The 139415-nt window shown below is 49.9% G+C and overlaps 6 protein-coding genes and 2 long non-coding RNA genes across 15 annotated transcripts; all 8 read left to right on the plus strand.

Annotated features, from left to right (window-relative positions):
- The first annotated feature begins 34652 nt into the window (after positions 1-34652).
- On the plus strand, positions 34653-36836 carry LOC139039948 (lymphocyte antigen 6H-like). Of its 2 annotated transcripts, none has more exons than XM_070481757.1 (4): positions 34653-35153; positions 35307-35363; positions 35606-35731; positions 36054-36836. In XM_070481757.1, exons 2-4 carry the CDS (start codon positions 35312-35314, stop codon positions 36293-36295), a joined length of 420 nt encoding a protein of 139 aa, XP_070337858.1. In that variant the 5' UTR covers positions 34653-35153; positions 35307-35311; the 3' UTR covers positions 36296-36836. The 2 variants fall into 2 exon arrangements, with proteins under 2 accessions (XP_070337858.1, XP_070337859.1); XM_070481758.1 differs by having other exon boundaries at positions 34723-35153; positions 35279-35363.
- A 4979-nt stretch (positions 36837-41815) lies between these two features.
- LOC139039713 (lymphocyte antigen 6H-like) lies at positions 41816-43957 on the plus strand. 3 transcript variants are annotated; one of them, XM_044781048.2, is made up of 5 exons: positions 41818-42314; positions 42468-42524; positions 42767-42892; positions 43215-43378; positions 43637-43957. In XM_044781048.2, the coding sequence occupies exons 2-5, from the start codon at positions 42473-42475 to the stop codon at positions 43889-43891; spliced, it is 597 nt and encodes a 198-aa protein (XP_044636983.1). In that variant the 5' UTR covers positions 41818-42314; positions 42468-42472; the 3' UTR covers positions 43892-43957. The 3 variants fall into 3 exon arrangements, with proteins under 3 accessions (XP_070337861.1, XP_044636983.1, XP_070337860.1); XM_070481759.1 differs by having other exon boundaries at positions 41821-42314; positions 43789-43957; XM_070481760.1 differs by having other exon boundaries at positions 41816-42314; positions 43215-43957.
- Positions 43958-72545: 28588 nt separating this feature from the next.
- Positions 72546-75100, plus strand: LOC139039949 (lymphocyte antigen 6H-like). Its single transcript, XM_070481762.1, has 4 exons — positions 72546-72747; positions 72901-72957; positions 73202-73327; positions 73650-75100. The coding sequence occupies exons 2-4, from the start codon at positions 72906-72908 to the stop codon at positions 73889-73891; spliced, it is 420 nt and encodes a 139-aa protein (XP_070337863.1). The 5' UTR covers positions 72546-72747; positions 72901-72905; the 3' UTR covers positions 73892-75100.
- Positions 75101-75267: 167 nt separating this feature from the next.
- LOC139039950 (uncharacterized) lies at positions 75268-78083 on the plus strand. Its single transcript, XR_011493412.1, has 3 exons — positions 75268-75399; positions 75838-75938; positions 77712-78083. It is a non-coding gene; the product is annotated as an uncharacterized lncRNA (long non-coding RNA).
- A 1329-nt stretch (positions 78084-79412) lies between these two features.
- Positions 79413-81553, plus strand: LOC106841937 (lymphocyte antigen 6H-like). Of its 3 annotated transcripts, none has more exons than XM_044781049.2 (5): positions 79428-79910; positions 80064-80120; positions 80363-80488; positions 80811-80974; positions 81385-81553. In XM_044781049.2, exons 2-5 carry the CDS (start codon positions 80069-80071, stop codon positions 81535-81537), a joined length of 495 nt encoding a protein of 164 aa, XP_044636984.1. In that variant the 5' UTR covers positions 79428-79910; positions 80064-80068; the 3' UTR covers positions 81538-81553. The 3 variants fall into 3 exon arrangements, with proteins under 3 accessions (XP_044636985.1, XP_044636984.1, XP_070337862.1); XM_070481761.1 differs by having other exon boundaries at positions 79709-79910; positions 81233-81553; XM_044781050.2 differs by having other exon boundaries at positions 79413-79910; positions 80811-81553.
- A 28588-nt stretch (positions 81554-110141) lies between these two features.
- Positions 110142-112696, plus strand: LOC139039951 (lymphocyte antigen 6H-like). The gene is made up of 4 exons (XM_070481766.1): positions 110142-110343; positions 110497-110553; positions 110798-110923; positions 111246-112696. The coding sequence occupies exons 2-4, from the start codon at positions 110502-110504 to the stop codon at positions 111485-111487; spliced, it is 420 nt and encodes a 139-aa protein (XP_070337867.1). The 5' UTR covers positions 110142-110343; positions 110497-110501; the 3' UTR covers positions 111488-112696.
- Positions 112697-112863: 167 nt separating this feature from the next.
- LOC139039952 (uncharacterized) lies at positions 112864-115680 on the plus strand. Its single transcript, XR_011493413.1, has 3 exons — positions 112864-112995; positions 113435-113535; positions 115309-115680. It is a non-coding gene; the product is annotated as an uncharacterized lncRNA (long non-coding RNA).
- A 1329-nt stretch (positions 115681-117009) lies between these two features.
- On the plus strand, positions 117010-119150 carry LOC123290289 (lymphocyte antigen 6H-like). 3 transcript variants are annotated; one of them, XM_070481765.1, is made up of 5 exons: positions 117025-117507; positions 117661-117717; positions 117960-118085; positions 118408-118571; positions 118982-119150. In XM_070481765.1, exons 2-5 carry the CDS (start codon positions 117666-117668, stop codon positions 119132-119134), a joined length of 495 nt encoding a protein of 164 aa, XP_070337866.1. In that variant the 5' UTR covers positions 117025-117507; positions 117661-117665; the 3' UTR covers positions 119135-119150. The 3 variants fall into 3 exon arrangements, with proteins under 3 accessions (XP_044636986.2, XP_070337866.1, XP_070337865.1); XM_070481764.1 differs by having other exon boundaries at positions 117306-117507; positions 118830-119150; XM_044781051.2 differs by having other exon boundaries at positions 117010-117507; positions 118408-119150.
- Positions 119151-139415: the final 20265 nt, after the last annotated feature.

The following is a 139415-nucleotide window of genomic DNA, read 5'->3' on the forward strand; positions in this document are numbered from 1 at the left end:
ATCTCAGCCAGAAGCCTGGGGTGGGGGGCCTTGCCTGGGAAAGGGGTGAGCAAGAGGTGACAGGGGTCTTTCTGAAACTGCCACCCAGCCCCAGCCAGGCTCAACCTCTGATGGAGCTGACATGATGAATCCTTCACACGCACGGATCTGGCTGGAAGAGGAAAGGAGGGCCCATCTCCTATAGATCCATATTCGGCCTCCACGGCTCCTCCTTATACAATGCCGAGCACACAGAGAAACTCCTTAGACATGAAGAGGCCAGGAAGTTGACCACACAGATGATCCAGATGAGGGAGTTAGCAGAAAAGCACTTTAACTATGACAAGCGTGAGCAATAAAATGGAGGAGAATATGACCAGGAGAGATTTAAAAACTGAGAGTTTTGACAGAGGATGGACTCGATAAAACCAATCAAATGGGCTCCCTGTGTGGTAGTCAGCAGCCTCCAGAGAAGCAGCAGAATGTGTCTATGTACAGAAAGGGACTTATTTTAAGGAACTGGCTCCCGCAATTATGGAGGCTGGCAAATCCAAAGTGTGCAGGGTGGGCCGGCAGCCTGAGACCTGGGGACAGCTGGTGCAGCAGAGTGCTCTGAAGGCTGTCAGCGGCACAATTCCCTCTTGCTGGGGGAGGCTGGTCTTTGTTCTGCTCAGGTCTGCAACTGCTGGGATGAAACCCGGCCACATCATGCAGGGCAATCTGCTTTACTCCAGTTTCACCAATTTAAATGTTCACCTCATCTAGAAACACCCGCACAGGAACATTCAGAATAATGTTTGACCACATATTGGGGTAAAGTGGCCCAGTCAAGTTGACACATAGAATTAATCATTACATTCTGGAATTAAAAAATAAAACATCTGAAATTAAGAATTCACGTGGATGGATTGAAGAGCAGAAGCCAGCATGAGGGCAGACAGACACAGGACAATAGCAAACGGCCCCAGGGAAGCTGGAAAGAAGCAGACAATGGGAAGAACAGTCCAGAGCATGAGGGCGTGTGAAAACGATCTGACCTGCCAGACACTGGAACCCAGAAGGAAGGAGGAAGGAGGGGGTAAACAAACACTGGGAGAGAGAAAATTTTTCAAAACTGGCAAAAGAGAAGCCACAGATTCACAAATCACAGCCAACTCTAAGCAGAATAAATGCAAAGAACACCATCCCGGCCGGTCACGTTGCAATTGGGAAGCTGAAAACAGAGGAGACGATGGTGTCGCAGCGGGGTGGGGGTGGGATGCGTTATTGACAGAGGAAGAGCACTCAGGATCCAGAGCCGACTTCAGAAAAAATATGGACGCCAGAAGAAAATGAAATTGCATCTTTAAAGTGACGAATGACAAAATTTGGCAACCCTGGATTCTATACCAAGCAAATATATGATTCAGAGACATAGAAAACAGGAGTTTTTTGTATATGAGTTGAGATAATTTGTTGCCAGCAGACTCATACCACAAGTAAGAAAGAAGTTCAGGGCCTGCTCGGTGGCACAGCGGTTAAGTTCGCACCTTCTGCATCGGCAGCCCAAGGTTTGCCGGTTCGGATCCCAGGTGTGAACATGGCACCGCTTGGCAAAAGCCATGCTGTGGTAGGTGTCCCACATATAAAGTGGAGGAAGATGGGCAAGGATGTTAGCTCAGGGCCAGTCTTCCTCAGCAAAAAGAGGAGGATTGGCAGCAGTTAGCTCAGGGCTAATCTTCCTCAAAAGAAAGAAAGAAAGAAGTTCTTCAAGTCCTCAGTGAAATGGTCGCACACAGGAACGTAAACTCTAGGAAGAAAGTTAGAGAAGCAGAAATGATAACAACTGTGATAAAAACGAAAGAATACCTATGGTCTAAAACAACAACCCCAACATCTTGTGGGTTTATGACATACATGCAGGTAAATGTTGAGACGACAAAGTGCAATGGGGCGGAGGTGGTGAAGCTTTGCCGTGCCGGGTGCCTGAACGGCTCAGGACGGGCAAGAGCACTAACGCGAGGTGGATTATGGCAAGTCAAGGACTCAGACTGTCATCTCTGACCACCACCGTAGGAAATACACCTATAACGGAGAAAAGGAAATATGAAAAATGTTTCGTAAGTCCAAAAGAGTGCAGAAAGAAAGTGAAAAGACAGTTGGGAAAAGTGAAAGCAAAGAGCAGAGTGGGGGACCTCGCCTGCGTGCCTGTGGTGTCTGCCCACCAGTATCCAGTGTGCTGGCTGGCCCAGCCCCTGTGGTTCTTCTCATGACCGTGAGACACCCTTCAGCAGTAGCCATTGGGAAACCTTGAAGAAATAAAGATTTATTACCCACAGCACCTGGAAAGTACACAGCCCCCCTGGGGCCACACAGCGATGTCGTGGGGAGAGAGAGTGAGCAAGCGCAGGTCTGGGGTGCTGCTTTTATTGGGGTCGAGGGTGGGGGCCTAGGGTTTTGTGGGCTCACTCTTTGTTGGTGAATCTAAAACATAAGAGTGGACATTTAAAGCTCAGGAAGAGAAAACAGAAGAGGCCCCGAAAGTCAGTTCTAGAAACCAACCATGATGTCTGAAATGAAGACGCCTTGTTGGGGGGTGGGCATGGGCTAGCTGTTTATCTCGTCCAGCGGCTGACAGCGTGTTTTTCATCACTCAAGTGGGTGCCTCTGCAATCAGCACTGATGCCAGGTGCTTGCGTCACTCACAGAAAGGCCACGTGGCAGGGCTGCACTACATTAACCCAACTATATTAGTTCTCACAAGAAAGGTAAATGACCTAACTTTCCAACATAACGGGAAAAATCTTCAGATAAAAATAACAATAAACCGGTTACAACCCTCATTGTGAAATGAGGATACAGAATAGCTGGAAGGAAAAGAACGGAGAGAGATGTGATGCTGAACCTCTTAATCTCAAGTTCGTGGGCCTGACGCCCAGCAAGCCAAACTCTGAGACGTCCATGCTTGGAGACGGAGAAAGGTTTATTCGAATTGCCCAAAACGGGTAGGTGGGAGCCTGGGTTCGCTCAAATCTGCCTCCCCGAGAACAGAAAGCAGGGTGTTTATGGAGCTAAGGGGCTTGGCAGGAGGAGCTTCGGGGAAACAGAGGGGCCGCTCCCCATAAGCCCCTGGGCAATCTGACCTGTGGGCTCCAGGGGCTGCTGAGGGCCGGTGTGCGCAACCTCCTGAAGGCATTCTCTTTCTTCTGCAAAACAAGCTCACAACCCTGGAGACCCGAGTCACCCCTTGAGTTAGACAAGGAAACAGCAAATTGCTAATTGAACATCTGCGTACCCCTCAGGCACCCGGCCTCAGACGCACCGTGCTGATGGTAAGCTAAAGAAATCTTGTTTCACCACATTAATGCCGAGGAAAGTACACGCTACAGTGAGAAATATTACTGAGATTAGAGACATTTTTAGAGTGATAAAGGGCCAGTCCAACAGAAAGATACATCAACCCCACACTTGTACACATCTCACAGCAGCTTTGAAATGTCTAAGCAAAATTTGCCAGAAGTGAAAGTTGAAGCAAAGCCACAATCACACTTAGCGAGTTAATATAAGTCTTTAAGTGACTGATAGAACAAGCAGACAGGAAGTCAACTAGAATGCATGAATTTGTTAATAAAAATTGACATCGTGGACATGTATAGAACATTCCACCCAACACCTGCAGAACCCACATTCCTCTAAGCGCGTAAAACATTCACCAAATACGTCATGTGTTCAACCGTGCAGTCAATCTAGAGAAACAAATAAAATGTATGAAGGTTGGAAAGGAGGAAATGAAAACCAGAACGGCTGATGCTAAAAGGACTGAAAACACCAAGTGCTGTTCCCACACGAAGGGCGCCATCTGCTCGCTGAGAGACAAAAGCCAATGTCAACAGGCAAGATGGCGGCAGAGAAAGGGCATTTTATTACAGCTCTCTAGCAAGGGGGAAGAGGGCCAACAAATGTCTGAAAGAACCATCTTAAGGGGGGCACAGAAACTTGAAGCAGTTCTATGGGCCAGTGGGTTACAGGGGAGGGGGTCTGGAATGTTGACCCTCTAGTGTCACCGACTGGGAGTGGCCACCCCAGATAGACTCTGTCAGGGGCCATCACATTCCCAAGGAACTCAAAAGAACAATGTTATCATCTTATCGCAGCTAGGAGGTACACACACAAGCAGGGGCCATAAAGTCTACAGAGCAGGTGGGCCTCCTGGGGTGCCCATCCAGCTGGGTGGGTTAGTCAGGGGTCGTTCGAAGTTACAGTATGGTTTCTTTCTACAACATGGCTTCCCTTATGTCAACGCTGTGTGGAGCCGGTATCAGCATTGTCAAGAATGCGGGGCAGCGGAGCACCCACAGGTTGTCAGCATGAGTATAAATGGGAACAACTAGTTACAAACAAGTTTGGCAGCGCCTATTGAAATTAACGATCTGTGGGCCCTGTGACCCAGCAATCCCACTCCCAGGTATGTGCCCAAGAGAAGTGAGTCCCCACAATGAATGGCCGGGAACGTCCACAGTGACTTATTCCCGAGAGGCGGGCCTGTGCCCCGCTGGATGTCCACTCAGAGAAGCAGGGACAGGTACGTGCTGGCAGAGCCGCACAGAGGGTGCCACGGGGACATGAGAGAGCGCTCCTGCTGCTGTGCTCACAGCGTGGGACCCTCACACGCCTAACGCTGAGTTAAAAAGCCAGAAGTGGCAGAATTCATGCCTTGCAGCTGTAGAACTCGGGCTCTTCAAGGCCAGCAGAGGGAGAGTCCACTGTTGGCGAGGGCTTTTAAAGGACTCAGCCGCCAGGTGGGGCCCCCAAGGACACTTCCCTTCGGATTAACATGCAGCCAGTGGATCAGCTGCAGCTGGAAAGTCCCTTCACCTTCTCCTGCTCCTGGGGCTCAGAGCAGGTCCAGATCTCGCTCACACCTGACAAGAGGTTTCCACATATTGAAGTATATGGGTGACTATTCCGGTTGAAAACTGATTCGGCTTGAACTAAAAAGCCTGATTTATGGCCTATCAAACATACAGTGTAGGGGCTGGCCAGGTGGGTAGTGGTCAAGTTCACAGGCTCCACTTTGCCAGCCCAGGGTTTGCGGGTTCAGATCCTGGGCATGAACCTACACCCCGCTCATCAAGCCATGCTGTGTGGCGTCCCATATACAAAATAGGGGAAAATTGGTGCAGATATTAATTCAGTGACGAGCTTCCTCAAGCAAAAAGAAGAAGATTGGCAACAGATGTTAGCCTGGGGGCCAATCTTCCTCACCAAAAAACATTGTACATCTGCTTTAATCATTAAAGCAAAGAACACGCTCTCTTAAAATAGAACGCGTGCTTAATGCCTAGGCCCCTCCTCAGCCCTATCGGGACGCCCAGATTAGTCCCTTTCCAGACACCAGGGTCACGGTGACCTGCTAATTTGCACCTAAATGCCTCTTTGAAACTGGTGCAAATGTATCTTGGGGGTGTTTAATGTATGTTCTTTCTTCTAAAAAGACACAAGTCTGTACTGAACACCATGCTTCTCAGGAGCCTTTCGAGGGACTTCCTTCACAGTCCTTGCTCTGGCTCGATTAAAACTCACCTCATTTCTGTGTCTATAGAATGCTTACTGGATACTTTGCATCTACACACCCAAATGGAGGCAATCACACAGAGTCAGGCGTGACCATGGAGGCTGGCGCAGAATTGTGACGACCAGATGCATCCCAGCTCCCTGGGCTAAGAGGGACAATACAGCTAGAGGGGCTGGGGCCACCGGCGGTTTCTGGGAAATGATAACATTAGATCCCTACTTCATACCGCACACAAGGATAAACTCCAGATGGGTTAGGGGCGTGACCTAAAATCATGGAAATCTGCAAGCGCTAGAAAGAATCATGGGCACATTAACTGGGAACGACTTTCTAATGACTCAAAATCCACAGACACAAAAGATGGATGCAACTGATGACATTACTGATGCGGGGTCGGTGAGCCGAGGAGTCAAAAGAAAGATTTCTTGGACTCTCAAGATCTGGCAGTGGTGCTCTTTTACTTAGAGAATAGTGTGGAATAGCATGGGGACAGGACCCATGGGCAGTCAGAGCTGCTGCTGCCGGCATGGGGACAGGGCCCACGGGCAGGAGGAGCCGCTGCTGCCCTGAGTTGAGGGTTAGGGCTAATTTTATAAGGCATGGGTATGTGAATCATCTCTTTACAAGACAAAGGAAAGAACATGAAAAAAAGTTAAAATGGTATCAGTGCAGGTGGGGTCTGGTCATTGGGTCATCCCATGACTTTCAGACAAGAATCAAATCAGATTAAGTAAAGGTCAGAAGCCACCACCCTAAATAAATTACATGAGATTGCCAGACAGCAACCAACTTAAGTTCTTGCCTTCCCCATTAAGAGTTTCTAGGGATAAGGTCATCTCTCCTCTTCTTCCTGGTGCAGAGAGGGAGGCACCTTTTACAGATAGAGATTTACCTTACAAATGTAAATGTGTCCCAACATGGGCAAGTTCCATTCCCCAGAGCCTCCTTCCCTGTCCCAGTTTATCAAAAGCAATCAGCCCCAAACAATCCCGATGCCAAAGAGACATATCCTGGGGTGGCCAATTTCAGGTCCCTACAAGGTCGTCCCCCCTTCCTTCACAAATGCAAATATCTCTCGAAGAGCAAGCAAATTCCAGTCCTCGGAGCCTGCTTCTCATCTGCAGTTTTAAAAGTAACCAGCCTAAAATCCTCATCAATTACAATAAAACTTTTTGAATGACAAAATTCGCCATAAGCAGAATCAGGAACCACTGACAAACTGAGACAAGATTTGCTTCGAGGATTATGGCAAAAGTGATGTGGGCTTGGGGAGCCGAAGCGTCGAAAGAAAGATTTCCTTAACTCTCAAGGTCTGGTGGTAGTGCTTGATGCGGGGTTGGTGAGCCAAGGAGTCAAAAGAAAGATTTCTTAGACTCTTAAGATCTGGCAGTAGCGCTCTTTTATTTAGAGAATAGAATAGCATGGGGACAGGACCCATGGGCAGTCAGAGCTACTGCTGCTGCCCCAAGTTGAGGGTTAGAGCTAATTTTATAAGGCATGGGTATGTGAGTCATCTCTTTGCAAGACAAAGGAAAGAACATGAAAAAAGTTAAAATGGTATCAGTACAGGTCGGGTCTGGACATTGGGTGATCCCATGACTTTTAGACAAGAATCAAATCGGATTAAGTAAAGGTCAGAAGCCACCACCCTAAATCAGTTACATGAGATTGCCAGACAGCAACCAACTTAAGTTCTTGCCTCTGGCATTAAAAGTTTCTAGAGATAAGGCCATCCCCCTTCTTCCTGGCACAGAGAGGGAGGCATCTTTACAGATAGAGGTTTCCCTTAGAAATGTAAATGTTTCCCAACAAAGTGGCAAGCAAATTCCACTCCTCAGAGCCTGCCTCTCATCTGTAGTTTTAAAATTAACCAGGCTAAAAATCCTTATCATAAACCATTTTAAAATTAACCAGCGTTAAAATCCTCATCAGCGCTCTTTTATTCAGAGAATAGCGTGGGGACCCACGGGCAGGGAGAGCTGCAGTGGTTTGAGGATAGGGCTAAATTTACAAGGCATAGGCATGTGAGTTATTTCTTTACAAGACAAGGGAAAGATCATGTTAAAAAGTCATTAAAATAGTGCCAGTGCTGGTGGGGTCTGGTTAGCGGGTGGTCGTATAACTTTGGATGCGAATCAGGGCAGGACGTCCTATGCCTCCTGGAGGGTGGTACGGATCCATATGTAGGCCAGGATGCCTTGGGCTTCTCTCCCTGGGGCAGCCTTGATCCTCATCAAAAGGACAGACATCCCCAAGCACACAAAGAAGTCTTGACAGTGGGAGGGAGGTGTGACATCAGCCAAGGGGTGGAGCAGGGACTCCCAGGGCAACTCTTCCATAGAAACACAGAAAAAACTGGTAAAACACAGTCAGACACAACGATACTGGAACTCAGAAAAATAGTCAAAGGTTTCCAGGAACCAAGCGAAGGGTTAGGCAAGGACAAGGCGTCTGCACGGGGAGGAGAGGCTTGTGGTGTTTTCCAGGGTCCATCTCCCTGTCACCCCCCCTTTAGGGGTGGCCTGGAGGACAGCAGCTGAGTTCCTGTTCCTGGTGCCAGAGGGAGCAGAGAGCAATTGTTCTCAAAGAATCGTGACTGTTTGTTTTCATCTACTGAGTGGCTCCCTGAAGCACCAACACAAGGACTTAGCATTTATTTTGGAGAACTTAGGCTCCGTGTCCAGGCAATGAAGGGTCCCAGGTCTCTAGGGGCCTGCAGGCTGGGACCGATGGTGTGAGCACCCCTCCCTCTCAGTGTCAGGAAACACCCCCGGGCTTATGGGCTTACTCAGCACCACATGACAGCTTCTTTTTTTTTTTTTTTTGCTGGTTCCAAGGAACACCCACCTCATGGCTCCAACATCTGAGCAAACGCCGGGGCCCAGAGCGTGGCCGAGCTGACAAGGGAGACGAGCAGAACTAATAAAGGAACTAGCACCACAGGGCCCCCCTCTCCACCCTGAGGGTGCTGGGGGAGAGGGTCCACAGGAGGGGGTCTTCCCCATGCCTGCCCTGCGCAACAGTGTCCCTGGAGAGGCCTCAGGCCACAAGAGAGCTCAGAGCCCCATGGAGGCCACTGGGGAACACGCCTCTCCTCAGGCACTTCTGCCAACCACCCTCTGCTCCAGCCCCTAACAGGGCATCCTGACTACTCCTCACTGCCCCTCTCGCTGGCCACCCACAGGCACCCACAAGCAGAGTGCTGGCCACGTCCCCCAGGTCCCACGGCCCTCCTGCCCCACTGCCACATGCCTGTCTCCCTCCTCGAGGACTCAGGGCTGCCCCCACTCCTCTCCTCCCCCACACCCACCTCCCCCCTCTCCTCCGGCTCCCTCCACATCCACATTCCAGGCCAGGGAGACACCAAGGATGAGCTTTAAGCTGCAAATCAGATTATTTAATCCAATACCTAAAGTACACAGTGTCTGCAGTCCCTACAAGGCCCACATGTGCTGTGACTGCCTGTGTCCCCTCTAGACCGCTGCCCAGGCTGCCCATGGCAGGGGCTCCAGGCAAGAAGCCCCTCCTCCAGGCCTGGGATGGTTGTGTGGTGTGCCCCTCAGCTTTCAGCCCGTCCCAGTGAGCAGTCTCTGCACAGTCTAACATCTCGTCTCTTCACCTGACTTGGAAGTACCCTGACTGAATCTTTGCTTGTCCATCCTCTGTCCCCCACCAGTCTGAGAGCAGGGACGGTGTCTCCTTATTTCTGCTGTGCCCAGAGTCCAGGATGGATGTGGCACACAGCGGTGCTCAGATCTCACATGTCGAATGGCTACAAGAACTGCTAAATTTCGGAATGGAGTGTTGCTCCTAGGACTGCGAGTGTCTGCGTGTGTCAGGCAAAGACGGGGCAGGTTGTGGGGTGCATTAGCTCTCCATCGCTGCGTAACACACTTTGGGCTTAAGACAACCAGCTCTGTTATCTCCAGGTTTCTGTGGGTCAGGACCCAGGCACCGGCCCACTGCCAGCTGCAGTCAAGGAGAGGTCCAGGCTGGGCTCTCATCTGAAAGCTCAGGTGCGGACGGATCTGCTTCCAAACCTGTGTAACTGTTGGCAGCGTCAGCTCGTGACGCGGCCCTCCTTCAGAGTCAGGTTGAGAGGCGGGCAGAGGCAGGCTGCCCTCTGTCCCCTGCCCTGTGGCCCTCCGTGGCAGCTTACAGCAGAGCAGCTTGCTTTTTCAAAGCCAGCAAGGAAGAGCATCTCTGCTTAAGGGCACTCAGTCAATGCGACAGCATCACGAACATCCCACTGCCTCTGCCGTGTTTATGGTTGGAAGCAGGTCCCAGATCCCACCTGTTCTCCTGGGGAGGACCACAGGAGGGTGTGAGCCCCAGGGGGTGGGGCCATGGGCCACCTTAGCATCTCTCCCCTACACAGGGGCACCGGCCACTCCCTCTCCTGTGTAAATGCCCTGCCCCAGCCTTGGGAAGAGCTCCCAATGGCGGCACAACATGGTCAGAGCTTGGGGAAAGCTATGTGCCTGGAGGATTGGGGGGCAGCACAGGGCGGCTCAGATGGGTGTGGGGAGCTAACACTCATTCCACAGCCTCCATGCAGGGCCCTCTGCCTGCCCTGGGGGCACTGTTAGTTATGGGGTGGGGAAGGAGGACAACCTGGAGTCCTTGTCTCTGCTGGCCCCTGTGGGCTGGGCTGACCTCTGACCTCTCTGCTTCCAGAACCCCTGGGGCATCTTTCTGTCTGAGGCCCCTGGCACCCAGGCCAGCTGGGGAAGGCTACACATCCTTCTCTGCAGTGTCACTCTCTGTGCAGGGCCTAGCTCAGGTCCACTCTCCCCAAGAGTTCGTGGGCGGGGTCAGGGGGTGTCAGTTTGTCCTCTGCCTGGGGAAGGGCTGAGAGGGTGGCCGATGGAGTCCCTCCCCCACCTCGAGAGTCAGGCAGAGGCAGTGTCTCAATCAGGCTCCCAACAGAAACAGATGACCACCCAAGTCAGAAAACCAGGAGAGAGTGGCCTCTGAGCACCATTTGGAGAGGGGTAGGCAGGACCCCAGGAAACCAGAGACATGCGCAGTTGCCCCAGGGCTGGCCACAGAGTCACCAGCGACCTACCGCCCAGGCTGCAAAGGGGGTGAGAGGGCCATGGGGACACTGCCCCAGAGAAGCGATGGGAAGTGGGGGGACAGGGACTGTCCCAGGGGACCCTGCAGGAGGCGGTGGGTCAACTCCCACTGCTCTCTCCTCCTCCGATCTCCACCAGGCTCCTGGCTCACCCCGAACCCTTTGCTTTCTCCCACTTGGGGGTGAGGAGGCTCAGCCTGGCGGGGTCCGCCAGAGCTGCAGTCAGATGGTGGCGGCCAGGTCTGCATCACTGACATCCTGCCCCCGGCACCCGGCGGCCCCTCTTCTCTGTACCTTCCCCCTTCCCCAGATTCGATTTCTGATGCCACCTCCCCAGAGGCCCCCTCTGCCCGCCTCGCCTTCTAACGCTGACTGCAGATGAGGACACTCGGGAAGAAGCTACCAAGGTGACAATTGAGGGCCCTGTGAGAGAGGAGGGAAGCCACTCTGCATGTCACAGAGCCGTCATCAGGACACTGGATGGCAGAGCGACCCCACTCACGGCTGGCCTGCTGGCATGGCCCCTAGTCCCACAGACCTGGGTCCCCTGCAGGGACTGGTGGGGCGGGCAGGCCTCTGCAGGGCCGAGCCCTGGCAGGGGCTGCTGGGTCATTCCTGAGTCTCCTGCTCCACCCTCCCTCATCAGGAGGTGTCCTCCAAACCGTCAACCCAGAAGGAAACACCAAGGTCCGAGGGCCAGGGAAGCTGACGTATATTTCATCACGTGACAGCCTGCGGGCTGCGGACGCGTGGACCACGGAGGTCTGGGGCCAGTGCTCTGAAGGGTCGGGCAGGAGAGGACCACACGGGCTGAAACCATGGGGGTTTGGTGTCAGTCCTAATCCCACAGCCACAGTGACCGATGCAGTCTACAGACGTGGTCTGTTGGTCTGACCGCTGGCTGCAGTCTTCCTCTCATCTCGATTAGCAAAGCAGGAACCTTGATGAAAGGTCGGTTGTAAAACGTCACAAGTTAGGGATCAGTGGTCACATACACGTTGTTCAAGCTTCCATTTCTCCTGAGAAACCACCCCGGGGTCAACAGAAAAGACTTTAGGCCTCAGTTAGGGAGAGCCCATTTTCTCTCAGAACATTTAATGATCCACCTGGGCCCCTACACCCAGCACAGATGCTCCACCCTCTCAAAGCCACTTGGGCTCCTGCCTGGGTGGGATGAGCTGTTCACAGATGCTGCGTTCTCACACCCCTCCACTCCCAGCCCTGAGACCCCAGGGACCAATTCTGGGTCTCCCACGGGGGCACCCCTCCGCAGGCACCAGGCCCTTCCTTGTCCAGGGGTGTCTGTTCCAGGGCTCTGTCCTCTCCCAGAAGGCCCTGCCCTCCAGCAGCTTGGAGGAGGCCCATGGTCACCCCGGTCCATCCTGTGTGGCCCACCTGGTCCCTTTCCTGGGCCTTCCGATGTCTCCCTGGGGACCACAGTGTGGGTGTGGTGTGTATGGGGCTGGGGCACTCAGGAAGGCAGGGATGGGACAAGGCATGAACAAAATGAAGACAGGCTGAGGCTCCTTAAGGGAGCTCCGATGCCATGCCCAGGCCCAGGTGCCCCCACTTCCTGGCTTTCTGCTTGTCTGTCGCCGTGAGGGAGCGGGAGGCGGGGGTGCCTGGCCTGGGGTCTCAGAGGCTGGCTGCCCCCGTGCTGGGCCCTTCCGGGCTCCGTCTACGCAGGTCTTCCCGACAGTGGGCTCAGCTGGAAACCCTCCTCCAAGGGCAGGGCGTGCCTGGCCGAGAGCATGACCCCTGCGCCTCAAGGCTGCTTTTTCTCTCTGTTTCTCCGCCCTGGGCTCAGGCCCAGAGCGCCAGGAAACCGAAACTCAGCGGCTCTGTGAGCCCCTCCTCCCGCAGGAGTCAGTGTGAAAAAACATCCTCTGCCCAGAGCACCGGGCAGCCCCTCCTCCCCCCTGGAGCCCCACCCTCCCCAGCCACCAGAGCCTGGGGGCGGGGGGGGGGGTGGGGGGGGGGTGGCGTGGCACAGAGCCCTCCAAGGCCGGGGTCCTCCTGCAGCAGCCGAGCCCAAGGCACCGGGTCAGCCTCTGGGTGCAGTGCGATGCGATGACGGAGAGGAAGGTCTTTGGAGGGTTCTTCCTTAAAAAAAAGGGCACCTGGGGCGGGGCCGGTGGAGCAGAGGTTAAGTTTGCAGGTTCTGCTTTGGTGGCCAGGGTTCCTGGGGCTGGATGCCAGGTGTGGACATATGCACCATTCATCAAGCCATGCTGTGGCAGGCGGCCCACATATAAAGTAGAGGAAGATGGGCACAGATGTTAGCTCAGGGCCAGTCTTCCTCAGCAAAAAGAGGAGGGTTGGTGGCAGATGTTAGCTCAGGGCTGATCTTCCTCAAAAAAACACAAATAAATAAATTATCTGTTAAAAAAAAAAAGGGAGAGAGAACCTGGAACCATGAACACAGTGTGGGCCCCTCGAAGTGGGAAGAGCCAAGTTCTCAGCCGCAGGGGGCCCCTGAAAGCCTCGCAGTGGGAGGGGGAGGGGGCAGGAAAGAAGCAGCGTTAAGGCTTCCTGGGCTTTCTTGGGGCCAAGGGGGAGCAGAATCTGTCAGCCCAAAATCTGCTTCTGTGGCATAAGGATTATTTTAGCCTGATTATTTTTAACAAACAGACACAGAAGCTCTCAGTAGCACTTGCCCTTTTGTGAGGGAAATTTCCATTTATAAGGGAAATCTCCTCGTGTCAGGGCGTCCCCCTCTCCCAGGACGAGGAGGGTGACTCTTAACCTCCAGAAACTAATCAGTGGAGAAGGCAGTGTAGAGGAGGAAGACATTTCCTCTACCCTCTCTGGGTTCTTCTGGCTGGAGAACGAATTAAATCCACATGAGACAGAATAACAGGAGAAAATTAAACAAAGCTTCATAACATGCATACATGGGAGAGGCTCAGGCAACCTGAGCAACTTGCCAAAATAGCGCAAGCCACCACCTTAAATATCATCTTCAGCTGAAGACAAAGGAGGATGTTGGGGGTGGAGGGGGAGTCAGTTACGGGAGATTACCACACAAGTACAGTAAACAAATGCAGGTTTAAATCCTTGCCTTTGGCATGGATTAAGAGTTTCTAGAGATGAGGTCATCCCCCTTCTTCCTGGTACAGAGAGGGAGACACCTTTACAGATGGAGATTTCCTTTACAATGTAAATGTCTCTTAACAAAGGGTAAGTAAATTCTACTCCTCAGAGCCTCTTTTCCTGTCTGCAGTTTATTAAAAATAACAGCCTAAAATAATCCTCATGTCAAACAGACATATCTTGGGGTGGCCAATTCCCGTCCCCCACAGCGATCTGTCGTTTGCATGACAGCCTTGCCCTCTGTCACTGGGCTTTTCCTGGTCACTGCCTGTCACTGAGCCCCTGCCCTCACCTTCTGCCTTTGTCTTTAGCTGGGGATGGTTTTTAAGGTGGTGGTTTGGGCCATTTCGGGAGTTAGTTTTCCTGGGTCTCTCCCTCGTATACAGGAGGTATTACTGGGAAGGAGGGAGTCTCAGCCAAGAACCTAGAAGGGTGGAGGACAGTTATTTCTCCTCCCCTACAACACCCTGGGGCTCTGCATTGCTCTGGCCTTGGGAGCGACAGTTGTCTGCAGAAGAGAAGCTGCTCTGGGCAGTGCCGGGTGCTGAGTGCACGGGTATAGCATGGCCAAGTTTAGCAAACATGAGAAAACACAGGATGCCTCATTAATCTCAAATTTTTAAAATATTACAGAGAACATGTTTATACTAACATCAACGAAAATAATCCATAACCAATCTATAAATGAAAATTTGGGTGAGTCTATTCTGAGCTAAAATGTGTGGACCATGGCCCGGGGCCTTCTTTCCCCAGGGAAGAAAGGGCACTGAAGAAGTGGGGTGGACAGAGTGGTTATATACCCTCAAAGAGGATGTTTCACGTATGATTGAAATGTCCCTTTTACAATAGTCACGAGACTGCTCTGTTGGCACAGAAGTTGATGGACACAGCAGGGAGCAGGTCTGTTGTCTGGAGCTGGGTGGTCACAGGGTGGGCGCAGCAATCAGTTCCTAGTCTAAGGAAAATGCTTATCCTTAAGGAAATGCCATGTGGGGGAAGTTGCACCTTTATCTTAAGGGCATTTGTTCTTGTCTGTGGGACACAGCAAATGCTTAAAGCAGACATACAATGGGTGCTCAATGGCCATGTCAGGCCCTTTTAGAAAAACAAAGTCAGGCTGAATTGGGTTTACACCAAATGGCTTCCTCATATACTCCAATATATCCTATTGCTTGCCCTTTCTATTTGTCACTAAACAATTAGCTGTTGTTTATCTGAAATTTGAATCTAGCTGAATGCCCCGTCTGAGACCTTCCAGCTAATGAGGCAGCACTCGGGAGGCTGCTCAGCAGCCCCGGTCCTCCTCTCCTTGCAGGAGGGAGCTCCAGAGCTGAGTCTTGAAGACCAAAGAAGACAAGGGCCTGAACTCATCCAGGCTTTCCGGCCCCCAAACCAGGGCGCTCTCCATCCCCCAAGCCGTGTGGCCTCTGAGCCACTGGGCCTAACTCCCACGACTTCAGGACTTGGAAATAGCAGAATATGGCACAGAAAAGGAGGTCAGAACACATAGGGATGTGTCGGAAACCAAATTCTGCACACTGAGTGAAACAAGGCAGACAGATGAGTTTATCACAAGGCTTTCCACCTGCAATCCAAGAAACTCAAGACTACGGGAGCAGTGAGTGCCAAGGTACTCACAGACTAAGGGGTTTCTACGGGGTCAATGTGGTAATTATTTGGCTTTTTCAGCTGATCGGTTGCCTGGTGGTCTTCTTGCCTTTGGGAATCCGGGCAGCCAAGTCGGGAGAACAAGGAAGTCCAGAGACGGTGCCAACAGAATTGGTATTTGAGGATTGGCCAGCATTCTCTGCTGATTTCTGAGGAGAGCTGTAAATTCCTGCAACTTTTGTTAGGCAAAGTTAAGTTTCATTTTCTTTAATGTGCCTGCGTTGGCCCGCTCCATTTGTCCTCAACATAGGTGACTCCATTTTATCTTGGTTCTATGGCAAATATCCCCGGTCCAGGCGGCCCCTGAGAAGGAAGCCTGCTCCTCATGCCTGATCTTGATTGGGGAGCCATTCCTGTGAGCCGGGGTCTCAGGCTCCCACCTGGAGGAAGAACGGGACCCTGAGGAGGAGCTGCCAGGCCTGGGGGTCCCAGAGGTGAAATGCTCCACCTGTGACCTCGGCCTGCAGGGCCACACGGGTAGTGCTGGAACACTGCCCTGACCGAACCTTCAGCCCTAGGTGGGTAGTGGGCTTCTTTGGGGCAGGGGGCCTGGCCCAGGAAGCCAGGGGTGGAAACTCACTCCAAGAGGGGATCCGTGGGCCCTGTGGAGTTCCGGGGACCTTCTCAGAAAGGGATTCAGGAATCCTGTTACCGAACCTGAAGTGAGTTCGCTCACCCGTTGTGCAGCAAGCCAATCTCTGACACCGGGTGTGGTGGAAGAAAACAGGAATTTTATTTTTGCACAGCGCTGAGCAAGGAGAGAGGGCAGCTAACGCTGAAATCCCAAACTCCCCGAAAAGCTAAAAGGAAGGGTTTTTATTGGGGGTTTTAGGTAAGGGAGAGGGAGCATACGGCCTTGCTGGTCAGCAGCTTTCCCACCAGCCTGTATCTCTTTGTGGGGAGGAGATGATCCAGGTACTTGTCCTTGACAGTGTCTGTCTCCATGGAGGATAGTGGATTCTGGAGCTAGGAAACCAGAGAGTAAGCAGGGAATGAGTGTTTTGGTTTTAACCCCATATATGCTGGGTTTAATGTGGGGAAACTGATATCAGGGTTGATAGTCCCATCCACAGAGCTCTGGAACATTCCAGAATCCAGACACTGTCTGCATGGTGCTTGTTTGATCCCCTGTCTGGGTCCTCCCTGGGAGCAGTACATACACTGTGGGGCTGCGGAGAAGGACAGACTGAGTCCCCTGGCAGATGAGAGCAGGAAAAGGGAGGGGCAACTTGGGCCTGGCCCTCAGGTGGAAGGCAAGCGTGCCCCTCTTCTCTCAGGGGACTTCAGGACTTGGAACAATGGACCAAAAGTAGAAAAGGACTAGAGTGATGACTCCCTCCCACCTCTTCCGCATCCATCCATCAGAGCACTCTTACTGGGTTTTACTTATCCTCTCAGAGTTTATTTGTGTGTACGCATTCATAAAGGGTATGGAATCTAATTTTTTCCAATTTTGCTTAAAATTTTGCGCATTAGGCACATGGGTCACTTAAAATACATTTTGCAGAACTTATCACGTTCTCATTTTAAAAATTGAATTGTGGCTCATTGTGCACTTGATCATAATTTATTTTACCAGTGCTCTGTTGATAGACATTTTGGTGGTTTTCCAGCTTTTGCCCTTACAGAAAACCCTGAAACAGATGAGCTGATTGTCCATTCCTCACATATATGAGAGTGGCTGTGGGAGACTTTCCAAGGGCAGAACTGCTGGGTCAATGGCGATACATATTTCCAAATTGTCTTCCATATAAGGGATTACTTGAATTTACACTTCTACTGGCAACGCCTGGCTCCATGGCCACGTCAACAGAGTGGAATTTTGGCCATTGGAATTCTGTGATTCCAATACTCATGGGTCTCAATTTATGTCACTCCCTCAAGGAGGCTGGAGCCCATCCCTCCTGTGGGTGCACCAGATCCATTGTTAATGCTGCAGTAACTGTCTCCCCAGACTATTGGCACTGGAAGGCAGGGGTCGTGTGAGCTCTCTTCATCACAGGACCCCAGGGCTTGGCTCGGGGTGCAATGCACAATGACTTGTGGGGTGAATGGATGATGGGACATGGGAGGCAGGATGCAGGTAAGGACTGAAGGAGGATTCCCAGGTGCTACTTCAATCACCAGGTAAATGGATGTGAGGTGCAGGTTTGGGGGAAGGATGTGGGGTTCATGCTGGGGTGTGTGGCGTGAAGTGCCCGTATGATCTCCAGGTAAGGCTGTGGAGATTCTGGAGGCACCCTGTAAAGGGCTACCTGAAATCCTGGGTATAGATGAAAGTCCCTGAGGAGAGAGCTCACAATGAGAAGGAAAGAAGGCCCAGGATAGGGGAAAAATTAAGGGTAAGCATTAGAGAAAAGATCCCCAGAAGGAGAAAGTTATCTCCCTCAGACCTAAGAGGGGATCTGCCCAGAGACAGGGTCTGGGTGACCTGCAGGAGGCTCGCTGCCCTCCGCCCACCCAGACAAAGATAACACACGAACACACACGTACTCACACAGACACACACACACACACAAAACTACAGACTAATGTCACTCACGAACATAGACTCAAAAAAAAAAAAAAATAACAGCAAGTAGAATTCAGCATTATATTTTTAAAGATCATATACCACAAGTGAAGGAGGTTCATTCCAGGGATGCAGTGTATGTTCCGTATTCTAAATACAACCAATGTATTCCATTATATTAACAGGCTACAGAAGATAAATCACATGATCATATTGACTAACACAGCAAAAGCATTGGATACAGTTCAATACTAATTCATGATTAAAAAAAAATTCAGCAAGTTAGGAACAGAGCAAAACTTTCTCAAATTGATAAATAATATATACCAAAAAAACTTCAAATAACATGATACTTAATGGTGAAGACTGTTTGCTTTCCTGTGTGGGGACTGGAATTGGCCACCCCAAGATATTTCTCTTTGGCATGAGGATTATTTTGGGCTGGTTACTTTTAATAAACTGCAGACAGGAAAGAAACTCTGAAAAGTAGAATTTTCTTAGCCTTTAAGAGACATTTACATTTGTAAAGGAAATCTCCATCTGTAAATGTGTCTCCCTCTCTGTACCAGGAAGAAGGGGGAATGACCTTATCTAGAAACTCTTAACCAATGCCAAAGGCAAGGACTCAAGTCTGCGTAATGACCTGACTCTTGTTTACTGTACTTGTGTGGTAACCTCCCATGATCGACTCCCCCCGCCCACCCTGAACATCCTCCTTTGTCTTCAGCTGAAGATGATATTTAAGGCCATGGCTTCAGCCATTTTGGCAAGTTGCTCAGGTTGCCTGAGCCTCTCCCATGTATACATGTTATGAAGCTTTGTTTAATTTTCTCCTGTTATTCTGTCTCATGTGGATTTAATTCATTCTCCAGCCAGAAGGACTCAGAGTGGGTAGAGGAAACGTCTTCCTCCCCTACACCTGCTAAGATAGGGAACAAAGCAAGAATGTTCCCTCTTGTCACTTACTCAATATAGTACTGGAAGTTCTAGCTTGTGTAATAAGGTAAGAAAAGGAAATAAAAGTCATATAGATTGGAAAGAAGAAATGACACATCCCTATTTGCAGATGACATGATTGTCTATGCTGAAAATCCCAAGGAATCTACAAAAACAGTTCTTAGAACTAATAATTAAGTTCGGAAATGTTATAAGAGACTAGATCAACCATCAGAATCAATCATATTTCTATGTACTGACAATAAACATGTCGAAACAGAAATGAGCACAAATCTATTTGCAATTACTCCAAAGAAAATGAAGTGTTTAGGTATAAACTTAACCAAATATGTACAGGACCTGTGTGCTGAAAATTGTAAAATTCTGTTGAAAAAATTCAAAGAAAACCTAAATGAGACACATACTGCATAGTAACATGTCCGTTCTCTCCAAGTGGATGTACACTTCTAACATCATCCTCAGCAAAAGACCAGCAAACATTTTTGTACGTATAGACAAGATTATCCTAAAACTTATATGAAAAGGCAAAGGAACTAGAATAGCTAAAACAATTTTATATTTTAAAAAAGTGGGAGGAATTAGTCTACTACTTTGAAGAATTATTATTTAGCTACAGTAGTGAAAACAGTGGAGGGTAGACACATAATCAGTGGAACAGAATAGAGAACCCAGAAACTGTCTCACACGAGTGAGGTCAAGTGATCTGTGGCACAGGTGGAAAAGCCATGCAATGGAAGACGGATGGTATTTTAAACCAATGGTGCTCAAACAATTGGGTCTCCATAAGTAACCTTGACCTGAACCTCATAACGGAGACCAACATTAACTCCAAACGGCGTGTAGATGTAAATGTAAAATGCTAAACTATTAAACCTCTAGAAGAAAGCATAAGAGAAAATCTTCAGGACCTAAGGATTAGTGAGGAGATCTTACACTTGACATCAAAAGCATGATCCATAAAACAAAAAAATGAGAAATTGGACTTTGGCAAAATGAAAGACTTTTGTGCTGTGAAAGACCCTGTCTTCTTTTTTCTTTTTTTCCTGAGGAAGATTAGCCCTGAGCTAACTGATGCCAATCCTTCTCTTTTTGCTGAGGAAGACTGGTCTTGAGCTAACATCCATGCCCATCATCCTCTACTTTATACATGGGACGCCTGCCACAGTATGGCTTTTACCAAGCGGTGCCATGTCCGCACCCGGGATCTGAACGGGCGAACCCCAGGCCACCGAGAAGCAGAAGGTGCGCACTTCACAGCCGTGCCACCGGCCTGGCCCTGACCCTGTCTCTCAAGTCAAGTGATTCAAGTCTCCCATGAGGCATTCTTATTAATCTGTTTACAGAATCAAGGTGCTTTTGGATTTACCAATGTTGGTCAATATTTTCTTCAGTTCTGGATGCACCTCTGAGCTTCAAGTGGGACATTTCCTCCCCGCTTAGGAACGCTGTGTGGACTGTCTTTTGGTGTAAGTGTGCTGCTGATAAACTCTCGTATTTGTTTGTCTGGCGATGTCTTTCTTTCAATTTTATTCCCACAGGATGTTTTCCTGCATGTAGAGCTCTGGGCTGTCATCTGTGCTTCTCCCGGCTTGCATAGCTGCTATCAAGAAGCCAGGTGTCATTCTCAATGTTAGTCCTTAGAAGGAGATCTTCTCTAGCTGAGTAAAAGATTTTGCCTTTGGTTTTCTGCATTTTCGTGGGACCGCGTGTGGATATTTCTTTATTTATCCTGCTCAGAATTTATTGATTTCTGATTTGATATACATTATCAGTTCTGGAAATGTCGCAGCTACTATGAATTCAGTGTTGCCTCTGTACCATCTCCTCAACTATTTTAGGGTCTGTCTCACTCTATGTGCCATCTTTCTTAGCCTCTCTTCCATATTTTTCACTTTTTCTATTTTTGAGGCTCAACTGGGGCACTGAGAGGAGGAATCCATGACAGACTCTCAACAGATCCCTCTGCTTCCTAAGCAGGGAGGCAGGTACCAAGATGTCACCGAGTGGGGACAGCTGATTCTCCCAAAGGGATAGTCAGGCATCCTGGAGGAGGAATGCCCTTCTCCTCCCCTCTTATCAGGAGATGTCCTCCATTGTACCTGGGCCCACGGGCCAGCAGGCTGGGGCTCCCTGGAAGTCACAGGAGGGCAGAGCAGGGCAACAGGAGAAGATACTAAGAATTGGGAAAGAGGAGCCACAGTACCCTGCCTGACCTGGCCCAGGGCATGGGCAGCACAGAGAAGGAGTGGAGGAGGCCAGAGGCTGGGCAGGATGGCCCCACCTCCCAGAGACCAGTCTCAGGGTTCGGAAGGGAGACTGAGCAGCCTGAGTGAGTGGGCAGGGCCCAGACATGCTGGAGCTGAATTTGGCTACAGTGAAATAGGGGGCTTCACCCAGGCACCTGGGCACTGAGACTGGGGAATCCAACTCCTGACCAGAGCATGGCCAGGCCGGCCAGCACCACACCTGGCACCTCCCTGCAGGCTGGACAGATGTCAGGGTGGAGCAAGGGTGTCAGGCACAGAGCCAGATAGGGAGCTCCCACCATCATGGGTCCAGGTCCAGGTCCAGGAGCACAGGGACCCGTGTCTTGCTGTTGGGGGGATGTGAGCTCCCCGAGGCTGTGAGAGGCCCAGCCCCTCCTCCCTCTATTTCCCTCCATCTCCCTCCCCTCTTCCTTCTCTCCTTCCCCAGCTTCCCCATCTCGCACTGCTCCCTTCCTGCACTCCTCTGGGCTGGCACTCTCCACCCTCCCCAGGTCCAAGCTCAGGGTTCAGATCTGGGGAGGGAGACGCCTCCCAAGATCTAGACCATTCCTGGTCCAGCTTTGCCCCCAGAGGGTTCTCCAAGGACCCAATCCTCCCTGGACCAGCCCCATCTTGGCTCCCTCCATTCCTGCGGTCACCTGAGGTGTCCCTGGTGACCACGGTAAGGAGAGCAGGCCAGGCCGGTTCTGCTTCTCCCAGGGTCTCCCTGAAGGAGATGGAGTGGGTAGGCAGCAGGGATGGGACAGAGTCGGCAAGACACGGAAAAGGCCCAGCCCAGCTCAGTGGAGCCCCTGCCCCACTGCACCTAGACTGGGCAGTCCCCACTGCCTGTTAGGACCCACAGCCCTGGGTGGGACTGAGAGGCCATGCAGCCTATTAGGCAGTGCCCTGGGTGGGGGCTTGGTGCCAGCTCCCCTCTGCCAGGTTGGGTGGCCTGGGCTGTCCTCCACCCTCTGAGTGGTCAGCTGCCCAGCTTGTATGAAGCAGGGGGTGGGGGACGGGGGTAGACGGACAAACAGAGGACTGGACAGGACCCCTAGTCAGCACCCAAATGCTGCAGGGCCAGCCTCAGCCCTTCCCAGGTCCCAGGAGACAGGAACAACAGCCCTATGCCAGCTGCTGAGAGAGGAGGAGGGCGGCTGGCCCTGCCCTGATGGGAGGACTCAGGGAGCAAGAGTGAGGCTCCCAGGTAGGGAGCCAAAGAGCATGGAGAGGATGGGGTGGGGATCCCTGCTGTCTGGGCAAGTAGAAGGAGGGCCCTCTCCCTTCAGGCCCCACCTGTCTCTCTTGGCTCAAAACGTCTCCCCTAGAGTCATCCAGGTGGCAGAACCAGGACAGGCTTGCTGCAGCTCCCGGGGACAGTCCGTGGGCAGAATGGTCAGATTAGTGTCCTGCCGCTTCCAGCCCAGCCCAGGGCTCCCCCAGGCCCTGGCTGCAGCCACAGACCTACCGAGTTCCCAGGACGCTGTATGTCCCTTCATTGGGGTGTCTGCAGCCAAGAGGAGGCTGGCCACCCTACAGTCCCCCTTCCACTCCCACTCAGGGTGTGAGGCCCCTACAGCCACCACCACCGTCACAGGCACAGCTTATCCTGGGCCCAACTGCAGGCAGATCAGCCAAGATGGCAGGGCAGCCCCACCACCACTGGCCTGCTTTCTCTGAGCCTCAGTCTCCCCGCTGCTTACAGGGAAACCCCAGAGCTGCCAGCTCTCTCCAGGCCCCTGTCTTCTCACCTCCTCCCTCCCTGCCTAGGGAGGAGCATGGGAGATAAGGCTCCAGGAGGCCTCTGGCCTCCCTCCCCCAACCCCAGAGCCTTGGGCAAGACCACAGCCGCTCTGAGCCTGCCCAGTGTTACCCAGCTGGCAGCGGGTTTGCTCACCTGTCACACAGCAAGCCAGTCTCTGACGCCAGGTGTAGTGGAAGAAGGTAGGAATTCTATTGCAAAGCGCTGAGCAAGGAGAATGGCAGAAATGTAATCCTGAACTCCTTGAAAAGCTACAAGCAAGGGTTTTTCTTTGGAGTTTTAGGTAGAGGAGGGAGAGCATGTGGCCTTGGAGGCTGAAGTTCTAAGCATGCTCTGCACAGGAGCGCCTGTCTTATTTCTTCATGGGTCGCAGGTGTGAATTCACAGGGTTCTATGTGTTGCATGGGGTGGACTTTCAGTCCGTGATGTCTAAAGTTTACCATCTGTCATTTCAGCTTCTCAATGCTCCGCAAGATGGTTAATCAGGCGGGAGCTGCCAGCAAGCTGCTCTCTTATCAGCGTCTTCCTACTGTTCTGCAAAGGAAGCTCAGAAACTTCGGTTACTTTGTTTCCCACATTAACCTTGTGGGTACAGGCACCGGGTGGCCCTAACCCAGGGAAATTTTAACTCTTTCCTCTTCGGTTTCACCAGCAGTGGTGACTCTGGCCCCCTGTCCTCCTCTTGGGCTGACTTATGGGAAACCCCAGCCAGGGAGGGCACTTTGCAAAACCAGCAACAGGACCTGGTCTCTGGAGTCCCCATCAGACCTGGAGACCACTCAGGCCAGGGCTCGGGTGACCTGCAGGAGGCCCGGCCTGACCTACCCCCCAGCTCCCATTTTGTGTGTGCCCCTCCCCCACCCCTCCCTGGCCTCCCCAGGGCTGCAGAAAATGGAGACTCAGAACTCTGGGCTCCTCCTCCCACCCCGCCCCTCCCCCCCACAGCCTCCCTCTGCTCCAGCACATCCTGCATCTCCCAGCCTCCCACCTCACCAGGGAGCGGCAGCAACCTCCCCACCGTGCCCCAGCCTCTGGGTGTAAAGTCCCCGGGCCACTTTTTCCTTTCTCTCTAGCACCCCTAATGTCTATATAAGTTAATTTATTACATTCATTATTTATTGTCTGTCTCCTGCATTGTAATGGAAGTTTCATTAAGCAGGGAAATTTCTCTGTTTTTTTTTCATTCACGCCCGTATTACAAGTAGCTAGAACACAGCCTGCTAAGGAATGGGTGCTCAGTAAACACTGAATGAATGAATGAATGAATGAATGGTGCCTCCAGGAGCAGATTCCCTCCAAAAGACAATATCCTGGGTTGCAATTACTGGGACAAAGGATTGAATATTTTTCCAGCTTCCTGATACGTGTTGCTAAATTCCTTTATAAACAGTTTACCAGTTTATATCCTCACTACCGTATTTGAAAGAGACCCTTCACTCTCACCATAAATCTCTCGGTGGCGGTGCCTGTGCTGATTCTAAAAGTCTTAACCTTCACCCTGCACACTTCCCGCAGGACTGGGAGGCCTGGGGACGCTCCAGGCTGGTTTCGGTTCCACTGGTGGTCATGCTCCCCAGGCCAAGTGTTTCCTGTGGGTAAGCCCTCCCGCCTCCATCACAGTCCTGTCACAATCCACCATCAACTTTTGGCATGACCACAAACAGGAAGTTTCACCAAAGGCTGCCTCTGCTTTCACTTATCTCAAATTTCTCTTCTGGCCCAGAAGGATTCTCGCTGGGACCCTTCCTCCCTCCCTTTGTTAACCCCCCAGCAGCTGGCCTCACAGGCTGAGGCAACACGGAGGGTTCTGCCAAGTGTGGGGCTGAGGACAGAGAAGAGCACCCCGGAGGTCCCAACAGCCGCCAGGCTCCGGGGTCGCACAGGCACCAGTCCCTCCACCACGGCTCTGGAAAGTGCACGCACTGAGAAGGCTCTCTCGGTTATTTATCATTTCCTCAGCGCCTGTTTCTATAGCAGGTGTGTGGGCCAGACACGGCAGAGAGCGCGATGCGCTAGTCAGCCCCTGCCTTGCGGAGCCCCCTTTCTGGGGGAGATAACTGCAAGCGAATAAGCATGTAGCGAATGCCAGGTTTCCTAAGGCTCAGAGACGCGCTTTGCAGGGGGGGAGGGGCTGGCATGGACAGACAAGGGGCTACAGAGGCGGTGTCTGGCTGGAGACTTGAATGAGCTGGAAGAGAGCGTTGTCCATTGCCCAAGCCCTGGCCAGAAACAGGCAGGGCACCCAGGGCCAGGTGCAGGAGGCTTGAGAGAAGTAGACAAGTGTCGCTGAAGCACCAGGAGCTGACGTGAGCGGGAGGCCTGAGCACCGACAGAGCTGCACGAGCAAAGAGATGAACGGTGTCCGAACCCAGGGGAGCTGTGGCCTCCAGGAGAGGGACAGAGGTTACCCAGCCTCTGCCAAACTACAGCATGAGGGGTGGGGGTGCAGGCTGAATACTCTCCCAGCTTCAACTGTCTGCCAGCTCCTTCCCTTGAACTGAGCCCCACAGGAAGCCAGAAGACAAGGATGCCCATCGAGGCGCCCAGATGTGCCCACGGGCATGGGGCAGAGCGGAGAGGACAGAGCAGGGCTGGAGGGCCAGTTGGCTACGGAGAGCCAGGCCTCGTCAACTGCCACAGAGTGATAGCCACCCCGTGCTGGACCTAAAACATGCCCACACTGCTCCAAGACAGGAGGAACAGTACCAGGTGAACGGGGCTTCCTCAGCCACCTCTGCGGCTGACCCCAGGACGAGGTTGATAGCCAGAGCCCCTCTTCTCCTCTCTTCCACGTTCCCCTCACTGTCTGCCGGCACCTTGGCCTCATCCCCGTGGTTTCAGAGTCCTACGTGTCTTTATAGGGCGTCTCAGTTTCCCATTGGCTGGGGCTACTGGACAAAGGGACACCAGGAGGGAGGGGCCTGGAATGAGGAGCCCAGACTTAATCGTTCTTGCCTCGTTTGTGAAGCGGCCACCATACATCTGTGGTAATCAGGAAACTCACCCAGCTCCTAGGGAGACCCCTTCCTCTGTCTTGAGTCCCAGATGGCTGCGGGTGGCCTCAGCTCCCAGTTTCGTGGCGTTATGACCAGATTTACCTTGGGCGCCCTTTGTACATTTTGACCCCCAATCTCATCAGATCCGAGGATGTAAGGATGGCAAAGAAAGACCGCAGAAGTGACAAAGGCCAACCTCATCCCCCCCCCCCCCGCTGTTTGTGGACCCTCGCATCCCGGCTTTGGGGGCCAACACCAAACATTGATTCAAAGCATTTACTATCCCTGAGGGACAGCACCTCCCAGGCTGCGAGTCCTCGCTGGCACTACGCCTGAGCCCTCAGCAGGCCTGTCTTCAGCCCATGAAGCCAGCAGGTCTCGGAGACCAGGCGCATGGTAAGATCCTTGAAACAGGTGAGGATCTTGAGTGGAGGTGAGGTTGGGTGGGACAGGGTGGCAACAAATGAGGACGGTGTGAACTGACAAAGGACAGGGTTCTTGGAGGCGTTCAAGCAGAAAGGCAGAGCCAGGTTGCACACATCTGGTGGTGCAAGGACACATGAGCCTTTTCAGTGGTGACAGCATTGGCTGGTCCTCCAAAGGACAATGTCAGCAGAGTCGACACGTGTATTATTAGAACTAACAAGAGACTTTAGGAAATTTGCTGGGTACAAATCAAAACAGTAGTTAATCGTATTCCTACATACCAGCCACAGACAATTAGCAAAATGAGAAAGAAAAACGTGTAACTGGATGTACACAGTAACAGTATGAATATCGAATACCTATGGAAATATGAGGAAGGATCTCCACAAAAAAGTTATTGCTCTCTGTTAAAAAACAAAATCCACCCAAGTGAATGTGGAGATCTAATTGGCTCTATGAGGCGTCTGGTGGATGGGGCGGCAGCCCATCCAGCAGAGAGAAGGGCGCTCCGAGGACCTGTCCCACGTGGAAGGTTCTCAGAGGCTGCGGGAGGGCAGGGGGTTCCCAGCAAAGAAAAGGAAGGAGTGTTCCAGGCCGGCTTCTCTTGGGGGAGGGAGGGCAAGGGCATCCTCACCTCAGCCAAGCTGATCGGGACATTTCAGGCTGCTGTGAAGGCCACGCTCCCGGGATAGGCTGGGACCGCAGTTAAGTGTTGGTTTGCTGTCACGGGGCAAACGACTCTATCTTGGGCCTCTTTCTTTTTTTAACAATTCTATTTAGAGGCATTTTTAAAAATGTAAATAAATGAAGATATAAATCATATTTGTAGGTTGAAAGACTCTGTTTTTTAAGCCATTGATTCTCTCTGGATCTTTACATTCAATGGAACTCCACTTGGAACCTACCGGAGTGTGTGTATGTGTGTTGACTCATTAATTCAGAGCACTTCACACATCATCAAGACTTATAAAACTATTATGCTAAGCAGTATAGTTTTGGACCCGGGACAGAGAAACAGAAAAATGAAACAGAACAGAAGGCCCAGAAACAGGTGCGCGCACAGAAAGCGCAGTGAGTGGCACGGGCAGCAGCAGGAGGGCGGCGTGCCTCGTGTTTTTGCTCCGGGGAGGGAGGAGCGGGAGAGCTCCCTCGCCCACGTTGGTTCCCAGAGCCTGAGGGCAGCAGGCGGAGCCCTTGGAACAGGCTGTGGGACACGAGCCTCGTACCCTCAGGGCGGCGAAGATTTCTTATCAAGATGCACAAGATAAAGGAGAAGATTCATCCCTTTGAGCACAATAAAATCCAGGCCTGGGTCAACCAAATGACCCAAATCACAGGAGGGGTGGGAGCAGGAGGGAACTGCCAGCCATAGGGTAGAAGGCAGGCCTGCAGGGCAGGGGGACGCTGATGGGGCGCTGGCACTGGATGGGGGTGGGGGGGTCATTTCCTAGGGCTGCTGCAGCAAAGTCCTGCAGAGTGGGGGCTTCAGACCATAGAAATGTGTTCTCGAGCAGTTTTGAGACCAGAAGGCCAAGATGAGGGCGTCGGCAGGGCCGGGCTCTCTCTGGGACCTGCAGGGGCGGCTCCTTCCTCCACTCTCCTGCTGCTGGCAGTGCCAGCTGTCCTCCGTGCTCCTTGGCTGGTAGCTGCATTGCTCCGGTCTCGGCTTTTGCCGTCACATGGCCGTCTTCTCCCCGTGGGTCTGTCTACTTATAAGGACATTAGTCTTATAGGATTTAGGGCCCACCCTACTCCACTATGAGTTCATCTTAACCTAACAAATTACATCAGTGGCCCTATTTCCAAATAAGGTTGCATTCACAGGTACTGGGGGTTAAGACTTGGACGTACATTTTGGGGAGGCACAATTCAATCCGTAACAGGGGAGACGGGAGATTTGCTACCTACAGGTGGACTGAGTAAATACGCAATACGTTGAGGGTGGTGGGAGCCTGGCTTCTCATTGTCGGAGAAGATGGAGCAACGTGGAGACGGGAAAGCCAGAGAGAAGCCACTGCGTTGGGTTGCATGAGAACCGGCATGAACTCATGGTTTCTGGGGATGCAGACACAGAAGTCCCCACACATATCGAGGTGTGAACAAGTGTGCTTCCGAGCTCTGTGTATGGAAAGGGTTTGGGAGCAGCAGCCCCTGGGAGAACAGAGACACTGGCAGCTGAGTCTCTAAACCCACCATCTGCCAGGAAGAGCTGGGCTCCCTGGAGGAATGGCCGACGCAGGGCTGCGTGAGGGGAAGAACAGGATGGGCCTGGAACGGTTCTTAAGCCAGAAAGCCAGGAAGTGCTCCACGCATGATGGAGACACAGCAAAAGAATCCGGAGGCCAGCTTTAAGGGACTCGGAGGAACCAAGTCTGGAATAATCTGAACATCAAAATGTACAATGATACAAATGGATCCCAGCCTACTGAGCAAGGTAGGAATCCGCAGGTCCATGCCAAGAGGCATGAATGAAGGAATGAATAAACAGGAGGAGACTTCCCAGCACAGGCTCCTCCAGCTCCCTGGCAGTATCAGGGCAAAGAACGCATTCCAGAGGACAGAGCATTTCTGAGCGCAAGCTCTCGCCCTCAGTCATAAGGGGTCTTGGACTCCCCACCTCACCTCTCTGGCCATCCGCCTCCTCAGCTGGGAAATGGTAGAGTGACGGCCACAGGAAGGCTTCCTCGAGGGTGTAGGCACAGGTAGGTGCTCAGAACTTACCTCCCATCTCATTCGCCGTCCACGCTCCCTCCCAGACGCATCGAGAACTTGTCATCTGAACATTTCGGGTTCCACAGTGCCCATCATCCCACACGCTCTTCCCTCACCCCGCCAGGACATGTGCCCGGGGTCCCCTGGGTGCATTTCCTGCACGTCCTCTTAGAGCCAGAGCTTCCCAGGTCTCTGCACGCTTGCCCATCCTCTTCAAACCTCCAGCTACATCTAGGAGTCATTTTGTGGTGGGGAGGGGAGTGCCCAGCAGGCCCAGCCACAGGGTCCCTGACACGCAGCCCTGGCTGGTGCCTCACACTCAGGAGCTTTTTTAAAACGCTGTATCTTTAATAAAATTCTTACTTTCTTGGGTTACAAACATAATTCTCTTTCATTATAGAAACTTGAAAAACCTAGGAAAGAACGAAGGAGGAACTTTATAACCATCCTGCGTCTCCCTGGGCCCAGACTCCCAAGTGCGTTTCTAGCCCCAGGGCCCTGCGAAGCCTCCCCTGGTGGTGGTTTCCATGTGGGATGAAGCTTCAGTTCTCGGGGCTGCGATCGACCCAGGAATGTGCAGGGTGATGCCTCAACGCCACCTCTAGGCCCAGGCCCACCTTCACATTTGCCTCATTGTGACTCAGGCCAGGGTGGGGAAGGGGCCAGAATTGAGAGGGAGTAAGGGGGTCTGTGACCACATATTCCAGGAAGAGTCGGTAAGAGAGGATAACACCTACTTTTATTCACCTGTCACCGAAACCACTTCTTCCACATGGGAGCATCAAAACCCCTCTCACTTCAGAATCCTTTCCTCAAATTGTTGGGCCAGATCTGTTCTTTCAGCTAGAGTTCCCATCATTCTTTGTTCTTTCATCAGTGGAGAGATAGGGCCTCATTCTTTGATTAGCACCTGAGTCCGCAAACCACATTCACAATGAAAGTGGAAAGCTATCCCAGCCCCAGCTGCCTACTGAGTCACTGTGGCCAGCTGGCCTGCGAGGTCTTGCAGGAAGAGACCTCAGGACTCACTCTGCAGTGTGCATGGGTTACCTTCCATTCAGGTTGTAAGTGGATCCACAGACTAATGGCTGAGAGCCATCAGCGAGGCCACAGGCAATGCCATAACCTGTCATGCAGTGGAGAAGCCAGCGTCCATTCAAACACAGCCACGTCTTGGCCTGACCTTGTCTTGCCCAGCCTTGATGCCCATCACAGCCATTAGTGGGCCTTGGTTGGTGCCGCCTAGGCCTTTGTGGTCTTGGTCTTTATCTGGCATTGACCTTGTCTTGACCTGGCTCATCTCCTCATGGATTTGGTCTTGTCTTGCCCTGGCTGCTCTCATCATGGATATGGTCTGTCCTTGCTTCTAGTCTTAGGCTGACCCTTCCTTTGATCTCTGACCCTGCTCTACTCATGCTGTTTATTGCGTACCTAGAGCTATCTTAAATCTAGGGGTATCTAAGGCTCTGAATGGTGACCCCACCCACTCACAGGGCTCCATCAAGGACAATGGCTAGACTGAGCCACTAGTGTGGTCTCAGCTCGGAATGGGGGCTCTGGAGGATGCTGAGCTCAAGGCTGGGGCTGCCGAGTGTGGGGGCCACTGGAACATCCAGGCGGAGCAGCCCACAGGCAGTGGGGGCGGGTTCCAGCCTCTATCCCCTGGATGCCAGCAGGTCTCCTCCCTCCCTGAGTCATGACAACCAAAAATGTCCCCAGACATTGCCAAATGCCCCCTGGTTGAGGAGAATGGCCCCTGACTGGGGAAAACTGGCTTCAGGATTCCTGTCCCCTAAGGGTAGCAAAGAGAAAATGCCCCTTGGTCCATGGAGGGCAGGTGGGGGAGGGGCAGGTGGGGGAGGGGCAGGGTGCGTTTCTGAGGAGGGGGGCTCTTTTCCCCCAGCACTGGGGGGATGGCTAAGACCGGCTAGGGGAAGCTCTTCAGACAGAGGGGAGTCAGCCCGTCCCCAGCCGCCTTCTCCTGACCCCCTGGAGGAGGATAGGGAGCAGCGGCCAAAGCCACAGTGGGAGTGGGCCCCACCTCCATGGGGCTGGGCTGGGGGGCCCGCCTGCGCCTGACCTCAAGGTACCCCAGGCCTGGGCTACAGAACCTGTCTCTTGTGGCCTGGACCAAGGCATGCAGAGGCCAGCTGAAGCCTGCGGGCGGCACTGCTGTTCACGGAGCTGGCTGAGGGAGGTGAGGGCTGCGGGCAGGGCGTCCTGGGCATCTGTGGGGGTCAGGGTGGTGGTGGGTCCCTCAACCTGACAGGTGAGGACGAGTGCCAGAGAGCCCCCGGCTCCCCTGGAGAAAGCCTGCCACGGCCAGGGGTCACTTGCCACTGCCCGCCCTGAATGGGGTCCCCAGACTGGGCCTGGAAGCCCCCTGTTTCCTCTGCTCAGCCCTGAGACCCCTGTGTCTACCCGACCCACCCTCACTCCTCCGTCCTGTCCAGCCAGGTGCCTGGGCTCCTCCTGGCCTGGAGCAAGGGCTCTGGGGGCTGACCTCACTACCCTCTCGACCTGCCTCAGTGTCCCCGTCATGTGGCCTGGGGGCAGCTCCTGTGAGACATCCCCGGGGGGCCCTTGGGTACAGGAGATGAGAGCGGAGGGGGACCCCAGGGGCAGAGGGCCTCAGAGTGATTTCTCCTTCTCCACTTCCGTCTGCTTCCTCCCTCACGGTTTCTGGGCTTTACCAAGAACTGTATGGAGTCCTGTGACGATGCAGAGAAGGGGGTGTCCCAAAACTTCAAAGTCCACACGACGCTTTAGATTTTCACAGAAACGTTCCAACAGGGACGGTCCGGCCTCAAGTCCGCAGGCGAGGCTCCTGGCAGGGCAGGCAGTGCTGGGGCCTGTGGGGGTGTCTTCACTTCTAGGGGCTCCTCTGACCCAGCACTGCCACGTCCATGTGCCCCGGCTGCCGTGGGAAAACCTCAGCAGGGCTATCAAAGGAGGCCATTGCCTCACAGCCCCCCTTCCCATGCCTGCTGGGAGCCACACCAGGACCTTCCACGGGGGGCATCTGTCCAGGGCCTGTGTGGGGGCTGTGCTGCTAGGACACCATCAGCAAAGGTGGTGGTGGCGGCAGGGGAGTGGACCTGGCTGCTTCCTTCCCTCCATCGTCTTTCACACTGTTTTCCCCTCTGAGCATCTGTCCCCCAGGGTGACCGTGAAGCTCAGAGGCTCCCTGACCCCACAGGACCCTGCTCCTTCCGGTGGGACTGTGGTGACCAGAGCTTCGTCTCCTCCCCAGGTCCCCCAGGCACATCTTCCAGAGAGAAGCCCCTCCCTCCCTCGTTACAGCCCCCCTTGCCTGGGAACTCTGAGTGTGGCTCTGGGAATCCCACAGGCATCGCTATGGTGGGGTCGACAGGGCCTCGGAGACCAACGCTGGCCCCTGCCTTCACAGGTGGGGAAACTGAGGCACGGGGAGTGGTCAAGTGCCTGAGTCTCATACCGGTCTGGGGCAGAGACAATGGGCCTGTGGTGCTGCCCCCACCAGTTCAGGGGCTTGGGTGTGAGGCCGCACATCCACCCCAGTTTTCCCTGTAGAAGCCAGGGGAGCAGAAGGGCCACGCTCCTCTCCCGCAGGTCCCTTCACCATCTCAGCTGGAGAGAAGGGCAGTGTTTTGCTGAGAGGGAGATGGGAACTTCCCCAAGTCTGAGAAAGAGGGACGAGGCATCGCTGTGGGCGACAATGGACACGGGGGTTGCGGCAGTGCAGAGACGGGCTGGGTGTAGACAGATTCCTCCTGCAGCCTGCGAGGCCCAGAATGCCAGCAAGAACAGGGCTGTCTGCCAGTAAAAGAGAGCCAGACCGCCAATGGCTCCAGGGACATCCCCTGCGGGAAGGCCCTCATCACAGCCGGCAAGGGAGACAGATGCTGGGATGGGGAGGCCCCTGGGGGAGGCACACGGTCCCCACAGGAGGAGACCCCGACTGGATCGGGCTTGGCTTCCCTGGGGGTAGATGCCATGCTCGGGATGCTGTCAAAGAAGCAGAACAGAGCGGAACAGAAGACACTGCCACAGTCTGGACCAGCGAGTCACCTCTCTTCAGACCAAGGAGCACACGTGACTGCCCACCGTGTCCAGCAATTGGCAGAGATCTCCCCTCAGAGTACTGGTCTGGTCGAGGACTGGAAGGAGCCATTACAACAGGGCTGTCCACAGCCCCCACAAGCTGCACATCAAGGCAAAGGAAATCTCAACAACGCCCTCCATAAACATGGGGACTCTGATCCTCACATGGAGCTGGTGACCCAAATCGTGTCCTCTGCCAGAAACACAATTCAGATAAAAATAGAGAACTGGGCAAAGGGGAGAGCCCGCTCTTTACAGAAACCCACAAGTCTCGTGTTCCTGTGTCTGTGCCTTGGCCTGAAGGCTGGGGAGCTCTCTGTGTCTTTCCGTGTGTGTGTGTACGAGGGCACTGTGCGTGGTGTCTCCCGACCTCTGGATGGTGTTATCAAATCCATTGGTGAAATTCCTGAAAGCTGACTTCTCTGCTCTGTTGGCTTAGACGTAAGTAAATGCTTATATCCGTGAGATCGTCCCGAAACTCTCACAAGTATCAAAGCCCACCCAAATGCTGTTGAAGTTCACATGATTTGGGTAAATCTTTGGTAAGTAAGACTAGCTTAATATTGTTGGTTTAGTGAAAAAGGCTGTGTCCTCTGAGTTACTAGCATTGCATTTTATGTAAGCATACCTTTTTGTTCTTTTTGGGTTTACTAGTCAAATAAGCTAAGGTTCTACCTACAAGATGTAAAACCGTGAAAATTATAAATTCGAGCTGAGAGTAAAAGTACGAGTAATGATGAATTTGGTGTGCGAGTTTAACGGATTGCTTGATATCCATTACTTCATAGACATCGAGTCCCCCAGTAAAACAGGAAAAGGGGCTGGGCGAGGGGAGACAGGGGCCGGCCCCGTGGCCCAGTGGCGTAAGTTCCCGCACTTCACTTCGGTGGCCCAGGGTTTCACCAGGTCAGATCCCGGGCCCCGCTCATCAAGCCATGCTGAGGCGACATCCCACATAGCAGAACCAGAAGGACCTACAGCTAGAATATACAACTGTGCACTGGGGGGCTTTGGGAGGAAGGAAAAAAAAGGCTTAAAAATAAATTTAAAAAGACAAACAACAAAATCTGATAGACACATAGAGAGGGCCATCTGTATCCACGGGCTCAGCATCCAAGGAGCGAAAGGCTTACGATGGCTGCATCTGTACGGAACATGTACAGACCTTTTTCTTGTCACCATCCCCCACACAATACAGTATAACAACTATTTCCACAGCAGTTACGTTATATCAGCTCTTATAAGTACTCTGGAGATGATGTGAGGGACACGGGAGGATATGCGTAGGTCGTGTGCAAACACTACGCCCTTCTATATAAGGGGCTTGAGCATCGCAGAGTTTGGTACCGGGAGGGGCCCTGGAACTGATGCCCCTGCATACCAGGGATGACCGGAACTAGTAAGGAGAAGGATCGGTGGTCAAACACCTCCCAAGAAAGCAAGCCCAGGACTGGGTGCCCTCACTGGTGCTTCCACCAAACTTTTAAAAAGGAATAAACATACATGCTCCTCAAACTCTTCCGAACAATGAAGAGGCGGGGACACTTCCGAATTCACTCTGTGAGGCCAGCGTTACCCTGACACCAAGGGCAGACAAACGACACACAGAGGGGTGGGGGATGCATGGAGGACACCAGGAGGGGACTGGGACTGGGAGCCCAGAGAAGGGAAAGGGGACAGACAGGATCAACATTGAGAGGTCTCAGTTTTACAGCTCTGAGGAGGGGGCCGGTGGCCTCAGAGAGGCCTCTGAAGGGCGATTGGAAACTGGAGACCGCCGAGCTTCCTCCTGGGATCTCCCCAAGGCAACCGCTCCTCAGTGAGAAGGAAGCAGGATTTCTGCCAATCAGCCCCTCCCAGCAGGCCCGGAGTTCACGCAGGCCCTCCTGGCCTGTGACTAATGACTAATGGTCCCGGGTAGAGTCTGACGGCTAGAATCCTTGCAAACGGCGGAGACACACAGCCCAGCACCCGCCCTCCCCCAGTTCTCATGGGTGGGGCACAAGGGTGCAAGGGGATATATTCTGAGCCGCTGAGGAAGTGCCTCCAGATGCTGGTTTCCTGAGTGTAGGCTGAAGCTAGCAGGTGAGTCAAGCTGGGAGAGCCACGTGGCTAGCACAGGGGGCTGGGGGAGGCCTGCAGAGGGGTCAGCAATGGAGGGTCAGGGTTTCGGGAGGAGGATATGAGCCTGAATCTGGAGCACCCTAAAGGGGCCCACTGGAATTGTGCCATCTCCAGGAGCCATGAAAGGCATCCATCTGCTCCTGCTGGCCGTGCTGCTGTGCTCCCAGCAAGGTGAGTCCCAGGGAACTCGGCAGGGACCTGTCCTGGGGGCATGGGGTGGCATCTCCTGTGAGAGGCTGTGTGTGAGCATGTGGGGAGTCTGTTCTCCAGAATCCCAGAAGGCGGGAAGGGGCCACAGTTCCTATAGGGGCCCAGAGGCCACGCTCCAATGTGGGCTGTGGCTGTGGTCTGTGGGGGTCTAAATCCAGCCTTTCTGCCATCTGAGCTTGACCTGTGTCCCCCTCTGGTCTCAGCCCTGAGCCTGCGGTGCTACAGCTGCGCTGATGTCGAGAACATCAACAAGTGCCTGCTCATCTTTTCATGTGCCCCGACACCAAGTGTCTGCTACAAGGGCAGCATGACATTGACCACGGCCACTGGTGAGTTCCCAGGATCAGAATGTGGGGGTGGGTTCAGGGGGCTCTGCTCTGAGGCTCCCCCTGGCCTCATGGAAGGAGTATGAGTGTGGCAGGGGCCAGTGTTCGTGTCACCTGGGCCCTCACTGGCCTGCCTCAGTGTCCCCATCTGTACAAGAGGGGCTAGCCTCCAGAGGCTGTGGGGGCTTGGTGGGGTGGGATGGGCCTCCCAGCAGAGGAATGGAGGGCCAAGCAGCCCTGGGGAGAGGGCGATGAGGGACAACCCCAGAGGTCAGAGGGAACTGGGGGGCCTCCCACATCCGGCGTTTCCTTTTCTCCCCCACAGGAGAGACAGCCACGATAAACCCTAAGGGTTGTGCCCCCTCCTGCCAGGAAGCTTCCCAGGTGATGCAGCTGATTGCGAATCTATCCAACCCAACGGGGGCGTTCAACCTAGAAGTGCGGGATGTGGCCTGCTGTGAAAAGGACCTCTGTAATGGGGTGGCCCAGGTGGCGCGCAGCCTCTGGGCCCTGGCTGGGGGGCTCCTGCTCAGCCTGGGGCCTGCCCTCCTCTGGGCCCTGCTGTGAGGACCCCTGGGACTCAGACACCAAGTTGAGGGGGAGCGTCCTTACTGATCGTCCTTCCACGTGGCACTCACAGCAGCTCCCACCTCAAGCTCGCTCTCTCACGCACACGCACACACGTGTACACACGCACAAGCAGTCACTCACAGGCACACACACTCACACGCATGCGCTCACACGCATCCACACACACGCTCAGACCCATGAGTTCTCGCAAGCGTAGGCTATGCTTGGACTCCTCCTCCTGCTACAGCCGGGACCCAGAGGCCCAGGGAAGGACGCGGGCAGCCTCCACCCTCTGCTGACCCTCGGCCACTCCTGCCCACCCATCTGGGCAGCCCCAGCCCCAAGCCCACCGCCCTGCTATGCCAACAGGCCTGTCACACTTTGCGAACACCATCAATCAACCACAGACTCAAGATGCAGAGACTGCCGAGCCCCGGCTGGACAGGGGCTTCTAGGACAGCGGAGCCCACAGCCCCTCCAGCGGGTCCTCTGCAGAGCGCCCACGGCAGTCAGTAGACAATAAATGCTCTTCAGCCCCCTCCTGTTCTTCACATGCCATTCAGCCCCACGGTGGGGAGGTCGGGGGGAGTGTGTGTGGGGGTCTCTGCCACCTGCCTCCGAGGAAGCCTCTTGGGCAGCCCGGTGCTCCCTCGGCCATGAGCTCTGATGGCCAGGGGGCTAGGGGCAGGGGCAGACCCTGGAGGGGCCAGCATCTCACACCAGGGCGTGGCCCCCACTGCCCCCCATGAAGCATTTGCTCTGACGCACACTCCCTGCTCTCTGAACCTCTGCCAGGAGCCACACCAGGACCCTCCTTTGGGGAACATCTGTCCAGTGCCCACTGGGGGCTGCACTGCCAGGACACCCTCAGCAGAGGCAGTGGTGGCAGTAGCGTAGGGGGACTGGCCTGCTTCCGTCCTCCATCGTCTTTCACACGTTCTTCCCCGCTGAGCGCCTGCACCCAGGGTGACCCCACAGCTCGGGGCTGCCCCAGTCCACAGGACGCTGCTATCAGCATCCATCCAAACACTGCCACACCCTGGCCTGAGCGTGTCTTGCTGGGGCTTGGTGCCCATCACAGCCACTAGTGGGCCTTGGTCAGTGCAGCCCAGGCCTTGTTCTTGTTGTTGTTCTTGGTATTGGTCTTGTCTTGACCTGGCTCATCTCATCAAGAATTTGGTCTTGTCTTGCCCTGGCTCCTCTCACCATGGATTTGGTCTGGCCTTGCTTCTAGTCTTAGGCTGACCCTTCCTTTGATCTCTGACCCTGCTCTACTCATGCTGGTTTATTGCGTACCTAGAGCTATCTTAAATCTAGGGGTATCTAAGGCTCTGAATGGTGATCCCACCCACTCACAGGGCTCCATCAAGGACAATGGCTAGACTGAGCCACTAGTGTGGTCTCAGCTCGGAATGGGGACTCTGGAGGATGCTGAGCTCAAGGCTGGGGCTGCCGAGTGTGGGGGCCACTGGAACATCCAGGCAGAGCAGCCCACAGGCAGTGGGGGTGAGTTCCAGCCTCTATCCCCTGGATGCCAGCAGGTCTCCTCCCTCCCTGAGTCATGACAACCAAAAATGTCCCAGACATTGCCAAATGCCCCCTGGTTGAGGAGAATGGCCCCTGACTGGGGAAAACTGGCTTCAGGATTCCTGTCCCGTAAGGGTAGCAAAGAGAAAACGCCCCTTGGTCCATGGGGGGCAGGTGGGGGAGGGGCAGGGTGCGTTTCTGAGGGGGGGGGCTCTTTTCCCCCAGCACTGGGGGGATGGCTAAGAGGGGCGAAAGGAAGCTCTTCAGACAGAGGGGAGGGAGCCAGTCCCCAGCCGCCTTCTCCTGACCCCCTGGAGGAGGATAGGGAGCAGCGGCCAAAGCCACAGTGGGAGTGGGTCCCACCTCCATGGGGCTGGGCTGGGGGGCCCGCCTGCGCCTGACCTCAAGGTACCTCAGCCAGGGCTACGGAATCTGTCTCTTGTGGCCTGGACCAAGGCATGCAGAGGCCAGCTGAAGCCTGCGGGCGGCACTGCTGTTCACGGAGCTGGCTGAGGGAGGTGAGGGCTGCGGGCAGGGCGTCCTGGGCATCTGTGGGGGTCAGGGTGGTGGTGGGTCCCTCAACCTGACAGGTGAGTACAAGTGCCTGAGAGCCCCCGGCTCCCCTGGAGAAAGCCTGCCACGGCCAGGGACCACGTGCCACCGCCTTCCCTGAATGGGGTCCCCAGACTGGGCCTGGAAGCCCCCTGTTTCCTCTGCTCAGCCCTGAGACCCCTGTGTCTACCCGACCCACCCTCACTCCTCCGTCCTGTCCAGCCACGTGCCTGGGCTCCTCCTGGCCTGGAGCAAGGGCTCTGGGGGCTGACCTCACTACCCTCTCGACCTGCCTCAGTGTCCCCGTCATGTGGCCTGGGGGCAGCTCCTGTGAGACATCCCCGGGGGGCCCTTGGGTACAGGAGATGAGAGCGGAGGGGGACCCCAGGGGCAGAGGGCCTCAGAGTGATTTCTCCTTCTCCACTTCCGTCTGCTTCCTCCCTCACGGTTTCTGGGCTTTACCAAGAACTGTATGGAGTCCTGTGACGATGCAGAGAAGGGGGTGTCCCAAAACTTCAAAGTCCAAACGACGCTTTAGATTTTCACAGAAACATTCTAACAGGGACGGTCCGGCCTCAAGTCCGCAGGCGAGGCTCCTGGCAGGGCAGGCAGTGCTGGGGCCTGCGGGGGTGTCTTCACTTCTAGGGGCTCCTCTGACCCAGCACTGCCACATCCATGTGCCCTGGCTGCCATGGGAAAACCTCAGCAGGGCCATCAAAGGAGGCCATTGCCTCACAGCCCCCCTTCCCATGCCTGCTGGGAGCCACACCAGGACCCTCCATGGGGGGCATCTGTCCAGGGCCCATGTGGGGGCTGTGCTGCTGCAACACCCTCAGCAGAGGCGGTGGTGGCGGCAGGAGAGGAGGCCTGGCTGCATCCTTCCTTCCATCGTCTTTGACACTCTCTTCCTCTCTGAGCACCTGTCCCCCAGGGTGACCCTGAAGCTCAGAGGCTCCCTGACCCCACAGGACCCTGCTCCTCCCGGTGGGACTGTGGTGACCAGAGCTTCGTCTCCTCCCCAGGTCCCCCAGGCACATTTTTCAGAGAGAAGCCCCTCCCTCCCTCATTACAGCTGCCCTTGCCCGGGAACTCTGAGTGTGGCTCTGGGAATCCCACAGGGATCGCTATGGTGGGGTCGACAGGGCCTCAGAGACCAAGGCTGGCCCCTGCCTTCACAGGTGGGGAAACTGAGGCACGGGGAGTGGTCAAGTGCCTGAGTCTCATACCGGTCTGGGACAGAGACAACGGGCCTGTGGTGCTGCCCCCGCCAGTTCAGGGGCTTGGGTGTGAGCCCGCACATCCACCCCAGTTTTCCCTGTAGAAGCCAGGGGAGCAGAAGGCCACGGTCCTCTGCCGCCCGTCCCTTCACCACCTGAGCTGGAGAGAAGGGCAGTGTTTTGCTGAGAGGGAGGTGGTAACTTCCTCAAGTCTGAGAAAGAGGGACGAGGCATCGCTTTGGGCGACAATGGACACGGGGGTTGCGGCAGTGCAGAGACCGGCTGGGTGTAGACACATTCGTCCTGCAGCCTGCGAGGCCCAGAATGCCAGCAAGAACAGGGCTGTCTGCCAGCAAAAGAGAGCCAGACCGCCGATGGCTCCAGGGACATCCCCTGCGGGAAGGCCCTCATCACAGCCGGCAAGGGAGACGGATGCTGGGATGGGGAGGCTCCCGGGGGAGGGACACGGTCCCCATAGTAGGAGACCCCGACTGGATCGGGCTTGGCTTCCCTGGGGGTAGATGCCGTGCTCGGGATGCTGTCAAAGAAGCAGAAGAGAGCAGAACAGAAGACACTGCCGCAGTCTGGACCAGCGAGTCACCTCTCTTTAGACCAAGGAGCACACGTCACCGCCCATCGTGTCCACTAGTGGGCAGAGATCTCCCCTCAGAGTACTGGTCTGGTCGAGGACTGGAAGGAGCCGTTACAACAGGGCTGTCCACAGCCCCCACAGGCCTGCACATCAAGGCAAAGGAAATCTCAACAACGCCCTCCATAAACGTGGGGACTCTGATCCTCACATGGAGCTGGTGACCCAAATCGTGTCCTCTGCCAGAAACACAATTCAGATAAAAATAGAAAATGGGGCAAAGGGGAGAGCCCGCTCTTTACAGAAACCCACAAGTCTCGTGTTCCTGTGTCTGTGCCTTGGCCTGAAGGCTGGGGAGCTCTCTGTGTCTTTCCGTGTGTGTGTGTACGAGGGCACTGTGCGTGGTGTCTCCCGACCTCTGGATGGTGTTATCAAATCCATTGGTGAAATTCCTGAAAGCTGACTTCTCTGCTCTGTTGGCTTAGACGTAAATAAGTGCTTATATCCTTGAGATCGTCCCAAAAGTCTCACAAATATCAAAGCCCACCCAAATGCTGTTGAAGTTCACATAATTTGGGTAAATATTTGGTAAGTAAGACTAGCTTCATATTGTTGGTTTAGTGAAAAAGGCTGTGTCCTCTGAGTTACTAGCATTGCATTTAACGTGAGCATACATTTTTGTTCTTTTTGGGTTTACTAGTCACATAAGCTAAGGTTCTACCTACAAGATGTAAAACCGTGAAAATTATAAATTCGGACTGAGAGTAAAAGTACGAGTAATGATGAGTTTGGTGTGCAGCTTGAACAGATTGCTTCATACCCATTACTTCATAGACATCGAGTCCCCCAGTAAAACAGGAAAAGGGGCTGGGCGAGGGGAGACAGGGGCTGGCCCAGTGGCCCAGCGGCATAAGTTCCCGCACTTCACTTCGGCGGCCCAGGGTTTCACCAGTTCAGATCCCGGGCGCCGCTCATCAAGCCATGCTGAGGCGACATCCCACATAGCAGAACCAGAAGGACCTACAGCTAGAATATACAACTGTGCACTAGGGGGCTTTGGGAGGAAGGAAAAAAAAGGCTTAAAAATAAATTAAAAAAAACAAACAACAAAATCTGATAGACACATAGAGAGGGCCATCTGTATCCACGGGCTCAGCATCCAAGGAGCGAAAGGCTTACGATGGCTGCATCTGTACGGAACATGTACAGACCTTTTTCTTGTCACCATCCCCCACACAATACAGTATAACAACTATTTCCACAGCAGTTACGTTATATCAGCTCTTATAAGTACTCTGGAGATGATGTGAGGGACACGGGAGGATATGCGTAGGTCGTGTGCAAACACTACGCCCTTCTATATAAGGGGCTTGAGCATCGCAGAGTTTGGTACCGGGAGGGGCCCTGGAACTGATGCCCCTGCATACCAGGGATGACCGGAACTAGTAAGGAGAAGGATCGGTGGTCAAACACCTCCCAAGAAAGCAAGCCCAGGACTGGGTGCCCTCACTGGTGCTTCCACCAAACTTTTAAAAAGGAATAAACATACATGCTCCTCAAACTCTTCCGAACAATGAAGAGGCGGGGACACTTCCGAATTCACTCTGTGAGGCCAGCGTTACCCTGACACCAAGGGCAGACAAACGACACACAGAGGGGTGGGGGATGCATGGAGGACACCAGGAGGGGACTGGGACTGGGAGCCCAGAGAAGGGAAAGGGGACAGACAGGATCAACATTGAGAGGTCTCAGTTTTACAGCTCTGAGGAGGGGGCCGGTGGCCTCAGAGAGGCCTCTGAAGGGCGATTGGAAACTGGAGACCGCCGAGCTTCCTCCTGGGATCTCCCCAAGGCAACCGCTCCTCAGTGAGAAGGAAGCAGGATTTCTGCCAATCAGCCCCTCCCAGCAGGCCCGGAGTTCACGCAGGCCCTCCTGGCCTGTGACTAATGACTAATGGTCCCGGGTAGAGTCTGACGGCTAGAATCCTTGCAAACGGCGGAGACACACAGCCCAGCACCCGCCCTCCCCCAGTTCTCATGGGTGGGGCACAAGGGTGCAAGGGGATATATTCTGAGCCGCTGAGGAAGTGCCTCCAGATGCTGGTTTCCTGAGTGTAGGCTGAAGCTAGCAGGTGAGTCAAGCTGGGAGAGCCACGTGGCTGGCACAGGGGGCTGGGGGAGGCCTGCAGAGGGGTCAGCAATGGAGGGTCAGGGTGTGGGGACGAGGGGAGGAGCCTGAATCTGGAGTACCCTAAAGGGGCCCACTGGAATTGTGCCATCTCCAGGAGCCATGAAAGGCATCTATCTCGTCCTGCTGGCCGTGCTGCTGTGCTCCCAGCAAGGTGAGTCCCAGGGAACCCGGCAGGGACCTGTCCTGGGGGCATGGGGCGGCATTCCCTGTGAGAGGCTGTGTGTGAGCATGTGGGGAGTCTGTCTTCCAGAACCCCAGAAGGCGGGAAAGGGCCACAGTTCCAATGCAGGGCCCCAGAGGCCACGCTCCAATGTGGGCTGTGGCTGTGGTCTGTAGGGGTCTAAACCCAGCTTCCTGCTGTCGGAGCTTGGTTGTGTCCCCGCCAAACCCCAGCCCTGAGCCTGCAGTGCTACAACTGCACTGAAGAAGAGGATGTCAGCAAGTGCCAGACCACCATCTCATGTGACTCCACACCGAGCATCTGCTATAAGGGCGGCAGGACCTTGACCAAGACCAGTGGTGAGTTCCCAGCATCCAGAATGTGGGGATGGGTTCAGGGGGCTCTGCTCTGAGGACCACCCTGGCCTCATGAAAGGAGTGTGAGTGTGGCAGGGGCCAGTGTCCGTGTCACCTTGGCCCTAACTGGCCTGCCTCAGTGTCCCCATCTGTACAAGAGGGGCTAGCCTCCAGAGGCTGTGGGGGCTTGGTGGGGCGGGATGGGCCTCCCAGCAGAGGAATGGAGGGCCAAGCAGCCCTGGGGAGAGGGTGATGAGGGACAACCCCAGAGAGTCAGAGGGAACTGGGGGGCCTCCAAGCCAGCCGTCTCCTTTCTTGCCCACAGGGCAGGTGGTCAAGTTACATTCTAAGGGTTGTGCCTCTTCCTGCGATGACGTTTATGACATGATGGAGCAGCTGGTGGAGAAGATGATTTCAGAGGACAGGTCTAAGTTAGAACTGTGGGCTCCGGACTGCTGTGGAAAGGACCTCTGCAACAGGGTGGCCCAGGTGGGGCGCAGCCTCTGGATCCTGGCCGGGGGGCTCCTGCTCAGCCTGGGGCCTGCCCTCCTCTGGGCCCTGCTGTGAGGACCCCTGGGACTCAGACACCAAGGTGGGCGGGGGGAGCGTCCTTACTGATGGTAGTTCCATGTGGCATTCACAGCAGCTCCCACCTCAAGGTCGCTCACATGCACACATGTGTGTACACTCACACACCTCACACACATGCACACACACACCCAGACCAGTGATTTCTCGCAAACACAGGCTATGCTTGGACTCCACCTCCTGCTACACCTGGGACCCAGAGACCCAGGGAAGGAGGCGGGCAGCATCCACCCTCGGGTGACCCTCGGCCACTCCTGCCCTCCCACCTGGCCAGCCCCAGCCCCAGGCCCACCGCCCTGCTATGCCAACAGGCCTGTCACACTTTGCGAACACCATCAATCAACCACAGACTCAAGATGCAGAGACTGCCGAGCCCCGGCTGGACAGGGGCTGCTAGGAGAGCGGAGCCCATAGCCCCTCAGCGGGTCCTCTGCAGAGCGCCCACGGCAGTCAGTAGACAATAAATGCTCTTCAGCCCCCTCCTGTTCTTCACATGCCATTCAGCCCCACGGTGGGGAGGTCGGGGGGAGTGTGTGTGGGGGTCTCTGCCACTTGCCTCCAAGGGAGCCTCTGGGGCAGCCCGGTGCTCCCTCGACCATGAGCTCTGATGGCCAGGGGGCTAGGGGCAGGGGCAGACCCTGGAGGGGCCAGCATCGCACACCAGGGGGTGGCCCCCACGGCCCCCCATGAAGCATTTGCTCTGACGCACACTCCCTACTCTCTGAGCCCCTGCTGGGAGCCATACTAGGACCCTCCTTTGGTGGGCATCTCTCCAGGGCCCGCTGGGAGCTGTGCTGCTGCGACACCCTCAGCAGAGGTGGTGATGGTGGCAGGGGAGGGGGCCTGGCTGCTTCCTTTCCTCCATCATCTTTCACACGTTCATCCCCTCTGAGCGCTTGTCCCCCAGGGTGACCCTGAAGCTCGGGTCCGCCCCAGTCCACAGGACTCTGCTATCAGCATCCATCCAAACATGGCCACACCCTGGCCTGAGCGTGCCTTGCCCGGGCGTGGTACCCATCACAGCCATTAGTGGGCCTTGGTTGGTGCAGCCCAGCCCTTGTTCACCCTGGTCTTTATCTGGCATTGGTCTTGTCTTGACCTGGAACATCTCCTCATGGATTTGGTCTTGTCTTGCCCTGGCTCCTCTCACCATGGATTTGGTCTGGCCTTGCTTTCAGTCTTAGCCTGACCCTTCCTTTGATCTCTGACCCTGCTCTACTCATGCTGGTTGATTGCGTACCTAGAGCTAACTTAAATCTAGGGGTATCTAAGCCTCTGAATGGTGATCCCACCCACTCACAGGGCTCCATCAAGGACAATGGCTAGACTGAGCCACTAGTGTGGTCTCAGCTCGGAATGGGGGCTCTGGAGGATGCTGAGCTCAAGGCTGGGGCTGCCGAGTGTGGGGGCCACTGGAACATCCAGGCGGAGCAGCCCACAGGCAGTGGGGGCGGGTTCCAGCCTCTATCCCCTGGATGCCAGCAGGTCTCCTCCCTCCCTGAGTCATGACAACCAAAAATGTCCCCAGACATTGCCAAATGCCCCCTGGTTGAGGAGAATGGCCCCTGACTGGGGAAAACTGGCTTCAGGATTCCTGTCCCCTAAGGGTAGCAAAGAGAAAATGCCCCTTGGTCCATGGAGGGCAGGTGGGGGAGGGGCAGGTGGGGGAGGGGCAGGGTGCGTTTCTGAGGAGGGGGGCTCTTTTCCCCCAGCACTGGGGGGATGGCTAAGACCGGCTAGGGGAAGCTCTTCAGACAGAGGGGAGTCAGCCCGTCCCCAGCCGCCTTCTCCTGACCCCCTGGAGGAGGATAGGGAGCAGCGGCCAAAGCCACAGTGGGAGTGGGCCCCACCTCCATGGGGCTGGGCTGGGGGGCCCGCCTGCGCCTGACCTCAAGGTACCCCAGGCCTGGGCTACAGAACCTGTCTCTTGTGGCCTGGACCAAGGCATGCAGAGGCCAGCTGAAGCCTGCGGGCGGCACTGCTGTTCACGGAGCTGGCTGAGGGAGGTGAGGGCTGCGGGCAGGGCGTCCTGGGCATCTGTGGGGGTCAGGGTGGTGGTGGGTCCCTCAACCTGACAGGTGAGGACGAGTGCCAGAGAGCCCCCGGCTCCCCTGGAGAAAGCCTGCCACGGCCAGGGGTCACTTGCCACTGCCCGCCCTGAATGGGGTCCCCAGACTGGGCCTGGAAGCCCCCTGTTTCCTCTGCTCAGCCCTGAGACCCCTGTGTCTACCCGACCCACCCTCACTCCTCCGTCCTGTCCAGCCAGGTGCCTGGGCTCCTCCTGGCCTGGAGCAAGGGCTCTGGGGGCTGACCTCACTACCCTCTCGACCTGCCTCAGTGTCCCCGTCATGTGGCCTGGGGGCAGCTCCTGTGAGACATCCCCGGGGGGCCCTTGGGTACAGGAGATGAGAGCGCAGGGGGACCCCAGGGGCAGAGGGCCTCAGAGTGATTTCTCCTTCTCCACTTCCGTCTGCTTCCTCCCTCACGGTTTCTGGGCTTTACCAAGAACTGTATGGAGTCCTGTGACGATGCAGAGAAGGGGGTGTCCCAAAACTTCAAAGTCCACACGACGCTTTAGATTTTCACAGAAACGTTCCAACAGGGACGGTCCGGCCTCAAGTCCGCAGGCGAGGCTCCTGGCAGGGCAGGCAGTGCTGGGGCCTGTGGGGGTGTCTTCACTTCTAGGGGCTCCTCTGACCCAGCACTGCCATGTCCATGTACCCTGGCTGCCGTGGAAAACCTCAGCAGGGCCATCAAAGGAGGCCATTGCCTCACAGCCCCCCTTCCAATGCCTGCTGCGAGCCACAGCAGGACCCTCCATGGGGGGCATCTGTCCAGGGCCCATGTGGGGGCTGCACTGCCAGGACACCCTCAGCAGAGGCGGTGGTGGTGGCAGGAGAGGGAACCTGACTGCTTCCTTCCCTTCATCATCTTTCACGCTTTCTTCCCCTCTGAGCACCTGTCCCCGAGGGTGACCCTGAAGCTCAGATGCTCCCTGACCCCACAGGACCCTGCCCCTCCCAGTGGGACTTTGGTGATCAGAGCTTCGTCTCCTCCCCAGGTCCCCCAGGCACATCTTCCAGAGAGAAGCCCCTCCCTCCCTCGTTACAGCTGCCCTTGCCCGGGAACTCTGAGTGTGGCTCTGGGAATCCCACAGGGATCGCCATGGTGGGGTCAACTGGGCCTTGGAGATCAAGGCTAGCCCTCCCCTTCACTGGTGGGGAAACTGAGGCACAGGGAGTGGTCAAGTGCCTGAGTCTCATGTTGGTCTGGGGCAGAGACAACAGGCCTGTGGTGCTGCCCCCGCCAGTTCAGCAGCTTGGGTGTGAGCCCGCACATCCACCCCAGTTTTCCCTGTAGAAGCCAGGGGAGCAGAGGGCCACGGTCCTCTCCCGTCGGTCCCTTCACCACCTGAGCTGGAGAGAAGGGCAGTGTTTTGCTGAGAGGGAGATGGGAACTTCCCTAAGTCTGAGAAAGAGGGACGAGGCATCGCTTTGGGCGACAATGGACACGGGGGTTGCGGCAGTGCAGAGACGGGCTGGGTGTAGACACATTCGTCCTGCAGCCTGCGAGGCCCAGAATGCCAGCAAGAACAGGGCTGTCTGCCAGCAAAAGAGAGCCAGACCGCCGATGGCTCCAGGGACATCCCCTGCGGGAAGGCCCTCATCACAGCCGGCAAGGGAGACGGATGCTGGGATGGGGAGGCTCCCGGGGGAGGCACACAGTCCCCACAGGAGGAGACCCTGACTGGATCGGGCTTGGCTTCCCTGGGGGTAGATGCCGTGCTCGGGATGCTGTCTAGGAGCAGAAGAGAGCAGAACAGAAGACACTGCCGCAGTCTGGACCAGCGAGTCACCTCTCTTCAGACCAAGGAGCACACGTGACCGCCCATCGTGTCCACCAATGGGCAGAGATCTCCCCTCAGAGTACTGGTCTGGTCGAGGACTGGAAGGAGCCGTTACAACAGGGCTGTCCACAGCCCCCACAGGCCTGCACACCAGGGCAAAGGAAATCTCAACCACGCCCTCCATAAACGTGGGGTCTCTGATCCTCACATTGGAGCAGGTGACCTAAATCGTGTCCTCTGCCAGAAACACAATTCAGATAAAAATAGAAAATGGGGCAAAGGGTAGAGCCCGCTCTTTACAGAAATCCACAAGTCTCGTCTTCCTGTGTCTGTGCCTGACTCACGGCTGATGCGTTGGCCTGAAGGCTGGGGAGCTCTCTGTGTCTTTCCGTGTGTGTGTGTACGAGGGCACTGTGCGTGGTGTCTCCCGACCTCTGGATGGTGTTATCAAATCCATTGGTGAAATTCCTGAAAGCAGACTGCTCTGCTCTGATCGGATTAGACGTAAATAAGTGCTTATATCCGTGAGATCGTCCCGAAACTCTCACAAATATCAAAGCCCAACCACATGCTGTTGAAGTTCACATGATTTGGGTAAATCTTGGGTAAGTAAGACTAGCTTCATATTGTTGGTTTAGTGAAAAAGGCTGTGTCCTCTGAGTTACTAGCATTGCATATAACATGAGCATACATTTTTACTCTTTTTGGGTTTACCAGTACGCACTAGACTATACGGAGAGAGACAATACAGCTGTGGATGTAAGGCTATAAAGATTATACGTTCACGCTAGGAATAAAAATAGGAGTAACGAGGAACGCGACGCACAACGAACGAGACATGGATTGCTTGATACCTGTTACTTCATGCCCCTCCAATGTGGCAGTAAAACAAAAAAAATTGTGGATTTAACATTTTTTAGTTGTTTTTTGTGGGTATTTTTGCTTTTGTGATCTTTTTTTTGGTACTTGCCTAACATGCACACACTGTAAAAATAGTTAACAAGGAAATCACCTGAGACGATGGCTAGCTTCGTTTCCTATTTTATGGCATTCTCATGAATAATCCGAGCATCCTTGTTAAGAACGCATGTGTTAAGTTTACGCAAGTTCAATAAAACTCCCGTCAATGGAGTTTGCAAGAATCACTATGCTTTTAGCACGTCTGGTTAACAAGAGTTTCCAAAATCTTCTTGGCAATTTGCGACCTTAGACTTAAGCTAAGAATAGGTATTCCTTAAATATCCAGACCATTTCTAAGTAAGAAACTGCTGAGATATCAATTACTAAGCATAAATTTACGTTTACAGCCTTCAGCTTCCTATTTTTAAACAGTATGGAGAGGCTAAGTGTGTTTTATTCTGTTAACAAACATGGTCTTTTTGCTTCATTCAAAAATCGTACCATGAGGAAGTGTAGAGCTATAAAAGCTGTGAGATGGCTCAGTCGTAAACTTTGCCAGTCCACCACAGGACACTGGCACATGACAGACAATTCACAAATGTCTGCTCCCTAGTCTTCCCTGTAAAGTAAAAGTTACTAGGGTTAAAAATTATGATCAATATACGTAAACGAAACTACTAGAAATGATAAGGGTGAAAGGAAACAATTTTGTCCGCAAAGAAACTAGGCTGTGTTTGTAGAAGGTAAAAAGTCACTTTGTCCTGAAGTACAGGGCCTGGCTGTTTCCCCACAAGGAGGAAAAGGCAGGGCAAAACCTGGATGATGTGGGAAGTTGCAGGTTTGTAGAGAAGGAATCTCACGTTGCGTGGTCAAAGCTGGCTAAGGCTACATGTGTCTATTTATATGATTTTTTAAACGTAAATTTTAGTATCAATACCACACTAATGCAAAACTAGAATTTGGTTTCCTCTCTCTTAAAATGACAAACTCTTCTTGGGTTATTGGTCTGATCTTAATAAGAGACTGTATAACGATCTTCTTTACCTTTTGAGTAATCTGTAGTCTGCCTAGAAAACAAAGATTCTGTGTTTCATCGGAGTGATTTTCTATGCCGTATGCTGACTCTATCATGTTCTTGATGATGCAAGACAACAAAGCTTTCTCATCTTGAAAAGAGCTGTGCTTTTTTTTATACATAGTCATGTTGCCTCCTATCTAGTTCTAAAGTCTTTTATTGTCACTTTGGTTAAAAAGCAAGCAAGCATCGCCTAACAGTGAACTGTGACGCTATTGAGTGAAGTGTTCAAACCTTTTGACGTTTCTGATAACTGTGCCTTCCCAATTCCATGCTAAGTGAAATCTGCTGATCTCACACAGACATTGAGATTTCCATGGGGCCCCTGGAGAATCACAAAGTGTCTGTCCTTTTGCCTTGCACAAAGAGAGACATCAAAAACTATTAGATTTATTTGGTGTGGTGAGTTGCATGGGAAGCGTTGTCAAATAAGACGAGGTGTTTAACCTTCTCTATGTTACATCTGTATGAACAAAGTGTAGCTAATACAAACAATTAAGAAATTGCATGAAGTTCCTAGAAATTTGTCAGTGTCTGTGACTTCACTGCCCGTGAAATGTCCTGGTAATGCTCAGCTTCATATTATACAACAACATAATGTTAGTCATAATTCCAGTTATTATCTTTATTTTTTAAATTTTTCTGCTGAGGAAGATTTGCCCTGAGCTAACTTCTATTGCCAATCTTTCTCTTTTTGTATGTGAGCTGCCACCACAGCATGGCCACTGACAGATGAGTGTTGTAGTTCCGTGCCCAGGAACCGAACCTGGGCCGCTGAAGCGGAGTGTGCCAAGCTTAACCACTAGGCCACTGGGGCTGGCCCATCCAGTGATTATTTTTAAATGTTTTGTGTCAAGAAATAACCAAATTTCCTCATCTGTTGTGTCATTTTTACAGTGAGCCCTCATCAGATCTTTGCCAGTCATTTTCAGTCTTTTGTCATCCTCAGACAGTTTCTGTTTTACTCTGTTTCTTCCCTGAAAGCATGTGCGGTCAGCTACAGGCCAGGGGGCTTTGGCTTCACCAAAAGTGATGGTCTCAGAGCCCATGCCTGTGCTCTGGGGCGCAAGCATCTGGAGGCATTACTTAAATAACTTTGAGATCATACCATGAGCTCTAGCGGAGAAGCTGATGGGGTCATGAGTCTGCTAACCCAAGAGCGAGTGGAAGCAGAATTTATGACGCAGGACTGAGTGAACAGAGGATGGTTATGGCTTTTGTTTCTAGACATAGGGAACGCCTTTCTATTTTCTCCTTATCTATAAAGCGTAGCAGTTCAGTAGACCGTGCTTTTATAAACAGAAAGGAAACGTTTGTCTTTTTCTCCCTGCCTGAGCTCCCCAGAATTCAGAAATTCCTCATGAGTATTCTTATTTTCATGGCACTATAATTATTTGCATAGGTTCAGTGAGAAATTGTCCTCTAGCAATAGGACATAACTGGAAACAGTGGTTATAACCAAGTCAAGGCATTTGACTGGAATGTCGACTGGAATGTCATCTGGAACCATGTGCACAGAATCACGTGTGGTCAATTGTAAGGAACTGAGGGTGACTTCATGGAGCCAGGGCTTCCGAAGCCCTCTCGGGAAAACCGGCCTGGTACCTGGCTTACTGGACTATCAGCCTTACAAGTGAGTAGGGAGGGTCACGGCCTGGCAGGCCTAGTAAACATAGGATATTTGGGAGATTGCAAAGAGAGAGGAATTCACCCAACTCTATGGGTACTACAGGCAAAGGCTGGGGTCTAGGGGCCGGCCCAGTGGCGCAGAGGTTAATTTCACACATTCCGCTTCCTTGGCCCGGGTTTCGCTGGTTGGGATGCCGGCTGCGGACGTGGCACCGCTTGTCAAGCCATGCTGTGGCAGTTCTCCCACATATAAAGTAGAGGAAGGTGGGCACGGATGTTAGCTCAGGGCCAGTCTTCCTCAGCAAAAAGAAGAGGATTGGCAGCAGATGTTAGCTCGGGGATAATCTTCCTCAAAAAAAAAAAAAAAAAAGTCAGGCTCAAGTCTTGGCTTGGCTTCCTGGTATCAGGAGGCTTTGAAAAGTCCAGTCTCACATTGCTTATGGAAAGCTCCAGCAAAGCATACTTAAAAAGGCCTGTATTCAGTTACCATTCTTGCTGCACTTAGGTAAACAATCAGGCCAAATCTAAAGAGATCAGGCTTATTGTGTAAATGAGAATGACCTTGTTTCACTGATCTTTGAACGAAGAGAGGGTGAGCGCAGAGAGACATTTAGTGTTTCCACAGAGAATTATGTGCACCCTCACGGGTTACCAGACTCCGGGCACGACCATTATGGAAGTTTGTTGCTTATCTGCAAATGGGGTGGGATCTGCCACCTTGCACACTTTGTCAGTCCTTGCCAGCTTCTCCGTTTCCCTAGGTGCTTTCAATATCTGCCTACAATTCTTCAAACAAACATTTGCAGTTTTTCTCCCACCCTCCTCACTTGTGGCCTCACTGAGCACCAAAAGCAAACCACCCAGATCCTTCTCAGAACTCTAGACTGCCTTACAGCTGCCCTTTCCCCTCAGATCTAAAGATTCTACCAGCTGAAGCCGGACAACGGCCCCTCAAAGGGCTCATCCCCACAGTAGAACGCGGGTGGCCCACGTTCAAGCCTGGGCTGTGCTGTGTGGCCTCAGGAACTGCTCCCAAACCCCTGCGTCTACCTTCTGCTCCAGGAAAAGCCAGCACTGTGGGCTATGACACCAAAACCTCCGACATCTATGCCATCACAAAAACATTCAAACTGCAAACCAGGAAACCTGTCATGTTTGCTCGTTTGCCACACTTACTGGGCCATGTAAACACACCTGGAGCCCAACCTCTAGAAATCTTCTCCACCGGCTGCCCTCTGGACTCAGAAACCGGGTCTATAGTTTGCTCAAACCATTGACTTTGTTTTTCTTTTGTCTTCACAGAAATCCCCTTGTAAGATACCTGATGTCTCGTGCCATCTAGCAAACACCTTCCACTGCAAGTCTTGACATGCCCGGCTCAGCTGGTGCTTACTAAACAAAGGGTGGTTGAAAGAGAAATGGACGTCTATTGTGCAGAAGAAAGAAGAACGTCTCTTCTTTCCTTACAACAGAAGAGAGACTCAGACTCCCTTCTCGCCCAAGCGTTAGTCAGGCTCCTCTGAAGCGCCTTCTCAAGTACGCCTCAGCCTTGGGCCCAGTCCTCTTTGGCCTGCCACATCCAGTTTTAGCAAAGAATTCTGCTAAGTCAGCTCAGCAAGATTCCCCCCTACACGGATATCTCTTAGTAATCGTCCTCCCACCGACCCCTTCACTCACCCCCAGCTGTCTTTGCTGTATTCGCACCTCGTATTGACTTCAGTCTGTCTCCTCTGTTGCCGTGGTCTTGAATAAAGGCTTCCTTACCAGAAGAATTTTTCGTTAACACATCAACCATAATGCAATGTGGTCTTATGCTGGCACTGTTGGTAAGATTGCCATCCTGATGTTGATAGTCAAATAGATTAGGCAATGGAGTTAAAGCCTTCCTCTCTCGACCCCACACTGCATCTTCCCAATGTTGCTCTCTCTGTTATGTTCAGACAAGTGTGATCCTTTTGCCACAGGGACCCATGGTCAAAGACAACGGGTGGCCCGTGATGCAATGAAGAACCTATCTGGTCTCTGCCCCCAGTTCCAACCATAGAGCTTCAAAGACTCTTGACTTTTCTGAGTGATAAAGGTGTATTTTATTATTCATAATGAGCCCTTTTCAACCACACCAGAGTTTATGCTAGTGAGATGACTTATGCTAGCTACCTGCGAGTGGCTGGCCACCCCAGAAAGGCAACGCACAGGATTAGAGGGTTGGAACTTTCAGCTTCACCCCTGACCTCCAGGGAGAAGAGAGGAGACTGAGCTCGATCACACGACAGTGATTTAATCAATCGTGTCTATGTAATTAAACCTCAGTAAAATCTCTGGACAGCAAAGCTTAGAGAGCCTTCCTGGTTGGTGAACATATCGATGTGCCGGGAGTGGGATGTGCCCGGATTCCACAAGGAAAGGCCCTGTCCTTTCCGTCTCCTCCATCTGACTGTTCCTAAGCTGTTTCCTTTATAACAAAACAGTCATCATAAGTATAGAACTTTTAGTGAGCCCTTTGAGTTGTTCTATGAAATTATTGAATCTAAGTGGAGGGAAGTCGTGGAAAGCCAAGTAGGACAGAAGTGCAGGTAGCCTGTGGAGTCCACTTGCAGCTGGTGTCTGAAATAAAGGCAGCGGTGCCCTCACCCTGTGAGATCCGTGCCAACCCGGATGGTTAGTGAAGGAACTGACATGAATTATAGGACACCCAGCTGGTGTCAGAGAATTGGTGTCGGAATGCAGTTGTAAATAGTATGAAAATAAATAGATGGAAAAAGATACACACTGCAAACAAGCATAAGAAAGCTGTTAATACAATTAGGCTTCAAAGCGAACAGTGCAGAGATAAAGTCAGACATTTCATAACGATAAGATGGCAATTTAACCAGGAAGACATAACAGACCTTAGCACGTATGAACCTAATAACAAAATTTCAAAATACGTGAAGCAAAAACAGATAGAAACAAAGGGAGACATTTACAAAACCACAGTCGTAGTTGGAGATTTTAAAGCTTCTCTGTCAACAATTGATAGAACAAGAGGATGGAAATATTTCAGTACAAATATAGAAAACTTGAGCAATACTATCAACCATCTTGGCATAATTGACACTTACAAAAAATGATGTCAAATAATTGCAAAATACACAGTCTTTTCAGGCGCACACTGGATGCTCATCAAGATAGACATACACTGCTCCAGAAAAGCATCAATAAATTGCAAACGATGACATTCTTTAAGAGCAAGATCAAAGTCAGTAACAATAAGATATTTAGAATAGTATTGCTCAATAGAGATGTAACAAGTCACAAATGTAATTTGAAACTTTCTGGTAGGTACATTAAAGAAAGGCGAAACTAATAATAATATACTTTATTTAAACCATTATATCCAAAATATTATCTTTATCACTTTGAATATTTTCAAAAATGAGATATTTTACGTTCCTTATTTTGAATTTTCTTCAAAATCCAGTGGGTATTTTACACTTAAAAAGCACCTCGATTTGCACCAGGAACTTGTCATGTGCTTAATAGCAACACATGCTGAGTGGCTGCATATTGGAGAGCTCAGATCTGGAAAATCCCAAAATATTTTTAAATTAGATAACAGTACTCAAATTCCTATGGTTCAAAGAATAAACAAGGAAAGTTAGAAAATATTGTGAACCGAGTGGTAATAGAGTCAGAATATGTCAGAATGTGTGGGAAGCCTCAAAAGCAGCACTTAGAGGAAAATGTGTCCTTTCAATTCCCGAATTAGAAAGGAAGAAAGAAAGAAAACCAATGATACAAATTTTCTCCTTAAGAAACTAAAAAAATAAGAGCAAAATTAAACATGAAATTAGTAGGAGAGGGCAATATTGTGATTGATAAGAAATATATATATTTGGTCATTCAGATGACCAAATATATGTATTTCTCAGATACTGTATATTTGGTCTTCATCTACAGTTCTTGGCTCACAGCTCCCAAAACTCTTGGAATTTCCTAAGTGTTGAGAGGGATAAAGGAGTTTTTTGTTATGTTAATGAAGTGACTTGCGTAAAGCACCTAATGGGAGGGCTGGTTGCCAGGAGAACTAGCCACGTGGTCAGAGGATTGGGACTCTCAGTGGGACCCCCTGATTTCCAGGGAGAGGAGGGAGGTTGAATCAATTGCCAATGACCAGTGACTTGTTGATCATGACCACATAACGAAGCCTCCATAAAAACCCAAAAGGACTGCTCACTGGCCTGTTTTCAAAGAGCTGTGGGATGGGTGAGCCAGAATTCTTAGACGACTTCTTAGAAGGACAACCCTGGACCACAGAAACAGGTAGTTTTCAAGAGAAATGATGAAAGGGAGGGGGATGAGGAAACTGTGATCCCTGGGTGGCTCCCTGGTCTCCCACAGTCTGAAAGTGCAGCTGCGCTGAGATCAGTTACTGACGGGAAAGTTACAACGGAACTTAGAAATGGTAGTAGTCTCGACTCCCACAGAGTCGGCTCATTGGGTATACAAGGAAGTGAAAAGTAATAGGAAGCACACTAAATATTCAATTCCCTGGTTATTGGTATCTGTAATAGCCAAATGATAGTAAAAGAAAGTCCTGGGTTGAGCTATGATGGTAAACCAAGCTCAAATTTGGGTTATCTGAGCTTCAGCCATTAGCCTCAAAGCCGCCTAGAAAGCACGGGCAGAAGAAATTCTTTTCTTCTAATTTTCTTCTAAGAAGAATTCTTTTCCTTCTAATTTTCTAAAAAGAAAATTATACATGGGCAACAGAAAGTACCTCTGAGAGCTGTGGTCCCCAAGAAGGTAGTTAATGTAGGGGGATGGCAAACCAAGAAATGACTGAAATCAGAGGCTATAGTGTGAAGGAACTCGTTCTTTTTGTGGGTTGGTATCATCAGCTTCCTGAAGAACCTTTACTGAAATGGGCTATGACAATAACAAATTTGGGGCTGTGTCTTTGGTTTGAAGCCAGAGAGTGGAAGAGCACGTTTGGGTTAACGTAGGACCCACAGCTCGCTGTGCAACAGGCACAGATGGCTGTACATGATCCAGACACACAGGAGGTTATTCCTGAGGGAACAGCCAGCCAGTGGACTGGACAAGAGCCTCTGTAAAGTGTGTTTATCCTCAGAAAGGGGACTGCCCAAGTTCCCCTATAAATGCCAAGTGGAGCACCCCAGATGAAGCAGCTAACAGGCTTCATATGCAAGCCATGGGGGACTGGCTTTACAATGACCAAGGCATTCACCTGCTGAATATACCCATTACCCAGGTTATGGTAAATACTGTGGTTCAGGGCACCCTGTCACATGAGCACCCCGTGTAATTTTACTGCTACAGACTTGAATGACAGTTCGAGAAGGCTTATCAGATTTGCTATCTCAGCTTCCCCATAGGGGTCTTAGTGATATCAAGAACGTTAAAGTAACTAAGAAAATAGGGAGAGTCAAGGGACTCGACCCAGGAGAGTGGAAGTCTTCAGACGCTTGTTGAGAAAGGGGATGAATAAAGTGGACATCGATGGATGCAGCACCAGAGACTGGGGGACCAATGGGACCTCCTCTTAGGCCCCCAACATTAAAAGGCCCCAAACAAGCTCACTCTATTTACCCCAGCTGGAGGAATTCAAAGGAGAAGGAGCAAAAGGCTGGTAAGTCCGCCCTCAGGCCAGTTGTAATTGGGCATGATAAATGGGAACCACTAGACCACCCAAGCCCACACAGGTGGTTAACTTAAAACAGCACAGAACACCTGGAAGACAAAAAAGAAACTACCACTGGAACGAACGACAGGCTGGAAGTTGGAGTGCTGGTGACAGGGAATCCGCTGTACAGCACTATGTGGCCTGTGAAAAAGGTGGATGGCTCATGGAGACTAACAGTACAGTATCGAGGCTTAAATAAAGTTGTTATCTGGATTTTGGAGAATGTGTATTCCACATCCGGGAACACTGCTACCTCCCATCTATAAGACTACCTGAAAGAAAGCTGCATTTGAGTGGGGACGTGAACAAAAGCAGGTCGTGTCTGAATGACAAAGACAGGTAACATCTCAATGTCTTCGGGCTTGTTAACTTAAAAGCAAATTTGCCTGCTATTTTATCTCGAAATGAGTTTATTGGAAAACAGCCAAAAATTTGCAATTTAGGGTATGTATGTTACGGGAAAACATGGACAAATCGAGAAAACAAAGGAGGGGAGCTGCTTTTATAGAGAAAAAGGGGGAGTAGGGAGGGGCTGTCCTAAAGAAAAATCCATTGGGGGAGAGTAACAGTTCAGGATGGCAACGCCTTCTCATTGGCTGAGCTGTGGCATTGCTCATTGGCTCAGCTGCAACATTTCTCATTGTCTGAGCTGCAGAGACTTCTCGTTGGCTGGGCTGTGGTATTTCTCACTGGCTGAGCTGCAGTCTTTCTCATTGGCTGAGTTGCTGTGTTTCTCATTGGCTGGGCTGCTACTTGGTGGGGAAAGAAATCTTCCTTCAGTAGTAAAGTAGTTTTACTTCCTGTGGGAGATGCAAGTGTCCATCTCTTCCTGTTTGGTGTAATTAATGATGTGTGATGGCAGTTAGAGCTCATCTTACAGGCCTTCCTGACTCCAGTTTAGTTGAGGTTTCTTTAATTAATTTCCACATTTATCCCTTTTGATCAAGATCTTTCTCTGAAAGCATCTCTGATCAACAGTCAGGGTCTCTGCACGTAGTGGTCTTGTCCCTCGGTGCCAGGAAGGACCTTTCCTGGTTGTCATGTCCCACATCGGAGGGAAAGTGCATGGTGGTTGGAAACCACTTAGGCCACATTTGAGTAACAAGGAAGGTTAGGAGGGAGAACTCTCAGGCATTTCCCATCTAAAGTTTATGGTTCTCCAAGGTCATAGGCCTTAGAGATCATCTCAAAGTGCCGAGCCAGCAACACCTTATTGGACACCTCATTTGTACAGAGGTTGAACAGGCAATAGGCACAGAACTTCACAACAAGTAGACAGAGTAAGATTAAGAGCAATGCAACAAGCCCAGTTTGCAGATGGTTCTAAACCAGGAGCCCAGACCTGAAGGTACCAGCTGGACAAATCAAAAGACAGTGGCTTGTTAGGTGCAACTGGTTGTAGCCACTGTGCCTGCTCTCTGATCTTATGTAACTGGGCTTCTACTTCCCGAGAGGCGTTTATCCATGTGCCCCAGGAGGCGTTCCCCACAGCACAGACATGTCCTTGCTCAGCAAATAGATAATCAAGGGCTACACAATTATCCAAGACTACCTTGGCCAATGAGTTCAGTGATGGTTGCTGAGCTGAAACTGCTTTGGCTGTGGAGTCGGCCAATTCTTCTAGAGTCAGGGACACTCATGATCATTTGTTCGTTGGCACTCACTCTGATCCACGGGAAGAAAGTTCTTCCCATGGAGGAAAACCCAGAGTTGTGTACGCCTCCTGGAAGTTCTTGTTTAGGGCAACTATGGAGATTCAATGGGAGAGACCAATGAGAGGTCTCTGGTTATGCAGAGAGAACAGGACAGTGAATATGGCAAGGGCACGCTGTCCTTGTATTCTCCAGCTGTCAAGGCACTGAGTTGTCCAAGCATAAAGGCCATTACTGAAACCTCCACGGAAGAAGACATAACCAGGGGTGGTGCATAAGCGCCTTCACGTGAGTGATAGCATCTATGGACTCAATCATCTACACAGAAGCATTAGCATTACATAACCTAGGCTCAGATACTGTGTTGTTACACACTGACAGGTTGCATAAATACATGGATATCTAGAAATTTACAGATGGCCTGGATTACTATGATGGCTTTGCAGAATTTTTCATACAAATATTCAACAGATCTTGTTTTCCCCTTCCCAGGCTGGGTCAAATTAAAGCAAGGAAGAAGTTTAGGCAGATCTAGAACCTTGACTTGGTAAAATGGGCCAGCAGACTAATTTAGACAAACAAGAGCATCTGAAATCCCAGTGAAATTACTTACAGGGTGAACTACGGGATCGTTACTCTCTTGCACAGACCAAGGTTTCTGATGGCAAATCCAGCAATCAGAGAGGTTTCTCCCTTTCTAAAGGGATTGGGAAATGCGAACAAGGGCATTGTCCTTCCAGGAAAGAGAGGGAGAAAATAAAGGAAGAAACAGCAGTGGGAAGAGGGTGTGCAGCCCTGGTCTGGTCGTCTTGGCAAAGCTCTCTGCCTCAGATGTCAGCTGCTTCTCTTCCTAGTCAGTTTGATTTGAGGTCCCCAGTGTTTGTTCAGAAAGAAGTGTCAGGTAGAGCCTTCTTTAGCTGTGAGATGTGCACCCAAGGCTCAAGTCCCTGAAGTTTGCCTGCCATCTGGGTAGTGAGAAGGACCTAGTGTATTCCAAGGAGATTTCAAGGGCAAGAAGATTGGAAATGTCAGTTTGGATTACCTTAGCCAGACATCTAAGAAAACTAGAAGAATTTAGGATCCAGTCCAGCTTACAGGTATAGCAAAACCTTGAAGACTATTAACAGGACTAGAATTTAATATCTATGAATATGCAAACATAATTTCTGTCTCCACAATAACCCCCATTTTTATTGAAGATAATCAGAGTAAAATTAATTTGTGTTAAACCTGGCCAGATTATTTATATAAATGCAGCAAGAACAGTGGTTGACCATATAAGCTTTTTTAAAGCTCGCTTTGCTGGAACCTCATAACCAAGGTGCTAGGCTGATTTTCCAAGCAGTTTCTTAAATCTGTCTGGCCCTATCTGAGTCTATGTACATCTTTCATAAATATAACATTTTAGTCAAAGCCTTGCTAATGTAGCTAATATTTCCAATTGTGCCCTCCTAAGGAGAACAGAGCTTCACTGAACCCAGGCAAATACATGCATTGTCATGAAAAGAATACTTGAAAGTTTCTGAATTCTGGAGGGATCAGGTAGAGAGAAAAATGCAAATGATTCAACCCTTATTGCAAAGATACGCTTTACCAAATTGCTGTGAGTTATAGGGAGCTGAAAGGAGAGGAGCAAAAGGGGTCCTTTCCATCTGGAAAACGAAACATCAAAGCAATCAGTCTTTCATTTGAGATTCAGAAATTTCCATCCAGTTCTGTGTTATGGTCTTGAAGTTATCAAAACCTGCGTTCCAGAGGACTTGCCAAAGTGTTTTTCATGAATCTCTTTGAAAATGAAACATATTTGTAAAGCATCAAAGTAAAACAATAACTGTCTGTAACCGGCAAATACTTTTTTAAAAAGCAATGGGTACATACAATTGAGAAGAAAATTTCGTATTTTTGCAACATGCATTTTAGATAGTAACTAGAATTACAGATAATAACATTATATTAGGACACATCAGATGTTTAGGAATTTTATACAGTTTCTAGAAGACATGCTGGTAACATTCAACCATACAATACAACATAAAAAGGTTTATTGTTGCTTATTCAACCATGCTTCTCATGTAATCTGATGTTCCACATAAGCCTAATTCATCTAATATCTCTCTTTTAATAAGGGGAGGGAATAAATCTTATGAGCTGTCCCAGCTGCCCTCTGGAAAATCCCAAAGTTTAGGTTTCTTGGTAATGATGTCTTGTGTCACGTTGAAAGATTGCACTATTCAAAGGGCATATATGAAAAGACGTCATTTAGAATTTGAATATTTGGGGAAGCTTGTAGGATGTTGGGAGCAGGGGGAGTCGATCATGGGAGATTACCATACAAGTACAGTAAACAAGAGTCAGGTTATTACGCAGACTTGAGTCCTTGCCTTCCACGCTGATGAGAGTTTCTAGAGATAAGGTCATCCCCCCTTCTTCCTGGTACAGAGAGGGAGACACATTTACAGATGGAGATTTCCTTTACAAATGTAAATGTCTCTTAACAAAGGGTAAGTAAATTCTACTTTTCAGAGTTTCTTTCCTGTCTGCAGTTTTTTAAAAGTAACAATCCCAAAATATTCCTCATGCCAAAGAGACATATTTTGGGGTGGCCAATTCCAGTCCCCTACAATATCAAAAGCTTTGGACACTTGACCAAATGGGATCGCAGATCATTATGAAATAGTACTTAGGTATCTATTTGACCAAAGTAACAATAACAAGTTTCAAAGGCAAATACGAAAGGTTACATAGTTGTAAGCAAAACTTAACTCCTTCAATACTAAGAAGATTCAGCTCTCTTAAGTAAAGACCTGATAGAAACAACACAGGAAATTATTTTAACAAAACACCAGCCTCTGTTTAGGACAAAATTACTTTCTCTTCGCTCAACAGAATGCATTTCCATTGCTCATACCTTCTTTTACAGAAACACACATCCTACTTTCCTTGTATACAGAGATGTTCCCCTTTTTGTTTCTAGTAGCTTTAGTTACTCATATAAGAATTCTTAACCCTTAGAATCCCCAATTTCTAGTGAAAACTCAGAAGTACATAATTGTGGACCGGCAGGTTTAGAGATACATTTCATAATTCCTAGGAGTATATGCCCTTTGAATAGTGCAGTCTTTCAGTGTGGTACAAGACATGGTTACCAACAGACTCAAATTTATCTTTCATTTCTTTGCAATTGGAAGCCAAAAGGAGATAAACTTATCTTGAGTAATTAATATTTTATTGTTTTATCTTGTTTGGAAAATGATTTAGGTATTCAATGACTATCCATTATTTACTTTAACTTATTATAAACTTGACCTTGTTTGCAATTATTTTGATTACTCGCTTTTAACAATCATGTTTCGATTAGACATTAAATAGCCAACCATCATCCAAAGTTTCTCTCTTCTGACAAATTCTGAAACAGAGACAGCAGGGGCCCACTTGACTAGTAACCCCAGGCAGACAGAAAGTTGCACATTTGCATGCACCTGATACTAACAACCCTGAAGGCAAGCCTGTTTATTACTTAAACCAACAACCCTTAGCTAGCTTTTATTTACTAAACATTGATCCTAGATCACGTGAACTTGAAAAGCATTTAAGTTAGTTTCCATTATATTTCTGAGATTTAGGAATACTTAATTTATAACCAAGCCAATTAAGCAGAGGTTTTTACAAATCAATTCTAGCAATACCATCCGGGGGCAGGAAAATATCACATCTCTATGACAAATAGAAATGACAAGCAATAGGATGTATCAGAGTACATGAGGAAGCCATTTGGTATAAACCTAGTTCGGCCTGACTTTGTTTTTTCCAAAAGGGCCCAGCATGGGCATTGAGCAGGGATTGTGTATCTGCTTTAAACACTTACTATGGCAAGGAGAAACGCCCTTAAGATAAAGGTGCAACTTCCCCCACATTGGCATTTCCTTAAGGATAAGCATTTTTCCTTAGGCTAGGAACTGATTACTGTGCTCACCTTTGACCACCCAGCTCACCTGTGACCACCCAGCTCGAGACAACAGACCTGCCACCCTGCTGTGTCCACAGAGACAGCAAGACCTACCTGCTGTGTCCATCCATCGCTGTGCCAACAGAGCAGTCTCACGACTATTGTAAAAGGGACATTTCAATCCTATGTGAAACATCCTCTTTGGGGGTATATAATCACTCTATACACCCTACCTCTTCGGTGTTTTTTCTTCTTTGGGGAAGAAAGGCCCCAGGCCACGGTCCTCACATTTTAGCTCAGAATAAACTCTCCCAAATTTTCATTTCTAGATTGGCTATGGATTATTTTTGTCGACATCTATAACATATGCATGTAGACATAGACCTGAACAGAGATCTCATAGCTTTATTTTAAAACCTTTAGCCATGTCTCAGGTACAAGCTCAGAAGAATAGTTGCATGCAAAGTGTATTTCTGGCAGATGGACTAAGGTGAGGTTACTTGTTCAGATGGCCAGAGTCTTTTACTAAAGATTTTTGTTTGCACGCTGTAAGTATCCTTTTAGAGCTGTTTTTGGAGTCATTTTGTGTATTATCAAAAGTCTAGGGTAATTGCTGTTTAAATTTATCCTTCTAGTTGTTTATTTGCTCCAGTTAACTTAGAAATAGTAATCAGGGGTTAGCATTTGACTTCTCAGAGGGTCTGATTTTAAAGGGGCAGGTTTTCAGAGAGGAAGACAGGAAGATGGCGTTGGGGGTGAGCCTGGGCACACGGTGGCTGCTGGGCTAGAGTCTGAGACGGGAGTCTGGGAAGATAAGCCAGCACCTGAGACAGAGAAGAGGGAGGGGAACGTGAAGCTTCAGAAGCCTTTTGTTCTCCGCAGCTTTTCAGTTATTTCAGCTAATCCAGACAAGGTGTCATGTAGTGAGGTGATTTTAGAGCTCTGTGCATATCCGGAAGCCCCCAAATGCCAATGAAAATAGACACACCATTTGTTTTTGCTTAATTTTAGAGCCACGGTCTTTCAATTTGGTTTTAAGAAAAGCTGGTTTGGGGAGATTGACAGTTCCCCTTAATGGCCATGGCAATTCTGGCACCCACTTAGTAAAAAAAGCACATGCAGGGTGCCCACAGTTCTTAAACATAAACCAGTCAGGATTCCTGAAGGAGGGCTGCCCTCAGAACATTCAGATAACTGGGATCCCAGTTCTCAAATTTCTTCTGAAAACCCAAGAAAGCTGCTAGAGTCCTAGCCCTGATCCCTGGAGGAATCTAAAAACAAAAGGAAGTTGCTGGGTTCCCATCCTGATTCCAAAAGGAATCTGAAAACCAAAAAACTGGACCATCATCAAGGCCGAGCCCCAAAAGGAACTGAGTACTCCCCAAGAATGATGCCTGGAACCTGAGGTCAGAGTCTTGAACCTGGAGGACAAAGTCCCTCCCCGAGAGGACAAACCTCTCCACATCCTGAACAAAGTCTGAGAGCTCAGAAGCAAAGGGAGCAGAGCTCAAAATCCAAGATGAGACTCACCAAGCTGAAAGCAGGTGGCCACTCACAGAAGTGAGAGCACAAGGGGCTGTGTGCGGTACCTCGCTCGATTCTGGGGGTTGCCGTCTCTCAGGGGGGCCGCCTCCTTTGGATCCCACTCTCCTGACATCACATATGTCAACTTAAAAAGAAAATTTGCCTGTTATTTTATCTCAAAATGAGTTTATTCGGGAATAGTCAAAAGAATTGCAATCCAGGATGCGCATGCTATGGCGAACCAGAGACAAACCTATGGGGAGCTGCTTTTATAGACAAAAAGGGGGAGAGAGAGGGGCTGTTCTAAATGAAAGTGCACTGGGGGAGAGTAACAGTTCAGGGGGGCAATGGCATCTTGTCAGCTGAGCTACAGTCTTTCCCATTGGCTCACCTGTGGCATTTCTCATTGGCTGAGCTGCGGTGTTTCTCATTGGCTGAGCTGTGGCGTTCCTCATTGGCTGAGCTGTGGCATTCCTCATTGGCTGAGCTGTGGCATTTCTCATTGGCTGAGCTGTGACATTTCTCATTGGCTGAGCTGTGGTGTTTCTCATTGGCTGAGCTGTGGCATTTCTCATTGGCTGAGCTGTGGTGTTTCTCATTGGCTGAGCTGTGGTATATCTCATTGGCCGGGCTGTTGCTGGGTTGGGAGAGAAATCTTCCTTTAATAGTAGAGTGGCTGTATTTCCTGTCCCAGATGCAAGCGTCCATCTCTTCCTGTTTGGTGTAACTGACGTGAGTGATGGAGTAAGAGCTCCCCCTAAGGCCTTGAGACTCCAGTTTAGCTCTTTCTTTTGTCAACTTCTACAGGCTCTCATGACCCCACTCAGACATGACTTTGGAAGTGTCTGCTACCTGTACTCACGCAGACTGGAGCTTATGGCAGAAGCCCTTGAGTGCCTCCCAGGAGCAACTGTTGGGATTTTGGACAAGAAAATTCCCAAATGCTGCTGCTCGTACACGCCATTTGAGAGACAATTATTAGCCCACTATTGAGCATTAATTGAGACTGCTTCAATGACGGGAGGACGTAAAATAATTGTGAAACCTGAGGTGCCCATTGTGTCTTAGGTGATGTCAGAGAAACCCTCTAACAAGGAAGGCAGTGCCAGAAGAGTTCCATAATAACATGGAAATGGTTTATGCAGGAGCGTGCTGCCAGGGGAATGCAAGGAGGCACGCACCACGCTCACGAGCAGGCACCTCTTCTCCTCTAGGACTGACTTTGGAGCCAGCTGAGGAGCTGCCAGAACCAAACGCCACATAGACCGTGTCCTACGAATATCTCTCAACTGAACCACAAAGAGCTGTTTGCTTATGGATGGCAGTCCCAAGACGGATGAATAAAATCTGTTTGGAAATCTGTCACATTAAGACCAGGAGATGGCAAGACTCTGATTGAAGAAGGCAAGAATAAATCGGCTCAACGTGCTGAATTGCATGCTGTTTTCCTAACAGCGATGGAAGAATTGAGCAATGACAAAATCCTCTATATTTGCATTTTTATCAACACGTGGGCCGTAGCCAAAGTCCTGGCCATCTAGTCAGGTATATGGTCAGTGGAAAATTGGACCATTAAAGCGATGCCCTTACAGGGCACGGCCCTGTTGGAAGAAATTGCTCTAGGAATTTAAGGAGTGCGTTAAAGCAGGACATATCAATGCCCATCAGAAGAACCCCTTCCAGGTTCAGAAGGTGATTGAAACCATCAAGCGGACCTTTTGGTGTCCTCCCTTGAGGGCCTGGGTCCATGAAATGAGGCGACATGGGCTTGGGGGCATGCAGCAATGCAGAGATGGGCTGAATCTAGACATACTCCTCCCTTGGTCTCAGGGGCACAAAACACCAGCAACAGCTGCTCTGACCTGTCAACAAGAGAGACAGAGACTGCGGGTGACAATGGGAAGAATTTCCTGTCGAGAGGGCCCCACACACAGGTGGCAAGTGGATTACATTGGAATGATGCCAATAGCCCTGGGGGCTTATAAATGGTCCTAACAGGAATGGACACTTACTCTGGACTGGGCTTTGCAGGCCTAGTGGTAGATGCAAACACTCAAAATACCATTAAAGGATTGGAACAGAAAATATTGTACCGATTCTGACCACTGAGCTACATTTCTTCAGACCGAGAACACACTTTACAGCTCATACTGTCCAACAGTGGGCCAAGAGCTGTCACATCACACGGACATATCATGTTGCAGAATAATGGTTTAATAGAAACTTGGAATGGGCAGTTGAAACAATTGCTGTCTAAAATGGGGGGAGATAAGGCATGAGGGGCTGGCTTACATGCCTTCAAGAGTGTGTGCTCACACTCAACAGGAGGGGGAATAAGGGGAGATCCCCCTGGACAGATCCCTCTGCTTTTCTGGTGATCTGGGGCAGAGGGGTTGGGGGCGATGCTGGAGCAACTATAAAGTTCTTCCCACATCACCCCAACTTCCTTTTCTCCTGCCTGATGCAACTGCAGGTGCCAGAAGCAGGGATGCATCCTAAGCGAGAAACTGTAACTACACCTTTAAATCTTTATGTCAGAATTCCTGAGGACCCGGTGGGCTGCGCTGTGATCTGTCTGAGCCTCCAGCAGTGGACCATTTCATGAGGGAAAGTGGAACTGAGGAAAGTCAGTACTTTCTTTCGTTTTGGATCTTGTTGATTAAAGACCTTATCGCTACTTTCGTTTTTGGCTTGTTGCTTAAATTGACTACTCCCCAAAGCTGACATCTCAGCTCTCTCTCCAGCGGAGCTGGGCGCCTGACAAGTTTAAACAAGTTGATGTCAGAATTTCAACAACTTAGATGGAATGGGCAATTTCCTTGAAACACAACTTACGAAAATTGACACAAGGAAAAAGAAAATCTGCATAGCTCTCTATCTGAAAAAGAAAATTAAAAAGGCTGTTGAAGAAAACTCCAGGCTTAGATGGCTTCCTTGATGGGTTCTATCAAACATTTCATGATGAAACAACACCAATTTTAAGCAAATTCTTTTCGGAAGTGAAAGAAGAGAGCCTCACCTGCTGCAAAGCCCTAAAAACACATTATGAATACAAGATTTGAACAAGCCTAGAGGTCAATTGGACCTAACAGATGTACACGGAACACTCCACCCAACAGTAGCAAAATATACATTGTTCTCCAGTGCACATGGAATGTTCTCCAGGATACACCGTATGTTAGGCTACAAAACAAGTCTTAATGAATTTTAAAAGATTGAAATCATACAAAATATCTTTTTTATCACAATGGAATGGAAGTAGAAATCACAAACAGAAGGAAAACTAGAAAATCCACAAATACATGAAAATTAAACAACAAACTCTTCAATAACCAATGGGTCAAAGCAGAACTCACAAGGGAAATTAGAAAAGATCTTGAGACAAATGACAATGAAAACTCAACACACCACAATGTATGGGATGCAGCAAAAACAGTGCTCAGAGGGAAATTCATAGTTATAAATGCTTACATTAAAAAAGAAGAAAGGTCTCGACAATGATCTAACTTTACACCTTAAGGAACTAGAAAAAGCAGAACAAACTAAGCTCAAAAGCAGCAGAAGAAGGGGCCAGCCCCATGGCCAGGTGATTGGGTTCACATGCTCTGCTTTGGCAGCCCAGAGTTTCGCCAGTTCGGGTCCTGGGCACGGACATGGCACTGCTCGTCGGGCCATACTGGGGCAGCATCCTGCATGCCACAGCTGGGGGGACCCAGCTAAGGATGCACAGCTATGTCCCAGGGGGCTTTGGGAAGAGAAGGAAAAATAAAATCATTAAAATGATAATAATAATAATTTTTTAAAAATAGCAGAAGGAAAGAAATAATAAAGATTAGAGCAGAGATAAACAAAATGGAGATAAAAACAATAGAGAAAATTAACAAAAGTAATCATTGGTTTTTTGAAAAGATCAACAAAATTGACAAGACTTTAGTCAGATAGACTAAGAAAAAAGAGAGAAAGAAACCTCAGATAACCTGATGGTGTTCAGGGCAGGCCACCCCAAGATATGACCCTTTGACCTGTGGAATACTTTGAGTGAAAGGCTATTGAGACCCCGCAGGCTGAAGAGAAACTTGTAACTCTCCCTTAAAGAAAGTAGATTGGAGGCCTTGCCCGTAATAAGTGTTATTACTAGAAATAAGTTTTTGTGACTACCTGTATAGTAGGTCAAACCTCTAATTACCGCACATTTGCTCTACTCGTTGTTCCTTGAATTACTCTCCTCCCCATTGAAGCCCCAGGCCCCTATCCCATTTCTTGGCTCAAGATGACATAAATACCTCATTTTACCTTTCTGTCTCTGACTCTCTCATGTATGTGGGGTTCCTGTGCATACGTAATAAGTTGGTTTTTCTCCTATTAACCTGTCTTATGTCATTTTAATGATTCAACCAGCCCTAAGAACCAAGAGGGGAAGGGAAGGAATTTTCCCCTCCCCCACAAGCCAAAATCAGAAATAAAAGCGAGGACATTACTACTGATTTTACAGAAATAAAAAGCATTATAAGAGAGTACTATGAACAGCTGTACACCAACAAATTTGATAATCCAGATGAAGTGGAAAAATTCTTAGAAACACAAGACCTATCAAGACTAAATCATGAAGCAACAGAAAATCTGATAGACACGTACAGTGGGCCCTCCGTATCTCGGGCCCCACAGCCAAGGATCGAAAGACCTACCATGGCTGCATCTGTAGTGAACGTGTATAGGCTTTTTGCTTGTCACCATCCCCCACACAATACAGTATAACAACTATTTCCACAGCAGTTACGTTATATCAGCTCTTATAAGTACTCTGGAGATGATGTGAGGGACACGGGAGGATATGCGTAGGTCGTGTGCAAACACTACGCCCTTCTATATAAGGGGCTTGAGCATCGCAGAGTTTGGTACCGGGAGGGGCCCTGGAACTGATGCCCCTGCATACCAGGGATGACCGGAACTAGTAAGGAGAAGGATCGGTGGTCAAACACCTCCCAAGAAAGCAAGCCCAGGACTGGGTGCCTTCACTGGTGATTCTGATGAGGATCAAGGCTGCCCCAGGGAGAGAAGCCCAAGGCGTCCTGGCCTACATATGGATCCGTACCACCCTCCGGGAGGCATAGGACGTCCTGACCTGATTCGTATCCAAAGTGATACGACCACCCGCTAACCAGACCCCACCTGCACTGGCACTATTTTAATGACTTTTTTTTTTTTAGAATGATTAAATTTTTTTTTATTAAGATTATGATAGTTTACAACCTTGTGAAATTTCAGTTGTACCTCATTGTTAGTCATGTTGTGGGTACACCACTTCATCCTTTGTGCCCTCCCCCCCACCCCCCCTTTCCCCTGGTAACCACCAATCAGTTCTCCTTGTCTATATGTTAACTTCCACCTATGAGTGGAGTCATATAGAGTTCGTCTTTCTCTGTCTGGCTTATTTCGCTTAACATAATACCCTCAAGGTCCATCCATGTTGTTGCAAATGGGATGATTTTGTCCTTTTTTATGGCTGAGTAGTATTCCATTGTGTATATATACCATATCTTCTTTATCCAATCATCAGTTGCTGGGCACTTAGGTTGGTTCCACATCTTGGCTATTGTAAATAATGCTGCAATGAACATAGGGGTGCATGGGACTTTTGGAATTGCTGATTTCAGGTTCTTAGGATAGATACCCAGTAGTGGGATGGCTGGGTCATAAGGTATTTCTATTTTTAACTTTTTGAGAAATCTCCATACTGTTTTCCATAGTGGCTGCACCAGATTGCATTCCCACCAACAATGTATGAGGGTTCCTTTTTCTCCACAACCTCTCCAACATTTGTCACTCTTGATTTTGGATATTTTTGCCAATCTAACTGGTGTAAGGTGATATCTTAGTGTAGTTTTGATTTGCATTTCCCTGATGATTAGTGATGATGAGCGTCTTTTCATGTGTCTATTGGCCATTCTTATATCTTCTTTGGAGAAATGTCTGTTCATGTCCCCTGCCCATTTTTTGATCAGGTTGTTTGATTTTTTGTTGTTGAACTGTGTGAGTTCTTTATATATTATGGAGATTAACCCCTTGTCGGATAAGTAGCTTGTAAATATTTTTTCCCAATTAGTGGGCTGTTTTTTTGTTTCAATCCTGTTTTCCCTTGCCTTGAAGAAGCTCTTTAGTCTGATGAAGTCCCATTTGTTTATTCTTTCTATTGTTTCCCTCATCTGAGGAGTTATGGTGTCCGAAAAGATTCTTTTGAAACTGATGTCAAAGAGTGTACTGCCTAGAATTCTCTTCTAGAAGACTTATTGTTTCAGACCTAATCTTTAGGTCTTTGATTCATTTTGAGTTTATTTTTGTGAATGGTGAAAAAGAATGGTCAATTTTCATTCTTTTACATGTGGCTGTCCAGTTTTCCCAGCACCATTTGTTGAAGAGACTTTCTTTTCTCCATTGTATGCCCTCAGCTCCTTTGTCGAAGATTAGCTGTCCATAGATGTGTGGTTTTATTTCCGGGCTTTCAATTCTGTTCCATTGATCTGTGGACCTGTGTTTGTACCAGTACCATGCTGTTTTGATCACTGTAGCTTTGTAGTATGTTTTGAAATCAGGGATTGTGATGCCTCCAGCTTTGTTCTTCTTACTCAGGATTGCTTTAGCAATTCGGGGTCTTTTGTTTCCCCATATGAATTTTAGGATTCTTTGGTCTATTTCTGTAAAGAATGTCATTGGGATCCTGATTGGGATAGCGTTGAACCTGTAGATTGCTTTAGGTAGAATGGACATTTTAACTATGTTTATTCTTCCAATCCATGTGCATGGAATGTCTTTCCATCTCTTTATGTCGTCGTCAATTTCTTTCAAGAAAGTCCTGCAGTTCTCGTTGTATAGATCTTTCACTTCCTTGGTTAAATTTATCCCAAGGTATTTTATTCTTTTTGTTGCGATCGTGAATGGGATTGAGTTCTTGAGTTCTTTTTCTGTTAGTTCATTGTTAGCGTATAGGAATGCTACTGATTTATGTATGTTGATTTTACACCCTGCAACTTTGCTGTAGTTGTTGATTGTTTCTAATAGTTTTTCTATGGATTCTTTGGGGTTTTCTATATATAAGATCATGTCGTCTGCAAACAGCGAGAGTTTTACTTCTTCATTGCCTATTTGGATTCCTTTTATTTCTTTTTCCTGCTGAATTGCTCTGGCCAACACCTCTGGTACTATGTTAAATAGGAGTGGTGAAAGTGGGCACCCTTGTCTTGTTCCTGTTCTCAGAGGGATGGCTTTCAGTTTTTGTCCGTTGAGTATGATGTTGGCTGTGGGTTTGTCATATATGGCCTTTATTATGTTGAGGTACTTTCCTTCCATACCCATTTTATTGAGGGTTTTTATCATAAATGGATGTTGGATCTTGTCGAATGCTTTCTCTGCATCTATTGAGATGATCATGTGGTTTTTGTTTCTCATTTTGTTAATGTAGTGTATCATGTTGATTGACTTGCGGATGTTGAACCATCCCTGTGTCCCTGGTATAAATCCCACTTGATCATGGTGTATAATCTTTTTGATGTATTGCTGTATTCGGTTTGCCAGAATTTTGTTGAGGATTTTTGCATCTATGTTCATCAGTGATATCGGCCTGTAGTTCTCCTTCTTTGTGTTGTCCTTGTCAGGTTTGGGGATCAGAGTGATGTTGGCTTCATAGAATGTGTTAGGGAGTACTCCATCTTTCTCAATTTTCTGGAATAGTTTGAGAAGGATAGGTATTAAATCTTCTTTGAATGTTTGGTAGAATTCTCCAGAGAAGCCGTCTGGTCCTGGACTCTTATTTTGGGGGAGGTTTTTGATTACTGTTTCTATTTCTTTACTTGTGATTGGTCTATTCAGATTCTCTATTTATTCCTGATTCAGTTTGGGGAGGTTGTAAGAGTCTAGGAATTTGTCCATTTCTTCTAGGTTGTTCAATTTGTTGGCATATAGTTTTTCATAGTATTCTCTTATGATCCCTTGTATTTCTTTGGTATCCATTGTGATTTCTCCTCTCTTATGCCTAATTTTATTTATTTGAGACTTCTCTCTTTTTTTCTTAGTGAGTCTTGCTAAGGGTTTGTCGATTTTGTTAATTTTTTCGAAGAACCAACTCTTTGTTTCATTGATCCTTTCTACTGTCTTTTTTGTTTCAATATCATTTATTTCTGCTCTAATTTTTAATGATTTTTAACATGATCCTTCCTTTGTCCTGTAAAGAAATAACTCACATATCTATGCCTTATAAATTTAGCGCTACCCTCAACCCATTGCAGTTCTCACTGTCCCTGGGTCCTGACCCCTGTTATTCTGGGAGTAAAGAAGCACTACCACGAGACCTTGAGTCTGAGAAATCTCTCTTTCGACTCCTCGGCTCACTGAGCCCGCATCAGTTCTATCAAACTTTTAAAAAGGAATAAACATCAACCCTCCTCAAACTCTTCCGAACACTGAAGAGGAGGGGACACTTCTGAATTCATTCTGTGAGGCCAGCGTTACCCTGACACCAAGGGCAGACAAAGGACACACAGAGGGGTGGGGGATGCATGGAGGACACCAGGAGGGGACTGGGACTGGGAGCCCAGAGAAGGGAAAGGGGACAGACAGGATCAACATTGAGAGGTCTCAGTTTTACAGCTCTGAGGAGGGGGCCGGTGGCCTCAGAGAGGCCTCGGAAGGGCGGTTGGAAACTGGAGGCTGCCGAGCTTCCTCCTGGGATCTCCCCAAAGCAACCGCTCCTCAAAGAGAAAGAGGCGGGATTTCTGCCAATCAGCCCTTCCCAGCAGGCCCGGAGTTCACGCCCACCATCCTGGCCTGTGACTAATGACTAATGGTCCCGGGTAGAGTCTGACCACTAGAATCCTTGCAAACGGCGGAGACACACAGCCCAGCACCCGCCCTCCCCCAGTTCTCATGGGTGGGGCACAAGGGTGCAAGGGGATATATTCTGAGCCACTGAGGAAGTGGCTCCAGATGCTGGTTTCCAGAGTGTAGGCTGAAGATAGCAGGTGAGTCAAGGTGGGAGAGCCACCTGGCCTGCACAGGGGGCTGGGGGAGGCCTGCAGAGGGGTCAGCTATGAAGGGTCCGGGTGGGGGGAGGAGGGTAGGAGCCTGAACCTGGAGCACCCTAAAGGGGCCCACTGGAATTGTGCCATCTCCAGGAGCCATGAAAGGCATCTATCTCATCCTGCTGGCCGTGCTGCTGTGCTCCGAGCAAGGTGAGTCTCAGGGAACCCGGCAGGGACCTGTCCTGGGGGCATGGGGCGGCATCCCCTGTGAGAGGCTGTGTGTGAGCATGTGGGGAGTCTGTCCTCCAGAACCCCAGAAGGCGGGAAGGGGCCACAGTTCCTATGCAGGGGCCCAGAGGCCACGCTCCAATGTGGGCTGTGGCTGTGGTCTGTGGGGGTCTAAATCCAGCCTTCCTGCCATTTGAGCTTGACCTGTGTCCCCCTCTGGTCTCAGCCATGAGCCTGCAGTGCTACAACTGTGCTGATCTCGCGAATGGCCAGAAGTGCCAGCTCACCTTCTCATGTGCCCAGACACCAAGTGTCTGCTACAAGGGCAGCATGACATTGACCACGGCCACTGGTGAGTTCCCAGGATCAGAATGTGGGGGTGGGTTCAGGGGGCTCTGCTCTGAGGCTCCCCCTGGCCTCATGGAAGGAGTATGAGTGTGGCAGAGGCCAGTGTTCGTGTCACCTGGGCCCTCACTGGCCTGCCTCAGTGTCCCCATCTGTACAAGAGGGGCTAGCCTCCAGAGGCTGTGGGGGCTTGGTGGGGTGGGATGGGCCTCCCAGCAGAGGAATGGAGGGCCAAGCAGCCCTGGGGAGAGGGCGATGAGGGACAACCCCAGAGGTCAGAGGGAACTGGGGGGCCTCCCACATCTGGCGTTTCCTTTTCTCCCCCACAGGGGAGACAGCCACGATAAACCCTAAGGGTTGTGCCCCCTCCTGCCAGGAAGCTTCCCAGGTGATGCAGCTGATTGCGAATCTATCCAACCCAACGGGGGCGTTCAACCTAGAAGTGCGGGATGTGGCCTGCTGTGAAAAGGACCTCTGTAATGGGGTGGCCCAGGTGGCGCGCAGCCTCTGGGCCCTGGCTGGGGGGCTCCTGCTCAGCCTGGGGCCTGCCCTCCTCTGGGCCCTGCTGTGAGGACCCCTGGGACTCAGACACCAAGTTGAGGGGGAGCGTCCTTACTGATCGTCCTTCCACGTGGCACTCACAGCAGCTCCCACCTCAAGCTCGCTCTCTCACGCACACGCACACACGTGTACACACGCACAAGCAGTCACTCACAGGCACACACACTCACACGCATGCGCTCACACGCATCCACACACACGCTCAGACCCATGAGTTCTCGCAAGCGTAGGCTATGCTTGGACTCCTCCTCCTGCTACAGCCGGGACCCAGAGGCCCAGGGAAGGACGCGGGCAGCCTCCACCCTCTGCTGACCCTCGGCCACTCCTGCCCACCCATCTGGGCAGCCCCAGCCCCAAGCCCACCGCCCTGCTATGCCAACAGGCCTGTCACACTTTGCGAACACCATCAATCAACCACAGACTCAAGATGCAGAGACTGCCGAGCCCCGGCTGGACAGGGGCTGCTAGGAGAGCGGAGCCCATAGCCCCTCAGCGGGTCCTCTGCAGAGCACCCACGGCAGTCAGTAGACAATAAATGCTCTTCAGCCCCCTCCTGTTCTTCACATGCCATTCAGCCCCACGGTGGGGAGGTCGGGGGGAGTGTGTGTGGGGGTCTCTGCCACCTGCCTCCGAGGAAGCCTCTTGGGCAGCCCGGTGCTCCCTCGGCCATGAGCTCTGATGGCCAGGGGGCTAGGGGCAGGGGCAGACCCTGGAGGGGCCAGCATCTCACACCAGGGGGTGGCCCCCACTGCCCCCCATGAAGCATTTGCTCTGACGCACACTCCCTGCTCTCTGAACCTCTGCCAGGAGCCACACCAGGACCCTCCTTTGGGGAACATCTGTCCAGTGCCCACTGGGGGCTGCACTGCCAGGACACCCTCAGCAGAGGCAGTGGTGGCAGTAGCGTAGGGGGACTGGCCTGCTTCCGTCCTCCATCGTCTTTCACACGTTCTTCCCCGCTGAGCGCCTGCACCCAGGGTGACCCCACAGCTCGGGGCTGCCCCAGTCCACAGGACGCTGCTATCAGCATCCATCCAAACACTGCCACACCCTGGCCTGAGCGTGTCTTGCTGGGGCTTGGTGCCCATCACAGCCACTAGTGGGCCTTGGTCAGTGCAGCCCAGGCCTTGTTCTTGTTCTTGTTCTTGGTATTGGTCTTGTCTTGACCTGGCTCATCTCATCAAGAATTTGCTCTTGTCTTGCCCTGGCTCCTCTCACCATGGATTTGGTCTGGCCTTGCTTCTAGTCTTAGGCTGACCCTTCCTTTGATCTCTGACCCTGCTCTACTCATGCTGGTTTATTGCGTACCTAGAGCTATCTTAAATCTAGGGGTATCTAAGGCTCTGAATGGTGATCCCACCCACTCACAGGGCTCCATCAAGGACAATGGCTAGACTGAGCCACTAGTGTGGTCTCAGCTCGGAATGGGGACTCTGGAGGATGCTGAGCTCAAGGCTGGGGCTGCCGAGTGTGGGGGCCACTGGAACATCCAGGCAGAGCAGCCCACAGGCAGTGGGGGTGAGTTCCAGCCTCTATCCCCTGGATGCCAGCAGGTCTCCTCCCTCCCTGAGTCATGACAACCAAAAATGTCCCAGACATTGCCAAATGCCCCCTGGTTGAGGAGAATGGCCCCTGACTGGGGAAAACTGGCTTCAGGATTCCTGTCCCGTAAGGGTAGCAAAGAGAAAACGCCCCTTGGTCCATGGGGGGCAGGTGGGGGAGGGGCAGGGTGCGTTTCTGAGGGGGGGGGCTCTTTTCCCCCAGCACTGGGGGGATGGCTAAGAGGGGCGAAAGGAAGCTCTTCAGACAGAGGGGAGGGAGCCAGTCCCCAGCCGCCTTCTCCTGACCCCCTGGAGGAGGATAGGGAGCAGCGGCCAAAGCCACAGTGGGAGTGGGCCCCACCTCCATGGGGCTGGGCTGGGGGGCCCGCCTGCGCCTGACCTCAAGGTACCTCAGCCAGGGCTACGGAATCTGTCTCTTGTGGCCTGGACCAAGGCATGCAGAGGCCAGCTGAAGCCTGCGGGCGGCACTGCTGTTCACGGAGCTGGCTGAGGGAGGTGAGGGCTGCGGGCAGGGCGTCCTGGGCATCTGTGGGGGTCAGGGTGGTGGTGGGTCCCTCAACCTGACAGGTGAGTACAAGTGCCTGAGAGCCCCCGGCTCCCCTGGAGAAAGCCTGCCACGGCCAGGGACCACGTGCCACCGCCTTCCCTGAATGGGGTCCCCAGACTGGGCCTGGAAGCCCCCTGTTTCCTCTGCTCAGCCCTGAGACCCCTGTGTCTACCCGACCCACCCTCACTCCTCCGTCCTGTCCAGCCACGTGCCTGGGCTCCTCCTGGCCTGGAGCAAGGGCTCTGGGGGCTGACCTCACTACCCTCTCGACCTGCCTCAGTGTCCCCGTCATGTGGCCTGGGGGCAGCTCCTGTGAGACATCCCCAGGGGGCCCTTGGGTACAGGAGATGAGAGCGGAGGGGGACCCCAGGGGCAGAGGGCCTCAGAGTGATTTCTCCTTCTCCACTTCCGTCTGCTTCCTCCCTCACGGTTTCTGGGCTTTACCAAGAACTGTATGGAGTCCTGTGACGATGCAGAGAAGGGGGTGTCCCAAAACTTCAAAGTCCAAACGACGCTTTAGATTTTCACAGAAACATTCTAACAGGGACGGTCCGGCCTCAAGTCCGCAGGCGAGGCTCCTGGCAGGGCAGGCAGTGCTGGGGCCTTTGGGGGTGTCTTCACTTCTAGGGGCTCCTCTGACCCAGCACTGCCACATCCATGTGCCCTGGCTGCCATGGGAAAACCTCAGCAGGGCCATCAAAGGAGGCCATTGCCTCACAGCCCCCCTTCCCATGCCTGCTGGGAGCCACACCAGGACCCTCCATGGGGGGCATCTGTCCAGGGCCCATGTGGGGGCTGTGCTGCTGCAACACCCTCAGCAGAGGCGGTGGTGGCGGCAGGAGAGGAGGCCTGGCTGCATCCTTCCTTCCATCGTCTTTGACACTCTCTTCCTCTCTGAGCACCTGTCCCCCAGGGTGACCCTGAAGCTCAGAGGCTCCCTGACCCCACAGGACCCTGCTCCTCCCGGTGGGACTGTGGTGACCAGAGCTTCGTCTCCTCCCCAGGTCCCCCAGGCACATTTTTCAGAGAGAAGCCCCTCCCTCCCTCATTACAGCTGCCCTTGCCCGGGAACTCTGAGTGTGGCTCTGGGAATCCCACAGGCATCGCTATGGTGGGGTCGACAGGGCCTCAGAGACCAAGGCTGGCCCCTGCCTTCACAGGTGGGGAAACTGAGGCACGGGGAGTGGTCAAGTGCCTGAGTCTCATACCGGTCTGGGGCAGAGACAACGGGCCTGTGGTGCTGCCCCCGCCAGTTCAGCGGCTTGGGTGTGAGCCCGGCACATCCACCCCAGTTTTCCCTGTAGAAGCCAGGGGAGCAGAAGGCCACGGTCCTCTGCCGCCCGTCCCTTCACCACCTGAGCTGGAGAGAAGGGCAGTGTTTTGCTGAGAGGGAGATGGGAACTTCCCCAAGTCTGAGAAAGAGGGACGAGGCATCGCTGTGGGCGACAATGGACACGGGGGTTGCGGCAGTGCAGAGACCGGCTGGGTGTAGACACATTCGTCCTGCAGCCTGCGAGGCCCAGAATGCCAGCAAGAACAGGGCTGTCTGCCAGCAAAAGAGAGCCAGACCGCCGATGGCTCCAGGGACATCCCCTGCGGGAAGGCCCTCATCACAGCCGGCAAGGGAGACGGATGCTGGGATGGGGAGGCTCCCGGGGGAGGGACACGGTCCCCATAGTAGGAGACCCCGACTGGATCGGGCTTGGCTTCCCTGGGGGTAGATGCCGTGCTCGGGATGCTGTCAAAGAAGCAGAAGAGAGCAGAACAGAAGACACTGCCGCAGTCTGGACCAGCGAGTCACCTCTCTTTAGACCAAGGAGCACACGTCACCGCCCATCGTGTCCACTAGTGGGCAGAGATCTCCCCTCAGAGTACTGGTCTGGTCGAGGACTGGAAGGAGCCGTTACAACAGGGCTGTCCACAGCCCCCACAGGCCTGCACATCAAGGCAAAGGAAATCTCAACAACGCCCTCCATAAACGTGGGGACTCTGATCCTCACATGGAGCTGGTGACCCAAATCGTGTCCTCTGCCAGAAACACAATTCAGATAAAAATAGAAAATGGGGCAAAGGGGAGAGCCCGCTCTTTACAGAAACCCACAAGTCTCGTGTTCCTGTGTCTGTGCCTTGGCCTGAAGGCTGGGGAGCTCTCTGTGTCTTTCCGTGTGTGTGTGTACGAGGGCACTGTGCGTGGTGTCTCCCGACCTCTGGATGGTGTTATCAAATCCATTGGTGAAATTCCTGAAAGCTGACTTCTCTGCTCTGTTGGCTTAGACGTAAATAAGTGCTTATATCCTTGAGATCGTCCCAAAAGTCTCACAAATATCAAAGCCCACCCAAATGCTGTTGAAGTTCACATAATTTGGGTAAATATTTGGTAAGTAAGACTAGCTTCATATTGTTGGTTTAGTGAAAAAGGCTGTGTCCTCTGAGTTACTAGCATTGCATTTAACGTGAGCATACATTTTTGTTCTTTTTGGGTTTACTAGTCACATAAGCTAAGGTTCTACCTACAAGATGTAAAACCGTGAAAATTATAAATTCGGACTGAGAGTAAAAGTACGAGTAATGATGAGTTTGGTGTGCAGCTTGAACAGATTGCTTCATACCCATTACTTCATAGACATCGAGTCCCCCAGTAAAACAGGAAAAGGGGCTGGGCGAGGGGAGACAGGGGCTGGCCCAGTGGCCCAGCGGCATAAGTTCCCGCACTTCACTTCGGCGGCCCAGGGTTTCACCAGTTCAGATCCCGGGCGCCGCTCATCAAGCCATGCTGAGGCGACATCCCACATAGCAGAACCAGAAGGACCTACAGCTAGAATATACAACTGTGCACTAGGGGGCTTTGGGAGGAAGGAAAAAAAAGGCTTAAAAATAAATTAAAAAAAACAAACAACAAAATCTGATAGACACATAGAGAGGGCCATCTGTATCCATGGGCTCAGCATCCAAGGAGCGAAAGGCTTACGATGGCTGCATCTGTACGGAACATGTACAGACCGTTTTCTTGTCACCATCCCCCACACAATACAGTATAACAACTATTTCCACAGCAGTTACGTTATATCAGCTCTTATAAGTACTCTGGAGATGATGTGAGGGACACGGGAGGATATGCGTAGGTCGTGTGCAAACACTACGCCCTTCTATATAAGGGGCTTGAGCATCGCAGAGTTTGGTACCGGGAGGGGCCCTGGAACTGATGCCCCTGCATACCAGGGATGACCGGAACTAGTAAGGAGAAGGATCGGTGGTCAAACACCTCCCAAGAAAGCAAGCCCAGGACTGGGTGCCCTCACTGGTGCTTCCACCAAACTTTTAAAAAGGAATAAACATACATGCTCCTCAAACTCTTCCGAACAATGAAGAGGCGGGGACACTTCCGAATTCATTCTGTGAGGCCAGCGTTACCCTGACACCAAGGGCAGACAAAGGACACACAGAGGGGTGGGGGATGCATGGAGGACACCAGGAGGGGACTGGGACTGGGAGCCCAGAGAAGGGAAAGGGGACAGACAGGATCAACATTCAGAGGTCTCAGTTTTACAGCTCTGAGGAGGGGGCCGGTGGCCTCAGAGAGGCCTCTGAAGGGCGATTGGAAACTGGAGACCGCCGAGCTTCCTCCTGGGATCTCCCCAAGGCAACCGCTCCTCAGTGAGAAGGAAGCAGGATTTCTGCCAATCAGCCCCTCCCAGCAGGCCCGGAGTTCACGCAGGCCCTCCTGGCCTGTGACTAATGACTAATGGTCCCGGGTAGAGTCTGACGGCTAGAATCCTTGCAAACGGCGGAGACACACAGCCCAGCACCCGCCCTCCCCCAGTTCTCATGGGTGGGGCACAAGGGTGCAAGGGGATATATTCTGAGCCGCTGAGGAAGTGCCTCCAGATGCTGGTTTCCTGAGTGTAGGCTGAAGCTAGCAGGTGAGTCAAGCTGGGAGAGCCACGTGGCTGGCACAGGGGGCTGGGGGAGGCCTGCAGAGGGGTCAGCAATGGAGGGTCAGGGTGTGGGGACGAGGGGAGGAGCCTGAATCTGGAGTACCCTAAAGGGGCCCACTGGAATTGTGCCATCTCCAGGAGCCATGAAAGGCATCTATCTCGTCCTGCTGGCCGTGCTGCTGTGCTCCCAGCAAGGTGAGTCCCAGGGAACCCGGCAGGGACCTGTCCTGGGGGCATGGGGCGGCATTCCCTGTGAGAGGCTGTGTGTGAGCATGTGGGGAGTCTGTCTTCCAGAACCCCAGAAGGCGGGAAAGGGCCACAGTTCCAATGCAGGGCCCCAGAGGCCACGCTCCAATGTGGGCTGTGGCTGTGGTCTGTAGGGGTCTAAACCCAGCTTCCTGCTGTCGGAGCTTGGTTGTGTCCCCGCCAAACCCCAGCCCTGAGCCTCCAGTGCTACAACTGCACTGAAGAAGAGGATGTCAGCAAGTGCCAGACCACCATCTCATGTGACTCCACACCGAGCATCTGCTATAAGGGCGGCAGGACCTTGACCAAGACCAGTGGTGAGTTCCCAGCATCCAGAATGTGGGGATGGGTTCAGGGGGCTCTGCTCTGAGGACCACCCTGGCCTCATGAAAGGAGTGTGAGTGTGGCAGGGGCCAGTGTCCGTGTCACCTTGGCCCTAACTGGCCTGCCTCAGTGTCCCCATCTGTACAAGAGGGGCTAGCCTCCAGAGGCTGTGGGGGCTTGGTGGGGCGGGATGGGCCTCCCAGCAGAGGAATGGAGGGCCAAGCAGCCCTGGGGAGAGGGTGATGAGGGACAACCCCAGAGAGTCAGAGGGAACTGGGGGGCCTCCAAGCCAGCCGTCTCCTTTCTTGCCCACAGGGCAGGTGGTCAAGTTACATTCTAAGGGTTGTGCCTCTTCCTGCGATGACGTTTATGACATGATGGAGCAGCTGGTGGAGAAGATGATTTCAGAGGACAGGTCTAAGTTAGAACTGTGGGCTCCGGACTGCTGTGGAAAGGACCTCTGCAACAGGGTGGCCCAGGTGGGGCGCAGCCTCTGGATCCTGGCCGGGGGGCTCCTGCTCAGCCTGGGGCCTGCCCTCCTCTGGGCCCTGCTGTGAGGACCCCTGGGACTCAGACACCAAGGTGGGCGGGGGGAGCGTCCTTACTGATGGTAGTTCCATGTGGCATTCACAGCAGCTCCCACCTCAAGGTCGCTCACATGCACACATGTGTGTACACTCACACACCTCACACACATGCACACACACACCCAGACCAGTGATTTCTCGCAAACACAGGCTATGCTTGGACTCCACCTCCTGCTACACCTGGGACCCAGAGACCCAGGGAAGGAGGCGGGCAGCATCCACCCTCGGGTGACCCTCGGCCACTCCTGCCCTCCCACCTGGCCAGCCCCAGCCCCAGGCCCACCGCCCTGCTATGCCAACAGGCCTGTCACACTTTGCGAACACCATCAATCAACCACAGACTCAAGATGCAGAGACTGCCGAGCCCCGGCTGGACAGGGGCTGCTAGGAGAGCGGAGCCCATAGCCCCTCAGCGGGTCCTCTGCAGAGCGCCCACGGCAGTCAGTAGACAATAAATGCTCTTCAGCCCCCTCCTGTTCTTCACATGCCATTCAGCCCCACGGTGGGGAGGTCGGGGGGAGTGTGTGTGGGGGTCTCTGCCACTTGCCTCCAAGGGAGCCTCTGGGGCAGCCCGGTGCTCCCTCGACCATGAGCTCTGATGGCCAGGGGGCTAGGGGCAGGGGCAGACCCTGGAGGGGCCAGCATCGCACACCAGGGGGTGGCCCCCACGGCCCCCCATGAAGCATTTGCTCTGACGCACACTCCCTACTCTCTGAGCCCCTGCTGGGAGCCATACTAGGACCCTCCTTTGGTGGGCATCTCTCCAGGGCCCGCTGGGAGCTGTGCTGCTGCGACACCCTCAGCAGAGGTGGTGATGGTGGCAGGGGAGGGGGCCTGGCTGCTTCCTTTCCTCCATCATCTTTCACACGTTCATCCCCTCTGAGCGCTTGTCCCCCAGGGTGACCCTGAAGCTCGGGTCCGCCCCAGTCCACAGGACTCTGCTATCAGCATCCATCCAAACATGGCCACACCCTGGCCTGAGCGTGCCTTGCCCGGGCGTGGTACCCATCACAGCCATTAGTGGGCCTTGGTTGGTGCAGCCCAGCCCTTGTTCACCCTGGTCTTTATCTGGCATTGGTCTTGTCTTGACCTGGAACATCTCCTCATGGATTTGGTCTTGTCTTGCCCTGGCTCCTCTCACCATGGATTTGGTCTGGCCTTGCTTTCAGTCTTAGCCTGACCCTTCCTTTGATCTCTGACCCTGCTCTACTCATGCTGGTTGATTGCGTACCTAGAGCTAACTTAAATCTAGGGGTATCTAAGCCTCTGAATGGTGATCCCACCCACTCACAGGGCTCCATCAAGGACAATGGCTAGACTGAGCCACTAGTGTGGTCTCAGCTCGGAATGGGGGCTCTGGAGGATGCTGAGCCCAAGGCTGGGGCTGCCGAGTGTGGGGGCCACTGGAACATCCAGGCGGAGCAGCCCACAGGCAGTGGGGGCGGGTTCCAGCCTCTATCCCCTGGATGCCAGCAGGTCTCCTCCCTCCCTGAGTCATGACAACCAAAAATGTCCCCAGACATTGCCAAATGCCCCCTGGTTGAGGAGAATGGCCCCTGACTGGGGAAAACTGGCTTCAGGATTCCTGTCCCCTAAGGGTAGCAAAGAGAAAATGCCCCTTGGTCCATGGAGGGCAGGTGGGGGAGGGGCAGGTGGGGGAGGGGCAGGGTGCGTTTCTGAGGAGGGGGGCTCTTTTCCCCCAGCACTGGGGGGATGGCTAAGACCGGCTAGGGGAAGCTCTTCAGACAGAGGGGAGTCAGCCCGTCCCCAGCCGCCTTCTCCTGACCCCCTGGAGGAGGATAGGGAGCAGCGGCCAAAGCCACAGTGGGAGTGGGCCCCACCTCCATGGGGCTGGGCTGGGGGGCCCGCCTGCGCCTGACCTCAAGGTACCTCAGGCCGGGGCTACGGAATCTGTCTCTTGTGGCCTGGACCAAGGCATGCAGAGGCCAGCTGAAGCCTGCGGGCGGCACTGCTGTTCACGGAGCTGGCTGAGGGAGGTGAGGGCTGCGGGCAGGGCGTCCTGGGCATCTGTGGGGGTCAGGGTGGTGGTGGGTCCCTCAACCTGACAGGTGAGTGCAAGTGCCTGAGAGCCCCCGGCTCCCCTGGAGAAAGCCTGCCACGGCCAGGGGCCACGTGCCACTGCCCGCCCTGAATGGGGTCCCCAGACTGGGCCTGGAAGCCCCCTGTTTCCTCTGCTCAGCCCTGAGACCCCTGTGTCTACCCGACCCACCCTCACTCCTCCGTCCTGTCCAGCCACGTGCCTGGGCTCCTCCTGGCCTGGAGCAAGGGCTCTGGGGGCTGACCTCACTACCCTCTCGACCTGCCTCAGTGTCCCCGTCATGTGGCCTGGGGGCAGCTCCTGTGAGACATCCCCGGGGGGCCCTTGGGTACAGGAGATGAGAGCGGAGGGGGACCCCAGGGGCAGAGGGCCTCAGAGTGATTTCTCCTTCTCCACTTCCGTCTGCTTCCTCCCTCACGGTTTCTGGGCTTTACCAAGAACTGTATGGAGTCCTGTGACGATGCAGAGAAGGGGGTGTCCCAAAACTTCAAAGTCCAAACGACGCTTTAGATTTTCACAGAAACGTTCCAACAGGGACGGTCCGGCCTCAAGTCCGCAGGCGAGGCTCCTGGCAGGGCAGGCAGTGCTGGGGCCTGTGGGGGTGTCTTCACTTCTAGGGGCTCCTCTGACCCAGCACTGCCATGTCCATGTACCCTGGCTGCCGTGGAAAACCTCAGCAGGGCCATCAAAGGAGGCCATTGCCTCACAGCCCCCCTTCCAATGCCTGCTGCGAGCCACAGCAGGACCCTCCATGGGGGGCATCTGTCCAGGGCCCATGTGGGGGCTGCACTGCCAGGACACCCTCAGCAGAGGCGGTGGTGGTGGCAGGAGAGGGAACCTGACTGCTTCCTTCCCTTCATCATCTTTCACGCTTTCTTCCCCTCTGAGCACCTGTCCCCGAGGGTGACCCTGAAGCTCAGATGCTCCCTGACCCCACAGGACCCTGCCCCTCCCAGTGGGACTTTGGTGATCAGAGCTTCGTCTCCTCCCCAGGTCCCCCAGGCACATCTTCCAGAGAGAAGCCCCTCCCTCCCTCGTTACAGCTGCCCTTGCCCGGGAACTCTGAGTGTGGCTCTGGGAATCCCACAGGGATCGCCATGGTGGGGTCAACTGGGCCTTGGAGATCAAGGCTAGCCCTCCCCTTCACTGGTGGGGAAACTGAGGCACAGGGAGTGGTCAAGTGCCTGAGTCTCATGTTGGTCTGGGGCAGAGACAACAGGCCTGTGGTGCTGCCCCCGCCAGTTCAGCAGCTTGGGTGTGAGCCCGCACATCCACCCCAGTTTTCCCTGTAGAAGCCATGGGAGCAGAGGGCCACGGTCCTCTCCCGTCGGTCCCTTCACCACCTGAGCTGGAGAGAAGGGCAGTGTTTTGCTGAGAGGGAGATGGGAACTTCCCCAAGTCTGAGAAAGAGGGACGAGGCATCGCTTTGGGCGACAATGGACACGGGGGTTGCGGCAGTGCAGAGACGGGCTGGGTGTAGACACATTCGTCCTGCAGCCTGCGAGGCCCAGAATGCCAGCAAGAACAGGGCTGTCTGCCAGCAAAAGAGAGCCAGACCGCCGATGGCTCCAGGGACATCCCCTGCGGGAAGGCCCTCATCACAGCCGGCAAGGGAGACGGATGCTGGGATGGGGAGGCTCCCGGGGGAGGCACACAGTCCCCACAGGAGGAGACCCTGACTGGATCGGGCTTGGCTTCCCTGGGGGTAGATGCCGTGCTCGGGATGCTGTCTAGGAGCAGAAGAGAGCAGAACAGAAGACACTGCCGCAGTCTGGACCAGCGAGTCACCTCTCTTCAGACCAAGGAGCACACGTGACCGCCCATCGTGTCCACCAATGGGCAGAGATCTCCCCTCAGAGTACTGGTCTGGTCGAGGACTGGAAGGAGCCGTTACAACAGGGCTGTCCACAGCCCCCACAGGCCTGCACACCAGGGCAAAGGAAATCTCAACCACGCCCTCCATAAACGTGGGGTCTCTGATCCTCACATTGGAGCAGGTGACCTAAATCGTGTCCTCTGCCAGAAACACAATTCAGATAAAAATAGAAAATGGGGCAAAGGGTAGAGCCCGCTCTTTACAGAAATCCACAAGTCTCGTCTTCCTGTGTCTGTGCCTGACTCACGGCTGATGCGTTGGACTGAAGGCTGGGGAGCTCTCTGTGTCTTTCCGTGTGTGTGTGTACGAGGGCACTGTGCGTGGTGTCTCCCGACCTCTGGATGGTGTTATCAAATCCATTGGTGAAATTCCTGAAAGCAGACTGCTCTGCTCTGATCGGATTAGACGTAAATAAGTGCTTATATCCGTGAGATCGTCCCGAAACTCTCACAAATATCAAAGCCCAACCACATGCTGTTGAAGTTCACATGATTTGGGTAAATCTTGGGTAAGTAAGACTAGCTTCATATTGTTGGTTTAGTGAAAAAGGCTGTGTCCTCTGAGTTACTAGCATTGCATATAACATGAGCATACATTTTTACTCTTTTTGGGTTTACCAGTACGCACTAGACTATACGGAGAGAGACAATACAGCTGTGGATGTAAGGCTATAAAGATTATACGTTCACGCTAGGAATAAAAATAGGAGTAACGAGGAACGCGACGCACAACGAACGAGACATGGATTGCTTGATACCTGTTACTTCATGCCCCTCCAATGTGGCAGTAAAACAAAAAAAATTGTGGATTTAACATTTTTTAGTTGTTTTTTGTGGGTATTTTTGCTTTTGTGATCTTTTTTTTGGTACTTGCCTAACATGCACACACTGTAAAAATAGTTAACAAGGAAATCACCTGAGACGATGGCTAGCTTCGTTTCCTATTTTATGGCATTCTCATGAATAATCCGAGCATCCTTGTTAAGAACGCATGTGTTAAGTTTACGCAAGTTCAATAAAACTCCCGTCAATGGAGTTTGCAAGAATCACTATGCTTTTAGCACGTCTGGTTAACAAGAGTTTCCAAAATCTTCTTGGCAATTTGCGACCTTAGACTTAAGCTAAGAATAGGTATTCCTTAAATATCCAGACCATTTCTAAGTAAGAAACTGCTGAGATATCAATTACTAAGCATAAATTTACGTTTACAGCCTTCAGCTTCCTATTTTTAAACAGTATGGAGAGGCTAAGTGTGTTTTATTCTGTTAACAAACATGGTCTTTTTGCTTCATTCAAAAATCGTACCATGAGGAAGTGTAGAGCTATAAAAGCTGTGAGATGGCTCAGTCGTAAACTTTGCCAGTCCACCACAGGACACTGGCACATGACAGACAATTCACAAATGTCTGCTCCCTAGTCTTCCCTGTAAAGTAAAAGTTACTAGGGTTAAAAATTATGATCAATATACGTAAACGAAACTACTAGAAATGATAAGGGTGAAAGGAAACAATTTTGTCCGCAAAGAAACTAGGCTGTGTTTGTAGAAGGTAAAAAGTCACTTTGTCCTGAAGTACAGGGCCTGGCTGTTTCCCCACAAGGAGGAAAAGGCAGGGCAAAACCTGGATGATGTGGGAAGTTGCAGGTTTGTAGAGAAGGAATCTCACGTTGCGTGGTCAAAGCTGGCTAAGGCTACATGTGTCTATTTATATGATTTTTTAAACGTAAATTTTAGTATCAATACCACACTAATGCAAAACTAGAATTTGGTTTCCTCTCTCTTAAAATGACAAACTCTTCTTGGGTTATTGGTCTGATCTTAATAAGAGACTGTATAACGATCTTCTTTACCTTTTGAGTAATCTGTAGTCTGCCTAGAAAACAAAGATTCTGTGTTTCATCGGAGTGATTTTCTATGCCGTATGCTGACTCTATCATGTTCTTGATGATGCAAGACAACAAAGCTTTCTCATCTTGAAAAGAGCTGTGCTTTTTTTTATACATAGTCATGTTGCCTCCTATCTAGTTCTAAAGTCTTTTATTGTCACTTTGGTTAAAAAGCAAGCAAGCATCGCCTAACAGTGAACTGTGACGCTATTGAGTGAAGTGTTCAAACCTTTTGACGTTTCTGATAACTGTGCCTTCCCAATTCCATGCTAAGTGAAATCTGCTGATCTCACACAGACATTGAGATTTCCATGGGGCCCCTGGAGAATCACAAAGTGTCTGTCCTTTTGCCTTGCACAAAGAGAGACATCAAAAACTATTAGATTTATTTGGTGTGGTGAGTTGCATGGGAAGCGTTGTCAAATAAGACGAGGTGTTTAACCTTCTCTATGTTACATCTGTATGAACAAAGTGTAGCTAATACAAACAATTAAGAAATTGCATGAAGTTCCTAGAAATTTGTCAGTGTCTGTGACTTCACTGCCCGTGAAATGTCCTGGTAATGCTCAGCTTCATATTATACAACAACATAATGTTAGTCATAATTCCAGTTATTATCTTTATTTTTTAAATTTTTCTGCTGAGGAAGATTTGCCCTGAGCTAACTTCTATTGCCAATCTTTCTCTTTTTGTATGTGAGCTGCCACCACAGCATGGCCACTGACAGATGAGTGTTGTAGTTCCGTGCCCAGGAACCGAACCTGGGCCGCTGAAGCGGAGTGTGCCAAGCTTAACCACTAGGCCACTGGGGCTGGCCCATCCAGTGATTATTTTTAAATGTTTTGTGTCAAGAAATAACCAAATTTCCTCATCTGTTGTGTCATTTTTACAGTGAGCCCTCATCAGATCTTTGCCAGTCATTTTCAGTCTTTTGTCATCCTCAGACAGTTTCTGTTTTACTCTGTTTCTTCCCTGAAAGCATGTGCGGTCAGCTACAGGCCAGGGGGCTTTGGCTTCACCAAAAGTGATGGTCTCAGAGCCCATGCCTGTGCTCTGGGGCGCAAGCATCTGGAGGCATTACTTAAATAACTTTGAGATCATACCATGAGCTCTAGCGGAGAAGCTGATGGGGTCATGAGTCTGCTAACCCAAGAGCGAGTGGAAGCAGAATTTATGACGCAGGACTGAGTGAACAGAGGATGGTTATGGCTTTTGTTTCTAGACATAGGGAACGCCTTTCTATTTTCTCCTTATCTATAAAGCGTAGCAGTTCAGTAGACCGTGCTTTTATAAACAGAAAGGAAACGTTTGTCTTTTTCTCCCTGCCTGAGCTCCCCAGAATTCAGAAATTCCTCATGAGTATTCTTATTTTCATGGCACTATAATTATTTGCATAGGTTCAGTGAGAAATTGTCCTCTAGCAATAGGACATAACTGGAAACAGTGGTTATAACCAAGTCAAGGCATTTGACTGGAATGTCGACTGGAATGTCATCTGGAACCATGTGCACAGAATCACGTGTGGTCAATTGTAAGGAACTGAGGGTGACTTCATGGAGCCAGGGCTTCCGAAGCCCTCTCGGGAAAACCGGCCTGGTACCTGGCTTACTGGACTATCAGCCTTACAAGTGAGTAGGGAGGGTCACGGCCTGGCAGGCCTAGTAAACATAGGATATTTGGGAGATTGCAAAGAGAGAGGAATTCACCCAACTCTATGGGTACTACAGGCAAAGGCTGGGGTCTAGGGGCCGGCCCAGTGGCGCAGAGGTTAATTTCACACATTCCGCTTCCTTGGCCCGGGTTTCGCTGGTTGGGATGCCGGCTGCGGACGTGGCACCGCTTGTCAAGCCATGCTGTGGCAGTTCTCCCACATATAAAGTAGAGGAAGGTGGGCACGGATGTTAGCTCAGGGCCAGTCTTCCTCAGCAAAAAGAAGAGGATTGGCAGCAGATGTTAGCTCGGGGATAATCTTCCTCAAAAAAAAAAAAAAAAAAGTCAGGCTCAAGTCTTGGCTTGGCTTCCTGGTATCAGGAGGCTTTGAAAAGTCCAGTCTCACATTGCTTATGGAAAGCTCCAGCAAAGCATACTTAAAAAGGCCTGTATTCAGTTACCATTCTTGCTGCACTTAGGTAAACAATCAGGCCAAATCTAAAGAGATCAGGCTTATTGTGTAAATGAGAATGACCTTGTTTCACTGATCTTTGAACGAAGAGAGGGTGAGCGCAGAGAGACATTTAGTGTTTCCACAGAGAATTATGTGCACCCTCACGGGTTACCAGACTCCGGGCACGACCATTATGGAAGTTTGTTGCTTATCTGCAAATGGGGTGGGATCTGCCACCTTGCACACTTTGTCAGTCCTTGCCAGCTTCTCCGTTTCCCTAGGTGCTTTCAATATCTGCCTACAATTCTTCAAACAAACATTTGCAGTTTTTCTCCCACCCTCCTCACTTGTGGCCTCACTGAGCACCAAAAGCAAACCACCCAGATCCTTCTCAGAACTCTAGACTGCCTTACAGCTGCCCTTTCCCCTCAGATCTAAAGATTCTACCAGCTGAAGCCGGACAACGGCCCCTCAAAGGGCTCATCCCCACAGTAGAACGCGGGTGGCCCACGTTCAAGCCTGGGCTGTGCTGTGTGGCCTCAGGAACTGCTCCCAAACCCCTGCGTCTACCTTCTGCTCCAGGAAAAGCCAGCACTGTGGGCTATGACACCAAAACCTCCGACATCTATGCCATCACAAAAACATTCAAACTGCAAACCAGGAAACCTGTCATGTTTGCTCGTTTGCCACACTTACTGGGCCATGTAAACACACCTGGAGCCCAACCTCTAGAAATCTTCTCCACCGGCTGCCCTCTGGACTCAGAAACCGGGTCTATAGTTTGCTCAAACCATTGACTTTGTTTTTCTTTTGTCTTCACAGAAATCCCCTTGTAAGATACCTGATGTCTCGTGCCATCTAGCAAACACCTTCCACTGCAAGTCTTGACATGCCCGGCTCAGCTGGTGCTTACTAAACAAAGGGTGGTTGAAAGAGAAATGGACGTCTATTGTGCAGAAGAAAGAAGAACGTCTCTTCTTTCCTTACAACAGAAGAGAGACTCAGACTCCCTTCTCGCCCAAGCGTTAGTCAGGCTCCTCTGAAGCGCCTTCTCAAGTACGCCTCAGCCTTGGGCCCAGTCCTCTTTGGCCTGCCACATCCAGTTTTAGCAAAGAATTCTGCTAAGTCAGCTCAGCAAGATTCCCCCCTACACGGATATCTCTTAGTAATCGTCCTCCCACTGACCCCTTCACTCACCCCCAGCTGTCTTTGCTGTATTCGCACCTCGTATTGACTTCAGTCTGTCTCCTCTGTTGCCGTGGTCTTGAATAAAGGCTTCCTTACCAGAAGAATTTTTCGTTAACACGTCAACCATAATGCAATGTGGTCTTATCCTGGCACTGTTGGTAAGATTGCCATCCTGATGTTGATAGTCAAATAGATTAGGCAATGGAGTTAAAGCCTTCCTCTCTCGACCCCACACTGCATCTTCCCAATGTTGCTCTCTCTGTTATGTTCAGACAAGTGTGATCCTTTTGCCACAGGGACCCATGGTCAAAGACAACGGGTGGCCCGTGATGCAATGAAGAACCTATCTGGTCTCTGCCCCCAGTTCCAACCATAGAGCTTCAAAGACTCTTGACTTTTCTGAGTGATAAAGGTGTATTTTATTATTCATAATGAGCCCTTTTCAACCACACCAGAGTTTATGCTAGTGAGATGACTTATGCTAGCTACCTGCGAGTGGCTGGCCACCCCAGAAAGGCAACGCACAGGATTAGAGGGTTGGAACTTTCAGCTTCACCCCTGACCTCCAGGGAGAAGAGAGGAGACTGAGCTCGATCACACGACAATGATTTAATCAATCGTGTCTATGTAATTAAACCTCAGTAAAATCTCTGGACAGCAAAGCTTAGAGAGCCTTCCTGGTTGGTGAACATATCGATGTGCCGGGAGTGGGATGTGCCCGGATTCCACAAGGAAAGGCCCTGTCCTTTCCGTCTCCTCCATCTGACTGTTCCTAAGCTGTTTCCTTTATAACAAAACAGTCATCATAAGTATAGAACTTTTAGTGAGCCCTTTGAGTTGTTCTATGAAATTATTGAATCTAAGTGGAGGGAAGTCGTGGAAAGCCAAGTAGGACAGAAGTGCAGGTAGCCTGTGGAGTCCACTTGCAGCTGGTGTCTGAAATAAAGGCAGCGGTGCCCTCACCCTGTGAGATCCGTGCCAACCCGGATGGTTAGTGAAGGAACTGACATGAATTATAGGACACCCAGCTGGTGTCAGAGAATTGGTGTCGGAATGCAGTTGTAAATAGTATGAAAATAAATAGATGGAAAAAGATACACACTGCAAACAAGCATAAGAAAGCTGTTAATACAATTAGGCTTCAAAGCGAACAGTGCAGAGATAAAGTCAGACATTTCATAACAATAAGATGGCAATTTAACCAGGAAGACATAACAGACCTTAGCACGTATGAACCTAATAACAAAATTTCAAAATACGTGAAGCAAAAACAGATAGAAACAAAGGGAGACATTTACAAAACCACAGTCGTAGTTGGAGATTTTAAAGCTTCTCTGTCAACAATTGATAGAACAAGAGGATGGAAATATTTCAGTACAAATATAGAAAACTTGAGCAATACTATCAACCATCTTGGCATAATTGACACTTACAAAAAATGATGTCAAATAATTGCAAAATACACAGTCTTTTCAGGCGCACACTGGATGCTCATCAAGATAGACATACACTGCTCCAGAAAAGCATCAATAAATTGCAAACGATGACATTCTTTAAGAGCAAGATCAAAGTCAGTAACAATAAGATATTTAGAATAGTATTGCTCAATAGAGATGTAACAAGTCACAAATGTAATTTGAAACTTTCTGGTAGGTACATTAAAGAAAGGCGAAACTAATAATAATATACTTTATTTAAACCATTATATCCAAAATATTATCTTTATCACTTTGAATATTTTCAAAAATGAGATATTTTACGTTCCTTATTTTGAATTTTCTTCAAAATCCAGTGGGTATTTTACACTTAAAAAGCACCTCGATTTGCACCAGGAACTTGTCATGTGCTTAATAGCAACACATGCTGAGTGGCTGCATATTGGAGAGCTCAGATCTGGAAAATCCCAAAATATTTTTAAATTAGATAACAGTACTCAAATTCCTATGGTTCAAAGAATAAACAAGGAAAGTTAGAAAATATTGTGAACCGAGTGGTAATAGAGTCAGAATATGTCAGAATGTGTGGGAAGCCTCAAAAGCAGCACTTAGAGGAAAATGTGTCCTTTCAATTCCCGAATTAGAAAGGAAGAAAGAAAGAAAACCAATGATACAAATTTTCTCCTTAAGAAACTAAAAAAATAAGAGCAAAATTAAACATGAAATTAGTAGGAGAGGGCAATATTGTGATTGATAAGAAATATATATATTTGGTCATTCAGATGACCAAATATATGTATTTCTCAGATACTGTATATTTGGTCTTCATCTACAGTTCTTGGCTCACAGCTCCCAAAACTCTTGGAATTTCCTAAGTGTTGAGAGGGATAAAGGAGTTTTTTGTTATGTTAATGAAGTGACTTGCGTAAAGCACCTAATGGGAGGGCTGGTTGCCAGGAGAACTAGCCACGTGGTCAGAGGATTGGGACTCTCAGTGGGACCCCCTGATTTCCAGGGAGAGGAGGGAGGTTGAATCAATTGCCAATGACCAGTGACTTGTTGATCATGACCACATAACGAAGCCTCCATAAAAACCCAAAAGGACTGCTCACTGGCCTGTTTTCAAAGAGCTGTGGGATGGGTGAGCCAGAATTCTTAGACGACTTCTTAGAAGGACAACCCTGGACCACAGAAACAGGTAGTTTTCAAGAGAAATGATGAAAGGGAGGGGGATGAGGAAACTGTGATCCCTGGGTGGCTCCCTGGTCTCCCACAGTCTGAAAGTGCAGCTGCGCTGAGATCAGTTACTGACGGGAAAGTTACAACGGAACTTAGAAATGGTAGTAGTCTCGACTCCCACAGAGTCGGCTCATTGGGTATACAAGGAAGTGAAAAGTAATAGGAAGCACACTAAATATTCAATTCCCTGGTTATTGGTATCTGTAATAGCCAAATGATAGTAAAAGAAAGTCCTGGGTTGAGCTATGATGGTAAACCAAGCTCAAATTTGGGTTATCTGAGCTTCAGCCATTAGCCTCAAAGCCGCCTAGAAAGCACGGGCAGAAGAAATTCTTTTCTTCTAATTTTCTTCTAAGAAGAATTCTTTTCCTTCTAATTTTCTAAAAAGAAAATTATACATGGGCAACAGAAAGTACCTCTGAGAGCTGTGGTCCCCAAGAAGGTAGTTAATGTAGGGGGATGGCAAACCAAGAAATGACTGAAATCAGAGGCTATAGTGTGAAGGAACTCGTTCTTTTTGTGGGTTGGTATCATCAGCTTCCTGAAGAACCTTTACTGAAATGGGCTATGACAATAACAAATTTGGGGCTGTGTCTTTGGTTTGAAGCCAGAGAGTGGAAGAGCACGTTTGGGTTAACGTAGGACCCACAGCTCGCTGTGCAACAGGCACAGATGGCTGTACATGATCCAGACACACAGGAGGTTATTCCTGAGGGAACAGCCAGCCAGTGGACTGGACAAGAGCCTCTGTAAAGTGTGTTTATCCTCAGAAAGGGGACTGCCCAAGTTCCCCTATAAATGCCAAGTGGAGCACCCCAGATGAAGCAGCTAACAGGCTTCATATGCAAGCCATGGGGGACTGGCTTTACAATGACCAAGGCATTCACCTGCTGAATATACCCATTACCCAGGTTATGGTAAATACTGTGGTTCAGGGCACCCTGTCACATGAGCACCCCGTGTAATTTTACTGCTACAGACTTGAATGACAGTTCGAGAAGGCTTATCAGATTTGCTATCTCAGCTTCCCCATAGGGGTCTTAGTGATATCAAGAACGTTAAAGTAACTAAGAAAATAGGGAGAGTCAAGGGACTCGACCCAGGAGAGTGGAAGTCTTCAGACGCTTGTTGAGAAAGGGGATGAATAAAGTGGACATCGATGGATGCAGCACCAGAGACTGGGGGACCAATGGGACCTCCTCTTAGGCCCCCAACATTAAAAGGCCCCAAACAAGCTCACTCTATTTACCCCAGCTGGAGGAATTCAAAGGAGAAGGAGCAAAAGGCTGGTAAGTCCGCCCTCAGGCCAGTTGTAATTGGGCATGATAAATGGGAACCACTAGACCACCCAAGCCCACACAGGTGGTTAACTTAAAACAGCACAGAACACCTGGAAGACAAAAAAGAAACTACCACTGGAACGAACGACAGGCTGGAAGTTGGAGTGCTGGTGACAGGGAATCCGCTGTACAGCACTATGTGGCCTGTGAAAAAGGTGGATGGCTCATGGAGACTAACAGTACAGTATCGAGGCTTAAATAAAGTTGTTATCTGGATTTTGGAGAATGTGTATTCCACATCCGGGAACACTGCTACCTCCCATCTATAAGACTACCTGAAAGAAAGCTGCATTTGAGTGGGGACGTGAACAAAAGCAGGTCGTGTCTGAATGACAAAGACAGGTAACATCTCAATGTCTTCGGGCTTGTTAACTTAAAAGCAAATTTGCCTGCTATTTTATCTCGAAATGAGTTTATTGGAAAACAGCCAAAAATTTGCAATTTAGGGTATGTATGTTACGGGAAAACATGGACAAATCGAGAAAACAAAGGAGGGGAGCTGCTTTTATAGAGAAAAAGGGGGAGTAGGGAGGGGCTGTCCTAAAGAAAAATCCATTGGGGGAGAGTAACAGTTCAGGATGGCAACGCCTTCTCATTGGCTGAGCTGTGGCATTGCTCATTGGCTCAGCTGCAACATTTCTCATTGTCTGAGCTGCAGAGACTTCTCGTTGGCTGGGCTGTGGTATTTCTCACTGGCTGAGCTGCAGTCTTTCTCATTGGCTGAGTTGCTGTGTTTCTCATTGGCTGGGCTGCTACTTGGTGGGGAAAGAAATCTTCCTTCAGTAGTAAAGTAGTTTTACTTCCTGTGGGAGATGCAAGTGTCCATCTCTTCCTGTTTGGTGTAATTAATGATGTGTGATGGCAGTTAGAGCTCATCTTACAGGCCTTCCTGACTCCAGTTTAGTTGAGGTTTCTTTAATTAATTTCCACATTTATCCCTTTTGATCAAGATCTTTCTCTGAAAGCATCTCTGATCAACAGTCAGGGTCTCTGCACGTAGTGGTCTTGTCCCTCGGTGCCAGGAAGGACCTTTCCTGGTTGTCATGTCCCACATCGGAGGGAAAGTGCATGGTGGTTGGAAACCACTTAGGCCACATTTGAGTAACAAGGAAGGTTAGGAGGGAGAACTCTCAGGCATTTCCCATCTAAAGTTTATGGTTCTCCAAGGTCATAGGCCTTAGAGATCATCTCAAAGTGCCGAGCCAGCAACACCTTATTGGACACCTCATTTGTACAGAGGTTGAACAGGCAATAGGCACAGAACTTCACAACAAGTAGACAGAGTAAGATTAAGAGCAATGCAACAAGCCCAGTTTGCAGATGGTTCTAAACCAGGAGCCCAGACCTGAAGGTACCAGCTGGACAAATCAAAAGACAGTGGCTTGTTAGGTGCAACTGGTTGTAGCCACTGTGCCTGCTCTCTGATCTTATGTAACTGGGCTTCTACTTCCCGAGAGGCGTTTATCCATGTGCCCCAGGAGGCGTTCCCCACAGCACAGACATGTCCTTGCTCAGCAAATAGATAATCAAGGGCTACACAATTATCCAAGACTACCTTGGCCAATGAGTTCAGTGATGGTTGCTGAGCTGAAACTGCTTTGGCTGTGGAGTCGGCCAATTCTTCTAGAGTCAGGGACACTCATGATCATTTGTTCGTTGGCACTCACTCTGATCCACGGGAAGAAAGTTCTTCCCATGGAGGAAAACCCAGAGTTGTGTACGCCTCCTGGAAGTTCTTGTTTAGGGCAACTATGGAGATTCAATGGGAGAGACCAATGAGAGGTCTCTGGTTATGCAGAGAGAACAGGACAGTGAATATGGCAAGGGCACGCTGTCCTTGTATTCTCCAGCTGTCAAGGCACTGAGTTGTCCAAGCATAAAGGCCATTACTGAAACCTCCACGGAAGAAGACATAACCAGGGGTGGTGCATAAGCGCCTTCACGTGAGTGATAGCATCTATGGACTCAATCATCTACACAGAAGCATTAGCATTACATAACCTAGGCTCAGATACTGTGTTGTTACACACTGACAGGTTGCATAAATACATGGATATCTAGAAATTTACAGATGGCCTGGATTACTATGATGGCTTTGCAGAATTTTTCATACAAATATTCAACAGATCTTGTTTTCCCCTTCCCAGGCTGGGTCAAATTAAAGCAAGGAAGAAGTTTAGGCAGATCTAGAACCTTGACTTGGTAAAATGGGCCAGCAGACTAATTTAGACAAACAAGAGCATCTGAAATCCCAGTGAAATTACTTACAGGGTGAACTACGGGATCGTTACTCTCTTGCACAGACCAAGGTTTCTGATGGCAAATCCAGCAATCAGAGAGGTTTCTCCCTTTCTAAAGGGATTGGGAAATGCGAACAAGGGCATTGTCCTTCCAGGAAAGAGAGGGAGAAAATAAAGGAAGAAACAGCAGTGGGAAGAGGGTGTGCAGCCCTGGTCTGGTCGTCTTGGCAAAGCTCTCTGCCTCAGATGTCAGCTGCTTCTCTTCCTAGTCAGTTTGATTTGAGGTCCCCAGTGTTTGTTCAGAAAGAAGTGTCAGGTAGAGCCTTCTTTAGCTGTGAGATGTGCACCCAAGGCTCAAGTCCCTGAAGTTTGCCTGCCATCTGGGTAGTGAGAAGGACCTAGTGTATTCCAAGGAGATTTCAAGGGCAAGAAGATTGGAAATGTCAGTTTGGATTACCTTAGCCAGACATCTAAGAAAACTAGAAGAATTTAGGATCCAGTCCAGCTTACAGGTATAGCAAAACCTTGAAGACTATTAACAGGACTAGAATTTAATATCTATGAATATGCAAACATAATTTCTGTCTCCACAATAACCCCCATTTTTATTGAAGATAATCAGAGTAAAATTAATTTGTGTTAAACCTGGCCAGATTATTTATATAAATGCAGCAAGAACAGTGGTTGACCATATAAGCTTTTTTAAAGCTCGCTTTGCTGGAACCTCATAAGCAAGGTGCTAGGCTGATTTTCCAAGCAGTTTCTTAAATCTGTCTGGCCCTATCTGAGTCTATGTACATCTTTCATAAATATAACATTTTAGTCAAAGCCTTGCTAATGTAGCTAATATTTCCAATTGTGCCCTCCTAAGGAGAACAGAGCTTCACTGAACCCAGGCAAATACATGCATTGTCATGAAAAGAATACTTGAAAGTTTCTGAATTCTGGAGGGATCAGGTAGAGAGAAAAATGTAAATGATTCAACCCTTATTGCAAAGATACGCTTTACCAAATTGCTGTGAGTTATAGGGAGCTGAAAGGAGAGGAGCAAAAGGGGTCCTTTCCATCTGGAAAACGAAACATCAAAGCAATCAGTCTTTCATTTGAGATTCAGAAATTTCCATCCAGTTCTGTGTTATGGTCTTGAAGTTATCAAAACCTGCGTTCCAGAGGACTTGCCAAAGTGTTTTTCATGAATCTCTTTGAAAATGAAACATATTTGTAAAGCATCAAAGTAAAACAATAACTGTCTGTAACCGGCAAATACTTTTTTAAAAAGCAATGGGTACATACAATTGAGAAGAAAATTTCGTATTTTTGCAACATGCATTTTAGATAGTAACTAGAATTACAGATAATAACATTATATTAGGACACATCAGATGTTTAGGAATTTTATACAGTTTCTAGAAGACATGCTGGTAACATTCAACCATACAATACAACATAAAAAGGTTTATTGTTGCTTATTCAACCATGCTTCTCATGTAATCTGATGTTCCACATAAGCCTAATTCATCTAATATCTCTCTTTTAATAAGGGGAGGGAATAAATCTTATGAGCTGTCCCAGCTGCCCTCTGGAAAATCCCAAAGTTTAGGTTTCTTGGTAATGATGTCTTGTGTCACGTTGAAAGATTGCACTATTCAAAGGGCATATATGAAAAGACGTCATTTAGAATTTGAATATTTGGGGAAGCTTGTAGGATGTTGGGAGCAGGGGGAGTCGATCATGGGAGATTACCATACAAGTACAGTAAACAAGAGTCAGGTTATTACGCAGACTTGAGTCCTTGCCTTCCACGCTGATGAGAGTTTCTAGAGATAAGGTCATCCCCCCTTCTTCCTGGTACAGAGAGGGAGACACATTTACAGATGGAGATTTCCTTTACAAATGTAAATGTCTCTTAACAAAGGGTAAGTAAATTCTACTTTTCAGAGTTTCTTTCCTGTCTGCAGTTTTTTAAAAGTAACAATCCCAAAATATTCCTCATGCCAAAGAGACATATTTTGGGGTGGCCAATTCCAGTCCCCTACAATATCAAAAGCTTTGGACACTTGACCAAATGGGATCGCAGATCATTATGAAATAATACTTAGGTATCTATTTGACCAAAGTAACAATAACAAGTTTCAAAGGCAAATACGAAAGGTTACATAGTTGTAAGCAAAACTTAACTCCTTCAATACTAAGAAGATTCAGCTCTCTTAAGTAAAGACCTGATAGAAACAACACAGGAAATTATTTTAACAAAACACCAGCCTCTGTTTAGGACAAAATTACTTTCTCTTCGCTCAACAGAATGCATTTCCATTGCTCATACCTTCTTTTACAGAAACACACATCCTACTTTCCTTGTATACAGAGATGTTCCCCTTTTTGTTTCTAGTAGCTTTAGTTACTCATATAAGAATTCTTAACCCTTAGAATCCCCAATTTCTAGTGAAAACTCAGAAGTACATAATTGTGGACCGGCAGGTTTAGAGATACATTTCATAATTCCTAGGAGTATATGCCCTTTGAATAGTGCAGTCTTTCAGTGTGGTACAAGACATGGTTACCAACAGACTCAAATTTATCTTTCATTTCTTTGCAATTGGAAGCCAAAAGGAGATAAACTTATCTTGAGTAATTAATATTTTATTGTTTTATCTTGTTTGGAAAATGATTTAGGTATTCAATGACTATCCATTATTTACTTTAACTTATTATAAACTTGACCTTGTTTGCAATTATTTTGATTACTCGCTTTTAACAATCATGTTTCGATTAGACATTAAATAGCCAACCATCATCCAAAGTTTCTCTCTTCTGACAAATTCTGAAACAGAGACAGCAGGGGCCCACTTGACTAGTAACCCCAGGCAGACAGAAAGTTGCACATTTGCATGCACCTGATACTAACAACCCTGAAGGCAAGCCTGTTTATTACTTAAACCAACAACCCTTAGCTAGCTTTTATTTACTAAACATTGATCCTAGATCACGTGAACTTGAAAAGCATTTAAGTTAGTTTCCATTATATTTCTGAGATTTAGGAATACTTAATTTATAACCAAGCCAATTAAGCAGAGGTTTTTACAAATCAATTCTAGCAATACCATCCGGGGGCAGGAAAATATCACATCTCTATGACAAATAGAAATGACAAGCAATAGGATGTATCAGAGTACATGAGGAAGCCATTTGGTATAAACCTAGTTCGGCCTGACTTTGTTTTTTCCAAAAGGGCCCAGCATGGGCATTGAGCAGGGATTGTGTATCTGCTTTAAACACTTACTATGGCAAGGAGAAACGCCCTTAAGATAAAGGTGCAACTTCCCCCACATTGGCATTTCCTTAAGGATAAGCATTTTTCCTTAGGCTAGGAACTGATTACTGTGCTCACCTTTGACCACCCAGCTCACCTGTGACCACCCAGCTCGAGACAACAGACCTGCCACCCTGCTGTGTCCACAGAGACAGCAAGACCTACCTGCTGTGTCCATCCATCGCTGTGCCAACAGAGCAGTCTCACGACTATTGTAAAAGGGACATTTCAATCCTATGTGAAACATCCTCTTTGGGGGTATATAATCACTCTATACACCCTACCTCTTCGGTGTTTTTTCTTCTTTGGGGAAGAAAGGCCCCAGGCCACGGTCCTCACATTTTAGCTCAGAATAAACTCTCCCAAATTTTCATTTCTAGATTGGCTATGGATTATTTTTGTCGACATCTATAACATATGCATGTAGACATAGACCTGAACAGAGATCTCATAGCTTTATTTTAAAACCTTTAGCCATGTCTCAGGTACAAGCTCAGAAGAATAGTTGCATGCAAAGTGTATTTCTGGCAGATGGACTAAGGTGAGGTTACTTGTTCAGATGGCCAGAGTCTTTTACTAAAGATTTTTGTTTGCACGCTGTAAGTATCCTTTTAGAGCTGTTTTTGGAGTCATTTTGTGTATTATCAAAAGTCTAGGGTAATTGCTGTTTAAATTTATCCTTCTAGTTGTTTATTTGCTCCAGTTAACTTAGAAATAGTAATCAGGGGTTAGCATTTGACTTCTCAGAGGGTCTGATTTTAAAGGGGCAGGTTTTCAGAGAGGAAGACAGGAAGATGGCGTTGGGGGTGAGCCTGGGCACACGGTGGCTGCTGGGCTAGAGTCTGAGACGGGAGTCTGGGAAGATAAGCCAGCACCTGAGACAGAGAAGAGGGAGGGGAACGTGAAGCTTCAGAAGCCTTTTGTTCTCCGCAGCTTTTCAGTTATTTCAGCTAATCCAGACAAGGTGTCATGTAGTGAGGTGATTTTAGAGCTCTGTGCATATCCGGAAGCCCCCAAATGCCAATGAAAATAGACACACCATTTGTTTTTGCTTAATTTTAGAGCCACGGTCTTTCAATTTGGTTTTAAGAAAAGCTGGTTTGGGGAGATTGACAGTTCCCCTTAATGGCCATGGCAATTCTGGCACCCACTTAGTAAAAAAAGCACATGCAGGGTGCCCACAGTTCTTAAACATAAACCAGTCAGGATTCCTGAAGGAGGGCTGCCCTCAGAACATTCAGATAACTGGGATCCCAGTTCTCAAATTTCTTCTGAAAACCCAAGAAAGCTGCTAGAGTCCTAGCCCTGATCCCTGGAGGAATCTAAAAACAAAAGGAAGTTGCTGGGTTCCCATCCTGATTCCAAAAGGAATCTGAAAACCAAAAAACTGGACCATCATCAAGGCCGAGCCCCAAAAGGAACTGAGTACTCCCCAAGAATGATGCCTGGAACCTGAGGTCAGAGTCTTGAACCTGGAGGACAAAGTCCCTCCCCGAGAGGACAAACCTCTCCACATCCTGAACAAAGTCTGAGAGCTCAGAAGCAAAGGGAGCAGAGCTCAAAATCCAAGATGAGACTCACCAAGCTGAAAGCAGGTGGCCACTCACAGAAGTGAGAGCACAAGGGGCTGTGTGCGGTACCTCGCTCGATTCTGGGGGTTGCCGTCTCTCAGGGGGGCCGCCTCCTTTGGATCCCACTCTCCTGACATCACATATGTCAACTTAAAAAGAAAATTTGCCTGTTATTTTATCTCAAAATGAGTTTATTCGGGAATAGTCAAAAGAATTGCAATCCAGGATGCGCATGCTATGGCGAACCAGAGACAAACCTATGGGGAGCTGCTTTTATAGACAAAAAGGGGGAGAGAGAGGGGCTGTTCTAAATGAAAGTGCACTGGGGGAGAGTAACAGTTCAGGGGGGCAATGGCATCTTGTCAGCTGAGCTACAGTCTTTCCCATTGGCTCACCTGTGGCATTTCTCATTGGCTGAGCTGCGGTGTTTCTCATTGGCTGAGCTGTGGCGTTCCTCATTGGCTGAGCTGTGGCATTCCTCATTGGCTGAGCTGTGGCATTTCTCATTGGCTGAGCTGTGACATTTCTCATTGGCTGAGCTGTGGTGTTTCTCATTGGCTGAGCTGTGGCATTTCTCATTGGCTGAGCTGTGGTGTTTCTCATTGGCTGAGCTGTGGTATATCTCATTGGCCGGGCTGTTGCTGGGTTGGGAGAGAAATCTTCCTTTAATAGTAGAGTGGCTGTATTTCCTGTCCCAGATGCAAGCGTCCATCTCTTCCTGTTTGGTGTAACTGACGTGAGTGATGGAGTAAGAGCTCCCCCTAAGGCCTTGAGACTCCAGTTTAGCTCTTTCTTTTGTCAACTTCTACAGGCTCTCATGACCCCACTCAGACATGACTTTGGAAGTGTCTGCTACCTGTACTCACGCAGACTGGAGCTTATGGCAGAAGCCCTTGAGTGCCTCCCAGGAGCAACTGTTGGGATTTTGGACAAGAAAATTCCCAAATGCTGCTGCTCGTACACGCCATTTGAGAGACAATTATTAGCCCACTATTGAGCATTAATTGAGACTGCTTCAATGACGGGAGGACGTAAAATAATTGTGAAACCTGAGGTGCCCATTGTGTCTTAGGTGATGTCAGAGAAACCCTCTAACAAGGAAGGCAGTGCCAGAAGAGTTCCATAATAACATGGAAATGGTTTATGCAGGAGCGTGCTGCCAGGGGAATGCAAGGAGGCACGCACCACGCTCACGAGCAGGCACCTCTTCTCCTCTAGGACTGACTTTGGAGCCAGCTGAGGAGCTGCCAGAACCAAACGCCACATAGACCGTGTCCTACGAATATCTCTCAACTGAACCACAAAGAGCTGTTTGCTTATGGATGGCAGTCCCAAGACGGATGAATAAAATCTGTTTGGAAATCTGTCACATTAAGACCAGGAGATGGCAAGACTCTGATTGAAGAAGGCAAGAATAAATCGGCTCAACGTGCTGAATTGCATGCTGTTTTCCTAACAGCGATGGAAGAATTGAGCAATGACAAAATCCTCTATATTTGCATTTTTATCAACACGTGGGCCGTAGCCAAAGTCCTGGCCATCTAGTCAGGTATATGGTCAGTGGAAAATTGGACCATTAAAGCGATGCCCTTACAGGGCACGGCCCTGTTGGAAGAAATTGCTCTAGGAATTTAAGGAGTGCGTTAAAGCAGGACATATCAATGCCCATCAGAAGAACCCCTTCCAGGTTCAGAAGGTGATTGAAACCATCAAGCGGACCTTTTGGTGTCCTCCCTTGAGGGCCTGGGTCCATGAAATGAGGCGACATGGGCTTGGGGGCATGCAGCAATGCAGAGATGGGCTGAATCTAGACATACTCCTCCCTTGGTCTCAGGGGCACAAAACACCAGCAACAGCTGCTCTGACCTGTCAACAAGAGAGACAGAGACTGCGGGTGACAATGGGAAGAATTTCCTGTCGAGAGGGCCCCACACACAGGTGGCAAGTGGATTACATTGGAATGATGCCAATAGCCCTGGGGGCTTATAAATGGTCCTAACAGGAATGGACACTTACTCTGGACTGGGCTTTGCAGGCCTAGTGGTAGATGCAAACACTCAAAATACCATTAAAGGATTGGAACAGAAAATATTGTACCGATTCTGACCACTGAGCTACATTTCTTCAGACCGAGAACACACTTTACAGCTCATACTGTCCAACAGTGGGCCAAGAGCTGTCACATCACACGGACATATCATGTTGCAGAATAATGGTTTAATAGAAACTTGGAATGGGCAGTTGAAACAATTGCTGTCTAAAATGGGGGGAGATAAGGCATGAGGGGCTGGCTTACATGCCTTCAAGAGTGTGTGCTCACACTCAACAGGAGGGGGAATAAGGGGAGATCCCCCTGGACAGATCCCTCTGCTTTTCTGGTGATCTGGGGCAGAGGGGTTGGGGGCGATGCTGGAGCAACTATAAAGTTCTTCCCACATCACCCCAACTTCCTTTTCTCCTGCCTGATGCAACTGCAGGTGCCAGAAGCAGGGATGCATCCTAAGCGAGAAACTGTAACTACACCTTTAAATCTTTATGTCAGAATTCCTGAGGACCCGGTGGGCTGCGCTGTGATCTGTCTGAGCCTCCAGCAGTGGACCATTTCATGAGGGAAAGTGGAACTGAGGAAAGTCAGTACTTTCTTTCGTTTTGGATCTTGTTGATTAAAGACCTTATCGCTACTTTCGTTTTTGGCTTGTTGCTTAAATTGACTACTCCCCAAAGCTGACATCTCAGCTCTCTCTCCAGCGGAGCTGGGCGCCTGACAAGTTTAAACAAGTTGATGTCAGAATTTCAACAACTTAGATGGAATGGGCAATTTCCTTGAAACACAACTTACGAAAATTGACACAAGGAAAAAGAAAATCTGCATAGCTCTCTATCTGAAAAAGAAAATTAAAAAGGCTGTTGAAGAAAACTCCAGGCTTAGATGGCTTCCTTGATGGGTTCTATCAAACATTTCATGATGAAACAACACCAATTTTAAGCAAATTCTTTTCGGAAGTGAAAGAAGAGAGCCTCACCTGCTGCAAAGCCCTAAAAACACATTATGAATACAAGATTTGAACAAGCCTAGAGGTCAATTGGACCTAACAGATGTACACGGAACACTCCACCCAACAGTAGCAAAATATACATTGTTCTCCAGTGCACATGGAATGTTCTCCAGGATACACCGTATGTTAGGCTACAAAACAAGTCTTAATGAATTTTAAAAGATTGAAATCATACAAAATATCTTTTTTATCACAATGGAATGGAAGTAGAAATCACAAACAGAAGGAAAACTAGAAAATCCACAAATACATGAAAATTAAACAACAAACTCTTCAATAACCAATGGGTCAAAGCAGAACTCACAAGGGAAATTAGAAAAGATCTTGAGACAAATGACAATGAAAACTCAACACACCACAATGTATGGGATGCAGCAAAAACAGTGCTCAGAGGGAAATTCATAGTTATAAATGCTTACATTAAAAAAGAAGAAAGGTCTCGACAATGATCTAACTTTACACCTTAAGGAACTAGAAAAAGCAGAACAAACTAAGCTCAAAAGCAGCAGAAGAAGGGGCCAGCCCCATGGCCAGGTGATTGGGTTCACATGCTCTGCTTTGGCAGCCCAGAGTTTCGCCAGTTCGGGTCCTGGGCACGGACATGGCACTGCTCGTCGGGCCATACTGGGGCAGCATCCTGCATGCCACAGCTGGGGGGACCCAGCTAAGGATGCACAGCTATGTCCCAGGGGGCTTTGGGAAGAGAAGGAAAAATAAAATCATTAAAATGATAATAATAATAATTTTTTAAAAATAGCAGAAGGAAAGAAATAATAAAGATTAGAGCAGAGATAAACAAAATGGAGATAAAAACAATAGAGAAAATTAACAAAAGTAATCATTGGTTTTTTGAAAAGATCAACAAAATTGACAAGACTTTAGTCAGATAGACTAAGAAAAAAGAGAGAAAGAAACCTCAGATAACCTGATGGTGTTCAGGGCAGGCCACCCCAAGATATGACCCTTTGACCTGTGGAATACTTTGAGTGAAAGGCTATTGAGACCCCGCAGGCTGAAGAGAAACTTGTAACTCTCCCTTAAAGAAAGTAGATTGGAGGCCTTGCCCGTAATAAGTGTTATTACTAGAAATAAGTTTTTGTGACTACCTGTATAGTAGGTCAAACCTCTAATTACCGCACATTTGCTCTACTCGTTGTTCCTTGAATTACTCTCCTCCCCATTGAAGCCCCAGGCCCCTATCCCATTTCTTGGCTCAAGATGACATAAATACCTCATTTTACCTTTCTGTCTCTGACTCTCTCATGTATGTGGGGTTCCTGTGCATACGTAATAAGTTGGTTTTTCTCCTATTAACCTGTCTTATGTCATTTTAATGATTCAACCAGCCCTAAGAACCAAGAGGGGAAGGGAAGGAATTTTCCCCTCCCCCACAAGCCAAAATCAGAAATAAAAGCGAGGACATTACTACTGATTTTACAGAAATAAAAAGCATTATAAGAGAGTACTATGAACAGCTGTACACCAACAAATTTGATAATCCAGATGAAGTGGAAAAATTCTTAGAAACACAAGACCTATCAAGACTAAATCATGAAGCAACAGAAAATCTGATAGACACGTACAGTGGGCCCTCCGTATCTCGGGCCCCACAGCCAAGGATCGAAAGACCTACCATGGCTGCATCTGTAGTGAACGTGTATAGGCTTTTTGCTTGTCACCATCCCCCACACAATACAGTATAACAACTATTTCCACAGCAGTTACGTTATATCAGCTCTTATAAGTACTCTGGAGATGATGTGAGGGACACGGGAGGATATGCGTAGGTCGTGTGCAAACACTACGCCCTTCTATATAAGGGGCTTGAGCATCGCAGAGTTTGGTACCGGGAGGGGCCCTGGAACTGATGCCCCTGCATACCAGGGATGACCGGAACTAGTAAGGAGAAGGATCGGTGGTCAAACACCTCCCAAGAAAGCAAGCCCAGGACTGGGTGCCTTCACTGGTGATTCTGATGAGGATCAAGGCTGCCCCAGGGAGAGAAGCCCAAGGCGTCCTGGCCTACATATGGATCCGTACCACCCTCCGGGAGGCATAGGACGTCCTGACCTGATTCGTATCCAAAGTGATACGACCACCCGCTAACCAGACCCCACCTGCACTGGCACTATTTTAATGACTTTTTTTTTTTTAGAATGATTAAATTTTTTTTTATTAAGATTATGATAGTTTACAACCTTGTGAAATTTCAGTTGTACCTCATTGTTAGTCATGTTGTGGGTACACCACTTCATCCTTTGTGCCCTCCCCCCCACCCCCCCTTTCCCCTGGTAACCACCAATCAGTTCTCCTTGTCTATATGTTAACTTCCACCTATGAGTGGAGTCATATAGAGTTCGTCTTTCTCTGTCTGGCTTATTTCGCTTAACATAATACCCTCAAGGTCCATCCATGTTGTTGCAAATGGGATGATTTTGTCCTTTTTTATGGCTGAGTAGTATTCCATTGTGTATATATACCATATCTTCTTTATCCAATCATCAGTTGCTGGGCACTTAGGTTGGTTCCACATCTTGGCTATTGTAAATAATGCTGCAATGAACATAGGGGTGCATGGGACTTTTGGAATTGCTGATTTCAGGTTCTTAGGATAGATACCCAGTAGTGGGATGGCTGGGTCATAAGGTATTTCTATTTTTAACTTTTTGAGAAATCTCCATACTGTTTTCCATAGTGGCTGCACCAGATTGCATTCCCACCAACAATGTATGAGGGTTCCTTTTTCTCCACAACCTCTCCAACATTTGTCACTCTTGATTTTGGATATTTTTGCCAATCTAACTGGTGTAAGGTGATATCTTAGTGTAGTTTTGATTTGCATTTCCCTGATGATTAGTGATGATGAGCGTCTTTTCATGTGTCTATTGGCCATTCTTATATCTTCTTTGGAGAAATGTCTGTTCATGTCCCCTGCCCATTTTTTGATCAGGTTGTTTGATTTTTTGTTGTTGAACTGTGTGAGTTCTTTATATATTATGGAGATTAACCCCTTGTCGGATAAGTAGCTTGTAAATATTTTTTCCCAATTAGTGGGCTGTTTTTTTGTTTCAATCCTGTTTTCCCTTGCCTTGAAGAAGCTCTTTAGTCTGATGAAGTCCCATTTGTTTATTCTTTCTATTGTTTCCCTCATCTGAGGAGTTATGGTGTCCGAAAAGATTCTTTTGAAACTGATGTCAAAGAGTGTACTGCCTAGAATTCTCTTCTAGAAGACTTATTGTTTCAGACCTAATCTTTAGGTCTTTGATTCATTTTGAGTTTATTTTTGTGAATGGTGAAAAAGAATGGTCAATTTTCATTCTTTTACATGTGGCTGTCCAGTTTTCCCAGCACCATTTGTTGAAGAGACTTTCTTTTCTCCATTGTATGCCCTCAGCTCCTTTGTCGAAGATTAGCTGTCCATAGATGTGTGGTTTTATTTCCGGGCTTTCAATTCTGTTCCATTGATCTGTGGACCTGTGTTTGTACCAGTACCATGCTGTTTTGATCACTGTAGCTTTGTAGTATGTTTTGAAATCAGGGATTGTGATGCCTCCAGCTTTGTTCTTCTTACTCAGGATTGCTTTAGCAATTCGGGGTCTTTTGTTTCCCCATATGAATTTTAGGATTCTTTGGTCTATTTCTGTAAAGAATGTCATTGGGATCCTGATTGGGATAGCGTTGAACCTGTAGATTGCTTTAGGTAGAATGGACATTTTAACTATGTTTATTCTTCCAATCCATGTGCATGGAATGTCTTTCCATCTCTTTATGTCGTCGTCAATTTCTTTCAAGAAAGTCCTGCAGTTCTCGTTGTATAGATCTTTCACTTCCTTGGTTAAATTTATCCCAAGGTATTTTATTCTTTTTGTTGCGATCGTGAATGGGATTGAGTTCTTGAGTTCTTTTTCTGTTAGTTCATTGTTAGCGTATAGGAATGCTACTGATTTATGTATGTTGATTTTACACCCTGCAACTTTGCTGTAGTTGTTGATTGTTTCTAATAGTTTTTCTATGGATTCTTTGGGGTTTTCTATATATAAGATCATGTCGTCTGCAAACAGCGAGAGTTTTACTTCTTCATTGCCTATTTGGATTCCTTTTATTTCTTTTTCCTGCTGAATTGCTCTGGCCAACACCTCTGGTACTATGTTAAATAGGAGTGGTGAAAGTGGGCACCCTTGTCTTGTTCCTGTTCTCAGAGGGATGGCTTTCAGTTTTTGTCCGTTGAGTATGATGTTGGCTGTGGGTTTGTCATATATGGCCTTTATTATGTTGAGGTACTTTCCTTCCATACCCATTTTATTGAGGGTTTTTATCATAAATGGATGTTGGATCTTGTCGAATGCTTTCTCTGCATCTATTGAGATGATCATGTGGTTTTTGTTTCTCATTTTGTTAATGTAGTGTATCATGTTGATTGACTTGCGGATGTTGAACCATCCCTGTGTCCCTGGTATAAATCCCACTTGATCATGGTGTATAATCTTTTTGATGTATTGCTGTATTCGGTTTGCCAGAATTTTGTTGAGGATTTTTGCATCTATGTTCATCAGTGATATCGGCCTGTAGTTCTCCTTCTTTGTGTTGTCCTTGTCAGGTTTGGGGATCAGAGTGATGTTGGCTTCATAGAATGTGTTAGGGAGTACTCCATCTTTCTCAATTTTCTGGAATAGTTTGAGAAGGATAGGTATTAAATCTTCTTTGAATGTTTGGTAGAATTCTCCAGAGAAGCCGTCTGGTCCTGGACTCTTATTTTGGGGGAGGTTTTTGATTACTGTTTCTATTTCTTTACTTGTGATTGGTCTATTCAGATTCTCTATTTATTCCTGATTCAGTTTGGGGAGGTTGTAAGAGTCTAGGAATTTGTCCATTTCTTCTAGGTTGTTCAATTTGTTGGCATATAGTTTTTCATAGTATTCTCTTATGATCCCTTGTATTTCTTTGGTATCCATTGTGATTTCTCCTCTCTTATGCCTAATTTTATTTATTTGAGACTTCTCTCTTTTTTTCTTAGTGAGTCTTGCTAAGGGTTTGTCGATTTTGTTAATTTTTTCGAAGAACCAACTCTTTGTTTCATTGATCCTTTCTACTGTCTTTTTTGTTTCAATATCATTTATTTCTGCTCTAATTTTTAATGATTTTTAACATGATCCTTCCTTTGTCCTGTAAAGAAATAACTCACATATCTATGCCTTATAAATTTAGCGCTACCCTCAACCCATTGCAGTTCTCACTGTCCCTGGGTCCTGACCCCTGTTATTCTGGGAGTAAAGAAGCACTACCACGAGACCTTGAGTCTGAGAAATCTCTCTTTCGACTCCTCGGCTCACTGAGCCCGCATCAGTTCTATCAAACTTTTAAAAAGGAATAAACATCAACCCTCCTCAAACTCTTCCGAACACTGAAGAGGAGGGGACACTTCTGAATTCATTCTGTGAGGCCAGCGTTACCCTGACACCAAGGGCAGACAAAGGACACACAGAGGGGTGGGGGATGCATGGAGGACACCAGGAGGGGACTGGGACTGGGAGCCCAGAGAAGGGAAAGGGGACAGACAGGATCAACATTGAGAGGTCTCAGTTTTACAGCTCTGAGGAGGGGGCCGGTGGCCTCAGAGAGGCCTCGGAAGGGCGGTTGGAAACTGGAGGCTGCCGAGCTTCCTCCTGGGATCTCCCCAAAGCAACCGCTCCTCAAAGAGAAAGAGGCGGGATTTCTGCCAATCAGCCCTTCCCAGCAGGCCCGGAGTTCACGCCCACCATCCTGGCCTGTGACTAATGACTAATGGTCCCGGGTAGAGTCTGACCACTAGAATCCTTGCAAACGGCGGAGACACACAGCCCAGCACCCGCCCTCCCCCAGTTCTCATGGGTGGGGCACAAGGGTGCAAGGGGATATATTCTGAGCCACTGAGGAAGTGGCTCCAGATGCTGGTTTCCAGAGTGTAGGCTGAAGATAGCAGGTGAGTCAAGGTGGGAGAGCCACCTGGCCTGCACAGGGGGCTGGGGGAGGCCTGCAGAGGGGTCAGCTATGAAGGGTCCGGGTGTGGGGAGGAGGGTAGGAGCCTGAACCTGGAGCACCCTAAAGGGGCCCACTGGAATTGTGCCATCTCCAGGAGCCATGAAAGGCATCTATCTCATCCTGCTGGCCGTGCTGCTGTGCTCCGAGCAAGGTGAGTCTCAGGGAACCCGGCAGGGACCTGTCCTGGGGGCATGGGGCGGCATCCCCTGTGAGAGGCTGTGTGTGAGCATGTGGGGAGTCTGTCCTCCAGAACCCCAGAAGGCGGGAAGGGGCCACAGTTCCTATGCAGGGGCCCAGAGGCCACGCTCCAATGTGGGCTGTGGCTGTGGTCTGTGGGGGTCTAAATCCAGCCTTCCTGCCATTTGAGCTTGACCTGTGTCCCCCTCTGGTCTCAGCCATGAGCCTGCAGTGCTACAACTGTGCTGATCTCGCGAATGGCCAGAAGTGCCAGCTCACCTTCTCATGTGCCCAGACACCAAGTGTCTGCTACAAGGGCAGCATGACATTGACCACGGCCACTGGTGAGTTCCCAGGATCAGAATGTGGGGGTGGGTTCAGGGGGCTCTGCTCTGAGGCTCCCCCTGGCCTCATGGAAGGAGTATGAGTGTGGCAGAGGCCAGTGTTCGTGTCACCTGGGCCCTCACTGGCCTGCCTCAGTGTCCCCATCTGTACAAGAGGGGCTAGCCTCCAGAGGCTGTGGGGGCTTGGTGGGGTGGGATGGGCCTCCCAGCAGAGGAATGGAGGGCCAAGCAGCCCTGGGGAGAGGGCGATGAGGGACAACCCCAGAGGTCAGAGGGAACTGGGGGGCCTCCCACATCTGGCGTTTCCTTTTCTCCCCCACAGGGGAGACAGCCACGATAAACCCTAAGGGTTGTGCCCCCTCCTGCCAGGAAGCTTCCCAGGTGATGCAGCTGATTGCGAATCTATCCAACCCAACGGGGGCGTTCAACCTAGAAGTGCGGGATGTGGCCTGCTGTGAAAAGGACCTCTGTAATGGGGTGGCCCAGGTGGCGCGCAGCCTCTGGGCCCTGGCTGGGGGGCTCCTGCTCAGCCTGGGGCCTGCCCTCCTCTGGGCCCTGCTGTGAGGACCCCTGGGACTCAGACACCAAGTTGAGGGGGAGCGTCCTTACTGATCGTCCTTCCACGTGGCACTCACAGCAGCTCCCACCTCAAGCTCGCTCTCTCACGCACACGCACACACGTGTACACACGCACAAGCAGTCACTCACAGGCACACACACTCACACGCATGCGCTCACACGCATCCACACACACGCTCAGACCCATGAGTTCTCGCAAGCGTAGGCTATGCTTGGACTCCTCCTCCTGCTACAGCCGGGACCCAGAGGCCCAGGGAAGGACGCGGGCAGCCTCCACCCTCTGCTGACCCTCGGCCACTCCTGCCCACCCATCTGGGCAGCCCCAGCCCCAAGCCCACCGCCCTGCTATGCCAACAGGCCTGTCACACTTTGCGAACACCATCAATCAACCACAGACTCAAGATGCAGAGACTGCCGAGCCCCGGCTGGACAGGGGCTGCTAGGAGAGCGGAGCCCATAGCCCCTCAGCGGGTCCTCTGCAGAGCACCCACGGCAGTCAGTAGACAATAAATGCTCTTCAGCCCCCTCCTGTTCTTCACATGCCATTCAGCCCCACGGTGGGGAGGTCGGGGGGAGTGTGTGTGGGGGTCTCTGCCACCTGCCTCCGAGGAAGCCTCTTGGGCAGCCCGGTGCTCCCTCGGCCATGAGCTCTGATGGCCAGGGGGCTAGGGGCAGGGGCAGACCCTGGAGGGGCCAGCATCTCACACCAGGGGGTGGCCCCCACTGCCCCCCATGAAGCATTTGCTCTGACGCACACTCCCTGCTCTCTGAACCTCTGCCAGGAGCCACACCAGGACCCTCCTTTGGGGAACATCTGTCCAGTGCCCACTGGGGGCTGCACTGCCAGGACACCCTCAGCAGAGGCAGTGGTGGCAGTAGCGTAGGGGGACTGGCCTGCTTCCGTCCTCCATCGTCTTTCACACGTTCTTCCCCGCTGAGCGCCTGCACCCAGGGTGACCCCACAGCTCGGGGCTGCCCCAGTCCACAGGACGCTGCTATCAGCATCCATCCAAACACTGCCACACCCTGGCCTGAGCGTGTCTTGCTGGGGCTTGGTGCCCATCACAGCCACTAGTGGGCCTTGGTCAGTGCAGCCCAGGCCTTGTTCTTGTTCTTGTTCTTGGTATTGGTCTTGTCTTGACCTGGCTCATCTCATCAAGAATTTGCTCTTGTCTTGCCCTGGCTCCTCTCACCATGGATTTGGTCTGGCCTTGCTTCTAGTCTTAGGCTGACCCTTCCTTTGATCTCTGACCCTGCTCTACTCATGCTGGTTTATTGCGTACCTAGAGCTATCTTAAATCTAGGGGTATCTAAGGCTCTGAATGGTGATCCCACCCACTCACAGGGCTCCATCAAGGACAATGGCTAGACTGAGCCACTAGTGTGGTCTCAGCTCGGAATGGGGACTCTGGAGGATGCTGAGCTCAAGGCTGGGGCTGCCGAGTGTGGGGGCCACTGGAACATCCAGGCAGAGCAGCCCACAGGCAGTGGGGGTGAGTTCCAGCCTCTATCCCCTGGATGCCAGCAGGTCTCCTCCCTCCCTGAGTCATGACAACCAAAAATGTCCCAGACATTGCCAAATGCCCCCTGGTTGAGGAGAATGGCCCCTGACTGGGGAAAACTGGCTTCAGGATTCCTGTCCCGTAAGGGTAGCAAAGAGAAAACGCCCCTTGGTCCATGGGGGGCAGGTGGGGGAGGGGCAGGGTGCGTTTCTGAGGGGGGGGGGCTCTTTTCCCCCAGCACTGGGGGGATGGCTAAGAGGGGCGAAAGGAAGCTCTTCAGACAGAGGGGAGGGAGCCAGTCCCCAGCCGCCTTCTCCTGACCCCCTGGAGGAGGATAGGGAGCAGCGGCCAAAGCCACAGTGGGAGTGGGCCCCACCTCCATGGGGCTGGGCTGGGGGGCCCGCCTGCGCCTGACCTCAAGGTACCTCAGCCAGGGCTACGGAATCTGTCTCTTGTGGCCTGGACCAAGGCATGCAGAGGCCAGCTGAAGCCTGCGGGCGGCACTGCTGTTCACGGAGCTGGCTGAGGGAGGTGAGGGCTGCGGGCAGGGCGTCCTGGGCATCTGTGGGGGTCAGGGTGGTGGTGGGTCCCTCAACCTGACAGGTGAGTACAAGTGCCTGAGAGCCCCCGGCTCCCCTGGAGAAAGCCTGCCACGGCCAGGGACCACGTGCCACCGCCTTCCCTGAATGGGGTCCCCAGACTGGGCCTGGAAGCCCCCTGTTTCCTCTGCTCAGCCCTGAGACCCCTGTGTCTACCCGACCCACCCTCACTCCTCCGTCCTGTCCAGCCACGTGCCTGGGCTCCTCCTGGCCTGGAGCAAGGGCTCTGGGGGCTGACCTCACTACCCTCTCGACCTGCCTCAGTGTCCCCGTCATGTGGCCTGGGGGCAGCTCCTGTGAGACATCCCCAGGGGGCCCTTGGGTACAGGAGATGAGAGCGGAGGGGGACCCCAGGGGCAGAGGGCCTCAGAGTGATTTCTCCTTCTCCACTTCCGTCTGCTTCCTCCCTCACGGTTTCTGGGCTTTACCAAGAACTGTATGGAGTCCTGTGACGATGCAGAGAAGGGGGTGTCCCAAAACTTCAAAGTCCAAACGACGCTTTAGATTTTCACAGAAACATTCTAACAGGGACGGTCCGGCCTCAAGTCCGCAGGCGAGGCTCCTGGCAGGGCAGGCAGTGCTGGGGCCTTTGGGGGTGTCTTCACTTCTAGGGGCTCCTCTGACCCAGCACTGCCACATCCATGTGCCCTGGCTGCCATGGGAAAACCTCAGCAGGGCCATCAAAGGAGGCCATTGCCTCACAGCCCCCCTTCCCATGCCTGCTGGGAGCCACACCAGGACCCTCCATGGGGGGCATCTGTCCAGGGCCCATGTGGGGGCTGTGCTGCTGCAACACCCTCAGCAGAGGCGGTGGTGGCGGCAGGAGAGGAGGCCTGGCTGCATCCTTCCTTCCATCGTCTTTGACACTCTCTTCCTCTCTGAGCACCTGTCCCCCAGGGTGACCCTGAAGCTCAGAGGCTCCCTGACCCCACAGGACCCTGCTCCTCCCGGTGGGACTGTGGTGACCAGAGCTTCGTCTCCTCCCCAGGTCCCCCAGGCACATTTTTCAGAGAGAAGCCCCTCCCTCCCTCATTACAGCTGCCCTTGCCCGGGAACTCTGAGTGTGGCTCTGGGAATCCCACAGGCATCGCTATGGTGGGGTCGACAGGGCCTCAGAGACCAAGGCTGGCCCCTGCCTTCACAGGTGGGGAAACTGAGGCACGGGGAGTGGTCAAGTGCCTGAGTCTCATACCGGTCTGGGGCAGAGACAACGGGCCTGTGGTGCTGCCCCCGCCAGTTCAGCGGCTTGGGTGTGAGCCCGGCACATCCACCCCAGTTTTCCCTGTAGAAGCCAGGGGAGCAGAAGGCCACGGTCCTCTGCCGCCCGTCCCTTCACCACCTGAGCTGGAGAGAAGGGCAGTGTTTTGCTGAGAGGGAGATGGGAACTTCCCCAAGTCTGAGAAAGAGGGACGAGGCATCGCTGTGGGCGACAATGGACACGGGGGTTGCGGCAGTGCAGAGACCGGCTGGGTGTAGACACATTCGTCCTGCAGCCTGCGAGGCCCAGAATGCCAGCAAGAACAGGGCTGTCTGCCAGCAAAAGAGAGCCAGACCGCCGATGGCTCCAGGGACATCCCCTGCGGGAAGGCCCTCATCACAGCCGGCAAGGGAGACGGATGCTGGGATGGGGAGGCTCCCGGGGGAGGGACACGGTCCCCATAGTAGGAGACCCCGACTGGATCGGGCTTGGCTTCCCTGGGGGTAGATGCCGTGCTCGGGATGCTGTCAAAGAAGCAGAAGAGAGCAGAACAGAAGACACTGCCGCAGTCTGGACCAGCGAGTCACCTCTCTTTAGACCAAGGAGCACACGTCACCGCCCATCGTGTCCACTAGTGGGCAGAGATCTCCCCTCAGAGTACTGGTCTGGTCGAGGACTGGAAGGAGCCGTTACAACAGGGCTGTCCACAGCCCCCACAGGCCTGCACATCAAGGCAAAGGAAATCTCAACAACGCCCTCCATAAACGTGGGGACTCTGATCCTCACATGGAGCTGGTGACCCAAATCGTGTCCTCTGCCAGAAACACAATTCAGATAAAAATAGAAAATGGGGCAAAGGGGAGAGCCCGCTCTTTACAGAAACCCACAAGTCTCGTGTTCCTGTGTCTGTGCCTTGGCCTGAAGGCTGGGGAGCTCTCTGTGTCTTTCCGTGTGTGTGTGTACGAGGGCACTGTGCGTGGTGTCTCCCGACCTCTGGATGGTGTTATCAAATCCATTGGTGAAATTCCTGAAAGCTGACTTCTCTGCTCTGTTGGCTTAGACGTAAATAAGTGCTTATATCCTTGAGATCGTCCCAAAAGTCTCACAAATATCAAAGCCCACCCAAATGCTGTTGAAGTTCACATAATTTGGGTAAATATTTGGTAAGTAAGACTAGCTTCATATTGTTGGTTTAGTGAAAAAGGCTGTGTCCTCTGAGTTACTAGCATTGCATTTAACGTGAGCATACATTTTTGTTCTTTTTGGGTTTACTAGTCACATAAGCTAAGGTTCTACCTACAAGATGTAAAACCGTGAAAATTATAAATTCGGACTGAGAGTAAAAGTACGAGTAATGATGAGTTTGGTGTGCAGCTTGAACAGATTGCTTCATACCCATTACTTCATAGACATCGAGTCCCCCAGTAAAACAGGAAAAGGGGCTGGGCGAGGGGAGACAGGGGCTGGCCCAGTGGCCCAGCGGCATAAGTTCCCGCACTTCACTTCGGCGGCCCAGGGTTTCACCAGTTCAGATCCCGGGCGCCGCTCATCAAGCCATGCTGAGGCGACATCCCACATAGCAGAACCAGAAGGACCTACAGCTAGAATATACAACTGTGCACTAGGGGGCTTTGGGAGGAAGGAAAAAAAAGGCTTAAAAATAAATTAAAAAAAACAAACAACAAAATCTGATAGACACATAGAGAGGGCCATCTGTATCCATGGGCTCAGCATCCAAGGAGCGAAAGGCTTACGATGGCTGCATCTGTACGGAACATGTACAGACCGTTTTCTTGTCACCATCCCCCACACAATACAGTATAACAACTATTTCCACAGCAGTTACGTTATATCAGCTCTTATAAGTACTCTGGAGATGATGTGAGGGACACGGGAGGATATGCGTAGGTCGTGTGCAAACACTACGCCCTTCTATATAAGGGGCTTGAGCATCGCAGAGTTTGGTACCGGGAGGGGCCCTGGAACTGATGCCCCTGCATACCAGGGATGACCGGAACTAGTAAGGAGAAGGATCGGTGGTCAAACACCTCCCAAGAAAGCAAGCCCAGGACTGGGTGCCCTCACTGGTGCTTCCACCAAACTTTTAAAAAGGAATAAACATACATGCTCCTCAAACTCTTCCGAACAATGAAGAGGCGGGGACACTTCCGAATTCATTCTGTGAGGCCAGCGTTACCCTGACACCAAGGGCAGACAAAGGACACACAGAGGGGTGGGGGATGCATGGAGGACACCAGGAGGGGACTGGGACTGGGAGCCCAGAGAAGGGAAAGGGGACAGACAGGATCAACATTCAGAGGTCTCAGTTTTACAGCTCTGAGGAGGGGGCCGGTGGCCTCAGAGAGGCCTCTGAAGGGCGATTGGAAACTGGAGACCGCCGAGCTTCCTCCTGGGATCTCCCCAAGGCAACCGCTCCTCAGTGAGAAGGAAGCAGGATTTCTGCCAATCAGCCCCTCCCAGCAGGCCCGGAGTTCACGCAGGCCCTCCTGGCCTGTGACTAATGACTAATGGTCCCGGGTAGAGTCTGACGGCTAGAATCCTTGCAAACGGCGGAGACACACAGCCCAGCACCCGCCCTCCCCCAGTTCTCATGGGTGGGGCACAAGGGTGCAAGGGGATATATTCTGAGCCGCTGAGGAAGTGCCTCCAGATGCTGGTTTCCTGAGTGTAGGCTGAAGCTAGCAGGTGAGTCAAGCTGGGAGAGCCACGTGGCTGGCACAGGGGGCTGGGGGAGGCCTGCAGAGGGGTCAGCAATGGAGGGTCAGGGTGTGGGGACGAGGGGAGGAGCCTGAATCTGGAGTACCCTAAAGGGGCCCACTGGAATTGTGCCATCTCCAGGAGCCATGAAAGGCATCTATCTCGTCCTGCTGGCCGTGCTGCTGTGCTCCCAGCAAGGTGAGTCCCAGGGAACCCGGCAGGGACCTGTCCTGGGGGCATGGGGCGGCATTCCCTGTGAGAGGCTGTGTGTGAGCATGTGGGGAGTCTGTCTTCCAGAACCCCAGAAGGCGGGAAAGGGCCACAGTTCCAATGCAGGGCCCCAGAGGCCACGCTCCAATGTGGGCTGTGGCTGTGGTCTGTAGGGGTCTAAACCCAGCTTCCTGCTGTCGGAGCTTGGTTGTGTCCCCGCCAAACCCCAGCCCTGAGCCTCCAGTGCTACAACTGCACTGAAGAAGAGGATGTCAGCAAGTGCCAGACCACCATCTCATGTGACTCCACACCGAGCATCTGCTATAAGGGCGGCAGGACCTTGACCAAGACCAGTGGTGAGTTCCCAGCATCCAGAATGTGGGGATGGGTTCAGGGGGCTCTGCTCTGAGGACCACCCTGGCCTCATGAAAGGAGTGTGAGTGTGGCAGGGGCCAGTGTCCGTGTCACCTTGGCCCTAACTGGCCTGCCTCAGTGTCCCCATCTGTACAAGAGGGGCTAGCCTCCAGAGGCTGTGGGGGCTTGGTGGGGCGGGATGGGCCTCCCAGCAGAGGAATGGAGGGCCAAGCAGCCCTGGGGAGAGGGTGATGAGGGACAACCCCAGAGAGTCAGAGGGAACTGGGGGGCCTCCAAGCCAGCCGTCTCCTTTCTTGCCCACAGGGCAGGTGGTCAAGTTACATTCTAAGGGTTGTGCCTCTTCCTGCGATGACGTTTATGACATGATGGAGCAGCTGGTGGAGAAGATGATTTCAGAGGACAGGTCTAAGTTAGAACTGTGGGCTCCGGACTGCTGTGGAAAGGACCTCTGCAACAGGGTGGCCCAGGTGGGGCGCAGCCTCTGGATCCTGGCCGGGGGGCTCCTGCTCAGCCTGGGGCCTGCCCTCCTCTGGGCCCTGCTGTGAGGACCCCTGGGACTCAGACACCAAGGTGGGCGGGGGGAGCGTCCTTACTGATGGTAGTTCCATGTGGCATTCACAGCAGCTCCCACCTCAAGGTCGCTCACATGCACACATGTGTGTACACTCACACACCTCACACACATGCACACACACACCCAGACCAGTGATTTCTCGCAAACACAGGCTATGCTTGGACTCCACCTCCTGCTACACCTGGGACCCAGAGACCCAGGGAAGGAGGCGGGCAGCATCCACCCTCGGGTGACCCTCGGCCACTCCTGCCCTCCCACCTGGCCAGCCCCAGCCCCAGGCCCACCGCCCTGCTATGCCAACAGGCCTGTCACACTTTGCGAACACCATCAATCAACCACAGACTCAAGATGCAGAGACTGCCGAGCCCCGGCTGGACAGGGGCTGCTAGGAGAGCGGAGCCCATAGCCCCTCAGCGGGTCCTCTGCAGAGCGCCCACGGCAGTCAGTAGACAATAAATGCTCTTCAGCCCCCTCCTGTTCTTCACATGCCATTCAGCCCCACGGTGGGGAGGTCGGGGGGAGTGTGTGTGGGGGTCTCTGCCACTTGCCTCCAAGGGAGCCTCTGGGGCAGCCCGGTGCTCCCTCGACCATGAGCTCTGATGGCCAGGGGGCTAGGGGCAGGGGCAGACCCTGGAGGGGCCAGCATCGCACACCAGGGGGTGGCCCCCACGGCCCCCCATGAAGCATTTGCTCTGACGCACACTCCCTACTCTCTGAGCCCCTGCTGGGAGCCATACTAGGACCCTCCTTTGGTGGGCATCTCTCCAGGGCCCGCTGGGAGCTGTGCTGCTGCGACACCCTCAGCAGAGGTGGTGATGGTGGCAGGGGAGGGGGCCTGGCTGCTTCCTTTCCTCCATCATCTTTCACACGTTCATCCCCTCTGAGCGCTTGTCCCCCAGGGTGACCCTGAAGCTCGGGTCCGCCCCAGTCCACAGGACTCTGCTATCAGCATCCATCCAAACATGGCCACACCCTGGCCTGAGCGTGCCTTGCCCGGGCGTGGTACCCATCACAGCCATTAGTGGGCCTTGGTTGGTGCAGCCCAGCCCTTGTTCACCCTGGTCTTTATCTGGCATTGGTCTTGTCTTGACCTGGAACATCTCCTCATGGATTTGGTCTTGTCTTGCCCTGGCTCCTCTCACCATGGATTTGGTCTGGCCTTGCTTTCAGTCTTAGCCTGACCCTTCCTTTGATCTCTGACCCTGCTCTACTCATGCTGGTTGATTGCGTACCTAGAGCTAACTTAAATCTAGGGGTATCTAAGCCTCTGAATGGTGATCCCACCCACTCACAGGGCTCCATCAAGGACAATGGCTAGACTGAGCCACTAGTGTGGTCTCAGCTCGGAATGGGGGCTCTGGAGGATGCTGAGCCCAAGGCTGGGGCTGCCGAGTGTGGGGGCCACTGGAACATCCAGGCGGAGCAGCCCACAGGCAGTGGGGGCGGGTTCCAGCCTCTATCCCCTGGATGCCAGCAGGTCTCCTCCCTCCCTGAGTCATGACAACCAAAAATGTCCCCAGACATTGCCAAATGCCCCCTGGTTGAGGAGAATGGCCCCTGACTGGGGAAAACTGGCTTCAGGATTCCTGTCCCCTAAGGGTAGCAAAGAGAAAATGCCCCTTGGTCCATGGAGGGCAGGTGGGGGAGGGGCAGGTGGGGGAGGGGCAGGGTGCGTTTCTGAGGAGGGGGGCTCTTTTCCCCCAGCACTGGGGGGATGGCTAAGACCGGCTAGGGGAAGCTCTTCAGACAGAGGGGAGTCAGCCCGTCCCCAGCCGCCTTCTCCTGACCCCCTGGAGGAGGATAGGGAGCAGCGGCCAAAGCCACAGTGGGAGTGGGCCCCACCTCCATGGGGCTGGGCTGGGGGGCCCGCCTGCGCCTGACCTCAAGGTACCTCAGGCCGGGGCTACGGAATCTGTCTCTTGTGGCCTGGACCAAGGCATGCAGAGGCCAGCTGAAGCCTGCGGGCGGCACTGCTGTTCACGGAGCTGGCTGAGGGAGGTGAGGGCTGCGGGCAGGGCGTCCTGGGCATCTGTGGGGGTCAGGGTGGTGGTGGGTCCCTCAACCTGACAGGTGAGTGCAAGTGCCTGAGAGCCCCCGGCTCCCCTGGAGAAAGCCTGCCACGGCCAGGGGCCACGTGCCACTGCCCGCCCTGAATGGGGTCCCCAGACTGGGCCTGGAAGCCCCCTGTTTCCTCTGCTCAGCCCTGAGACCCCTGTGTCTACCCGACCCACCCTCACTCCTCCGTCCTGTCCAGCCACGTGCCTGGGCTCCTCCTGGCCTGGAGCAAGGGCTCTGGGGGCTGACCTCACTACCCTCTCGACCTGCCTCAGTGTCCCCGTCATGTGGCCTGGGGGCAGCTCCTGTGAGACATCCCCGGGGGGCCCTTGGGTACAGGAGATGAGAGCGGAGGGGGACCCCAGGGGCAGAGGGCCTCAGAGTGATTTCTCCTTCTCCACTTCCGTCTGCTTCCTCCCTCACGGTTTCTGGGCTTTACCAAGAACTGTATGGAGTCCTGTGACGATGCAGAGAAGGGGGTGTCCCAAAACTTCAAAGTCCAAACGACGCTTTAGATTTTCACAGAAACGTTCCAACAGGGACGGTCCGGCCTCAAGTCCGCAGGCGAGGCTCCTGGCAGGGCAGGCAGTGCTGGGGCCTGTGGGGGTGTCTTCACTTCTAGGGGCTCCTCTGACCCAGCACTGCCATGTCCATGTACCCTGGCTGCCGTGGAAAACCTCAGCAGGGCCATCAAAGGAGGCCATTGCCTCACAGCCCCCCTTCCAATGCCTGCTGCGAGCCACAGCAGGACCCTCCATGGGGGGCATCTGTCCAGGGCCCATGTGGGGGCTGCACTGCCAGGACACCCTCAGCAGAGGCGGTGGTGGTGGCAGGAGAGGGAACCTGACTGCTTCCTTCCCTTCATCATCTTTCACGCTTTCTTCCCCTCTGAGCACCTGTCCCCGAGGGTGACCCTGAAGCTCAGATGCTCCCTGACCCCACAGGACCCTGCCCCTCCCAGTGGGACTTTGGTGATCAGAGCTTCGTCTCCTCCCCAGGTCCCCCAGGCACATCTTCCAGAGAGAAGCCCCTCCCTCCCTCGTTACAGCTGCCCTTGCCCGGGAACTCTGAGTGTGGCTCTGGGAATCCCACAGGGATCGCCATGGTGGGGTCAACTGGGCCTTGGAGATCAAGGCTAGCCCTCCCCTTCACTGGTGGGGAAACTGAGGCACAGGGAGTGGTCAAGTGCCTGAGTCTCATGTTGGTCTGGGGCAGAGACAACAGGCCTGTGGTGCTGCCCCCGCCAGTTCAGCAGCTTGGGTGTGAGCCCGCACATCCACCCCAGTTTTCCCTGTAGAAGCCATGGGAGCAGAGGGCCACGGTCCTCTCCCGTCGGTCCCTTCACCACCTGAGCTGGAGAGAAGGGCAGTGTTTTGCTGAGAGGGAGATGGGAACTTCCCCAAGTCTGAGAAAGAGGGACGAGGCATCGCTTTGGGCGACAATGGACACGGGGGTTGCGGCAGTGCAGAGACGGGCTGGGTGTAGACACATTCGTCCTGCAGCCTGCGAGGCCCAGAATGCCAGCAAGAACAGGGCTGTCTGCCAGCAAAAGAGAGCCAGACCGCCGATGGCTCCAGGGACATCCCCTGCGGGAAGGCCCTCATCACAGCCGGCAAGGGAGACGGATGCTGGGATGGGGAGGCTCCCGGGGGAGGCACACAGTCCCCACAGGAGGAGACCCTGACTGGATCGGGCTTGGCTTCCCTGGGGGTAGATGCCGTGCTCGGGATGCTGTCTAGGAGCAGAAGAGAGCAGAACAGAAGACACTGCCGCAGTCTGGACCAGCGAGTCACCTCTCTTCAGACCAAGGAGCACACGTGACCGCCCATCGTGTCCACCAATGGGCAGAGATCTCCCCTCAGAGTACTGGTCTGGTCGAGGACTGGAAGGAGCCGTTACAACAGGGCTGTCCACAGCCCCCACAGGCCTGCACACCAGGGCAAAGGAAATCTCAACCACGCCCTCCATAAACGTGGGGTCTCTGATCCTCACATTGGAGCAGGTGACCTAAATCGTGTCCTCTGCCAGAAACACAATTCAGATAAAAATAGAAAATGGGGCAAAGGGTAGAGCCCGCTCTTTACAGAAATCCACAAGTCTCGTCTTCCTGTGTCTGTGCCTGACTCACGGCTGATGCGTTGGACTGAAGGCTGGGGAGCTCTCTGTGTCTTTCCGTGTGTGTGTGTACGAGGGCACTGTGCGTGGTGTCTCCCGACCTCTGGATGGTGTTATCAAATCCATTGGTGAAATTCCTGAAAGCAGACTGCTCTGCTCTGATCGGATTAGACGTAAATAAGTGCTTATATCCGTGAGATCGTCCCGAAACTCTCACAAATATCAAAGCCCAACCACATGCTGTTGAAGTTCACATGATTTGGGTAAATCTTGGGTAAGTAAGACTAGCTTCATATTGTTGGTTTAGTGAAAAAGGCTGTGTCCTCTGAGTTACTAGCATTGCATATAACATGAGCATACATTTTTACTCTTTTTGGGTTTACCAGTACGCACTAGACTATACGGAGAGAGACAATACAGCTGTGGATGTAAGGCTATAAAGATTATACGTTCACGCTAGGAATAAAAATAGGAGTAACGAGGAACGCGACGCACAACGAACGAGACATGGATTGCTTGATACCTGTTACTTCATGCCCCTCCAATGTGGCAGTAAAACAAAAAAAATTGTGGATTTAACATTTTTTAGTTGTTTTTTGTGGGTATTTTTGCTTTTGTGATCTTTTTTTTGGTACTTGCCTAACATGCACACACTGTAAAAATAGTTAACAAGGAAATCACCTGAGACGATGGCTAGCTTCGTTTCCTATTTTATGGCATTCTCATGAATAATCCGAGCATCCTTGTTAAGAACGCATGTGTTAAGTTTACGCAAGTTCAATAAAACTCCCGTCAATGGAGTTTGCAAGAATCACTATGCTTTTAGCACGTCTGGTTAACAAGAGTTTCCAAAATCTTCTTGGCAATTTGCGACCTTAGACTTAAGCTAAGAATAGGTATTCCTTAAATATCCAGACCATTTCTAAGTAAGAAACTGCTGAGATATCAATTACTAAGCATAAATTTACGTTTACAGCCTTCAGCTTCCTATTTTTAAACAGTATGGAGAGGCTAAGTGTGTTTTATTCTGTTAACAAACATGGTCTTTTTGCTTCATTCAAAAATCGTACCATGAGGAAGTGTAGAGCTATAAAAGCTGTGAGATGGCTCAGTCGTAAACTTTGCCAGTCCACCACAGGACACTGGCACATGACAGACAATTCACAAATGTCTGCTCCCTAGTCTTCCCTGTAAAGTAAAAGTTACTAGGGTTAAAAATTATGATCAATATACGTAAACGAAACTACTAGAAATGATAAGGGTGAAAGGAAACAATTTTGTCCGCAAAGAAACTAGGCTGTGTTTGTAGAAGGTAAAAAGTCACTTTGTCCTGAAGTACAGGGCCTGGCTGTTTCCCCACAAGGAGGAAAAGGCAGGGCAAAACCTGGATGATGTGGGAAGTTGCAGGTTTGTAGAGAAGGAATCTCACGTTGCGTGGTCAAAGCTGGCTAAGGCTACATGTGTCTATTTATATGATTTTTTAAACGTAAATTTTAGTATCAATACCACACTAATGCAAAACTAGAATTTGGTTTCCTCTCTCTTAAAATGACAAACTCTTCTTGGGTTATTGGTCTGATCTTAATAAGAGACTGTATAACGATCTTCTTTACCTTTTGAGTAATCTGTAGTCTGCCTAGAAAACAAAGATTCTGTGTTTCATCGGAGTGATTTTCTATGCCGTATGCTGACTCTATCATGTTCTTGATGATGCAAGACAACAAAGCTTTCTCATCTTGAAAAGAGCTGTGCTTTTTTTTATACATAGTCATGTTGCCTCCTATCTAGTTCTAAAGTCTTTTATTGTCACTTTGGTTAAAAAGCAAGCAAGCATCGCCTAACAGTGAACTGTGACGCTATTGAGTGAAGTGTTCAAACCTTTTGACGTTTCTGATAACTGTGCCTTCCCAATTCCATGCTAAGTGAAATCTGCTGATCTCACACAGACATTGAGATTTCCATGGGGCCCCTGGAGAATCACAAAGTGTCTGTCCTTTTGCCTTGCACAAAGAGAGACATCAAAAACTATTAGATTTATTTGGTGTGGTGAGTTGCATGGGAAGCGTTGTCAAATAAGACGAGGTGTTTAACCTTCTCTATGTTACATCTGTATGAACAAAGTGTAGCTAATACAAACAATTAAGAAATTGCATGAAGTTCCTAGAAATTTGTCAGTGTCTGTGACTTCACTGCCCGTGAAATGTCCTGGTAATGCTCAGCTTCATATTATACAACAACATAATGTTAGTCATAATTCCAGTTATTATCTTTATTTTTTAAATTTTTCTGCTGAGGAAGATTTGCCCTGAGCTAACTTCTATTGCCAATCTTTCTCTTTTTGTATGTGAGCTGCCACCACAGCATGGCCACTGACAGATGAGTGTTGTAGTTCCGTGCCCAGGAACCGAACCTGGGCCGCTGAAGCGGAGTGTGCCAAGCTTAACCACTAGGCCACTGGGGCTGGCCCATCCAGTGATTATTTTTAAATGTTTTGTGTCAAGAAATAACCAAATTTCCTCATCTGTTGTGTCATTTTTACAGTGAGCCCTCATCAGATCTTTGCCAGTCATTTTCAGTCTTTTGTCATCCTCAGACAGTTTCTGTTTTACTCTGTTTCTTCCCTGAAAGCATGTGCGGTCAGCTACAGGCCAGGGGGCTTTGGCTTCACCAAAAGTGATGGTCTCAGAGCCCATGCCTGTGCTCTGGGGCGCAAGCATCTGGAGGCATTACTTAAATAACTTTGAGATCATACCATGAGCTCTAGCGGAGAAGCTGATGGGGTCATGAGTCTGCTAACCCAAGAGCGAGTGGAAGCAGAATTTATGACGCAGGACTGAGTGAACAGAGGATGGTTATGGCTTTTGTTTCTAGACATAGGGAACGCCTTTCTATTTTCTCCTTATCTATAAAGCGTAGCAGTTCAGTAGACCGTGCTTTTATAAACAGAAAGGAAACGTTTGTCTTTTTCTCCCTGCCTGAGCTCCCCAGAATTCAGAAATTCCTCATGAGTATTCTTATTTTCATGGCACTATAATTATTTGCATAGGTTCAGTGAGAAATTGTCCTCTAGCAATAGGACATAACTGGAAACAGTGGTTATAACCAAGTCAAGGCATTTGACTGGAATGTCGACTGGAATGTCATCTGGAACCATGTGCACAGAATCACGTGTGGTCAATTGTAAGGAACTGAGGGTGACTTCATGGAGCCAGGGCTTCCGAAGCCCTCTCGGGAAAACCGGCCTGGTACCTGGCTTACTGGACTATCAGCCTTACAAGTGAGTAGGGAGGGTCACGGCCTGGCAGGCCTAGTAAACATAGGATATTTGGGAGATTGCAAAGAGAGAGGAATTCACCCAACTCTATGGGTACTACAGGCAAAGGCTGGGGTCTAGGGGCCGGCCCAGTGGCGCAGAGGTTAATTTCACACATTCCGCTTCCTTGGCCCGGGTTTCGCTGGTTGGGATGCCGGCTGCGGACGTGGCACCGCTTGTCAAGCCATGCTGTGGCAGTTCTCCCACATATAAAGTAGAGGGAGGTGGGCACGGATGTTAGCTCAGGGCCAGTCTTCCTCAGCAAAAAGAAGAGGATTGGCAGCAGATGTTAGCTCGGGGATAATCTTCCTCAAAAAAAAAAAAAAAAAAGTCAGGCTCAAGTCTTGGCTTGGCTTCCTGGTATCAGGAGGCTTTGAAAAGTCCAGTCTCACATTGCTTATGGAAAGCTCCAGCAAAGCATACTTAAAAAGGCCTGTATTCAGTTACCATTCTTGCTGCACTTAGGTAAACAATCAGGCCAAATCTAAAGAGATCAGGCTTATTGTGTAAATGAGAATGACCTTGTTTCACTGATCTTTGAACGAAGAGAGGGTGAGCGCAGAGAGACATTTAGTGTTTCCACAGAGAATTATGTGCACCCTCACGGGTTACCAGACTCCGGGCACGACCATTATGGAAGTTTGTTGCTTATCTGCAAATGGGGTGGGATCTGCCACCTTGCACACTTTGTCAGTCCTTGCCAGCTTCTCCGTTTCCCTAGGTGCTTTCAATATCTGCCTACAATTCTTCAAACAAACATTTGCAGTTTTTCTCCCACCCTCCTCACTTGTGGCCTCACTGAGCACCAAAAGCAAACCACCCAGATCCTTCTCAGAACTCTAGACTGCCTTACAGCTGCCCTTTCCCCTCAGATCTAAAGATTCTACCAGCTGAAGCCGGACAACGGCCCCTCAAAGGGCTCATCCCCACAGTAGAACGCGGGTGGCCCACGTTCAAGCCTGGGCTGTGCTGTGTGGCCTCAGGAACTGCTCCCAAACCCCTGCGTCTACCTTCTGCTCCAGGAAAAGCCAGCACTGTGGGCTATGACACCAAAACCTCCGACATCTATGCCATCACAAAAACATTCAAACTGCAAACCAGGAAACCTGTCATGTTTGCTCGTTTGCCACACTTACTGGGCCATGTAAACACACCTGGAGCCCAACCTCTAGAAATCTTCTCCACCGGCTGCCCTCTGGACTCAGAAACCGGGTCTATAGTTTGCTCAAACCATTGACTTTGTTTTTCTTTTGTCTTCACAGAAATCCCCTTGTAAGATACCTGATGTCTCGTGCCATCTAGCAAACACCTTCCACTGCAAGTCTTGACATGCCCGGCTCAGCTGGTGCTTACTAAACAAAGGGTGGTTGAAAGAGAAATGGACGTCTATTGTGCAGAAGAAAGAAGAACGTCTCTTCTTTCCTTACAACAGAAGAGAGACTCAGACTCCCTTCTCGCCCAAGCGTTAGTCAGGCTCCTCTGAAGCGCCTTCTCAAGTACGCCTCAGCCTTGGGCCCAGTCCTCTTTGGCCTGCCACATCCAGTTTTAGCAAAGAATTCTGCTAAGTCAGCTCAGCAAGATTCCCCCCTACACGGATATCTCTTAGTAATCGTCCTCCCACTGACCCCTTCACTCACCCCCAGCTGTCTTTGCTGTATTCGCACCTCGTATTGACTTCAGTCTGTCTCCTCTGTTGCCGTGGTCTTGAATAAAGGCTTCCTTACCAGAAGAATTTTTCGTTAACACGTCAACCATAATGCAATGTGGTCTTATCCTGGCACTGTTGGTAAGATTGCCATCCTGATGTTGATAGTCAAATAGATTAGGCAATGGAGTTAAAGCCTTCCTCTCTCGACCCCACACTGCATCTTCCCAATGTTGCTCTCTCTGTTATGTTCAGACAAGTGTGATCCTTTTGCCACAGGGACCCATGGTCAAAGACAACGGGTGGCCCGTGATGCAATGAAGAACCTATCTGGTCTCTGCCCCCAGTTCCAACCATAGAGCTTCAAAGACTCTTGACTTTTCTGAGTGATAAAGGTGTATTTTATTATTCATAATGAGCCCTTTTCAACCACACCAGAGTTTATGCTAGTGAGATGACTTATGCTAGCTACCTGCGAGTGGCTGGCCACCCCAGAAAGGCAACGCACAGGATTAGAGGGTTGGAACTTTCAGCTTCACCCCTGACCTCCAGGGAGAAGAGAGGAGACTGAGCTCGATCACACGACAATGATTTAATCAATCGTGTCTATGTAATTAAACCTCAGTAAAATCTCTGGACAGCAAAGCTTAGAGAGCCTTCCTGGTTGGTGAACATATCGATGTGCCGGGAGTGGGATGTGCCCGGATTCCACAAGGAAAGGCCCTGTCCTTTCCGTCTCCTCCATCTGACTGTTCCTAAGCTGTTTCCTTTATAACAAAACAGTCATCATAAGTATAGAACTTTTAGTGAGCCCTTTGAGTTGTTCTATGAAATTATTGAATCTAAGTGGAGGGAAGTCGTGGAAAGCCAAGTAGGACAGAAGTGCAGGTAGCCTGTGGAGTCCACTTGCAGCTGGTGTCTGAAATAAAGGCAGCGGTGCCCTCACCCTGTGAGATCCGTGCCAACCCGGATGGTTAGTGAAGGAACTGACATGAATTATAGGACACCCAGCTGGTGTCAGAGAATTGGTGTCGGAATGCAGTTGTAAATAGTATGAAAATAAATAGATGGAAAAAGATACACACTGCAAACAAGCATAAGAAAGCTGTTAATACAATTAGGCTTCAAAGCGAACAGTGCAGAGATAAAGTCAGACATTTCATAACAATAAGATGGCAATTTAACCAGGAAGACATAACAGACCTTAGCACGTATGAACCTAATAACAAAATTTCAAAATACGTGAAGCAAAAACAGATAGAAACAAAGGGAGACATTTACAAAACCACAGTCGTAGTTGGAGATTTTAAAGCTTCTCTGTCAACAATTGATAGAACAAGAGGATGGAAATATTTCAGTACAAATATAGAAAACTTGAGCAATACTATCAACCATCTTGGCATAATTGACACTTACAAAAAATGATGTCAAATAATTGCAAAATACACAGTCTTTTCAGGCGCACACTGGATGCTCATCAAGATAGACATACACTGCTCCAGAAAAGCATCAATAAATTGCAAACGATGACATTCTTTAAGAGCAAGATCAAAGTCAGTAACAATAAGATATTTAGAATAGTATTGCTCAATAGAGATGTAACAAGTCACAAATGTAATTTGAAACTTTCTGGTAGGTACATTAAAGAAAGGCGAAACTAATAATAATATACTTTATTTAAACCATTATATCCAAAATATTATCTTTATCACTTTGAATATTTTCAAAAATGAGATATTTTACGTTCCTTATTTTGAATTTTCTTCAAAATCCAGTGGGTATTTTACACTTAAAAAGCACCTCGATTTGCACCAGGAACTTGTCATGTGCTTAATAGCAACACATGCTGAGTGGCTGCATATTGGAGAGCTCAGATCTGGAAAATCCCAAAATATTTTTAAATTAGATAACAGTACTCAAATTCCTATGGTTCAAAGAATAAACAAGGAAAGTTAGAAAATATTGTGAACCGAGTGGTAATAGAGTCAGAATATGTCAGAATGTGTGGGAAGCCTCAAAAGCAGCACTTAGAGGAAAATGTGTCCTTTCAATTCCCGAATTAGAAAGGAAGAAAGAAAGAAAACCAATGATACAAATTTTCTCCTTAAGAAACTAAAAAAATAAGAGCAAAATTAAACATGAAATTAGTAGGAGAGGGCAATATTGTGATTGATAAGAAATATATATATTTGGTCATTCAGATGACCAAATATATGTATTTCTCAGATACTGTATATTTGGTCTTCATCTACAGTTCTTGGCTCACAGCTCCCAAAACTCTTGGAATTTCCTAAGTGTTGAGAGGGATAAAGGAGTTTTTTGTTATGTTAATGAAGTGACTTGCGTAAAGCACCTAATGGGAGGGCTGGTTGCCAGGAGAACTAGCCACGTGGTCAGAGGATTGGGACTCTCAGTGGGACCCCCTGATTTCCAGGGAGAGGAGGGAGGTTGAATCAATTGCCAATGACCAGTGACTTGTTGATCATGACCACATAACGAAGCCTCCATAAAAACCCAAAAGGACTGCTCACTGGCCTGTTTTCAAAGAGCTGTGGGATGGGTGAGCCAGAATTCTTAGACGACTTCTTAGAAGGACAACCCTGGACCACAGAAACAGGTAGTTTTCAAGAGAAATGATGAAAGGGAGGGGGATGAGGAAACTGTGATCCCTGGGTGGCTCCCTGGTCTCCCACAGTCTGAAAGTGCAGCTGCGCTGAGATCAGTTACTGACGGGAAAGTTACAACGGAACTTAGAAATGGTAGTAGTCTCGACTCCCACAGAGTCGGCTCATTGGGTATACAAGGAAGTGAAAAGTAATAGGAAGCACACTAAATATTCAATTCCCTGGTTATTGGTATCTGTAATAGCCAAATGATAGTAAAAGAAAGTCCTGGGTTGAGCTATGATGGTAAACCAAGCTCAAATTTGGGTTATCTGAGCTTCAGCCATTAGCCTCAAAGCCGCCTAGAAAGCACGGGCAGAAGAAATTCTTTTCTTCTAATTTTCTTCTAAGAAGAATTCTTTTCTTTCTAATTTTCTAAAAAGAAAATTATACATGGGCAACAGAAAGTACCTCTGAGAGCTGTGGTCCCCAAGAAGGTAGTTAATGTAGGGGGATGGCAAACCAAGAAATGACTGAAATCAGAGGCTATAGTGTGAAGGAACTCGTTCTTTTTGTGGGTTGGTATCATCAGCTTCCTGAAGAACCTTTACTGAAATGGGCTATGACAATAACAAATTTGGGGCTGTGTCTTTGGTTTGAAGCCAGAGAGTGGAAGAGCACGTTTGGGTTAACGTAGGACCCACAGCTCGCTGTGCAACAGGCACAGATGGCTGTACATGATCCAGACACACAGGAGGTTATTCCTGAGGGAACAGCCAGCCAGTGGACTGGACAAGAGCCTCTGTAAAGTGTGTTTATCCTCAGAAAGGGGACTGCCCAAGTTCCCCTATAAATGCCAAGTGGAGCACCCCAGATGAAGCAGCTAACAGGCTTCATATGCAAGCCATGGGGGACTGGCTTTACAATGACCAAGGCATTCACCTGCTGAATATACCCATTACCCAGGTTATGGTAAATACTGTGGTTCAGGGCACCCTGTCACATGAGCACCCCGTGTAATTTTACTGCTACAGACTTGAATGACAGTTCGAGAAGGCTTATCAGATTTGCTATCTCAGCTTCCCCATAGGGGTCTTAGTGATATCAAGAACGTTAAAGTAACTAAGAAAATAGGGAGAGTCAAGGGACTCGACCCAGGAGAGTGGAAGTCTTCAGACGCTTGTTGAGAAAGGGGATGAATAAAGTGGACATCGATGGATGCAGCACCAGAGACTGGGGGACCAATGGGACCTCCTCTTAGGCCCCCAACATTAAAAGGCCCCAAACAAGCTCACTCTATTTACCCCAGCTGGAGGAATTCAAAGGAGAAGGAGCAAAAGGCTGGTAAGTCCGCCCTCAGGCCAGTTGTAATTGGGCATGATAAATGGGAACCACTAGACCACCCAAGCCCACACAGGTGGTTAACTTAAAACAGCACAGAACACCTGGAAGACAAAAAAGAAACTACCACTGGAACGAACGACAGGCTGGAAGTTGGAGTGCTGGTGACAGGGAATCCGCTGTACAGCACTATGTGGCCTGTGAAAAAGGTGGATGGCTCATGGAGACTAACAGTACAGTATCGAGGCTTAAATAAAGTTGTTATCTGGATTTTGGAGAATGTGTATTCCACATCCGGGAACACTGCTACCTCCCATCTATAAGACTACCTGAAAGAAAGCTGCATTTGAGTGGGGACGTGAACAAAAGCAGGTCGTGTCTGAATGACAAAGACAGGTAACATCTCAATGTCTTCGGGCTTGTTAACTTAAAAGCAAATTTGCCTGCTATTTTATCTCGAAATGAGTTTATTGGAAAACAGCCAAAAATTTGCAATTTAGGGTATGTATGTTACGGGAAAACATGGACAAATCGAGAAAACAAAGGAGGGGAGCTGCTTTTATAGAGAAAAAGGGGGAGTAGGGAGGGGCTGTCCTAAAGAAAAATCCATTGGGGGAGAGTAACAGTTCAGGATGGCAACGCCTTCTCATTGGCTGAGCTGTGGCATTGCTCATTGGCTCAGCTGCAACATTTCTCATTGTCTGAGCTGCAGAGACTTCTCGTTGGCTGGGCTGTGGTATTTCTCACTGGCTGAGCTGCAGTCTTTCTCATTGGCTGAGTTGCTGTGTTTCTCATTGGCTGGGCTGCTACTTGGTGGGGAAAGAAATCTTCCTTCAGTAGTAAAGTAGTTTTACTTCCTGTGGGAGATGCAAGTGTCCATCTCTTCCTGTTTGGTGTAATTAATGATGTGTGATGGCAGTTAGAGCTCATCTTACAGGCCTTCCTGACTCCAGTTTAGTTGAGGTTTCTTTAATTAATTTCCACATTTATCCCTTTTGATCAAGATCTTTCTCTGAAAGCATCTCTGATCAACAGTCAGGGTCTCTGCACGTAGTGGTCTTGTCCCTCGGTGCCAGGAAGGACCTTTCCTGGTTGTCATGTCCCACATCGGAGGGAAAGTGCATGGTGGTTGGAAACCACTTAGGCCACATTTGAGTAACAAGGAAGGTTAGGAGGGAGAACTCTCAGGCATTTCCCATCTAAAGTTTATGGTTCTCCAAGGTCATAGGCCTTAGAGATCATCTCAAAGTGCCGAGCCAGCAACACCTTATTGGACACCTCATTTGTACAGAGGTTGAACAGGCAATAGGCACAGAACTTCACAACAAGTAGACAGAGTAAGATTAAGAGCAATGCAACAAGCCCAGTTTGCAGATGGTTCTAAACCAGGAGCCCAGACCTGAAGGTACCAGCTGGACAAATCAAAAGACAGTGGCTTGTTAGGTGCAACTGGTTGTAGCCACTGTGCCTGCTCTCTGATCTTATGTAACTGGGCTTCTACTTCCCGAGAGGCGTTTATCCATGTGCCCCAGGAGGCGTTCCCCACAGCACAGACATGTCCTTGCTCAGCAAATAGATAATCAAGGGCTACACAATTATCCAAGACTACCTTGGCCAATGAGTTCAGTGATGGTTGCTGAGCTGAAACTGCTTTGGCTGTGGAGTCGGCCAATTCTTCTAGAGTCAGGGACACTCATGATCATTTGTTCGTTGGCACTCACTCTGATCCACGGGAAGAAAGTTCTTCCCATGGAGGAAAACCCAGAGTTGTGTACGCCTCCTGGAAGTTCTTGTTTAGGGCAACTATGGAGATTCAATGGGAGAGACCAATGAGAGGTCTCTGGTTATGCAGAGAGAACAGGACAGTGAATATGGCAAGGGCACGCTGTCCTTGTATTCTCCAGCTGTCAAGGCACTGAGTTGTCCAAGCATAAAGGCCATTACTGAAACCTCCACGGAAGAAGACATAACCAGGGGTGGTGCATAAGCGCCTTCACGTGAGTGATAGCATCTATGGACTCAATCATCTACACAGAAGCATTAGCATTACATAACCTAGGCTCAGATACTGTGTTGTTACACACTGACAGGTTGCATAAATACATGGATATCTAGAAATTTACAGATGGCCTGGATTACTATGATGGCTTTGCAGAATTTTTCATACAAATATTCAACAGATCTTGTTTTCCCCTTCCCAGGCTGGGTCAAATTAAAGCAAGGAAGAAGTTTAGGCAGATCTAGAACCTTGACTTGGTAAAATGGGCCAGCAGACTAATTTAGACAAACAAGAGCATCTGAAATCCCAGTGAAATTACTTACAGGGTGAACTACGGGATCGTTACTCTCTTGCACAGACCAAGGTTTCTGATGGCAAATCCAGCAATCAGAGAGGTTTCTCCCTTTCTAAAGGGATTGGGAAATGCGAACAAGGGCATTGTCCTTCCAGGAAAGAGAGGGAGAAAATAAAGGAAGAAACAGCAGTGGGAAGAGGGTGTGCAGCCCTGGTCTGGTCGTCTTGGCAAAGCTCTCTGCCTCAGATGTCAGCTGCTTCTCTTCCTAGTCAGTTTGATTTGAGGTCCCCAGTGTTTGTTCAGAAAGAAGTGTCAGGTAGAGCCTTCTTTAGCTGTGAGATGTGCACCCAAGGCTCAAGTCCCTGAAGTTTGCCTGCCATCTGGGTAGTGAGAAGGACCTAGTGTATTCCAAGGAGATTTCAAGGGCAAGAAGATTGGAAATGTCAGTTTGGATTACCTTAGCCAGACATCTAAGAAAACTAGAAGAATTTAGGATCCAGTCCAGCTTACAGGTATAGCAAAACCTTGAAGACTATTAACAGGACTAGAATTTAATATCTATGAATATGCAAACATAATTTCTGTCTCCACAATAACCCCCATTTTTATTGAAGATAATCAGAGTAAAATTAATTTGTGTTAAACCTGGCCAGATTATTTATATAAATGCAGCAAGAACAGTGGTTGACCATATAAGCTTTTTTAAAGCTCGCTTTGCTGGAACCTCATAAGCAAGGTGCTAGGCTGATTTTCCAAGCAGTTTCTTAAATCTGTCTGGCCCTATCTGAGTCTATGTACATCTTTCATAAATATAACATTTTAGTCAAAGCCTTGCTAATGTAGCTAATATTTCCAATTGTGCCCTCCTAAGGAGAACAGAGCTTCACTGAACCCAGGCAAATACATGCATTGTCATGAAAAGAATACTTGAAAGTTTCTGAATTCTGGAGGGATCAGGTAGAGAGAAAAATGTAAATGATTCAACCCTTATTGCAAAGATACGCTTTACCAAATTGCTGTGAGTTATAGGGAGCTGAAAGGAGAGGAGCAAAAGGGGTCCTTTCCATCTGGAAAACGAAACATCAAAGCAATCAGTCTTTCATTTGAGATTCAGAAATTTCCATCCAGTTCTGTGTTATGGTCTTGAAGTTATCAAAACCTGCGTTCCAGAGGACTTGCCAAAGTGTTTTTCATGAATCTCTTTGAAAATGAAACATATTTGTAAAGCATCAAAGTAAAACAATAACTGTCTGTAACCGGCAAATACTTTTTTAAAAAGCAATGGGTACATACAATTGAGAAGAAAATTTCGTATTTTTGCAACATGCATTTTAGATAGTAACTAGAATTACAGATAATAACATTATATTAGGACACATCAGATGTTTAGGAATTTTATACAGTTTCTAGAAGACATGCTGGTAACATTCAACCATACAATACAACATAAAAAGGTTTATTGTTGCTTATTCAACCATGCTTCTCATGTAATCTGATGTTCCACATAAGCCTAATTCATCTAATATCTCTCTTTTAATAAGGGGAGGGAATAAATCTTATGAGCTGTCCCAGCTGCCCTCTGGAAAATCCCAAAGTTTAGGTTTCTTGGTAATGATGTCTTGTGTCACGTTGAAAGATTGCACTATTCAAAGGGCATATATGAAAAGACGTCATTTAGAATTTGAATATTTGGGGAAGCTTGTAGGATGTTGGGAGCAGGGGGAGTCGATCATGGGAGATTACCATACAAGTACAGTAAACAAGAGTCAGGTTATTACGCAGACTTGAGTCCTTGCCTTCCACGCTGATGAGAGTTTCTAGAGATAAGGTCATCCCCCCTTCTTCCTGGTACAGAGAGGGAGACACATTTACAGATGGAGATTTCCTTTACAAATGTAAATGTCTCTTAACAAAGGGTAAGTAAATTCTACTTTTCAGAGTTTCTTTCCTGTCTGCAGTTTTTTAAAAGTAACAATCCCAAAATATTCCTCATGCCAAAGAGACATATTTTGGGGTGGCCAATTCCAGTCCCCTACAATATCAAAAGCTTTGGACACTTGACCAAATGGGATCGCAGATCATTATGAAATAATACTTAGGTATCTATTTGACCAAAGTAACAATAACAAGTTTCAAAGGCAAATACGAAAGGTTACATAGTTGTAAGCAAAACTTAACTCCTTCAATACTAAGAAGATTCAGCTCTCTTAAGTAAAGACCTGATAGAAACAACACAGGAAATTATTTTAACAAAACACCAGCCTCTGTTTAGGACAAAATTACTTTCTCTTCGCTCAACAGAATGCATTTCCATTGCTCATACCTTCTTTTACAGAAACACACATCCTACTTTCCTTGTATACAGAGATGTTCCCCTTTTTGTTTCTAGTAGCTTTAGTTACTCATATAAGAATTCTTAACCCTTAGAATCCCCAATTTCTAGTGAAAACTCAGAAGTACATAATTGTGGACCGGCAGGTTTAGAGATACATTTCATAATTCCTAGGAGTATATGCCCTTTGAATAGTGCAGTCTTTCAGTGTGGTACAAGACATGGTTACCAACAGACTCAAATTTATCTTTCATTTCTTTGCAATTGGAAGCCAAAAGGAGATAAACTTATCTTGAGTAATTAATATTTTATTGTTTTATCTTGTTTGGAAAATGATTTAGGTATTCAATGACTATCCATTATTTACTTTAACTTATTATAAACTTGACCTTGTTTGCAATTATTTTGATTACTCGCTTTTAACAATCATGTTTCGATTAGACATTAAATAGCCAACCATCATCCAAAGTTTCTCTCTTCTGACAAATTCTGAAACAGAGACAGCAGGGGCCCACTTGACTAGTAACCCCAGGCAGACAGAAAGTTGCACATTTGCATGCACCTGATACTAACAACCCTGAAGGCAAGCCTGTTTATTACTTAAACCAACAACCCTTAGCTAGCTTTTATTTACTAAACATTGATCCTAGATCACGTGAACTTGAAAAGCATTTAAGTTAGTTTCCATTATATTTCTGAGATTTAGGAATACTTAATTTATAACCAAGCCAATTAAGCAGAGGTTTTTACAAATCAATTCTAGCAATACCATCCGGGGGCAGGAAAATATCACATCTCTATGACAAATAGAAATGACAAGCAATAGGATGTATCAGAGTACATGAGGAAGCCATTTGGTATAAACCTAGTTCGGCCTGACTTTGTTTTTTCCAAAAGGGCCCAGCATGGGCATTGAGCAGGGATTGTGTATCTGCTTTAAACACTTACTATGGCAAGGAGAAACGCCCTTAAGATAAAGGTGCAACTTCCCCCACATTGGCATTTCCTTAAGGATAAGCATCTTTCCTTAGGCTAGGAACTGATTACTGTGCTCACCTTTGACCACCCAGCTCACCTGTGACCACCCAGCTCGAGACAACAGACCTGCCACCCTGCTGTGTCCACAGAGACAGCAAGACCTACCTGCTGTGTCCATCCATCGCTGTGCCAACAGAGCAGTCTCACGACTATTGTAAAAGGGACATTTCAATCCTATGTGAAACATCCTCTTTGGGGGTATATAATCACTCTATACACCCTACCTCTTCGGTGTTTTTTCTTCTTTGGGGAAGAAAGGCCCCAGGCCACGGTCCTCACATTTTAGCTCAGAATAAACTCTCCCAAATTTTCATTTCTAGATTGGCTATGGATTATTTTTGTCGACATCTATAACATATGCATGTAGACATAGACCTGAACAGAGATCTCATAGCTTTATTTTAAAACCTTTAGCCATGTCTCAGGTACAAGCTCAGAAGAATAGTTGCATGCAAAGTGTATTTCTGGCAGATGGACTAAGGTGAGGTTACTTGTTCAGATGGCCAGAGTCTTTTACTAAAGATTTTTGTTTGCACGCTGTAAGTATCCTTTTAGAGCTGTTTTTGGAGTCATTTTGTGTATTATCAAAAGTCTAGGGTAATTGCTGTTTAAATTTATCCTTCTAGTTGTTTATTTGCTCCAGTTAACTTAGAAATAGTAATCAGGGGTTAGCATTTGACTTCTCAGAGGGTCTGATTTTAAAGGGGCAGGTTTTCAGAGAGGAAGACAGGAAGATGGCGTTGGGGGTGAGCCTGGGCACACGGTGGCTGCTGGGCTAGAGTCAGAGACGGGAGTCTGGGAAGATAAGCCAGCACCTGAGACAGAGAAGAGGGAGGGGAACGTGAAGCTTCAGAAGCCTTTTGTTCTCCGCAGCTTTTCAGTTATTTCAGCTAATCCAGACAAGGTGTCATGTAGTGAGGTGATTTTAGAGCTCTGTGCATATCCGGAAGCCCCCAAATGCCAATGAAAATAGACACACCATTTGTTTTTGCTTAATTTTAGAGCCACGGTCTTTCAATTTGGTTTTAAGAAAAGCTGGTTTGGGGAGATTGACAGTTCCCCTTAATGGCCATGGCAATTCTGGCACCCACTTAGTAAAAAAAGCACATGCAGGGTGCCCACAGTTCTTAAACATAAACCAGTCAGGATTCCTGAAGGAGGGCTGCCCTCAGAACATTCAGATAACTGGGATCCCAGTTCTCAAATTTCTTCTGAAAACCCAAGAAAGCTGCTAGAGTCCTAGCCCTGATCCCTGGAGGAATCTAAAAACAAAAGGAAGTTGCTGGGTTCCCATCCTGATTCCAAAAGGAATCTGAAAACCAAAAAACTGGACCATCATCAAGGCCGAGCCCCAAAAGGAACTGAGTACTCCCCAAGAATGATGCCTGGAACCTGAGGTCAGAGTCTTGAACCTGGAGGACAAAGTCCCTCCCCGAGAGGACAAACCTCTCCACATCCTGAACAAAGTCTGAGAGCTCAGAAGCAAAGGGAGCAGAGCTCAAAATCCAAGATGAGACTCACCAAGCTGAAAGCAGGTGGCCACTCACGGAAGTGAGAGCACAAGGGGCTGTGTGCGGTACCTCGCTCGATTCTGGGGGTTGCCGTCTCTCAGGGGGGCCGCCTCCTTTGGATCCCACTCTCCTGACATCACATATGTCAACTTAAAAAGAAAATTTGCCTGTTATTTTATCTCAAAATGAGTTTATTCTGGAATAGTCAAAAGAATTGCAATCCAGGATGCGCATGCTATGGCGAACCAGAGACAAACCTATGGGGAGCTGCTTTTATAGACAAAAAGGGGGAGAGAGAGGGGCTGTTCTAAATGAAAGTGCACTGGGGGAGAGTAACAGTTCAGGGGGGCAATGGCATCTTGTCAGCTGAGCTACAGTCTTTCCCATTGGCTCACCTGTGGCATTTCTCATTGGCTGAGCTGCGGTGTTTCTCATTGGCTGAGCTGTGGCGTTCCTCATTGGCTGAGCTGTGGCATTCCTCATTGGCTGA

The sequence above is a fragment of the Equus asinus genome, chromosome 12 (genome assembly GCF_041296235.1).
Source record: "Equus asinus isolate D_3611 breed Donkey chromosome 12, EquAss-T2T_v2, whole genome shotgun sequence".
Taxonomy (NCBI): Eukaryota; Metazoa; Chordata; class Mammalia; order Perissodactyla; family Equidae; genus Equus; species Equus asinus.

Excerpts from the sequence above, each read along its gene's own strand:
- LOC139039948 (XM_070481757.1), top strand. The coding sequence starts at position 35,312 with ATGAAAGGCATCCATCTGCTCCTGCTGGCCGTGCTGCTGTGCTCCCAG. Across the intron at positions 35,364-35,605 it reads GCTGCTGTGCTCCCAGCAAG|CCCTGAGCCTGCGGTGCTAC; the intron begins GTGAGTCCCAGG and ends CTCTGGTCTCAG. Across the intron at positions 35,732-36,053 it reads GACATTGACCACGGCCACTG|GAGAGACAGCCACGATAAAC; the intron begins GTGAGTTCCCAG and ends TCTCCCCCACAG.
- LOC139039713 (XM_044781048.2), top strand. The coding sequence starts at position 42,473 with ATGAAAGGCATCTATCTCGTCCTGCTGGCCGTGCTGCTGTGCTCCCAG. Across the intron at positions 42,525-42,766 it reads GCTGCTGTGCTCCCAGCAAG|CCCTGAGCCTGCAGTGCTAC; the intron begins GTGAGTCCCAGG and ends GCCAAACCCCAG. Across the intron at positions 42,893-43,214 it reads GACCTTGACCAAGACCAGTG|GGCAGGTGGTCAAGTTACAT; the intron begins GTGAGTTCCCAG and ends TCTTGCCCACAG.
- LOC139039949 (XM_070481762.1), top strand. The coding sequence starts at position 72,906 with ATGAAAGGCATCTATCTCATCCTGCTGGCCGTGCTGCTGTGCTCCGAG. Across the intron at positions 72,958-73,201 it reads GCTGCTGTGCTCCGAGCAAG|CCATGAGCCTGCAGTGCTAC; the intron begins GTGAGTCTCAGG and ends CTCTGGTCTCAG. Across the intron at positions 73,328-73,649 it reads GACATTGACCACGGCCACTG|GGGAGACAGCCACGATAAAC; the intron begins GTGAGTTCCCAG and ends TCTCCCCCACAG.
- LOC106841937 (XM_070481761.1), top strand. The coding sequence starts at position 80,069 with ATGAAAGGCATCTATCTCGTCCTGCTGGCCGTGCTGCTGTGCTCCCAG. Across the intron at positions 80,489-80,810 it reads GACCTTGACCAAGACCAGTG|GGCAGGTGGTCAAGTTACAT; the intron begins GTGAGTTCCCAG and ends TCTTGCCCACAG. Across the intron at positions 80,975-81,232 it reads TCTGCAACAGGGTGGCCCAG|GCTATGCTTGGACTCCACCT; the intron begins GTGGGGCGCAGC and ends TCGCAAACACAG.
- LOC139039951 (XM_070481766.1), top strand. The coding sequence starts at position 110,502 with ATGAAAGGCATCTATCTCATCCTGCTGGCCGTGCTGCTGTGCTCCGAG. Across the intron at positions 110,554-110,797 it reads GCTGCTGTGCTCCGAGCAAG|CCATGAGCCTGCAGTGCTAC; the intron begins GTGAGTCTCAGG and ends CTCTGGTCTCAG. Across the intron at positions 110,924-111,245 it reads GACATTGACCACGGCCACTG|GGGAGACAGCCACGATAAAC; the intron begins GTGAGTTCCCAG and ends TCTCCCCCACAG.
- LOC123290289 (XM_070481764.1), top strand. The coding sequence starts at position 117,666 with ATGAAAGGCATCTATCTCGTCCTGCTGGCCGTGCTGCTGTGCTCCCAG. Across the intron at positions 117,718-117,959 it reads GCTGCTGTGCTCCCAGCAAG|CCCTGAGCCTCCAGTGCTAC; the intron begins GTGAGTCCCAGG and ends GCCAAACCCCAG. Across the intron at positions 118,086-118,407 it reads GACCTTGACCAAGACCAGTG|GGCAGGTGGTCAAGTTACAT; the intron begins GTGAGTTCCCAG and ends TCTTGCCCACAG.